Genomic DNA, 116027 nt, shown 5'->3' on the forward strand with positions numbered 1-116027 from the left:
CATGCACAAGTGCAGCTGCCTGTGCAAGCCCAGTAACCAGGCGACCAGCCCTCTGGGCACACATCACAGCAAATGAACGCTGGGTCGCACTTTTTAAAAAAACACAAAACTCCAAAACCTTCCAAATCTCTTTGCATCTGTGTCACCATTTACAACACCATAAAGGAGAAAAGGCTTTCTCCAAAATAGAAAAAGCAAAGACCTCTTTCTCAGTAGAGCTCAGTTCACCAACATTTCACTCTTCAGTATATGCTTCCTCCTGATTTTGTGAACAATGGCTATGCTCGTTTTACTCTAAACTTCTATGTAAGTCATGGGGACTTGGATTACACATAAATATCTCCCTTTCCACACGAGAGGAGGAGAAGCAGTATCTACACAGTGACTTTCTGGGTTCTACTCAGCTCCCTGGCTCAATGACAAAAACATCCTGATGACTTTAACAGATGAACAACCAACTTCTTCCACTGACCACTTCAAGCAGTGACCTTACATATTGGCTAGTGAGTCAATGCAGTCAACAGACAAGCCAATGGAACCAGGTGAAGAGTTTGCAACAAGAAATACAGCTCATATTCAGTTGAATCCCCCATAGCTACATCCTCTCCATTTGAGAAAGGAAGCTGGTAGCCTGATACAGGCTTAAAAGCCAGAACAACTGTAAGATTAAAAATTAAATTCAGGCGTAAAGAATGGGGAACTGGCAGAGTATCCTTCACCTCACTGAAAAGGTTGTCAACTTCAGGCATCCTCAATACTTTTTAATGTCCAGCTTTTAATTTGCTGCCATTAGTCATCTCTTTTAGCTTCTATTTTAAGAATAAGAATAAACAAATACCTGAATGCTGCTCCCCAACTCTTAGTTTATCTGTATTAGAGCTGAAACTATTCCTTCCTGAACATCTGAAAAGCCTCAGCATGTTGTGAATGTTACCATAAACAACCTAGTCTGGGCTAAAGGGAAAAGATCTCTCCACTGAGGAATTCAGGGTTTCATTGCTAGTCAAAAACTAGAATTAACTGCTTCAATAAAGTAAAACAGAGGCACTTGATATTGTTCAAGCCACAGATATAATTGCATGCCAGCAATGGCATTTTATGGTCACTCTTTAAAACAGCAGAAATTGAAATTGTCTCATAAATGCGGCTGGAAAGGCTGGAATGGATATTAAACACCTTTCTTATAAAGTCATTGCTTCCTGTCCTGCCTAAGATTCTGGATGCCATCCTGGTACATGATGCGATAGCCAAATATGATAACCTCCTGCTAGATGACATGATACTGATCCAGCCCTTATTGCCAGCAGTAGTACAGATGGCACAGAGACAGTCCTTTGCAACTTTAGTCCCTCTCTCACATGCCCAAGTTGTCCCTACATTTTCTCCTCCACTCCCAGAAGCGCTAGATATTTTGTGCTGTTACATCCACATCTAAGTCCTGTGGGCAGCTCCACTGCTTCAACTGGAATACGGATAGGCCAGTGCCAAGCACTTTTGAAGGCTTTTTAGAAACTTCATTTGGACTCTGCAGCACGAGACCAACAATTAACCTTCTTGCTAAAAAAACAGCCTCAGTAAAAAAAAAAAATAAAAATTAGGAAATCTTGATCAGCTTTCACAGAAGTACTGCATAATTTTTTTAACTAGGTCAATCTACTTCTGAGGAAGAACTGCAACAGAACAGAATAGCAAGGTAAAAGAAATGTTACCTGGACTCTGATACACATGCACCTGCCAAATCCCATCTGCTTCCTCTCCTTTTCAGACTATAATTTCTGAATCTGAATGGAGAAGAATTAGTACTGCAGTGAACTTCAATTTTCAAATGAAATCGTAAATACTTCATTGGCATAGGCTCATAAGACTAAAACAACGATGTATCAGCACTCAAGTAATGAGATTCCTGAAATTACTGTCGAGTAGCTCCCAGTTTGTATTCTGCTGAGTTATACACCTAGGTCAAAATGGACACGAACCCCAGAGGACTCTCCAGGCTCATGAACGCTTCCATTTCAAATACCACAATGTCATCTTTGAAGAAACGTTTGTGGGAAAGACATATTTCCAACAAACTTGAAATCAAACTGGAAAAAGTATTTCTGAAAGGTAAAAAGTGATTTGCATAGACAAGACTGTCTCTCTGCCCACCGCTGCAAACACGCAGCACCTGAAAAACCTTTCTGAAAAATACCACAAAGAGAGAGGAAAGTCATCCTTCTCTTTGCAACTATTTGAACCATACATCGGAGGCCAAATGACAACTCTGTCAGGACTCCTGAAAAGATTATCCTCCATGTGTCTCAGTTTCCCCTCTACAAAGCACAAATGACAGTGCCTGTGCCTCTTTGCAGGCACACATCAAACTATTCTCATCTGTGGGTTTATTTAGCAGAAACATTCATTCGGGAGGGAATGTGCAAAGGTGCGAGTGAGAGCCAGAGAGCTGGGCCCTGCTGTGGAATTTCGCAGTTCAGCAGCTTTGCTTGGCTGCATGATAACTGCTCTTCACACCAGAACACAAGTGCCTGGAGCAAATCCAGAGGAAGATGATGGAAACTGCCACTGCCCATTCTCCCCTAGGATATGTCCTTCTTGGAACGTAAAGGCTTTGTCATTTCCACCTTCCTTTCCCTGAATTGGCTCTTTGTGTATATGCCTCAGGGTGTGATTTGCCTTTTTTTTTTTTTTTAATACTGGTTTCCACAGGACTTAAAGTGAGCTTTATTTTCCAGTGCAAACCGATTACACCCATATGTAGAGGAGACTGAGACTTCAGAGGAGAGAAGGCATAGACTTGTTTCCGTGTCCCTGAGACTACACATTTCTGCCTGCAAATCAAGCAGTTTGCAGTTGCTTGAGTCAATCTGGAGTGCTTCAGATAAGCCAAGCCCCCACGTCAGGAGTGCAGAAGGATCTGCTCTGCCTTTGCAGAGAGCTCCATTTGCCTAGTATGGCTGCAGAGAAGACAACTTACATCACCTCCCTAGCTATTAAGCATGATCCTCTTAGATGTTACTGGTTTCTGGAGGGGAGTTTATAGGACATTTTCCTACTCTTCAGGAACTGTTGCCTGATATTTCTCCTTACAACTTTTTCCTACAGGGCTACTAACACTGGCTGTTCTCTCCCACACCTTCCTCTCCAGCAGATGATCACATGTGAGAGAGGAGAGGAAAGGAAAGTCTCTAGCTTTAATCTATGGCAGTAACACTTACAGGTTTGAGGGCCACAGCCCCAAAGAGCTCTCAGGCAACACAGGCATGGTTGCAACCAAGAACTGATAGTAACCACTTATGTGCCACAAGAAAGGGTCTATTGAGTTGCATAAAACACACTAGAGAACACCTTTCCTGGACCTCTGGACTTGCAGCATTCAGGCCCAGAGGGTATCTCACCCCCTGGTACTTTCTCCCAGCAGGCTGAAGAAGCTCCTGCAGCAGCTGAGGCCCAGCTGCTCATCCAGTTCTCCCAGCTCATCTGCTCTGGGGCATGTCCTCCATCACATCACACAGAGCTACTGGCAAGACTATTAGAAGCGCATAACAAGACACTGAAAGTAAGAAAATTCAGGGCACCAACTTTATCAACAGCCTACAGCCCACAGCTTCTGTGATTGACAGCTCTAGTAGATCAAACACAAACCTGGCATCCAGTGGGACTCCCACATTATTCCTGCCTCTGCTGCTGATTCACTTTAGCATCTCCTGTCCTATACATTTAACTGGTGATATTATACTAATACCCCACTGGGTGGAGCAAGGATTAGTCAGTGCTTGCTTGCATCCAGTTGTTAACTTGCAACGCTCTCACTGCGTTCACCATTATTATTCCCTCCTACTCTGTGCCTCACGACAGGGCTTTTGCCTGTGAAACAGGAAAAAGAGGAAAGGGCTTTGGAATTTTATCCAGTTACACAGTCAGTGAGATGAATTCAGCAGAAATGTCACCCAGACTGACACCACCCAGTATTTAGTGTATGGTGTTAAAGTAGCAAGATAGCAATAAGCCAAAAACTTGGAGACTCCCTATAATTTTGCCCACTGATCCTTGTCCCAGGGAAACAGTCCTTGGTCAACAGTGGCTAATGCAATATCGTCTATCATCACATTCTTAACCCACAGTTACTATTGACACACTTTATTCTGTACTCTCCTTGGATCTCACAGCTTCGTCTTACCCAAGTTCTCCTGATTATCAGCTTTTCTGTTTTCTTCTCAGTGGGAGCCTCATGAATCTTCAACAATGGCCTATTAATACCTCTGACATTCCCAATCACCTGTTTTAGCTTCTTTATAACAAGTATATCGAGATGCACCTTTCCCCATCCCTCCTCTCCAACCCACACATTAGCAATTTTCTCCAGCATCTCTGACCTTAACATGGCCAATGCTGTATTTCTGATTTTTTTCTCTACATACACCACCCTACCTATTCCCTTTATTATTAATTCTGCTACCATTTTCCATATCACTTCCCATTCATCCAAGTCCATGAAAATTACATCACTTCTTCCCTAGTGATATTTTCAAATTCCTCCTTTTCTACCTCCCTAAAAGAACTGATGCTTTACCTCAGCACTACTAATCCCCTCTCTTTTGGCCTCCCCCATACATATTGCCCTCCAACACACCTTGAAAACAGACCTGGTTGAGACCATCTTGCCTTGTTCAGCAATTTCTATGCTACTCCAGTTTGACCTCACATATTCAGACAGTTTGTGCTGACTTGCCAAATGTTGCATTTCTCAGCCTCTATTTGTTCATCCAAGTGTCTCTTAACAATACAACCCCTCACTTTTGCATCACCAGTGAATAGGTGAGACACGCAAAGTCCTGCTCCAAACCAGGGAAGGCATCTGCACAACAGAGGACATTTAGCTGGACTGCAAGGAGCTAGGTGGAGTCACCTGAGCAGCCAGTAAACCTGCACCAGACTCATTTAGCAGCTCCTCACAAATATCTTTGCTCTCTTTTCCCCCAAAACTGCCTTTCCTTGCTGACTTGTGTGAAAGACTAACCTTCTGCTGCAAAGGGCTCCTACAGTTAACATTAGTAGGAAATCAATCAGTTCATAGTCGTTCAAGGGACAGCTAGGAATAATTAACAGCATTCTACTTACAGTAATACAAACATCTCCAGCTGTGTCCTCTTCCTCCCACTCTCCTTTATTGTGAGGAACAGTTCCTGCTAACACCTGCAAAACACACATATTTTGTGGCCTGATCTTGTTCAGAGCCTCAGGCAGCGCAGTCATATTTAATAAGGATCTTACCCAACAAAAGCCTGTCACACTAGTGATGAGACAATAGTTTCACAGTACAAAACTGGTCATAGCAATGATGATAAGGTTGCACAATAACCCAATGAAAGACAGATCTGAATTGCCACCAGTTGCACTGTTGCAGGCTCTGACTTAATGACACATGAAGGTTTTTCACAGGTGCTCCAAAGTGTGCTCTTCCCCTCCTTGATTATTTTGACAATCCATAGAAAAAAAATAGGTTAACTTATCTGCAAAGGTAACACTTTCAGTCACGAGTTTACACACTTTGAATAGTGTGTTTTCTGGGCGAACATTTTTAGCTTTCCAGCACAAAGAAATATATAGACGGTATTTTCTGCTCTCCTTTCCCATCCTCCTCATCATGAAGTGTAACAGGAACTGATTGCACTTCAGTCTATAAAAAAGCTAGAATATGAGAACTGCTAATTTTCCTCTAAGTAAACTCTGAGTGTGAGAACTAGGAATTATAGAATCAGGAATTGGCAAACACAGGGCACTCAAAGTCTCTTACAGTAGATTTTATTTTGCACTACTTTTGGCAGGTGAACTGCAGAGATGGCTAATGAGAAAGGACGTGTGGAAATTCCTATGATAATGTATGAACCACATCGTGAACCCTACATGCAAGAACCCTCTGCACCAGAGTACTGCAGCCAAGAGGGTAAGCAGGCTTCATCAGGGGGGGTTTAGAAAGAGCACCCTATTTGTATGGCAAACATTGATAGTTGATTTCCAGGGCATTCCTGAGCTGGCTCATAAGGGGCCCAGCTTTCCCAGGACATGATGGATTTAGAAAGCGCCTCTGCCAGCATATAAAACCCAGGATTGGGGTAGGCAAGCTAGTATGAGCTCCTAACACAAACACCACTTAAAATGGCAAAAAATATTTTTGTTGGTTTAGTTAATAATTTTTCTAAGTACACGTGCTTTATTGGAAAAGGAATTGCAGTTGTATCTCTACAATAATTTCATATTCCTAATGAGCAAATGTTCAGCCAGCACACTGTGTACATGGATGGCATACGTCTTACTCAAACTGTAAGCTAGTTTTCCAGAGGACTGGCCTTTTCTCAAATGCTCCTGCTGCCCAGAGCTGCCCTCCCTAGACCAGTCAGTTGTGCAGCCAGGTTCTATAGGGACGAGCAATCCCTCCCCGCTGCTGTCTCATGGGGAAACATCATGACCGAAGTTCTGGTAATTCAGCTCAATGACTGTGAGCAGGCACCAACAGCTGCTGGTCGGCTGGGTTGGCTCTTCCTTCTGAAACGAGGCGTTGCTTTCACACCTACGCAGGTATCTCACAACACTCCTTTGTCTTCTGCCTGTTCGAGCCCACACTCATTGAAAGACACACTGAGATATCAGTGATTTTACCTTTGTTACCTTCCTGCTATTGAGGAAATTGCCATTCAACAGAAAAGACTGGTGCAGAAACCAGAATGGGAGATCAGAAGGTGATTAATAAGGCTAGATGTGTCAGTAATGGGCCTCTCAACTTATTTTCAGATCAGCTCTCTCTGTAAATATTTTTGTCTTCAAAGACCCCTCTGGCCTCTTTATAAACTCAGAAGAGCTTGTAAGAGTTGGGGAGAAAAAGGTGTCACTTGTGAGCTGCTCAACCAAGGGACAGGGACTCAGCACATCTAACGCTGAGTTGCAGCATCTTGTCCTTGCACAGGAAGTGGGTCCTTCACAAAAACACATCGAGTGATAACTCGCTTGTACTAAGCACATTCCTCTTCTAGATTGAAAGGAAATTCTTTACTTTTTTTTTTTTTACAAATTTGTTTTTCTACAAATAACCCCCCTTCAAAAAACAGTAAAAAAACCCAATGAAAAACTAAACACACCACCACTACTAAACCCAAATGCTACTGCAAATCTCCTTCATTTCTGGCAAGCCATTCAAGGAAACATTGCTAACATTTTTTCAACTTTGCTATTGTATTTTGTCTCACTCTGGAAAATTCCAGTTTTGCATCCCATTTTGTACCCCTCTGGGCTTATTCCCTCGTTGGACTCACATTGTTTCTGAAAGGCTCAACGGTGCAGGCTGGAATTCCACATCAGGGCTGCTCTGCTTGCGCGTGAGGGTTGCTCTGATGCTGTGTGGGCTTGACCAAACAGAACTTCCTGTAGGGACTGTCCTCCTGCTGCAGACCGGTCTGGTAGTTTGATGCCACATCCATGCCAGCTGGCTCTAAAGTTTTATACATTAATTCATTTTGAACATATTTATGAATGTACTTTTAAATACATTCATTTATTTCATGCTCAGGTAGGCTGACTGCATTCTTAGTTTGCAAGATTAGTAAGAGAAGTAAAAAAGCATGAGGTGTCTTAGTCATCAGCTTCCCTTCTCCCTTATCCTTATATTTAACTATTTTCTAGAGCAAAAGGTATGATGAAATTCCTTGGCTGGAAGCTGAAGGCAGATAAAATTCAAACTAAAAAAAAAGGCTCTAAATACTAATAGTAAGAGTAGTAATCACTGAAACTAGTTAGAGGCACTGTGGATCCTTTATCAATGGAGTCCTTAAATTAAGACCAAGTATTATTCCAATGGTATGCTGGAATAGATGCAGTTACTGCTTTTGTGTTGAAAAAACAGTTTGGTTACTCAGCTTCTGTTATATAGAAAGTGAGTCTAGCTAGGCACTGTGGGGTCTTTTGGCTTTAAAAACCCATGAACCAATCCAGTAGCATTTTTTCCCTGTCCTGTACTTTGCTGAGCCATGTCAGGTCTCCCCTGCGAGGCATCTTCCAGGCAGCCTCTCATCCAGTCTCCAGCCAGGGTTTCAGGAGGCACAAGCTGGATGCATTTTTATGTTTTGCTCTGTTTTTCTTTGCATAGGGGGTTATGAATATCCTTCTCCCCCACCTTACTCCTGTCGAGAAACAGCCACCCTTGATCAACCAGGTAAGTGCTGGGGGACTGTTTTTCTGACAACATTTGTGGTTGTATATGATAACAAAAGTGAAATGCTTTTAGTTTTAAAAAATCAACAGAGAAGATGGAGTTTTCTGACCCAATGACAAACCAAGAAGCTGAAAGATTTCTCTAGAAATGTTGGAAGATAAACTGAGAGACTCAGTCTCATTGTTCCAGCATTAGCCAATCTACAGAAGCATCCTTTTTTTTTTTTTAAACCAGCCAGGAGCTAGGACTTTCAGAAGAAATCATTATAAGTCCAGTTTATTTCATTGTTCCTGTTCTAGTCACCCTTATGGAAGTAGAGAAGCTCAAAGCAGACACTGAGGAAAGGCTTCAAAGAAGTCAAGTAACATCTCTTATAGGAGGGAAGGAGACACATTTTTAAAAACCCCTGAGACCAGGAGGCAATTAAACTCAGATATGCTATATCCTATCTATCTAACAGACAATATCTTCCCATTCCTGAAGTTTCGCTTCAGGCTACAATGTGGATGTACCCTAAACTTGTTTTAGGATGCTTAAAATGGTATTTTTTCACTGAAAACATTTCTGAAAAAATACCCTTCATGTACCCACAAGGGGCACACCCCTCAAGGAGCATGAGAGACTCAGGTCCAGACTGAAAAAACATGAGGGCAGCTACAGACTTTACTGGGACAGCACCAGCATCTGACTGATGATATCTGTATGTTAGAGTAACTACTTCAATGAATTTCTTGTAACTACTGAAAAGTTGATTGAGAAAGCTCCTCTATATCCTTCAAATCTCTTCTTCAGGGAGAACATGCATTTTCATATTATTTTAAATATCAGAAGATACATTCGCAGTGTCAGAGTACATCTGCCAGTGGGTGGTAGAGACTGCCTGACTATGGGGATTATCCCATAAACAATTCCCTGTATATGTCCTTATCCAAGTAAATACTGTCTGCTGGGCAAAGCAGCATATTGGGATACTGGAACAAGCAGTACAGTGGTTCTTATGAATATACTTGAAATCAGTAATAGTAACTAGGTGCCTCTAGATCGTTAAGAACATACATTCTCCAGTTAAGACTTTGTAACTTATAAAAAAACTTCCTGTGCTTCTAATTTTGCTGCTTTCTCATTTCCTCTTGAACTCAGTTTACTTGGTGTCTCAGCCTCCGATCATCGTAGCAGGAATCTTCTCGAGCAAACCAACACCCACAATATGCCCTTCCTGCCGCCAGCACATCACCACACAGGTCACCTACAGACTGGGCAGACTGTCTTACCTTCTGTGCACCACCATGTGTATGGTTGGGTAAGTTTTCATGTATACTTTGAAGATTCTTCATAGCAGAAGGTTAAAACAGAGTAATTGAAAAATAAAGTTCTAGCTAGTGCTTAGATAGACAGTTTGCCCTTCTCCTTGGAAAGAAGTCAGTTGGTCCGTACTAGATATGGTCATCATGGCTACAGGGGATGCAAACTTGCTAAATTTAACCAAATATGTTATTACTTTTCATAAGACAAGCAAAAATTAGTACAACATTGTCTACTTCCCTACCATAGTTTAGAATAAGGCTCAGAATCAGACTAATACATAAGATGTTAGCAGTGAAGACAATTATTTTTTTGGGAGATACTTTAAATATTAAGAGCCTTTGGAAAGAAGTGGATTCATGCAGTGAAAAGACAGACAAAATAAGGCAGAGATGTAGCCAGCAGAAATAAGAGTCAGTAAATCATTCCATACATGTCCATCTCCTCTTTGGCTGTAGATGCTGTTTTGGATGCTGCTTCGTACCTTTCTTCGTGAGGATCTTCAAGGACGCAGACCATTACTGCCCATGCTGCCAATTTCATATTTATAGATACAAAAGACTATAGAAACAAAGTTTATGCAACCAGATGATGTCAAGTCTCTGTTTCCTAACGACATAAGATTCTACATGTAAAACTACTGCTAGGAAACATATAGGAGTAGGCTTAGGTTCTGCAGCAGCTCCTTTGCTGGTGAGTCCATCTGGAGTATACCACGTGGTTGGACTGACTTTAAAACAAAAAGCCTTGAAGACTAATTTACAGTGTCACTTGAATTTATGCTCTATTTGAATCATTGTCCTGAGCTGTGAAATGACCAGCTAGTGAGTACTTCAGCACCACTCTTCTTCCTTTCAAATCTCCAACCCAGCTGGGGCACAGACTCTTCTGCACTTTTCAACCCACCAGTAACTGAGAGGTTTGGACATGCACATTTTAGAGAAGCACTTACCTTCTACGCACTGGAACTCACTGGTCGGGATTTCATTTCTCTCCGCTCTTCTTCGTACGGGACCTACCCCTGCGGGGCTGTGGGTGGTACAGTGTAGCTGATTATTTATTAATGAAACGCTAAGTTATGAGACTATCTTTACTGTGTTATATGTGAGGTAAGAAAATAAACCTGTTATTGTTAGCAATACTGGTAAAACATCTCTTGTCTGCCTTGCTTCCATAACCCATTGCATCCAGAGCAGAGATGCAGGTCAGACTGGGGCACCCCATTTACATTAACAAACTAAGCCAATGCCAAACATTTAAAGAAAAAAAAAAAAAAATCAGCAAGCACAGCTTGAAAAGAGTCACCAAACCCACAAGGCCCTTGTTTTACCTCTCTGCCTTCCCACCACAGTGCATTGGCTCCCAAACAAGGACTTAGTACTAGGCTTTACGCTTTACAGAGAACTGTTACAGTTCTCATCCAAAGTCACTTATCTTGTAAAGTCAAATCTCTGTAATTACTTGCCCAGAAGGTGTCTAGACCCTGCTCAACACTGACAGCAGCAGCAGCTGCTTGTTGAGAGATAAACAGAAGACTGTATTTCAATGTTTTAACATCATAACTATTTTCACAGGAATACCATAATTGTTGTGGGCAAGTGGGACGTGTGGCACGCAGCACTCAGGTCGCGCCCCTACCATTGTGTTTCATGACAACTGAGGTACCCTGCCCACGCTCTGAAGCATCTGTGCATACCATGTAGTTAAAAGAACTTTAAAACTCTTAGCCTGACATTAAGTTTCATCAAACTCTTTGTTTTAGTTATTTGGTCAATTTAACCCATAAAAAGACAACTCTGTCCCTAAATAGCTGTTTCCCAAGAGTGACTCCTGAATCCTGAAGCTCCTCTTAGGGCCAGGACTTGCCGTAGGAGAGGTTTGCCAGTTTTGTGTACCCCGTAGCTGCTGCCACAGGTACACACAAGGACCTTCCTCACTGAACACTAGTGGAGGACACCCCAAAGCCAGGCAGGCTCTACCGCTTGCACAGCCAGGGCCAGGCACTGCCGGATCTGGCCCGAGCTACTCTGGGCACAGACCCTGAGAGGAAACGTCCAACGGCAGCAAGCAGCCCAGAGCCGTTACTAGCTTTTCCTCTGAAGCACCGCACCATTCACCTGTGCCCTGTACCACAGGCTGTACACAAAATCCCGGCCCATCGACACCTCCGGTGGCGAACCGGACCAAAGCCCTCCCGGCCGCGGCGCCTTCTCCTCAGGCGGCTGAGGGAGAGAGACGCAGCGCCCGCCCCCTGGCGGGGCAGAGAGCGCGCTCCCCGCGAGACCGCCGGCGGGGCCGGGCCCTGCACCACGGCGGGAAGGAGCTCCGGGAACGGCACTGCCCGCTCTCCAGTCATCTTAAACCACCTGCAGCTCGTCTGTGCGGCTAAATAGCGTCTGTTTAGCTAGTGGCACATTTTAAAATGGCTTAGCTAAACCAGGGTGGACGTGTGCGTGGCTTTTTGCTTCAAGAAGTACAAGAACCGCAGCCTTTAGATTATAGAAACTCCAGTCTTTAGACTAAGATGTGAAAAAAGTGCACTTGGATCAATGCAAGTAAAAACTGTTCCACTATTTTCCAGGCAAATCAAACCAACGCAGAAGTAGCTCACATTTGTGCAGGAGCAGTAGGCTGACCTTTCAGCGTGGTCGACACCACAAACTGAAGATGGCATGTTGCCCGGCTGCATGCACAAGAGAACAGCAAAACCAAGAGATAGCGTTGAAGAGAACTGCTGCTAGTAGCCGAGCAGAAACTGGGTTTAGAGCAAGCACAGTGTGATTCAGCGTTCCACACATCTTCAGCTGTAAGACCCACCTTGATGCTGATCAGCATCCCTGAGCCAGAGGTGGGACCCCAGGGAACAAACCCTTCCCTGGCTTCCTCAGGACCTGAGCACAGCACGTGGCCAGAGGAAACAACCATCCATTACCTGGGTTTGCATTGTATTTCATACATTTAGAAACTCACAACCTCTACAAGGAGTACAGCCTTGGTAGTGCAGTTTCTCGAGTGAGGTGTTTCTATAAAGGAGCTTTTACGATGACTCCACGGCCCAGCAGGACGCCCAAAGCCAACACCTCCTGGCCCTCCCAACCCAGTGCTGCAGCGAAGGCAATTCCAAGAGCAGCAGTCCCAGTGTCCACCCGGTAACTCGGCATCCTCTGGTGGCTCAACCTGCTTTGACCGAATAGGAAATAAGACCACAATGATTAAATCCACAAGCGGTCATGTAGATGTCAGCCCAACAGGTTTTGTACTGTTTCACATGTGTTTTTTTTAAATGTTAAGATTTTTCTCCACTTTAAAATCTGGCTGTGAAACAGCGAGCTTTGCTGTTAAGTAGTGGTAAATAATGCATCAAGCTGGTAATGTTTAGGAAAAAAGGTGCAAAAACCAAAACCACATGAATATATACAAAGCAAAAATTACATATATGATTTAAGATGTGCAAGAGATACTTAACAGAAGTAGTTAGAACATTTTTACACCAACATTTGGAGGCATGATAGTTTACACAAGTACTTCATAAACAGTAAAGGCTTCCAGCTACAGCCTGGTGGTTGGCAAATGTAATTTCCTGCCGTGCTTGGTACACAGCTAACTTCAACTTCACCTGGGACAGAAATTAAGTTGAGCATGGATCAGAAGCCGGATTCAAGCCTATTACATGCGAATGTTTTCCCCTTTTTCTGACCCTAAAGACCAGGCTGGTTTAAAAGCGAACAATAAATGGCACCACACCGCTCACACCAAATACCTACATTCTCTGCCTCAATATCCAAATGCTTGTTTAGTTCCTCTGAGAAAAAACAAGGGTCCAAAACCTGGAAAATTGCCACAGAAATCAACATTTACCTTCTGGCCAGCTCTCCCTGCACTATGAATGTCATTCTTGACATACAATTTTGCAGAATTTTGCAAAATTTCTCTTTGATCTAACCAAAATCACCCCGACTTCCGAGCAACCCATTAGCTTTCATTCCCAATCTTTCCTAAAATGAACGGACAAGACACCAATCCAGTGTTTATCCTAGTCTATTTTATTTACAATATATACAGTTCCTACAGAAAATGATTTCTCACAAAGGATATTAAATAGCAAAACCACGGCATAGCTTAGATCTGGGCACTGACACCCGCAGCCAGCACAGAGCCCGCAGGACAGGCTGGTCCAAGCTCCAGTGGGATGCTGGGGCGAGATGCCGGTGTGCCAGCTCCGGAGGGGCAGCAGCTGAGGTAGATCCAGTACGTGGGAAGCAATGCACGCTCTGCACGTCCTGCGGTACGACATCGGCCCGATCCCTCTGACGCATCTTGTCCCGGGGTTGCTAAGCAAGCCTTCTTGTATAAAGGGTGTTTTTGTTGGCTGTCACTCTCTAGTCAGCAACTATGTCACTGGTGTGATTTGCTTAGATTTCACAGAATGCTTTGGACTCCTTTAGGACAAAAGGCACTATGTAAATCTACAGGAACAACGCTTGCTATTTTCATAGGGAGAATTCAGATGGGCCATTAACATCATGTTGCTCTGATCCTGTGTACCATGAAATTACATCCTTATTGCTTAACACTTATATTATCGTTAACTTAATTTAATGTGTTCACTGTCTATTATCCAGATAATTCCAAAATCTGAATTAAGAAATGGAAAGCATGGTAATTTTGAAGACTGTATTCTTTTCATTTTTTAGAATGAACTAAACAAACATACTGCACCTGAGAAAACCTCCTGTCCTCCTCTTCTCTTCATAGGTGTGTGTTTCCACATTTGAATAACAAGTTACTTGTGCTCAAAATAAAAAACTTCATAAAAAACTTCAGTTATTGAAAACTGCATATGGAATGCCTTAATGTATCGTCTTTTCAAAACTATTGTGGGAGTAACACAAATACTGAAGCATGTAAAAACTAGTCATCTAAAAAAATCAAAAGGCACCCAAAATTTACTTTGCTAGAGATATTTTCTTCTGAAATAGGAAGTATTGTGATTTCTTAAGATATTCCCTAAAAGCTGCCAACATCACATAAATTAATGTGAAAACTTAGCGACATTCAGATACAAGCTCAATATTATATCAGTCTACCGTAACATTAAATTCACAAAATATAATTAGTGCTTACTACTGCTGACCAGAGTCTCTGATTTTACAGAAATATTCTGAATACAAATCCTGACATTTACTGAAAGCCTGTAGAGACAGTCCAAGTACTAGTAAAATCACCACTTGGATGGTGGTGTAATTCTCACCAGTTCGGTGCAAATACAAACCAAAGCTTTATCCGCTTAAGGCATGCCATTTAAGCACTTCCCTCTACCTGTAACCTATGCACTCAGATGACAAAAACCCCCAAACAATTAGTTTGCCTTGACTGGAAATAAGAGACAGTTAGAAGCACTGCAAGATATAAATTAAGAAATCCAAACATACCTAAAGCTTGAGCGATCAATTCATTTTAAAGCTAAAAGAATGAAATAGATCTTAAAATTTAATTTAAAAATACCTGCTGGTGTTTTCAGTAATCACCAGAATCCATCTCAGAAAAAAGTATAAAGGCCATCACATGTACACAACCCTTACTAAATGTTTATTGACAGTCTGAGAAAGGGAAGCTTCTAAGCACTTTCTGTTTTGGTTATGAATACAGGGAACACATTACGGTGGGGATCTATTACTCTATTAAGAGAGCTTACCTTTCGAGACTCCAGATTTGACTTTACACCATTTATAACATTAGACTCAAGAATCTGGACCACAAAATTTTGTACAGGCAGGCAGAGTCAAGTATACCACAAAGACTCTACTACAAGCTTTACAAACAAACTAGTAAAATAATTTTTTGCATTTGTCTTATTTATACACGGCTCCTTCCTGGAAAACCTTTTATTTGTTAAGCTCAAATGTGACTAGTTAGGAGGTAAAAAAAACCAAAAACCAAAAAAACCCAAACCTCCAAAACAATTAAACAGAAAACCCCACAAATTTTCCTTAAAACAACCAATACGAGGGTTATACAACTGTGAACACTTAAGAAAAAAACCACACCTTTAGCAAAACCTCACAAATGAAAACATTTCCCAAAACTCTTATTTCCAAGGAGAGGAGAAATCTTCTTCAACGTCCATGTCATCACTCACCGAAGAAAAATTTTATAGAAAATTTTATTCAACATACAACATTTTCCAGCAAAAAAAGGCAATATACAGGAAGAGTTGTTGTACACTGCGGCTACAGAAACAAAATAAAATACTGGAAAAGAATGTAAAATTAAGTGTGAATTGCTGATTCTATCTTTACTGCACTCAAAACTAGACAAGCGGCTGGCATTAGCTCCAAAATAAAAGGAAGCAGTCTGGGGACTGAAATAAAACTACACACAATGAATATCAACATCAGTGAAATTCACTTGCAGACTCACCCAACAAAATTAACCTCCAAGTGTTAAATTGTACATGTTCATTCATTAAATATACAATTTCATTTTTCTTTTTTTCTTCTTTTTTTCTTTTTTTTCCTCCTTTTTTATACAAAGTCAACAGCTTACTAAACACTAGTGAGCATGCCCTCTGTGCTAAAAGGCTATTTCTTGTGTTTTCCCCATCTCTTCCCATGTTAACTAAATTAATGATATTTATAATCCTTTCACTTGCTTTTGCCAACTTTTGAGTGTCATTCTATTTGCCAGAAGATGGCATAATAAATTGCAACAATGGTTGAAAATTTAATAAAAAGACCCAAATATCTCTTTTTAGGACTCAGGGCATCCATTTGGCAAAACAGGATGCAAAGTAGTGACTAAATTAAATGAAAACTAGTTTATTAAAAAAGATTCTATGTAGCTGGAGGAGACAAAAATCCCGAATAAGTGCCAACAATGTACACAATGAAGTAGAGATTGCTATTTATTGATGATGTGAGGTTTTTTGCATTTACAAATGCACAAAAATGTCATTTAAAGTATAACTGAAGGAAATAAATCTGATGTGAGTCTAAACATAAGACTTACTAGCTGCAGTGATGGTGAACACCACACCGGGAAGGGCAGCCAGCCAGCTTATGCCATCTATAAACGTACTACAGACAAATATTTTGCCAATGTCAACTGTTCTACTAAACTCTTCCCTCATTATGCTGACAATTGCCTTGCATTACGTTTACCATAAAATAACTCTCATTGGCATCCAAGCTTTATAAAAACACCTTCATTTTGCTCAAAAAGGGCAGTCAATAGATACAGAGAAGCCAAACTGAACAGCCTCAACAAAATAAAATTAACATCAGCAGCAAATCCTCTTGCTGAAGACTTCAGATATAGTGCACGTGTACCAAAGTTCTACAGTTGTTAAAAAGGTGCACACACACACTTATTTTTGTCCCTTGCCTTGACAATCTGGTTAAGTAAGTCAGTTATGGATTTTAATAGCTTTTTCAAGGTAAGTGTAGCGACTTCTCTTTGGGGCTTTATTGAAATGGTCAAGCCCTAGCCATGGCCTTGGATGAGACATGTTGCCTAGAAAAGAAAAGAGAGAAAAAAAAATAATGAAGTATTAAGACTACATCGGAAAGTTTCCTTTACACAAACTACTCCTGCGTGCCCTATTCACAGTTTGCTAGGAATCGCGGGGTACGGCAGAGGACTGCAGAACAGTCCTGCAGTCCACAGCCAACAGGGCGGCTTTCCTGACCGCTGCTTTCCTTCCAATAATACATTTTACAGCTGCTCCTGGATCAGGTACCTGCTTTTTCTCCTCTTCAGTCATTTATAGGAGTTTACAGCAGTGAAGTGTGTGCTAAAGCAAGAAAACTAATTATAATTTACAGCCACAGACACATCAAAGTACCAGCTTTCACCAAAGCGCTGAGGCTGTTTGAAACAGGAAGGCATCCATCATCTACATATTACAACCTATAGTATTTGCAATATTGTAAGTTATGCCTGCTGTATTAAGTTATTTTTATCACCTGGTTTAACATTTAGGGACATTTGTTAAATTCATGTAAAATGCAAATAATCAGTTAATTAAGAAATCATGTAACTGACCTCTTTATTTCTGAGGAAAAAAATGTAGTCATATTTAGATTGTAAATAAAACAGATTTTTCCACTTGTTCAACCCAATATGGTTTTAGCCACCACTAGTTTTCATGAAAAGCCACAGTCCACATACATCTTGCAAATGGGAGAAATTCTCTTTTATGATGTCCTCTATGCAGAGCATCAAATGTTCTTTGAAGTAAAATGATAAAGGCAGAAACTGAATAGCCCCCCAGCAGGAAAAGCACACTCCTACATTCAAAGCCATCAACTGCAACCATGAAAACGTAGAACACTTGACCTTTTTGTTTGCCTGCATCTGCATTTTTAGATATATTTTCTTCAATCAAAATTATTTGTCTTTTTGTTTGACATAATGGTTAATGTCAAATACAGAAGAGAACTGCCAATCTTGCTGAGATTACTTTAATGTCTTTTAAAGAAAGAAATGAAGTCCTACGCCATTAGTGCCAGCACAATCACTACCGGAGTTCATCTTTGTAAAAGCAGAGGTTCACTATCGACATCAGCTACATCAATCAAATTAGAAAATGCCAAAGCTTTGGTTCAATCAGTCCAGCATGTGTTAAAATCTGGAAATACTACTTAGATAAGAAGGCATTAGAGCATCATGTTATCACCCCATAGGAGAATTTCAGGGGGGAATGAATTCTATCGGAGTGTATTATACCAAAGGGGCAACTTCCCGTGAACTTTCAAATTAAAACCCTTTAATCTCACATTCCCTACAACTCCTACAAACAGTTCAAGTTCTCCCTTTTCCAATTTCTGCCATGTTCTGTACTTTTGACCCAGTTACCTGGTTAGTCTTTCACATTGTTTTGGCAATACTGGCTCTGCTTTGCTCAGAAAGTCCGACAGTTCGTTTCAGACTATTGCCTTCCCCTTCCTGCCCCCAGAAAGATGAGTCACAGAATAAAATCAGGACTCTGCCTGTTCTGAACACACAAGAGAGAGTTCATCTGTCCATGGAGAAACATCCACCTCCGAATTTGTCATCCAGAGACCCCTCACAACTAAGTGCAGAGGAAGTCCCTCAAGTGACAAGCTTCTCTACTCACGGATGACTTGTGCAGATGCAGTTTTGTTAAGTTTTGATAAGTCCCCTCATATTCACAGCCATAAACCTGGCTGTGTAACATACCAAAATGAGAGGACTTTTTGCTAGGTTCCTGCAAAGTACTCAATTATAGTATAGGTCTAACACTCTGTGGGTTTCGAAATACTTGTCAGTTACAGGTTGTTTTGTTGGTTGGTTTTTCTTTTTGTGGGGTTTGTTTTTTTCAACTGTTACATAAATCCAGAACACTGCTTGAAAAAGTCAGAGAAAGTTTGGCCCTAGCACAACCTGTCAACAAAAACCAGAGCTCATAATTGTCAGAAAAATAGAATAGCAGAGAGCAAGTTGCCCTCAATCTCGTTTCTACCAGACAGAGCAGCTCACAAAAAGGAACCCTCAGCTAAGCTAGGGGAAAAAAGTGCTGATGAAATCAAGGCTTTCAAAAGAGCCCTGACTGCAGATTCAAAGGTGCCATTCCCAACTGAAACTCTCAAAAGATGACTGCGGTGGCACACCTGAAGGATTAACCTGGTTTCTTCTATGTGTAAATTCCTCAGAGAATAGAGCGTTAAGTATCAGTCAAGTGAACAAGATAGTAGACCATCCACAGACAAACTCAGAACAGAGCTGCATATGTAGCTTGGTGAATCATCTCTTAGGAAATCTAAACAGCATCCTATTCACATATGTAATATTGTTAGATTCTTCAGATTCGCTGCATATATCTAGAACAAACAATGAGTATCTTCAATGAATATGAAAATTCGAATACCTCTTTGCAGCACACTTAGAAGAAGAATGTCATGAGAATGCACCTTAATATTTTTTAAGAGTAACATGAGCACGTACCCCAATAACAACGTGAGAATAAAACGTACAAGGGAGCAGATGGACAATACAGATAAGGTGCAACTGACCTTGTAACTCTTCTGTAAAGTCTGTTATACTGATATTTGACCCATTTGGTCCCTCAAATGCAAACTTTTAACTCACAAGGAAATAGATTATTTATTTATATGTCTCTCAAATACATATTCTCAGACTAACATATATACACTTAACAGTGTTAAGTGTGTACACAAGCATATATAAATACTTGCTTAGTTACTACACATAACATATTTCATGTATCCTTCTACATCCTGAGTTGAGGATAATCACATACAACAACTGGCAGAGCAACTTCAGCAGGCCAAAAGAATAGTCAGGTTGTCTAAGAACTCACCAGGTTGGGGCTCAAAATCTTTCAAGTTCACTTCATACTCATCTTCATTGAGATATTGGTGTCGGCCCATCATTACAATTGCAAATTTAAACTATGAAAAGGAAAAAAAAACCCAAACAAATTGGTGAGATACTGCATTAAAATAAAGCCTTCAAGTCTAATTTCATAGTCTAACTTGTAGCTGGTTTTAAGTAGTATTCTTCAGGGGTTGGTAAATGCCAATCCTGTTCAGCAAGTCCAGCAATAATAGTCCAGTAAAACAGTTAGGGGGCTGGAGCCCAAGAAGCTACGAGAAATGGATTTGTTTAGCCCAGAGAAGAAAAGGCTAACAGGGGCATCTAGTCTTCCACAGACTGAAGGGTGTTACACAGAAGCGGATTCTTCTCAAAGAGCTGCACAGCAAAAGGACAAGAGGCAATCATCACAAGTTGCAAAATGAAAAATCCTGATTATAACTAAGAAAAAAAGAAAAGTCTTCACAATGACAGTGGTAATGCTCTAAAATAGTGTCCAGAACATGGCAGAATTCCCATCCTTGGGAGTTTTCAAATTGCAACTAGGTAAAACCCTCAGCAATCTGACTTCAAGCTAGTTCTGCTCTGAGCAGGAACCTGAAGTGGGTGGCCTCTAGAGGTCCTGCACATCTAAACTTTTCTAGGTTACTTTAATGCTTTGCCGAGTATCTCTTTTGATGCAGGGTAGAAATACTACTCCTACATGTTCTACCTAATTATTCTCAGAGAAAGTGTTATTTAAGTCCAGCAACTGTCCTATTGATCAAAATCTACACTTATCCCACATCTGTGGTGTTCCAGCTTCTTAAAATAAACTCATTTAGGGTCCACAATCAGCAATAAAAACTCTCCCAACTTGCCATTACCTTTTCAAACTCTTTTTCCTGTATGTCCAGCATTGTCTGAATCCGCTTCATAACCTCTCTGAAGTGTTCACCCTAATAATTACAACAAGATTTTTAATGTTAAAAAAATATATAGGAAAAAAGGGATGTTGTTAATATTTCCTGCTTCAAGCTTCATTGAAATACATTGCCTTAATCTCTCAGTTATTTACAAAATTACACAAGTGTCAACATCATCCACTACAATACGGAATAACAACATACAACTCACTACAAATTCAGTAACTTTCAGTCTTATTGATTCATCGTTATGCAAACTGTCCCATAAATTGACCAAGCACTGCTAGTGATATGTGCAAGTCAGGTTAAAGTTAAGACACAAAGTCAGAAAATGAGCAGCAAACCAGGAATTTAGGAAAAGAATTTTACAAATCCTTTCTAAGCATGTTATTTTTAAAAAGCTCTATGCCTGTGATGCTCCCCCTCAATTACTAACTTTTTGTAGTATGTTTCTGCATGCTGTGTATGTAAACAGCCCAAAAAAGTGATGGATACCATCAACTTAAAGATCAATAAGATAAATCAAGCCTCACAGACAGGGAAATACAGTGCAAATGGTTTCCATCAGAATTCAACACACAGGTTTTACTCTACATTGATCAAAAATATGGAAATATGGTAAAATTATATGGGACATATTTCTTATTTGAAAACTTTTAGAAAAGTATGTAATTTTCATACAAACTAACATACATGAACCAGAAAAAAAATCAGAAGCAAATTGCTAACTGCCCCCAGAAACACACTTTGCTATTAAAAGAAGTAGTGCGACATTCAGCTGGAGCAGCACCACATAAAAAATTAAGAATTTAAATTAAGCATTCAAAATTAGCTTTCACTCTTGTATTAACTTCCAGTCCTAGAAGATAAAGCACATCAAGTTACACAAGTTATGAAATGCAAAGTCATCTTAGAAAATGTTGAAGAAAGCAATCTCATTTTTCAGAATTGCCTGTCTCAATAAGAAGCCAAGCAACCACGACCTAGCCACTTTTGCCACCCAGTTTGCATCGCGATTACTAAAGTGGTATTAGAAATAGGATTCGAGGGTTGTTGGGGAGATCTGTGAGGGACTGGGGGAAGGGTAGTATTGCTTTGGTAGCATTTCAGGTTCTTGGCTGATGCCGAATGCCTACTTTCTAGATATTGTGCAGGCTCACTGAAACACTAAATGATCTGTATATGTGAAAGAGAACTGAGATGGTAAATGATTTAACCATAAAAAGGCATGTATGGGGCAGAACCTTTTACACAGGAGTAGTATTTTCCTAGACACTTTTTATACTAGTCGATTTCTTTGACAGTACTTTAAGAAAAACATCATCAATATAATCCCAAGGCAAGAAAAAGGGAGGCATACTGTACCTGGTGTATCCTCAGCAAGAATGGAATTCCAAATGTCCCAAAAACCTCTTTGTGGAAATGTGCCACTGTGATTAGCATCTCATTTTCTTTATCTATATCTACCTGGTCCAGAGGAATTTCCTAGATCCAGACATAAAATTATGACTGCAATCAGCTAAAACTTCCCCAAAAAGTAACTAAGCAACTAAAAGCATAATTGATGTACTGATACTGACGTAAAACAAGTCTATTTATAAACAATTAAAAGAACCATGCTGTTTGATAGAGTCTTTTTACAAGAGTCGCTCACCCCTCCCATGACAGCATTTCAACTTCCCCTACTCAGTAAATACTCTTGTGGTTTCCCCAAATGGCTTTCTTGACATTAAATCTTCTATCAGCTGTAGTAGTAGCTGATAGCAATATTACAGACCTCTTGTCATCTCCTCATTGCAGTTTACATTAGAAACTTTTTTTAAAAAAAATATATCTGATCTTTGAGGCAAGTTAACAGATTTGAATGATGAAACATTTTGATACTTACCATGTAATTTTTCTAAGTGTGGCTCGAGAAGATCAAACTTAACAGAAAAGGCAATAAAGTATTCTAGAATATTTAAGTTTAGAGTATGAAAGTGGGTTCAAAGCATAAACATATATATCATAAGTCCTCAAATAAACCTTGGAATTATTGCTAAAGCAGTAAGTGCCCTATGGACAAGCCCTTGCCAAGTCTTCATGTACTGCTATAATAAGCATACATAAAGAATTAGAGAATGAAATTATTATAGGGAAGCAGATGGAACAAGGGAAAAATTTTAGAATTATCTTTAAAAATACACATATATTATCATGTAATCTAGCTTCTTGCAAGTATCACAGTATTTGAAAATCAGAATCCAGAAAAAGAGAATTACCACTTGAGAGAGTTTGACTCTCAAAGTCAAGTTTTAAAGTTTCTATAAGAAAGTAATATTTACCTCTATTCGAAACGTTCGACTTGTTGCAGGTGACAAACACTCTAACAGCTCATCTTCCTGATGGACACCAATTATTTTGTAACTTACAATTTCTAGCAGCCTTAAAAATAAACAAACAGGAAAAGCATTTTAAAAAAAATTAAATAAAAAAAATTAAATAAATTAGTGCAGTATTTCTCTTGCAAACCTTGAGAAGTATTTAGCGTAGTCAGGATGTAAACAGATGCTACTGCTATACTTGTAAAACTTAATTTTTTACTAAAGATGAATTTAAAGCTGTAAAGTTACAAGAGGTTAAACTACTCCTGGCTCATAGCAAAAAAAGCCAGTACATGCAATTACAAGACAAAGAGTTTTAATTTAAATTATTTTTAAACTCTTTAAATGACCTCACTTAACTCCTGAAAAGTGAACAGCATGAAATTCTTGAATTGGAAACAATTATTAAATTGTGAGTTAACAAATACAATTGATGAAACTTATGCATCTCAAGGTTCTAACTTGTAAATAATATAAAATTTATTTTCTTAGTTAATAAGAACTTTTTTAACAATGTGAATCTAGAAGCCTTTTACTTTTAACATAGTATCAGACACTTGATTTGATAATAATGGTTTCCACAGCATTTTAAATTCTACAGATACTTTTCTGCATAAAATCCACATGATCACATAAAAGAAATAAAAATCCTCCAGTTTTACCTTAATTTCCCTGAACCTTTTTCAGAGAGTTCTACAACTTTTTTACATTCTTCTAACAGGTCCCGCACACAGCCATGCTTATCTGGATATACTGTTATTTCCTACGGAATATGAAACAGAAAAATCGTTAGAAAATCTAAAAATGTAAATCATATTAAAGCACAGAATACACTGGATTCTTCTCTTCATCAAAAATTCATCTTTAAAAGATAACATAAGTGTTCACTTTAGTGAATGTCATCTTCAAAATTTTTGTTAACAACTGATACATTTTTTAAAATTTATTTTTCATGGGGTTTTTTTTTGTTTTGTTTGTTTGGTTTTGGGTTTTTACATAAGGTAAAACTTTGTTCTAATTCTGGGTTATTCAGGGACAACAGAGTGTGTGAAATGCATCATAATCACAGCCATACCAGCTTTGACATAGAAATGAGAGCAAGTGTGTAACAGCCAGCCTCACTCACCTCTTCCCTAAACTGGCTATTTAGCCATATGCATTTAAAACTTCTTCTGTTTTCAAAATCAGTTATTTTCATTTTGAGCTTAAGGAAGAAAAGAAAAACACTTTAGGCATACTTTGTACAGGGCAGAATTATTTTTTTTTAATTCACACCAATAAAAACAAAAGACTCTTACCTGTTGATAGTAAAGTTTTTTAGGTTGCCTAGGCTTGAAGAACTGCAGAAGATCTCTTAAAGTACCTTCATAATTATGTCTAAGAGGATTACCAGGGCCATCCCTATAACTACAGAAGGAAAAAGAAAAACACAAATATCTCTTTACAATCCATCACCACTCTCAGTAAATCAAGTACCAAGTACATTTTTGTTCCTGGCTTCCAGTTTCACATAATTGCTAGCACAGCCTAAGCAGCATTATAGTCAGTGCTTTAGTGATTTTTTTTTTTTTAAAAACAGGTGAGAATATGGGAACAGAAATACCATTCACTGTGCGTGTTAACTCCCTTGGATGTTTACAAGCTCACCTTTAATACTGCAGGGTGGCAGACCTACATTCCTCTGAAACTACTGGTATAGCAGCACACGCTTTAGATTGTGAAAGGTTAATTTTTGGAGCCATATGACACAGCAAATTCCAGAGTGACCACAGCACTGTAAACTATAAAGAGCTATTCAAATTACGACAGTCTCATTGATGATGAAGAGAGATACCTACAGGTTGATAAAAAGCAATCTACATTTACATGAATACAAAAAAATTATGCGATTTGCGTGTGCGTTATTCCTGCAGTATATATATACAACTAGTAATATGCTGTTTTCTGCTATAGCTTTATACAGATTCAAATCCAGTTTTACACAACTGTGCCTGAGAACACCACTTTAACCAGAAATGCCCCTTTTAGCAGCTGTGAACTTTAGATCGTCATCTTCATAAAACCTCATTTGCAGACTTTGAGGAAGGAGAGGGAAAATCAGTGAATTAACTCCCGCATTTAAACCTGTAAAATTAGCAAAAATCCTGCTTTTATATGCACTTCTTTCTGCTCTCCTCCCTTCTAGAAATCTGCATTCACTGAAACAGCACTTGTTTTAGCTTAATAATCTGTCCCATACAGTAAGGCTTTGAAGTAATTAATGATTTCAGAAATGTAAACAGTGATCCTTTAACACACATCTTTTTCATGACATTTACTAGAACTTTTCTAAAATGTGCAATTCTTTGAGGCTCCAGAGCCACCCATTGCAATACTTAAAATTGCCAATGCAACTTGCTGTGCATGGCAGAAGGCTAACATTTTACTGGTAAAGAGTTAGTTTACAACCTAGAAAAAGGTACACAGTAACTGCTACCTATCTATATTTGGGCTAAATATTTTAAATAATAGACACAGAATGCTAAGGAAATTCATCTTACCCTTGGGACTTGAAAAACTGTAATAGCATTGGATCCGTATTAAGTCTTTGCGCAACTGTCTTTGCAACCTGCAAATAAATTTTTTGTAAATTCCGAATTATTTCAGACAGTTATGACATTGCTCTACAATAACAGTCATTCATTACAGGTCAAGAACATTATGCTAATGAAATTCTGAGAGGGACTCACTATGTCTACTTCCCCAAGGCAAAATAAACTAGTATCTTTAGTTTCTCAACAGTTGACACAGAATAAGATACACTAGGAAAAAAATGAGGAAACTGTTTTATTACAATAAATCACTGTCACTAAAAGGTCACAAAATCCACAACAATAGCTCTACTCCTCTTTTGGTTTGTTTGACTGTTTTTGTTGTTGGGGTTTTTTTTACAGTATTATTGGGGATATAAGTAAGATGTGCTCTTTGAAAATTCCCACTGTTCTTTAGTTCACTCCAAGGAAGTTAGCTTGCTGGGTAATATCACCACATTATTCCCATCAGTATATTTCATGTCACCGCCTCACAAAGAGCAGAGGGATCCTCCGTCTATTTTCCCCTTACCAAAACAAGCTAAACTTAACTTAAACTTCAAGTAAAAATGAAATGAGAGAAAGTGAGTTGCTGAAAAGCAGACAATGAGAACCGAGCAGCAAAAGTCATCCCTGACTGCCGCTGTATAAGCAGGTGCTCAAAGTTCCTGCCTTTGGTGACAGAAAATAAACTTGTCTGGTTTTAAGTGGTGTTTCTGACACTGACAAAAGCAACTGCAGGAGAACTGCAGGGAGCCAAATCTACTCAGGCTCTTAATAAATCACACCAACTTTAAGTTTTTTTTAAAGTTTCATTGTCCAGTTTTCCTCTTCTAAACACCCCCTGGTCATCCTTTATGAACAGGTTTGACCTGTTAGTGCCACTGAGCATTAAACAGCATTGTGTGAAGAAAGCAATACATTTGGTCTACAAAATTAATATTGGTGGTGATATTACAAGCAGAATTTAGGTATCACTAGATTCCCACAGTATTTTTCTTTTAACAGCTAAATAAGTTGAGCAAGTTTTACATGTCACTTCGAAAGCAAATGCATAATTTCATTAGAATATCATTTCCCTGACAGAGCAGAATGGCATATCAAGAAAGAATCCTATTGTCAAATAACTCATTACTAATAAAACTGGGTTTTTTTAAAGAGTATTTTCTTCTCACAAGCATTAGTGGATTCCTTAAGTTTTTCATTACTACAATGCAAAAAGTGTGCAAGAACAGATCTACTCTTCTCTAAAAATATGCATGATGTGCTTCAGAACTAATGCAAAAGTTACTTTCAGAACAAGGAAACAAAGCAGAGAAACAAATAGGACACGTGCCTGAAAGTAATTCATCCTATTGGATAAGGTAACAACAAAGCCTGGGTCATTTGGGATGGTTTTATCACAGAAAATTACATCCACACGATGATAGAGGTCTCGGAAGTATTCTTTAGCTGTTGGTAGTTCACTGTTATCATTTTCTGGGTCATCCCTACAAGAGTAAACAAATGATAATACCGTTACATATCACATTGTTACACACAAGCAGTTAGGGCTTTTAAAAACATGTTCTACAGTAAGTCAGCAACAGTTGTGAGATACAGAAATAAAGTTTAGAAACCTTTTTAGAGAGCCACCACTCGTACACAGTAGAACTAATACAGTCAGTAGTGACCCACACCCCTGAGTATTTCTGCGCGTTGCAAGGGCAAACACACTCGCACGCTGTGCTCGCTCATTTGGCAATCTGGCAATGCTCTGATTCCAGTCGTTTTGCAGCAGCGTTCTAGCAGTAGTTGTCCCTCCCTCCCACCCTAGCACATTACTACATGTCTGTATTAACACTGCTGCAGCTTTCCATACACTCCTGTATTAACTGCTTTGCACAGAGGCCAGAGGTACAACAGCACTCCTTGAACCACAGAAACAAAACAGTGGGCACAGACGCTGGTTTGGGTCACTACTGACGGGTATCCCTATCTTCTCGGCAGAGAAATAGCACCAGGGTACAAGCTGTGCACTTACCCAGGAGTCAGCAGCCAGCCAAAGGTGCATAACACAACTGGGTCAACAGGGAATGCGAGTTCCAAGGCATGACATGAGAAATACATTCATCTCACATAATCTGGGGTAAGACTGCTGAAGATAGACTAGCTGGCTTCCACCCACTGTCAGCCCATGGAGAGAAACAGAGCAACACAGTTGGGTGTGACCATCAGGAGTGAGAGCATAGAAATGGTGATTTATAGCCCTGACAAGCTTAAGAAAGATCCCTTTAACGGATACAAGACGCAGGAGCTCTCCTTTTGCCTTGGAGAAAACTCCAGTTGAAGCACCAGTACACCTATGAGTCGCATATGCTCAGGCAAATCAGGAGCATCTCATCACCACAGACCAATATGGAACTTACTGTGAGCATAAGAAAAGGAAAAAAAAAGGCAAAGCAGTTTAGTTCTGGGCTGAAAGGAGCTCCAAGCCACAAGCCTTGTTCAGTGGTAATGGTACAGAGCCTGAGATCTGAATGCTGGTAGGCTCTTCAGTGTCTGAGCTACAGTGGCTGCAAGTAAAAAGCTGCAGAACTCAGACGCACTGCTGAACCACACTCTTTTGGAATATTAAGACCTATTTTAGCTTATTTGTTTCCTAAACTAGGAAGAAACCTTCTTTTCCTTAAATAATGTGGCACGTGATAATTAAAATGCTACCAATATTTTTTCATTTCCCCTTTGTATAAACAAATGAGAACTGCTGAGAACATGTTGACTGTTGGAAAATTATACTTTACTCTTGTTTAAAGTGTTAAGTTAAAGGAAGTTCTGCTTTCAAAATGAACCAGGTGATTTAATTGCAATGATAAACTGGCCCCTTAAAATACATACTTCTGAAACACTATGATGTCGCCATCCATGAGTTCATCAAGAGCTTTATCAAGAGATACATCATAGTCTTGAATCCTTTCTGTTAAATTGGGTTTAACTTCCTGCAATAAAGAACAAAAACTGTTGATCACAGAATAAACAAAAGACAAAAATAAAGATCACAATAGTGAAGAAATAATAAGATAAGGTAACCTGTATCTTCTTTCAACTGAAACAAATGGAGATATATATACATATATAGGCAAATTAAATGTTATCTTAGCTAAGGTCCAGATACATCTAATTGCTATTGATCAAAGGTAAAAATGAGCAGCTAGCTTTGAGTCTCACTCAAGTTATCTTTATTTTCAAAAGTATTTTATCATTCAGCATTATCTCCTTAGCCCTGAAAATTTTCCAAAATTCAGAGATTAATTTTTTACTGATGCAGCTTCCAGGAAGCTTGGAGAACACTGATTATCCTCACTTATTTTAATAGTGCAAAACTTTTGTACAGCAATTCACTTGTCTTTAAAAAAAAAATGAAAAAAGACATATTAAAAATGCATATATTATAAATATCTATATGCATGTTACATATTTATACTTGTAGGTTGACCTCTTGGGATATAAGCACCTGTCTAAACAAACTGGAACCAAACTGCAACCCTGACCTGCACAGTTCTGCTTTTTGGGATGGAAGTGTGCGTGCTCCCCTGGAACCACCAGAGAGAGCAGCACAACTGCTAACAAAAATTGCAATAAAAAACCCAATTCCTTGTTCTTACTATAGCAAGGACTTTGCCTTGGCAAGATCTGCATCTCCAGCACTCAATAAATACAGCAGTTATAAAGATTTACTATTTATGTATTTGGGCAGAAACACGTTCACTGACTTCTAACTTAGGGAAGAAAGGAGAAGATGCAACATTTTGTCAACTCCACTGTCTAAAGGGGGCACTGAAAATACAACAGCCAATAATGTTAGGAGCACTAGCTTCTCTAACACTGTGACTCAGAGGATACACACAGATTCAGCACAGCAAAGCTGCTCATGTAGGACTTCATGTAGAGATTTTTTTGTTTTAAAGCCTCACACTTCTAGTGGTTTAATTTTAAATCTGTTTTGAAGTTAACTATTTGCTGATACTCTGCAGCACTGTAGACCTCAAAGCTACAGGTTACAGAGTACTTATGATTTATAAATTGCCATTGTTATAAGCAACCTTTTTTTTTAACCAATAGAACTTCTTTTTTCTAGTTATAGCATGTAAAAGACAAAAATGTAACATAGTTGATCAATGCAAACCTCATAGAGGATAAGGTTAGTTTCTTGTGGAAATCCTGCTCTCTCACACATAACTGGAAGCAAGTCACCTATTGGAAAGAAAAGGAACGTGAAATGCATTGCACTTTAACTGCTAGCAAGACCTCCTGCAAAAAGGAGAGCGCTTATTTTTCTACCCTGGATAAATTGTTTTAAAATGCCTGACAGCCTTCCAGGTAAAAGCTTCCCTTATTGACATTCAACCCAGAGACAGACTGTAAGGTTTCCTTCACATCTGAACAACAAGAACATGTGCAAGGCCATCCAAGATCAAAGAGATGAAATAACACTCTTCCTTCCCCAAAGAAAAAAATTAATCTCTTAAAAAAAAAAAAAAAAAAAAAAAAGACAGCCAAAATACAAAATTAGAAAGCACATAGAAGTTAACAAAACGAGATGTTCAAAATGACAAATCGAATTATTTTTACTCAGCGGACACTTGCTGAATTCTTGAAATGGACCCACATGCAAACGAAGTCTCATGCCCAATTCAGTCTGAGCAGCTGCTCTCAGGCTACCATAATGAAAAGTTGTAGGAGAGTTATTCTAAAAGCTATTGCAAAAGTACATTCCACAAAAAATCCTTGAAATAGAAGGAAAAAAAACAAACTGTAGAGCAATATCAAATCACAAAGCTTTACAGCAAGTCTGAAAAAGCTCTTCATATTCAGTAACACCTAGTGAATACAGCAAACCTCTAGAAAAAAATTAACTGACAGTCAACAGTGTATTAAGGCAATGCTCTCAGCCTTGCAGAAAGTTTCAGTGACACAACACGGGGAAGAAAACTATCAGGTATTGGAAGAAATCAGAATTTTGTTCTGTGGCCTACCTCTGATTTCAGTAATAAAACTAATATTAAAAGAAAGAGAGATACACAATCTATAGTCTTTAAAACATTTCAATTGTAACAATGAAACTGAATTTTAGAACTCACGTATTTTACAGGATATAGGCGTGTAGATATGTCCACAATAATTCAAACTCCGAGTCTTCGGATCATACATCTTCAGAAACAACATTACATCATCTACAAATTAAGAAACAAAATTTAATTTTAAGTAAGGCTTATTTGGGAGGGAGAAAGATTGCCTAGATATTTTTCTTTAAACAGTAAGAAAGAGGTGTCTTTGATTTATTAATGCCTGTAAAATATTATTAAATGTTGAATTTTTAGAAATCAATTTTATATATAAAAATTATTCAGTAATTCTAAAAACATGTGAAACACGTCTTACACTTGAAGATAAATGAGAGAAAAACTGATGCCAGCGCTGTAGTTTTGATGGGCACATCAATGTCATCATTGAAAAAAGGAATACACAATGTTTTCCGAGATATACCCAAAATGAAAGTATTCTGGGTATTCATGCAAGTTTTAGCATATATGCTTACGATCTTTATCAAACTTGGGTAATGTTGCTCCAGTAGCAGCCATCTCTGGATCTACTGTTTCCAAAAATATTGTCCATGGATTTTCATTGTCACTGAGCTCAATCATCTATGTAGAAAGATGTAGAAGAAGAAAAAAAAGTCTCTGGAGAATATAATATAAGCTGATATCTCCATTTTCATGAAACACAAGACCTTTATGACATTCTATGAGTAGGAGAATTAGGTTTTTTTCAGTTGCATTAATGACAGGAAGTTTAGGAAGTTTATTAAGAGAAACAATGACAAATATAAAAACTCCAAAACAGTTTTAATGAAGCACAAATGATAGGTTTTTATTTTAAATGGACCTATTTCTTTTTCACTTAAAAAATATACCTACAGCTATCTTTATTATGGCAAGAAAACTACTTCACTTTGGAAGTAACAGGATAGTGAAACCAATCACTGTTTTCTGTGGTATTTAGACACAATGTTTTACATTTCATTAAATCAAGTAATTTTGTCCAAATAATGGAGGACTCAGAAAGACATTTGTGTTTGAAATCTAACATAAAAATAATGATCATGCTTTTTTTCATGGAAGAAAAATCATGTACCACACTCCTCCCTCCTATCCAAATCAATCCACTAAATCTCAAGTCTTCTCAAGTATCAAACTTCACCAGATACAGGTCAAATTAAAACCTTGAAAAATCCAATGTCCCAAACTTAGATTCTTAAAGAGAACTAAAAACCATGCTTGATGTACAGAAATAATGTCCTCTATCAACGAATATTTACCGTTTTATTGCCATCTGCTTCATTATCTAACATTGCAGGTCTTTTTGTTCCATTACTTCTGGCTTGCATTGGCCATAATCTGATTTGATCCTGGGGAAATCCCTAAAATAAATAAAAATTGTGACAGGAAACAAATGGAAAAAAGGCTAAGATACTTTTACTAAACTCAATCAGATCTTCTATTTTAAAAGGTCTAAATTATGACCACTGCCAATACCTGGAGAAGATAAAGACTATGAAGCAACCATAATGTAATAAAATAAATACATAGATATTCAGCTACAGAAAACTTACCATTGTTTGAGAAAGATTTTGAACAAATTCCGTAAGCGTGGAGTTTTTTAATACTTTGAAAACAGTGTATTTCACTTTTTCTTCATCATACATATCATTGCCTTGGTGACCACAGAACTGATCCTCTGCCACTATCTGAAAAATTACATTTAAAGGTTACTATTCATATTAACCCAGCTGCACAATATACTACTTTCTTACGATGCTTTACTGTGCAACGTTGCTGGCTCTGTGGATAGCGGCAGACCACTAACACAATTTGTGTTCTCATGAAGAAAATCTGCAGGTATACAGATTACAGTGAATTTAAAAAAATGTGACTGATAGTCAAATCAGTCAGTGTAAGTAATTAAAACGCACTAATTCTTACAAATCCAGAACAATTAAAAACCAGTTGTGCTTAGATCCCAATCTTGGAAACATGTGCTCTAACAATCTTGGCACTTAAAAAAAAAAGGCTATATAATTATTTTACTGGTGTAATGCAAGGAGGCTGGTCTAAAATGTTTCCTCTATCTCCCACAGCTCCCATGCATTCTTTGTTAACAGAAAGACAAATGGTGCCACTCTCTTCACTGAAAACAGCTCTAGTGTAAACGCAGTGTAAAACAAGCTGAACTTCACCAATATCTCTACTTATGAACACCAGAAAGAAGATGCAAGGAAACATGGAGGCAAATGGAAAATGGGTTCTGTTTTCTTCTGCCAGATGGGCTCTGGAAAGAGCCATAACCAGGGTTCCTTAAGGCAATTCAAAACAATCTAGTCCATCTGTCTTTTCCAAAAAGATAATTGCAAATATAAGCACTCTCTCCTTCTGCTTCTACTTGATGAGCTCAGTTTGGCAGCAGTCCAGGCTTGCAGCCTATGGCTAGATACATTCTAATTTTAGAAAATAATTCTTGAAGGAGATAAAAGTGCGGTGGCAGGGCAGCCATTTAAAATAACCTGGTCCTTTTCCTTTCACCTGAACTTACTATTTTTGCTTGCAAGCATGTAACTTCCAGAGAAAACAGAAATATGTCTATAACATACAGTACTGTTTGTTTCATTAGGATTTGTTGCATGTATAAATATACTTAAAAGCACTAAAATTGTAATTTCACTTCAAACGCTAATTCCAAACACAAATTCAGAAAACCGAAAATCAAGGTTTGTCTTGGGTGGTTCAACACTCTAATGGTAAGGTAGTTGCAACTTGATCTGTTTCAAAAGCTGACCTGCACTTGCATATAGAGGTGAGCTTCCTGCCTCTCCTTCCTCTTCTGAGCTTCTATCCTTTTCTCTTCTTGTAGCCTTTCTACGAGCTGTTGAGGAATATCATGGTCTGTGACAGGCTGCAAAACTTCACCTACAAAGTAGATTTTGTGATGTCATTTCAAGACTTACATCAAACAGGGTTTTCTTCATACACACTTGACTTTCCTCTGATTTGAAGTAAAAACCAGCTTTTTTCATCTTTTAATTAAAAACATGGTTTGATATCATCATGTTTTGGCAAAAGAAGCATTTTCTATCCCAAGCCAAAATGCACTACTTCCATGAAATATGTATCAGAATTCTGAATTAAATATTCATTTTCAAGATTAAAAAAATGTTTACCACCTATTTTTTTTAGTATACATATATCTACATAATTATAATCAATTGGATCTAGTTTCCATCACTGAAGTTAGTTCACTAATTTTTCCATCCTATAAAACAATCCAGACTAAAGCACTCTGCAGGTACAGCTTTGCCTTACTGTGCTAAGACAAGGTGACACTACATTAGCACATCCTTTCCCAAAGTGAGAGAAAGGCTGGTTGATCCCACAGAAACTATAAATTCCAACTATAACTAACAAAGCTCTTTTGTAAAGGAAGACTGTCAACAATTCAGAAGTAAAATATAGCCATAAATCCCTGTACGTAAATCTAACTTGGAACACACGGAGAGTGTACATACTTAATTTTGATTCCCTGATGTAAACCAACATGTACGCATTCGTACAGTGCCGTACAGATAAGTCATCGTCATGACCTCCATAGTTGTGTTCAATCGCTTCTTCCTTTGTACATCTTGATACAACATCATCATCAAATTTACACCACTAGAGAGAAAAATTTATATAAGTACAATTTTACACACAAAACCATGTTTTTGAATGATAAATTATCCTATTCCTGGCATGTCTTTCAGCTCTTTGAAGTAACTAAAATTGCTCTTCAAGCAGCATGAGTTTTAAAAAAAATCTAGTTCAGTATAATTTGTGCTACCTGCTACTTGTGCTCAGCATAAGGAAGGCCATAAATACCAAACCTTTACTGAAATATTTGAACATTTTACACTGAATATCAAAAGCCCAATAATTATTCAAAGAACTTTTTCTTAAGACTTATTCAAATACCTAACCTTTCTATAGGAATTGCAGAAAATTAATCTTGTTTGTTGTAAAATAAAATAAAAAGCAGTGATGCACAAGATACCTAATATTTATTTGTACATTTAATTTACAGCAAATTTTAAATTAAAACAATAAAGCCAATTAAGAAAGACAAACAGCAACAAATTCACAGCAAAATCTGACTTCTACTTTTCCTGTGAAGAGTCATGTACACACACCACCAGTCAACTCGGGGAAGAGGCACCTGACCTATAAACGTCCAATGCAATCAAGTCACCTAAACCTGTAACAGTGGAACACGCAAAGATACTGAACTTCTGAGTCACAGAAACATTTGAAACATTTGTATTTGCTTCAGCATAAAGTCATCCTAAAAAAATTGTGGATAAAGTGTGACTGCAGTAGAGCTTCAACACATATACACACACAACTGAAGGGATTCCCCTAGTTAAAAGCCTTTTGCCAAAAGCCAATAGCAAAGATGAAGCTGCTCCTCTTAAGAGGGAAGTGATTCTTTAATGCCTCCAAATGCAGGCTCCCTCCTAAAGAGGAAAAACTAGACATAAGAGCTGACGCTCTTTTATTTTGCAAATACAAAGTAAGTTTCCCAAATACATTGGAATAGGCATCAAAAAGTTATCAAGCTAGGAACTACATGGAGAAGTCAAACCCCTGTGTGATGGAATGTGCCAGCACGCTCTTCTGTCAGAAACAACAATTCCAAAAATTTGCTCATTATGAAAACTGCGAGTATGTATTTGCAAAACACAAATATGTTTAGGTGCTTTTCAATACTCACTTTGCCGTCCCCCTTTGGATTTAAGTAAACAACATAATGTCCGCCATGGTTATCTCCACTGTGTACTAGAACTGCGTGAAGAATGTAATTTGCAGGATCCTTAGGATCTGTTTTTTGCAAAAATTCATCTAGCGGCAATTGTTCAGGAAACTCAAACCTAGTTTTGAAAAGAATTAGGACAGTTGTATTTGTAGTTAAGACACACACATGCTATTATGCAGGACATCAGTACTTATTCCTAAAGCAAGTTACAAAAATTGAACAAGTTGTTATTGTTACAATGCCAGGATACACTGCATATAGTGGCAGATTTTATACTGTTTTAATACAGAATAAAAAATATGTTCATAAGCACCTGAGAAAAAACATGCCCTCAGTAACGAGGGTAAGAGCACTTTAATGAAACAGTGCTGCTTTGGATTCAATGTGTCAAGGGAAGAGCTCAAAACCTGTTATTTTCTAGTACACAAATACAGCTTTTCTAGCACAGGTACCACTGGACTGGAACATTATTTTGAAATGTCTTTCAGCTGCTGCAGTCTCACCTTCTTGGTGCAATACATATTTAGCTTACAACCAACAATATACCTCCTTGAGAAATTATCAGCCTCTACTTACAAGTGAGTGGCATGGAAATAGATGGAGGGAAAGCAGAGGACTACTACTTTATCCTTCTCACTCTTGTTGCAGCCAATGGAAATGTACCAACTTCCCACACATGCCACAAAGAATGTTCCACAAAGTGTTAAAAAACACATTCACTTGTTTCATGTCCCAAACAACAGCTACAAATGGCTATTTGGCATTCAGACCTTAATATGCAATCAGTGCACCTTTGGGGGACCTCTAACATACGCCAGTGCACACACCTTCCTCTTGGAGTTGATTAAAGAATAGGATTTTGACAAATTATTTTTCATAAAATGCAACAACAGGTCCAAATTCTACAACGGAAAAAACCTTACCTATCATTTATCTTGATGTTTTGGTCAGTCTGAGGATCATACATAAATCTCATGAGCTGTAGGTGTAATACTGGTGGCAATGTTAGGAACTTCACACCTTTTTCTGCCTCCTAGATATTTTAAAGGAAACAGAGGGTTGAAATTGCAAGATTTTAGCAAATGAAAACACTCGTTTGCTGTAGACACTCTTCCTATGGACCTTTACTATATAAGCTTGACACACAATGTCCAGAACAAATAATGTTCAGCACTGGGGTGAATGCTGCACCAACCTTCTCATGAGCTACTCCCATAACAAAAGAACTCAGTTCATTTAAATTTAGGCCATTCATACAAGCACATGTGAACATCTCACTGCATTAAGAGCAAGTTACCCATATAAATAAAATTAAAAAAGAACAGAGAGAAGAAAATTCATTTTTGACAAATTAAGAATTTCATGCTCATTTTATTCTGCCAACAAATATTTGGCGACCATGCTGTACCTTCCTAAGAACACCTAAAGATTATATAGAATATTACTCACAAAAACAGGTACATGGAAGCTGCAAAAATAAGCTTTAGTAAAACAAGGGTTTTTAAAAAGGACTTGAGCTTCCTACAGTGGGTGCAGCAAAGTGCAGCTGAAAAGCTCAAACATGTGCACACACATGAATGTTTAAAGTTCCACAGGTTCATCTGGCATTCTTGATGATACAAAAATGACCTGTCTAAAGTTACTTTTAGAGCTATGCTGCATTTGCACTAGACACATAGAAGAACAGACTACTCTTAAAGGAAGAGCTGCTCAATCTTGGGATCAGTAGAGAAGTTAACTATTCTAGTCACTAAAACACTTACAGGTATAAAAGCAAAACTCAGTGCTGATTAGACTGTTTTAAAATCCAAGCTCCATTTTAAGAAACCTAACAGCAATTAAAAGGAGCTATGTAAAAGTTTGCCTAAGGAGAAAAATCACCAAAATCAGTTGATACAACCTAGAATGGGTTTTGCAACATTTTTTGATTACCATAGCTTTGTTATTTCATCATGGACAGAGAAATAAAATTTAAAACCAAATTAAAAAAGAAAAATACCTGTAAGCCATGTTCTCCTGCATCGTACTTGTTATCACCATCCAACTGTTCCACTGCAACGTAGTCAATGAAGGACTCAAAAACTAAATAAAAAAAAAATAAAATTGGGGAATTGTAAGGAAAGAGGAAGAAAAATTTAAGTTTACTCTAGCTTGAGTGCTTAATGTATTAATCAAATAACGTGTTAAGACATAAGAGTTTGTGTTTGAATATTTCTGTATTTAAAAAAAGTTTTATATTGCTTAAGAATGTCAAGATATGCACCAAATTGTAGGGGCATACATAAGAATATCATTAGATTTTTAAATCACAGAGTTACTACTGTCTGCCATATCTCCTGTTCTCACTTTGTTAAGTATCAAGCTAGATGATTCTCTTTGCTGGACTCTTACATGTCCTTTTTTGTGTCTTGTTTGCCAGATACTTGGTGAAGGAGTGATAAAGACCACCATTATGCTGCTCGAATTAGCTCATTCTTTTTATTTGCTTATTACTATGGTCACGTCTAAATAAGAATCTATTTCCTCCTAGTTCCTCTTCATATATAAATTATAACCTACCATGATAACACTACTGTTATCACTATGGCACAGTATGCACTTTTATCAGACCAGGAAAACTCCTAAAACTCATAGAGTTTTATGAAAATACTTCAGTGAGAGAATTAGGGAGGAAGGGGCAGGGAAGGAAAATGGGAGAAGGGGAAAAAAGGTTATGTAAGCAAAAACATTTTCTGCAAAAAATGTTTTCGATGATGTGTCAGAGACTCTTTCCTCTGAAATTAAAGCACGGATATTTCAAAGTGCTGCGCACCAACAAACCCATTTGAAATCAACAGGCACTAAAGATGTCCAACATGTTGAAGTACTTGATTGGTGCAGATCACACTGTACCACTTACTATTTTTCTTTCCCTTTATACTTAGCTGGATGTCATAATAATCTTCTATTCGTTCAGATCGATAGTCTACGTGTTTGCATTGGATATAAGACTGTAAACAAAACAAAAAAACCCCACATAAATTCAATGTATAAAAGTAATGGAGTTAATTTAAAATTATTTTTAAAAAAAATTAACTACATACCACCATCTTCCCTCTGAACAATTTGGGAATAGTGCCTTCTACACATGTGCCTTTCATTTTATTCTCCACATTATCAAGCAGCTGAAAGAAAAAAAAATGTTTTTACATGGGATAAACTTGCAGTTTTTTAATTTATTCATCACACACAGAGGACTACTTCATTGATTAAACTAAGTCACTTGCATAAAAATGAAATGTTAGTCTATTTGTACTGACATCTCCTTACTAGTCCTTTAAATCTTCCTCTTCCCCCTAAAACCTGCACTGAAGACTCCTCCAGCTACATTCCTTTGAGCCTGGAAAAACCTCATAAACGTAACAATACATTTGCATCTTCAAAACTGCATTTCTCTCCATGGCTATATAAAGACCACTAGCATACATTCCATTTTTCAACCTTCCCTATCTTTTAGAAATTCCACAAAAGGCCGCAATCAATCCCATTCTTAAAAAAGAGAACTAAACAAAGGCAAAAACTCTATGTTTTAGAGACCTAATTTAAATTAATCAGTGCCAATATTACTTGGATTGTAACTAAATTATATTATATATACGCAATATCAAGAGACAACATTATGCATCACAGATCAGTAAGAAACAGTAAAAACATACCACTCGACATAATTCCTGGACATCATGTTGCATGAAGCTGTCTAAAGTTTCCCACCTTTATAAGGCAAATTTATACAAAATTATTATATTATGAAGAAAACTTAAAGCTCAAAAGACACTTTTGTGATTTCTTTGCAGATCAAGAATTTAATACATAGCAAGATGTAAAGACTCTGAGATTTAGTACTGGCTGATGCGCAGGTGTCTTTTTTAGTTCTGTAGCATTTACTTGGCAGGAAGAAGGGGCAGTGAACTTGTGGGACATTTTGGCAGCCGTTCTGTGCCCACCTGCCTTCTCTCTCTCTGTGGATCTGGGGACGGGGACTGGGAAGGCAGCCGGAGCCAGCCGCAGAGGCCAGGGCCAGGCTGTTGCTAGCAGAAGAATTCTTCCAGTCTACAACATAGTCTCAGATCACCTCAGAAAAAACACTCTTAAGAAAAGGCCTGGGAGCAATTCAATGCTGTCAGAATAGTTTCTGCACTATGCTTCTATCTGCCTCTCTTCTGAGGGCCCTTCAGGTGCAGTCAAGTGGCATTCAGGGATTATTTCAGCACATGAAAGGAAGTAAATGGATTTATAGGAAATACTGGCTCCTTTGTGCTCATCTAAACAGTTAATCCTGGATGCACAGTAACTCCAAGGATGCAAGGAGGCATCCAGCTTCCTGAACTGTCCATGTGCAAACACACTCATATGAAAAGATGGCTGAGAGCAAGTCTCTAAACGCCTCGTAGCCAATGTGGCACACTGCAATATTCAGCACTACTGCCTTAAATGAAAAAGAAGCATAAAGTGTTTTTAGTTTCAGCATTAAATACTTTCTCCTACAAACTCTTTAACTTAAACTCAAGAATGCTTTTTAAGTCTTTGACAACAGTTTTTGCAAGTCATCACTGCTAACCATATGAAATAAGCTACGTTTACTGTCGGCTCTAGCTTCAGCATGAGGTTCAACCCTGGCCCTTGAAGCAACAAGCACAGGGCTGATCAGGAGCAAGACTTACTCTATCCTCCCCTCCCACTCTCTTCTCAGCGACTCACCACTGCATACTACTCCAAAAAGCGTGCCAAAACAACTGTGTGGGGGTCCACACTTAAACAAGCTGAATGAAGTGACCTGTTAGATAATTAAGAATGGAAAATAACCTCCTGGCTCCCTAGGCTTAAAACACTAGCCAGCGTAAAGGACAAAAATCAAAGAAAAAGGTTGCATACTAATATTAGGATAAAAAGGGCTCCTTCAGACAATGGCATCACTTTCTACTAAAAGGAGCCAAACTTGGTTAGAAACTCACAATATCCAGTAAACAGTTATGCTCTACACAGCTCTACAGGTAGGTCTCACAAGGTCAGATACCCCTCTCTGGTTTAATGAGGAAGGAAAAGACTGAATCTTCTAACATATTCAAAAATTCCTTCCCAAGAATGAAGGCAGGCATGAACACATTTTTAAAACCTTGCTCTCAGATACAAAATTAAGCATCTGCAACACCCTCAGGAAAGGTCTCTTCATGCTACTCAAGATGACACAGTTGGGATCTTAACTCAAGATGACGTATTTACAATATCAGCAAGTCTTTCCAGTGTAACAGGACAGCAGGAGCGCTGATAAACTAAATATACTGTGTGCTAGTAGGAAGAGGATACGACTAGATAAACATACAACACTGAGGTTACCTACTTCATTTTAAACTTCCCCCAAAAGGTGAAAAAGAAAGGTTACAAAGACACAAGGTTACAAACAGTCTTATCAGAACACAGCGCTACTACAAGCTTTAGCAGAAGATGTGGTATGGACACTAGGACAGCTACATGAAAAAGATGATACAAACTTCCTAACCTGTTTTTAAATGAAAAAATGCTTGTCAATATTACTACAAAAGACCAGTCTACAAATACAATGCGACAAAGTAATGCAAAATACAATCTTTTAGAACAGTTTTTGATAAAATCCTACTCCATGCTTACACCACTTGCAAAGAGAAGGCTTGTAAAGGTTATGCTAATCTTTGCCTTCTGTCCTAACTTGTGCTCAACTGAAACATCAAGCTAGTAAAAGAAAATGCCAGAAAACAAAAAAAACCTAACACCCCTCAATGCAGCTATATTGTATAATTCTGTCTAGATACTCCAGATGTAAAAATCACACCCTCTAACACCATTTCACAAGAAGTATCACCAGACTGGGAAAAATACCAGGCTGTGAACTGGCTACTGGGCAAGAATGAAAATAAAAAGCAAGCCTTATTATAGATGTTTTATGGAGGAAAAGAGTGTGCTAGAATGAGGAAAAAGCAAAGAATTATTTTGTGTGTGTGGTCTGACACCTTTAGTTTATGCAACAGATACTCCTCTTAAGCTTTAAATCCCGGAACAGAATACAGCATTAGATGCTTCTAAATTGTGCACAGGCAAAAATACGTGCATCTTTGATATGTCATAAGAAAATGTTACAACATTCATCAGTGCAGAACTAACAATACAGAAATGCAAATTACTGCTATTTCTCTAAATTTAAAACAGATTTAAATTTCTAAAACGACATTAACAATACATGAACTGCAATGTTTTAACAACACATTTTGTCCTGAATTTTACTTAAGCCAAATGCATCACACAATTTTCAGGTAACAGGTAAATTATAACCCTGCTATTAACAGCTGTCTTTGACTATGTACCACTCCCCTCCCCCAAAAAATCTGACTTTTGGATCAGCTGTCTTTAGTACTGACCAACTAAACTAACAAAGTTAGCAATTATCATAATGCTGTATTAACACTTCTCTGCACGTCTCTAAAAATAGCCTGATTCAAGTAAAACCTTTTTAAAGAAAAGCTTCATGAAGGCTGTAATAGCCCAATAAATAGTCCAAATTTCTGAAACTTACCCAAAAGATTTTGTTAACTTTTTAGTTCCAACTGGTTTGTCACTATGTTGCAGCTCATAAAACACTCTTTGCAATGCTAAAGGAACACTTTTGGATGAATCATCTCCTTCTGTGGGCATCATGTACACAGCCTGAAAAAGCATTTAGTTCAATTAGTATCTAAGGAAAAGTTTATTGCTCATATTGTTTAATGCATTCTTCCCTCTTCAGTGACTTCCTTCATCTAATTCCATTTAATCATCACTCCAAAAGAGTCTGGGAAAAACTCTCGTACTGTAGTGTAAAACTATTAGTTGTCTGGAATGAGTCTTCTTAGAGCACAGTGGTTAGAAAGATGTGAACAACAGATTCCATTCATGGTTATTTTATCTAAGGAGTTCCCTTATTTCACCTTAGAAAAGTAAATGCACTAAAGTGTTCAACACCTTCAAACAACTCATCATGCCCGGTATGTCTATGCAATCATCACAGTAGGACCAGATATACTGATCAATCCTATAGGCTTTTGAAAATAACTTCAGTTTTGTGCTGTAGCTCGGCTATCTGTGAATATTGTCATCTAGAGTGAGGGGGTTAAAACCCCAAACAACAACAACAACAACAAACCACCACATGAAACCATAAAGGGCAATGATTGAATGAAACCAGAAATGGTCCACGTGCAAGAGAAGGATCTCAGAGGAAGCTCTGAGATTCCCCAATACATTCATTCCTATGTAACATCATTGCTGTCCAGCAAATAAACAGCTTAATGATTCAATTCATTGATTATACTGATCTGGGAAGGACAGACAACAAAGAAATTGCACAAATAGACCAAACAGGGATTAGGAGAGTTCAATAGGCACTGAAATGAGATTTACTTTATAAAAGTGTACGCCAATATAGGGAAAAGTAACAGCAAAGAAAAGGTATTTACAGGGAGATGCTCATTTAGAAAGCATGAATGTAAGAAGAAAACATAGACAAGTCTGGAAGGAGATTAGGGAACACCACATGAAAAAAATAAAGACTCCAATATTAAGTGGCGTATGAGAAAATAACCTGTTAAGAAACAGAAAAAATTACACCCTGAATTTTGGCCTGTGAAACAAGAGGGAATGATATATTTCTGCAAGTGAAGTGCTGAACTGGATCTCAGTAGTTCCCACGCAGTTTCTGCTTCAGCCTAGCTTTCAGAGATGTCCAGCACCTCTAACCTACCCTGTACTTCAGCTCCCTACGTACAGAGCAAGATTAGTACTTCCAGTGCATAGCTGAATTGTTGGGGAAACACATTCAGTGCTCTATGAAAGCTCAGTACAGAGGTGATGGAAACCAGATGAGACAGACGTTAAAAGACAAAGCTGATATAGAAAGAACACAAGGAAATGACAAAAGGGAAAGGAAGAAAAAGGCAAAAAAGTTAAGACGTTGGCAGGCCACTTTCCTATTCCAATTCTGAATATCCGTAAAATTTTTCAAAAGAACAGCAACTTAAATACTTAGAAGAATAATATAGTAAAAAACTATCAGCAGAATAGCCACAATAGTAAGATGAAATAAAAGACACCTAGTGGTTGACTGTTCCATCCAAAAGGTACAAATAAGAGTTCAGAATACCTTGATAATTAACCAAAATCAGATCCTTGGCATTTAGTTCCTATCTGGTTTTCTCATATACCATCTGGACAGTTAATTCCTTTCCTATATCCCTCAAGTAATATTAAAATAGTCATTAACAATTTATTTACAATTACTACATTCCAGTTGCCATTGAATACAAACACCAGTTTATTTATTCTGAGATTCTAAATGTATTACTACAAACTGAACATTTAACACATAGCCTTTCTTTGGTTCTTCAGTCTGTTTGTGTATATAAGTAGTAGTGAAGCCCATTTCTCAAAGCTTAAATTTTGCTCCAAGCTAAAATAAACCACTTTTCAAATACGAACCTTTATTTTTATGCCTCACCCTCCCAAACTCTGAAAACTTGACCTCGAGATCGAGGAGTGAGGTATTTTGATCCACTTGAAAAAAGCAGAATCTCCAAGTTAACACCAGAGAAGTTCCCTCAGGAAATGAGCACAAAAGAGTGACAGGAACATGTATAGGCAATGGCTATAAGCAACAGACACAGAGCTATGAGAAGAATTTTAGATATTTCAATGGTAAAAGAATGCTACAGATAAGCTTGAACACACTGGTTAAAGTCAATTACTTGATTTTAGTATAGTTACATGACAATGTTTTCATGAACTGTAAGGAATTTTTCAACGGAACCAGCAAAGTTTTCAAATGGACTGGATGCAGCCACAAGTACTGACTAGCTGGAAGCACTAATGGACAAGGGAAGATGCACGTAACATGATCTGAGATCAAACCTAGACACATTTGGGAAGTCACCACTGTCCCTCGCCTAGGTGGACTATATTTAAGGATGTGCTTACCAGTCACAAACAGACAAATAAAGATATGCTCTGAAGAGGAAGTTCCTTTGCTTTATTCCCTACCACTGAAGCCACCTGGTTGCTAATCAAGGGAGGTCTCATTTCAAATACCCAAGAACCTCCCATCTGTTGTCTGGAAACAGAGCGAAGAAGAAAGGACTTTTCCATCACTCCTCACCCACACTTCACCGGAGTCTGACTTTCTATAGGTATGTGCTTGCCTTTGCTATTGTTCGTTGCTTTCCCAGCTCTGCTCATGGCAGCAACTTCTCTGTTAACAAAGCTCCAAATAAGAGCAATAGAAATCACTGTTTCTTCTAAGTAAGGAGGATTAACAGAAATAACAGAATTGGTGATAAGCAAACTGAGGATACTACACATTTTATTTTACTCTAAGAGGAACAAGTTTGCTCAAAGTGAAAACAAAAATGTTGTAGAAATTCATTTTTTCAGACAAGACAACTACTGATCCTTCCTTACCTGTAATAGTGGCAAATGAGTATTAAAACTACCTACAATTACTGCTGTAGCCTGTTCGGTTTGTAGGGGCGCTGAAAACCTGAAGAATGAGCCAAGAACTGGGCATTTCGGCTGATGTCCAGTAACATCTCCATAAAGGAGGCTGCAGTTACCAGCTAGTAAATCAAGTTTTCTTATATGATCACTATCCAGATACTAACACTCCCTTAAAAGCTGATATTTATTTGGGGGCTGGGAGAGAGGTGCAGGGGAATGCCTGAAAAGATTAGTTCAGTTGAAACAAATCTATATCACAAAAAGAATTTCTTCTTCACAGAACAAGATTACTTCATGGTACATATTGATTTACTGACTACAAGACAGTCTTGAAAGGAACTACTCAATTGGATTAGATGTAGCTATCATAAAAACACATTTTTCTTTCAAGAGCAAAAGTGAAGTTGTCCAAAAACATAAGATGCACAAACATTACGACTGCTGAGCAAAAAGAACAGGCATTATAATGAATGATAAACTGAATGAGTAAATTATATCTCTTGCAAAAAAAGAAACAGGTGCATCATGTAAAACAAGTCAAGTATTTCTTTCTTGTACATGGCATTGGTAAGATCATCAGTGACAGTCTACTGGAATTCGATGTGCTATTTTTTGCAATGCTCCATTTGGAGTAAGCAGCACATTGCAAAAGAGAAAAAAGAAATCCCAACTAGGGCACTTACAGGCCACAGTGATATCAATAATGATAAGATGGCGGGAAATCTAAGACAGTGGAAAGTAGGTGGATTAAAAGGGGAAATTTTGGAGAAAAGAAAGCTTAATGGAAATGTAATAACTAGTATACACAAGGAGAAAGCATAAGTCAGAACAATTCATTTTCACTCAGACAGATACAAGCAGCACAGGAATGTGCAAAAGGATGAATTAGGATCAACAGGACACTCCAGTCAACTAAATGATGCAGAGTTACATTTTTTCCCCCAACTATATCCCCTCTTTCAGACAGCCACCTCCAGTGTCAAATCATCATTTAGGATTTAGGTTTTTATCCCATTAAGGCTACCGCACGATTTTAAAGTGATGCATTATATAGTATATTTCATCCTGGGTTTGGATGAGATATTTATTAAGCTGATATTTAAATCAGTTCTTCTTTCCAGCAAAGAAATAACATCTACAGTAACTAAAACATATATGAATGAAGCAAATATAAAATTGTTTACTGAAATTATAATGCTTTCCATCACTACAAAGATGCTAACCATAACAACGGAAAATTCAACTACATAACGTAAGTTAAAAGATGGAACAAGGTGGTGACAGAGGTCATACATGTTTATCTTCTTACATTGTTTATGGGCTGAGAAGTCACAATTGACTCCTTTATTTTAACTATTTCAAGAAAGGGAAATTACTTCTGTCTCTCATCTGCAAGATGTAGTCATCTTTTTCCCCACCCCACAATTCACAGCAACATTAACACACAATACAGTCTAAGACACTCCCCCTAAGCTCAGGTCTTCACCAGGTACTACGTTTGCTTTCAGAGAACAAACTATAAAAGGAAGCTTCCTGCACTCAGCCTCAAGTAAGATGTGCATCACCATGTAAATCACAACTTTCTAAATACATGAAGGAGGCAAAAGCAACATACAGCTCTGGTTTGAAGCACTTATAAATACAACATATTGGCTATTTCAATTAGCAATCTTATTTTCTTTCATATATTAATTACCTTTCGTAGCTGATTTGTGAAAAATAATGTCTGTAACAAACTGTTCATGTAACAAGTTGCTCCCTGGTTCTTTAAGCCAACATATCCTGTGTGCTTCTTTGAATCCCATCTGGAAAATAGTGGTTAAAAACAAGATAGTACTGTATTAACTACAACAGAGAGTATTTGGTCTAAGGTAGCACTGCTGATAGATATCAGCTACTCTTCACTGTTACTTAAGGTTCAAATAAACTACACTTCACTACTACCTGCCAATAACAACAGTCTTTGCAATTAAATGCTTTGTGATTTTGTTAGGTTTTCTTTTTAAAGATGTCCTATATGGCAGAAAAATTGTGTATTATGAAAGTGTACTGGAACCCAGAGCTGTACTTTTAAAGGCAAGTCTGCATTTCAGTACAACCACTTTGTTTACAAGTGACAAAGCAGAACGACTCGGATGAGGCAGTTTTAAAACATGGGTAAACCAAGGCAAGTTAGATAACAGCCATCTAACTGTGTCTGAAACCCTTATCAGCTGTAAGATCAGAAATGTTGAGGTTAGATTTGTGGAGGTGTTACATAACAAATCAATTCATAGAGAAGTTCAAGTTCCACAACATTATGCTGACTAATGCAAATGGAAATTTAACCTATACTAAAACCTCTATATGACTAATGAAAAATGTGAGAATTCATCAATTAAAGGTGACTCAAAGTGAGAGTGCCTAATGAGAGCTACAAATGTTAATTACACAAAATACTTGAACAATCTCAAGCAACATAAAACTATTAGAATTAAGAATTTTAAAAAGATACTTACGCCACTCCATGTGGAGCATCTGCTTGAACATAGACTTCAAAAGTAACTTTGTCCTCTTCTATAAAGCCTTTTTCAGGATCAGTAACTTCCTGTAAAATAGGAATGACACACCAACATGAAAACTGGAGCTTGCAACATGACCATAATGAAGCATCCAGTTAGACATCACTTTCTAATTTCCAAGTCTGAACTATCAGTAATAATAAACTGAGGAAAAAAAATGAAGGACACCAACAAAGCTGTTTTTGAGCTTAATACACTTTAATTGTTTTCTAAAGTCTCAATATAAGAAACTTGTTCTTGGCTTTTAAGATCTTGCAGTACCATTTCAATTTTCAGTGGATAATAAGAGTTGGTAATTAAAGGCTCTGCTTCTTCTGGACAATATTACAGACAGATGAAAAATTAAGGGTCCAACCTTTGAAAATGCTTAAAAAGCTGTCTCAATTCAAGATAAGCCTTAGTAGTATTATAAGGGCATTAGATATCTGTACACATCTACAAAGAACACATGCAAATGCAAGAAAACCTATGTTGCTTCAGAATGACACTGACTATCACACAGTGAAAACAAAAACCAAGCATTCAGATATGCAGAAAATAATGAGGGAATACTTAAATCACAATGTAAGTAAAAGCAATCTACAGTAATTAAGTACAGGAATTTATAAGAAATTGAAAAAGAATCTACAGCAATGACAAAAAAAAAATAACAGTTTGGGGGGGAAAAAAAACCTTTTCTATATGTATCTCAGTATTCAGGAGTGCAAGCTCAAAACTACTCCTATGTAGTAATAGATTAATACGTGTCAAATTACTTACACTCCAGGCCATGAAGTTGGAAAAGCCCCAGTCATTTTCCTTATGAAAGAACAAGTGACTAATACGACGACTGAATGATTTTTCATCATCCTTGTAGTTTATTATCTTGAGAACTGCTTGTGCATGACAAGACCACGACCTATAAATACAGAAGAAACATTTGAAACTCGTTCAAAACCAAGCTTTTTATAGTCATTAATTTTTTGTTAGAGATTTTTGGTATATTACTTTCACAGATAGGATTTTAATTTTTTTTCTTATTAGATGTTAAGATTTGGTTAACTTATTGAGGGCATGAGTCCCTGGGGCTTTCTGAAGCCACAACATGAATGTTAAGCTGGAATGGAGATTTTCTTAGGGCAACAGTGTTGTTAAGAAAGTACTGTCAGGCAATTGCAGGTAACGGTGGCTGAAGCAGCTACCTGCTCTCTGAGGTGAGCTATTTCTCATCTACTTCAATACAGATGGATAGGCCAACTCAAAGCAGTTGTCCCGTCTACAGAGTGTGATAACTCAGCCTTTGGCTAAGGAAAGGAGGAGGAGGCAGTTCTACCCTCCCTCCCACAAGATAAACTCCCCAACACTAATTTTCTCAGCAGCACTTCTTTATGACCATTCTGTTCAAATTCAGCCCACTTGTGCAAGATGATCGGACCAAATATCAGTTCAGACAAGGTCTTGTCACTGCCTCATGCAGTGGCATTAGTGCTCGCTTAGCTCCATCATCTGCACCTTGGTGGAAGCTTTTGAAGATCACGTTATCCTTTTTCTGCAACTACTTGCATGTGAACCACTTCTGTGACTAGTTAATACACTTACAACTTTCTTCTTTACCTTCTGCACTGAGCACTCACCTTTTAGATTACATAAGTGACAGAAAAGAGCAACTTATTACTCAGAGTGAACTGCAAGTTGTGTTGAGATTTGGGGCAAGAGTGGAGTTACCCTACTGGAAAGGATACCTATAAGGGGTCTGCACTCTAGCTGGATACGCCACAGTAATGCCCCAGGTATTTGTATTTATCTTTTTTAATTTCCATATTATTTACAAAAGAGGTCAAAGACAGCTAATTTTGCTTTGCCTGCAGGACTCCACAAACATGTACATGTTTGTATCTGGCTTGATGAGCAATGAACTCCATTTAAGAAGATGACTACCTCATATATTGCTCTGCTTCAGCTGCTCTCGCACTTTACAGGGCAGGATTTATAGCTCAGCAGGGTTAGAGAAGCTCCAGTACCACTTCCATTTGAAATAAACCCAGAACTCTTCCCAGGCCAAGAAAACTGTCAAAGACTTCCCCTCAGCAATCAAACAGAAATATATCTAAATTCTACCACAAACTTGTAGCTACACAAGCTACTTTTAGCTTCTCCTAAAGAGAAGGTTACTCTTATGCTTTGTGATTTAGAAAAGTGGGGGGAAAATAGGACTCAAACCCTTGCAAGAATTCTTTCCTCTTGCAGAAAGCTGGGTAAAATATTTTTTAGATGTTTGTATTTCTTGCAATACAGATTAACTAGTATCAAATGAGGACTTGTACAATAATTAAAAGGGTCTTACGTGGAATCAGATTCAGCATTGCACTGAAGGAAGAATCCTACGCTTTTTTGGTGTGGTCTGTCCGGGTAGAGTCGTGGCATAACCATGATCTTCCATGGCAAATTCCGTACAAAGCAGGGAGGACTGAGAACCGACTCACTCAGTCTGTTGAAGCGTTCCACTGTAAACTGAAACGTTGCTTCTGATCGCCAACTTGTATCTGTAACACACACACAATTATTTGAAAAATCTGATGTTCTTAACTCCAAAACATCATTTTCAAAAATCATGCAATGTGAGCATATTTTATGTAGTGGGATATTGGAAGCAACCAAACAAAAATCCAAGCCCTGAGAGGCACTGAACTCCTTAGCAACTGAGGTTTCAGTTTTTTCATTTTGAAAAACACTGCAACACTATTCAGGACAACAGAGTGTTGAAAGGTGCATTCCTTTTGTACACTATTTTCTTAAATAGTTCTTTAGCACTAGAATTTGCTACCACTCAAGTTTCCTTTAAAGCAGTGGGTATAGCAAGACAGAGACATCAAATGCTTTACAACATAAATCACAGCCCACTCTAACTCTTCTTGCTGTGCAGTGTCTTCACAGCCCAGTTTAAGTTAGCTCCTTGCATGAACCAAGACGTGCAAAGGATTTTCTCACAATCTGTTCAACTGCCCTATTGATACCAAGTCACCATTTAGTTGTTTTCTGCTTGTAACAGTATCACTTCAAAACAGATGAACTCTGTTGGTTGTTGGGTTTTTTTTTTAAATTTCATACCAGTTTGCTGAAGAATAGCTCAAGAGTAGGGTCCTGTATTCTTTGTGGTATGTGGAAATTTTAGAGCTTTTTAGTGGTCTAAATCAAAGTTAAATGAGACACTAGTTTTTTAAAACATCTTATTTTGACACACACAATTAAACTAATTTTGCCTTCTTCCCACATCCCCAGTTCTTCATATACCACAATCTGTTCTGCTTCTGTTGTACACAGCTATATCAGGGTGCTGGAGACTGCGACAGCTTCAGGAAGGCACAAGGCTGGGCTCTCTTTATTGTGACATGCCTCATATTGCATACAGGGAGGGAAAACCTGCAACTTATCCCAACAATTTTACAAGGCAGGGATGAAGCACACAGTGCACACAGCACACTCCCTTCCTTTTCTGTGGCTCCAACTTAACACCTGCGTAACATGGGAAGATTTGCTACTGGGTGTGAGGAGGTTCGAGTAGCATGTAGGGCAGCTGACGGCACCCATGGTCAGACCGCTGTTCTCACACCACCCACAGCTGATGCAGAACTGAAGCAAACATGTCACTCGTGCAGTGACACTCGAAACCAAAAGCACTGAGGTACAATGACACCAAGCCAGAAATCGGATCATGAAATTATGTGACAAGGTCCACACAAGGTACACAACAAATGCATTATTTCTGTACACGCAAAGCAGACATTCACTCAGAGAGCTTTGCATGGCACCAGAGACACTGTTGAATTTTTTTTTTTTTTAAATAGGTGAGCCCTGGTTGCCGCCTTACTTAAAAAATGAAACTCTCTTGATTACAACGTGCAACATTGTAAAGATCATACACTTCAATGAAGAAAATTAACAAGTTTTCTCCACAATGGCCAGGGAGCTTTGACAGATTTCATTCTACTCTTGTCCTACTTCTGAACTTGATCTTGGCAACACAGTTGATATTATTTGTGTATGGACTGACTGACTGCCCTAAGGATTCCCAATTATCTCTTGAAAGAAAGAGCACTACAGCAGAAACCAGCTTCCTCTCTCTACACTTGCAATGACCTTCGCGTTAACCTGTGCTGTCAGCTTCCTCAGTAACGGAAGAGTTCAAAGGCTTTTCTTCTTCTCTTTTTTCCCTACATGTAAGTGTAGATAACCAGTAGTCTATCACCTACTTAAAGCTGTTCCCTACCCATTTTACCTACTCGCTGCCTGTTGACAGAGTAGAGAGCTGGTCCTCTACAACCAAGAGTCAGACAGGCTGCAGCCAAAGGAGCTGTACACTCCCAAACTTGATTCGCAGGCAGAATAAAAAAAAAATCTGTAACAGTTAATTTAAAAATCAGTCTTGCATCACATGTATCTCAAACCAGCTCGAGAACGCCTCCCTTATTCATGATCAAGATCAGTACTTCGGGGCTTAGTTTAAGCTTCTGAAAAATGAGCCGACCAAGTTTGCTTTCTGCCTCTCTCGATGCAGCTTGCAGAGCACTTCAGTACAAGGATGCAGCAGCGCTGCTACGGTGTCAGCTAAAAAAGGCAGCCCACGCAGCATCTGCAGATGCTTCAGAGAAAGTCTGCCTGTATTTCTTGGTTTCTTTTCAGGAAAGCCTGTGCATGAGAGCTCACCAGGGAAGGGTACTCTTCTCAGTAAAATATTTGAGCAGTCACTACTCCGCAAAAATGCAGCCTTGTAACACAGGTCAAGCCTAAAAAAGAAGTTTCTTTAAAAATACAAAACACAACGCCCTGAAATAACAACCTTCCTTTCCTTCCAGAAAGCCCGTATTTTTAGCAAGTGTAGTCAATTAAAACATTAATTATATTAAAAAACAAAGTTTAAGTAGTATAGCGAGTATTCTGAGCACATAAGTAAATAAAATCTTTTCTCATCATCACAAACATGTCCACCAGTTTCCAATGCAACTGGCAGCAGGATAATTTAGTAATAACTGGCAAGTAAGACTTCTATAAATCCCTGAACATGATCCTGAACACAAAGTAAAAGGACTCAGCTGATGATTCTTGGGGAAGTTACATGCAACGGAATGGATATTTGCTATGTGGAAATGATTTTTTTCCACTGTTGAGATGAGTCACATTTAGCACCTTGATACGACAAAGATCCTTCAAATCAAAGATCCAAATACAGAACATGATCCATTTTAAGGCTGAAGTACATATTTAAGTGCTTACACCTTTGAGAAAAGCAGATTTCTTTATTCTCTTAGTAAATGTTGCTACCTTTAAAGTACATTGAGGTTATTAAAATATTCTGAACCTAAATTATTAATGGAGAAACTGGCTGAATATTCTATGAATATTTTAATAACGATCCAAATACAGCATGTAATACTAGCATATGGCTAAGACTGATGCTTCTGAAAGCCTCCTAGCCTCTGCAATTCTTCACAGAAATGAGACTTCAGTAGGTAATTGCAAAGCTGTGAGTTTATGTTTAGCTAGGGACCTTCTGTTTGAACTTTAACTTCTAAAAGAATTTATTCTACATGCTGTTTCAAATACTGATGCACTTGCAAACAAAATTTTATCAGAACCTTGTTTTTATTATTTTTTACTTTATTTGCAGAAGGTGCTATTCCAGCTCACAAAGCCTGGTTCATTAAGTCATTGTCTGTACAAAGCATGACACATTCTTTCAGCTGGTTCTTTTTAATTGCTAAGACATCATACATAACAAGAACAGTCAAACCACTTGGGAGAACACAGCCTTATCTGAAAGTCCTGTTAGTGGTCCACTGCTGCCCCCATCACATGTTCCTCACAATGCCCGTGGTTAGCTGCCTAGCAAAGGGGATGAGAGCTGCACTTTTTTCCAGTCTTATCAGTTATTTCTTTTTGTGCTAAGCAGGAAGAACAAAACCACCTAAAAAGTTTCTTGAACTCAGAAATTCACCAGAAAGCTGGTTTCTGTGATCCAGCTGGAAGCATCAACCTTTTGTCCTACTCTTCACCTCTCTCACAGAACCATTAAACTCATTAAGATTTTCACTGAAGAGATATCTAAATTCTCTTCATGCATTCTTTATCAGCTCAGATTGATCCCACTTGCTATGAATAACAGCAATGGAAAACGGAGCATGTTTATCAGAGGCCAATGTCTCCCTCCATTTTTTCCTATCTTGTGAATCTCCAAGATGTCCATTATACATGCACATCCTGCTGCAAACCAGGATAGCAAGAGAACAAACAGCAAGAGAGCAATTGCACTGATGTGTAAATAATGCAACAGTAGGCAACTAATCTGATTTACAAGACTTGGAAAAGAGACATCATCAACTTACGTGATGCAAGTCTTCAGGAATGTTTTTGCAATTATAACATTTTGCAATAACGCTATTTTATATCTGTGTCAATGCAGAGCTATAACAGCTCCACGATGTAGCCAGGCACTCCTTATTCAAATATGATAATGAGAAACTAATATTGCTTAATAATCACATTTTAACCCTGAAAGATGTCCCACAGCAGAGTGAACCAAAGCTCCTCACCATACTGAAAGTCCACAGACATGAGTACCACCACCACCACAGAAGCTCTCACAAGCCTTTTGCTGAATACCTTCAGATATTACTTCTCCCTACTGTGACACCTTCATATGCAGTTCTCTGAGAGAAGTCGAATGTTTGGTAAACGACAGAAACTGTTTTACAGCAGCTTTTTGGTTAAAAATTCAATGTTATTCTGCATGAAGAGGTGTACATCTGATTACTTGCCATCCTTGATGTGGCCTGGGTTTCATTAGCTGCTTCTACAGCTTAAGTCCCTTTCGCTTAATTTGTGCAAGTATATACAGACCAACTTCTGGACAAAATTTTGTACTAATTGACCAATGTGTTATCTACTGACTGTATTGACAGCAAACACTATCAAGCTTTCTACCTATAAACATCATTACTGAGAAAGTTCAACAGAGCTGTCCTTGCCAGTCGGTGTCAACCCACATGATCTTCTCCTGCTACCTTCCAAATACCATGGCCCAAAGACATTTAACACCTTTTATAACAGGTAACTTGATTTTGATAAAAACAGAATTTCCTATTTCAGTCTCAGCTAGTTACTCTGAGCAAGAAATCAAAGCCTCTGAATGAGATCAGGCAAAATTCATAGGCTAAGCAGACCTAATTTTTTACTTTGTTGCGAGGATCTGATCATAGGAAGCTTTCTTTGTCACAGGCAATTCAACCATGAGATGCTTTTGTCCTGAATTTAAACCATATTCTCTTCATGGAACATTAGTATTTTCTATCAGTATTCTATGTACCTTGAATACATGAAAGTAAGCACTTTTTTGACCTTTAACCTCAAACTCTGACTTTTCTCAAACAAAAATCAAACATTTTACACAAATCTAAATGTTTAAGCCTAGTCCCGAATGTACTCTCACAAGACAGCATGAAATAAGGAAACAGAGGGGAACAAATCCCACTAACATTTTGTCTCCCTTCTCCCAATTCAATCTTATTTAGTTCTTCAAAATAAAAGCAGTCGTCCCCCCCACATCCTCTCCTAAGGAAAAAAAAATATATTGTTGTGCATTTTCCTCACTAAACATAGTAACAGACTTGAGTGAATTACAAACTCATTATCTTTAAATAAGCCCAGACACATCTACTTAAAAACTATTTGATCTTCTGTAACAGAAAAAACTGTACACCCTTACTTTCATTTAATAGACCAACAAAAAAGATTTCAAAAATACACATCCCTTTTTATTAACAGGACATCAATACATACTTCTTCTTTGCATTTGCAAGTACAAGGGCATCAGATTTGGGGGAAAAATGTTCCTCAACAAAACAGTTACCACTGACTTGCCATACAGAGACAAGAACCGATCACAGCTGCCACCTGACAAGAGAGCAGGACAGATAAGGATTCTGAATGTCCTGAAGGAATTGTGTAACTGACAAAATTACTATTCAGCAAAGCACCAGCTGCAGCATGTTTAAAGGGATGTATCACAAAATATAACAATGGACAGTATCACTTTCAGCAATTTTTAAATGAGTACCTAGAAAGAGTAAGAGAAAAAAATCCCAAGCCCTCAGATGGCTAATCTTATTGTATAGCTATGGTAAAAGGATTCCTATACAGAAAACCAGCAGTCATAACTACAGAGGGTTTCATTTTTTTAATGAGCTACATTTCAGAGGACACAGGTAAGACATGGGCCATTTTGTGCTCAAAAATCATAAAAATAAAGCAGCCAATGAACCACATTTTTATCAAATATTTACTTACCATCTTCCATGTCTTCTTCAGTGTTGTTATGTCCGTCAGCCATTGCTACATTCCCATTAATGACAGGATTTTGAGTAATTCTTGGAGGATCATCTGTATCTCCAGCTAACACAGAAAAAAATATAAAAATTAATCAGCTATATAAACATTTATTTCTGTCTCAGGTAGTGCTTATGAGACACACAAATGGCACGTTTCTGTGCAAAACAGTATCTACTTAGATTATAGCACAACAATTGTACTGGTATGTGTATAACTGTAAAATTCCTCAAACAGATCAATACTTATGGATGAAGCAAGAAGTCTGCTATGAAGAACATAAATTGATTCTTCAGTTTCCAAATGGCTTTACAGTCAGCATCTCATAATCAAGTCTCATTAAATAAAAACAAACTTTTAAATTCCTTTTCCTGGCATTCCACATTTTTATACAGATAAAAGTTTCTAATAGCAGACTTTCTAAACTAACAATTTACTTCAAGACTTCTTCAGTGTTACTGCTTTTTTAAAAAAAAACCTAAACGTTTTATCAACTGTAACTGTAAAATTTAAATCTTACTTGGGAAAAATTGGAAAGGCAATCCCTTACCATCTCAGGAATATTTTAGAGGTAACATTTTCCAGTTTCTAGCCCTTGCTGCTATTAAGTCTTGCTACTGTTTAAAACATATGCAAACACCATTAAACCAAGAGGTATGAAAGAACTTAACATCTTTGTTGGCGATACGGACAGTGGGATCGAGTGCACCCTCAGCAAGTTTGCTGATGACATCAAACCAACTGGTGCAGTTGACACACTGGAGGGAAGGGATGCCGTCCAGAGGGACCTTGACAGGCTGGAGAGGTGGGCCCATGTGAATCACATGAAGTTCAACAAGGCCAAGCGTAAGGTCCTGCACGTGGTTAGGGGCAATCCCAAACACAACTACAGGCCAGACAGGGAATGGATTGAGAGCAGCCCTGAGGAGAAGGACTTGGGGGTGTTGGTGGACAAGAAGCTCAACATGAGCCGGCAATGTGCACTTGCAGCCCAGAAAGCCAACCATATCCTGGGCTGCATCAAAAGAGGCATGACCAGCAGGTCGAGGGAGGTGGTCCTGCCCCTCTACTCCACTCTTGTCCATCTGAAGGACAAGCACTACTTAAGAAACAGTCGTCAAAGTGTCTGGTAAGTTTCTCTTTGATATACCAGTCCCGCTATTAACTTGTATATTCTAGTACACCACAAAATCCCCAAAGTTACTGATTTCTGTAACTAAGAACAGTTTTATATGCAAAACCTACACACAAGTTATTGACTGTGTGGGCAGCCAGGGATGTGGGTAACCTGTCCTACAGGAAGGAAACGGTTCCGGAGGGGAACATCCCAAGCCCTGCCACAACGCTGCCCAGCGGCGCCCCAGCCCGCCCGTGCCCTCGCCCCGTCAGCACCCTGGACAGAGCCGCCCCGGCCTGCAGGCGCGGCCAGACCCGCCCAGGCACGGCACGGTGGGGGCTGAGCCGAACTCCCCACCCGTGTTCGTGCTCCCTACCTGCACGCGTGGGGGTGCTTACGGATAGGAACGTCTGGCTGTTTGCAAGAACTGCTAAGAGCGGAACCAACTAGCCTAGGCGCTCACCTTCTATCTGAATGCAGCTGGATTTCTCCTGTACAAAAGGGACAAACGCGACAAGAAGTAGAATGAGCTATGGCAATCACTGCGCGATAGTCACTGGAGTCTTTTAAAAGCCAGCAAACTAAGGCCAAAGCTGTGGTAAGCCACATGAGACGTGCAGTAGGAACAGTCACCAGATGCTTCATAGTCCTCCCTCTCCTCACAGCCACACCAAGGTGTATGCAACACGCTTTTGCAGCCTCTTTCCAATTCACAGTACATAAGATAAACTTTCACAACCGGCATTCCTATTCTGATTATTAACTCTTCTAGTAAATCCACAGAACTAATAACCTCTGCCCAGGGCATGAACAGAAACAGATCAGGTTAGAGACTTACCTCTGGATTAGAGCTACAAAAGATCATAAACTTAACGCTCAAACACAGCTTTCAGAAGCTCACTAGGATGCAGCAAATCTCACTGAGACATGAGTGAAATGCGTATGCTGAAACATACAGTATGCAACACCCACAATAAAATGTGCACTTTTCTCATTATCAGTACAAAAGCAAAATGCAGTATGAGTTAAAGTTATGATTTTATTAGGAAAAGGTTTGCAGAAAATTGGCTCCTGAGCAATAGAGCTGCAGAAGCCCCCCACCAGCAGGTATCTGCACTGGCAACGCTGCAGCGTGGCAGAACGGCAATTTAAAATAAAAAAAAAAATTAATTACAAAAAACCCTAAGGGTGGAACAAGTGTAAACTGCTGCAACTCAAGAACAGGAAAAGGGACCAAAAGTAGAGTAAGAAGTAGAGATCACTACATTTATTTCCACAGCTTGCCTCCCCAGCCCCCCCCCCCCCTTTTTTTTTTTTAATCTTTTAACAGCAGCACGGTGAGAGTGTAACAAGGAAGCTGCTCTCCAGGACACTTCTATCCGGAAACATATAGCAATGCAACTATTGCTTACACGAAATTAATACTAGGATTTTTTTTATTTTTTTTTTAAGTTATCATCAAGGCAAGTTAGTATCTAGAAACAAACTGAAGCAAACGCCTGAGGAATAGTCTAAAGGCTCATCCAAAATATTCTTTTAACAGAGGATTTAAGTGTTGATACCATATTTTATGGGGAAAGACCTGTCCTTAACTAAGAAAATAAAGAGCTTTCTATGAGATACTATTCTACGTTTCTCAAAAGTATGAATGGTTAGCAGAGAGCAGGGAGAAAATGCAGAAGAGATAATAGCAAAAGCAATCAACTTAAAAGATAAACAGAGGCAGCTTCTGAGAGATACTATTTAGTGATAAGATAAAGTGAATCATGATGTATGCCACTGCTGCTTTTTCTGACATATATTGACACACTTTGTAACACAGCTTTCAGATATGGAACCCAGACAACACTAGTGAATGATTTCAGCTCCTGTAAATAAAAGAAATTTTTAACTTCTAATAAAATCCAACTATTACAGTAAATACTTTGCACAAACAAAATGCAGTCCTTGTTCAACAGATTTACTAGCAAGCAGTATGACAACATTTATTTTCAACTGTAGCATTGAAAACCGGTAATTTATGTTTTCCTCTGTTGTCCTTAAGAGTTCATAGGAAAGAATTGTAAAGTCATACTAAGATTTAATTAAGAAACATGCTTTCCTTCGCCTCAAGCAGAATGATGCCAAAGACTTATTCAATTATACAATACAGGATTAAGAAAAAGAAAAAATACCTGTCCACACTGGCCAGGAAAACCTTCCTACCAAAAACACTACTTAATACACCGCTGCCTTTAATGCAGCTTAAACCACAGTGTGTCAACATCACCCCAGTCATGTCATCTGTCACTTCCTAGACCAGAATAACCCAGTTTTAATCGTATCCTTGGAATAAAGATGCAGTCTATTAATCAACCAAAAGTTAACAGAAGCCACGTAAATGAACGAAGTATTACAACAAAGCATGAAGTGACCTTATGAATAAGGAATGTTTTTAATTCTTGAAATACAGTACTGCAAAATATAAAATAAATATAGCTTTCAATACCAGAATTTCGACACTGTCAGACTGTTTGGTGAAGAGCACTTAAGTTCTTTTCTACCTCCCCAAAATGCAACACATACAACTTTGTAGATATTCTTTCATTACAAAAAGGAATGCAAGGCAACAGTGGTGACTGTTTCCTCTGAAACATTTAATGTTATATACAGTTTTCTATCTAGCCTTGCCACTGCATTACAAACAAATAATACAGCTTGAAGTGTTGAAAGGGAGTCTCTGCAGTTTGGAGGTTAAGACACCTTCCAAGAAAAGGCATTTCAGATATTAGGGAGTTTAAGCAAACCAAGAGCTTTCACATATTTACTGAAAGATCATGAATGATGAAACGAAATCAAGTCTAAAAATTGATGTATGTGACTGACTGGAAAGAAACTGGAGCATGACAATATAGTTTGGGAAGTTAGTAACAACTGTCAGTCACCTTATACAGACAAGTTATTGGATCATATATAATTGACTCTGCAGGTACACACTACTCATTGCTTAATAACTAAGTCTGTCACTGAAGAATTGAGACAAAAGCCTGAAGGCAGAATGGTTACTGCAATTGATTGGGGGGGACACGACACAGACAAAATTCTGTGAAACTACAATCTTGCCATGGGATGCCAGACCTTACAGAAAGTACTAAAAAAATACCTCCTTGTTATGGACTAGGACCTCAACGCTACCATACTCAAATATTCACGCGGTTAAGTAATCACAGCAAAAATAGCACCAATGATTAAAGAAGACTGTGCTCAAAAAAAAAAAAAGCTGTTCCGATGGATTCAGCTGGTTTAATAAGATGAACTCAATGTCACTGAAAGAAAGATATTGCTCTATTGTTCTACTGTTCACAATAATTCAAATCTACAGGGAACGAGTCTCAAAGTTTGCTATATTTTTTTCCAATTAATGAGAAAGCAGAAAAGATTTTGTCAAGATCATGTGGCTTTTGGCACAACGTAAGTCCTGTTACAAGACAGGAGTTTTGCAGAATTTCCTCTCTCTCCAAGATGTAGGATATGTTGCTCAGCAGTACACACGTGCTTGCAGTCACATGTGAACAAAAGCTACAGAACAACTCCACTATCACAGCAATTAAATTACAGCAGAATACTGCTACTACTTTAACAACGATGACAGCGAGCTACTAATTTCATAGGTTTCAGTCATGACTCGTATCACAGCAAATATTAAAATTTTGAAATATTATCTATAATGTTTGTCATTAGTTTTTTGATCTGGCAGCCACAGAGGAGCAACTGAAGCAGCCTCCCTAGCAGGTTATGAAACAGTTCTGCTTCCTTTTGAGGTTAAAGAGACCACAACGAAGGAGTAATAGTGATACTAAAAACTTGCTTATAATTTATCATGCACAACTACCTCACGATGGAAATCACTAGTACCAAATACTTATACATGTCACTACAGGTGGTTTGGATGGACCTCCATGCAGAACTTCCACAGCTATCCTGGAAACGATGAGGGAGTTGCACTAACAGTAGGATTAGCAGGCCGAAGAGGAGTGTCAGTCAGGCATTCACTGCTGGCTGCAGCTTGAAGACCTTGACGCTCCAAACTTCATATCCAGGGTTCTGCCTTTAGAGGGGGGAAAGCTGAACACACAGGACTTTCTCCCCTGCTGCTAGATTAAATGGACATTCCAGAATCAAAGCCTTCATAAAAGTTTTTTAAAGGTCTATTAATACTTTTTGTTTGTGGTTTAAGTGTAAATAGAAATGTATGTACAGATATGATAAACGGGGGGTGGGGGTGGTGTGTGAATTCCACTGAATGAGTAAAGCTGCAGTAAACACTGAGAAAAGGGACTTAGCGAAAATATGAGGTAGTAGGAGATAAGAATAAAGTCAGGCTACGTAAATCTTACTGAAAAATGAGCAAAGTCAGTCTTGTAGCAATCAAATTACATCAACATCAAAGGATATCAATTGCATGCTGAACACGCAGTCCAGGTCCAGCTTTGTACCTCAGTGTCAGAGCTTACTGGACCGCTTGAAAGCGGAGGAACCTGTAACGACCCCCTGGGGCAGCCCCACTGAGCTGCTGGTCCTCAGTGCTCACTGCATAACTCTTCTGCAATTGTGGAACATACTATAATCTCTTTTAAAGAGTTTTAAAAATAAATATTTTTAAATACATCAGTATTTAAAATATATCAAATAAACCTCTAAAAGTTTATTTTTTCAGAATGCCAGTCTCACGTGGATAGTACCACACAAGTATTATTAAATACTTTAAAAATCACCATTGATAGAAATTATAATGAAAAAACATTCAGTGATTTCACGTGCTATATAAAATATCACCTCTTTTACCACCAAACTGACCTTTGCTATTGTAATTATTGGGCAGCATATCAAAATACATAATTGAAAAATTCCTAAAGCAAGCAGTAAATGCAGTGCTTTCTGAAGCAGTTACCAAACGGTGGTGGTGCAGAGAGGACACTGATGAGACTTAATCAGAAAATGTTAAAGAATATTACTTCTTGAAAGCAAACAAGAAGTCTTATGGGGAAAAGGCTTCTAGAGAAGTATCAGGAGGCAAGATTACAGATTAAGGGAGAAAGGTGTTATGAGCAAAGGAAGTGAGATGACTTGTAGCCAAGGAGACAAGGTTTAAAGGTATTCAATGTTTTCAAAATTTGCCTTAGTAAATGTCCAAAGAAAAAGTGGAAAGGACATTTACTTACTAAAGAGCAAGTAGCCAACATTAGATCTTAAAAAAATAGAAACAGTATTATACGGAAGTCTCTTGCCCTCTAATTGTCATCTGAAACAAATAATTATTGCATTACTGACTGTGAACTGCAAGTCCCCCACAGAAGGAGATGATGCTACACAAGACAGCAAATGAAGAAGAAAACATTACTGGGATGGGACAACTTCCTGGAAGCAGACTCATCATCTCTGCCTTGCCTACAAAATATTTAGCAATGATTAGACAGGCAGTAATGCTGCAGCCACCACTTATTACACTGATCAATCATTATATTGTTGTTGCCTTGTATTCCTATCATTATGTCTGCCTATCCAAAGAGACCATTTTGACAAAACATAGGATGGCAAGAGTGGTTTTAAATTGTGCCAGTGTACCTAATGAATAATTAAAAAAAGTGATCATATTAATAGGTTACATGACTATTTTATTCTTAGATAAACCAAGAAATTATTACTCTAAGAAGCTCCTGAACACTACACAACATGCACGAAAGCTAAGGGTCTGTAAGGTAAGTAGTATCTAAAACTTCGTCCTACTGAGAAAGTTACCTTTACGTGAAAATAAAGGGGAGGTACAATGTAACCTTGCAGATAGAAAAATAGCTGAGAACAAATTGCCTAGTTTATAGAGCAGGTTCTGTGTAGGCTATTTGCTGCAGCAACTCATCTGCTTATCTTTAAAGAGAGAAGCAGTCTGATGGCACTTTACCAAACAAAATTTTAAGTCTTAAAAAATGTATTTAACTTCTTATAGACATGTATAAGCACTTAGGGTATTACTACTCAGTGGACCAAAAGCTGCCATTTAAGAAGTCACCCCAGAAAATTTACTAAAACAAACAGTGACTAAATTACTGCCTGCTTTCAGCAGTTTAAGTCATTGCTTTATGAATAATTCAGTATTAAATGAAAGACTGCATGAACCAGAGTTCAGTTTGGACATTAACAACACACCTATAATTATCCAACATATTTACAACTTTATACTCTTGCTGAAGGAGTTTGTATAGACAGCCTTCTCATTTTAAGAAATTTTTCATACACTTTTAAGCTCCAGGTGTTTAATAACTTTGGGTAGAACAGCAGCACCAGCATGAGCTTTTCTTCAGTACAGTGATGATGTTTCTCAGAAAGATACCAGCTTGCCTGTCTCACTAACCTGGCTTTACCTACCTTACAGCACCACAAGCCCTTGGCAGTCACCAGGGCAAGAGAAGGTCTGCTGAAAAATCTTTCATAGTTACTTTTCTTAGTCCAGTTAGCTTTGTTAGCTTAGGTTACACTTCTAGAAAACTATCAGATCAGGAAGAAAGGAAGGAAGAGTGCTTCTGGCTCCCATGTAATACTCAAAAACCAGTAACTAGAACAGTTGACAAGACAAATTATTTTCTTCCACGATAAGGAAAGGCTGAAACATCAGAAGTGTCATGGTCTATTACGACAACAGCTACCGGACTTGCACTACCTTCTCTTTGCTGCATCTAGAGCAGCAAAGCTATAGAAGCAACTACCCTAACTCGTCATGTCTTGTCTCTGCACATTCCAGAGATGGTAGGATGATTACGTCTCTGCTGAAGACAAGGCACTTGGTCCCAACCTACTGAACACACCCTAAACAATGTGTTTTTCCAGTATCACACCCCTCTTTATGTTTTACTGCTTTACTGAGTAATGGACTTATCTCTTGCAACAACAAACGCTAAGCTCTTTGGCAATCATCACTAGAAAGGGTGAAAAACTACTCAAAGAAAAATGAACTTACAACGCAGGGGAGAAAGGATACACTCTCAACTGGAGCCAGGGCAGTCAAAGCATCACAGAGCATTTGTGTTTACACATGACACTCAGCATGCAATAGTGCTGTGATCACATTCTTGGTGTTTTAAAAGAGACAATTAAACAGCAATTAAAATGAGTTTATTTGGATAATAATATGAGCACATCACAGGATCAGTGATTATGCTCCCATTAGCACCTCCCTCTTTTCTTATGGAAGTATAGAAAAGCATACACCTTCATTACCTGGACCAGCACAATTTTTAGTTGTCAGTCAGCTGCATACGTTTCCAGAACTCGCTTCTGTATCATTTTGGATGAGTACAGTCCACAGTTTCAGAAAGTTCTGGGGTATATCTATCAAGGTAAATAGTATGACTGAATGCTTGCTACATACTTATGCAGCAAAAAGGTTTTGCACATTTAACAGTAATATAAAATGTTGCCTTACTCTTTCTGAAAAATGGGTTAGTGTCATTACATATACCACTTGCCCAAATTAGCTCTGAAGGTAGACTGATTCTGCGTAGTTACTTTGTTAAAAAGTCAAAATATTATTTGCCGTTATTTCAGATTCTGAAAGTCTGTTTGAGAATGGATTCATACTTACAGCAAATGCTAATTGCACTGCTCACTCCTGAACGCAGTCTTGAAGTATGCTGAGCTTTGCTCGCACTAGCATGGAAAGGCAGCATGAATATATTAAATCATCTTTTTTTTCTAATGCTGACCTGATTTTTTTAAACTGTTGAAAAACACTGTTGATCTGTGTTAGATTTTAAATGCAAAAATAATTTCCTAGCAAAGAACAACAATGGATAATAAGACATATTTTGCACTGCAATTAATTTTACAGACACTAGGAGGGGAAAAAATTAACTTTTAGCCTCATACCTTAATCTACCTTTAAACAGGACAGATCACTCTGAGCTAGAGAAACTGTGCAATGTGCACATCAGAGACCTCGTACCTAGGATCTAACTCCTTCAGCATTTCTTCCTGTTATTTTCAGTAATGCTTTTAAAGGTTTTCCTTTATCGTTGGATTTGCTAGCGTTGGTCTTGTTTTACCTCTTCGTCCTTATGCTTTCTGCTGTGCAGAGAAATGGATAGATATAAAGTAGGTTCACAGGAAACTGACTTAGCGGTTACAGGTAGCTAGTGGTTCTGAGACTAGGCTTTTCTGAGAAGAAGGAAAGGCAAATAAATCAGATTCAGGAGAATAACTTTAAAAACTGTTATACAATTGTGAAAAAGAAAGCAAGCAGAGTTAATGGTATTTCCTTCTCATTTGACAACACAAACTTACTTAAATCCAGGCTTCTTTGCTGAATAGTAAAGGAGTCTAAATCAAATACGCTCACAAGAAATTACTCCTTTTAGGCTAACTACACAACTACTAAACCTGTTTTAAAGGTTGTTTACTATAGCAAAGTAACATGAAATCACAAGCCAAATAATCTACAAACTTGATCTGGTAGTCCTATGGCAAATCTAGAAAAATGCAAAAATATCCTAGGGTACAGAGACAGCGGTGATCTATGCCATGCCACACAATGCATACGCTGCTCAGTCGGGATGCACAACTGAGGATCTTGGGACTTCCCAAGCACAGTATCTGACTATACTGTTCTTGAAGCAGTGCTTCTATAAAGAACAACTACTATGGGCTCTAATCAGCACAGTGCACTGAATGCTACAACAATCTGAATTATAATACGGAAGCAGAAAGATAGTGTTTATAAGGGAGAACTGTAAATAAAGCCTGCTGTGTGTTCTGGATCAACTTCTTCATATAACACATTAACAGGTTAAAAATAAGGACAGAGAAAAGAGACTAGATATGTTCAGTTCAGAGAAAGGGTGACTAAAGGGTGTGTGTATGGGATATGCCAGACAAATATCCTGAATATCATGGAGGGGTGAAAAAACAAACAAACAATCCAAAACCACCAGAGAACAATTGTTTTCTACTACTTACAGTATAAGGGGCTTTACAGGAAATTACCAGAATGTGAGTTTAAATGAAACAGTCATTTTACATGCTGCACGTGAAACTTCTGGGAGCTGTGAAGCATTTTGTCAGAAGATGCTGTGGAGCCCAAGACACCTTCCTGCCCGCTCTGGCTCAAAGGCAGCGGCACTAGTGCAGAACAGGAGGTCCACAAAGCACAGGACGCAGGTTCCACACGGGCCAACGACCGAAGCCATGGCAGGCTGAAGGGAAGAGGAGGGAGGAAGGACACTGCTGCAGGGCAACTCCCAGGCCCCCACCTCATGGCTCAGGGATTTCCTGACCTGTGGATGGTGTCTCTGTATTTCAAAGTGCCCTATGAGTATGTGCACCCCCTTTTCAAACCAGTAGACATTACCAGTGTTTACAACATCCCAGAGCGGAGTGCCACAGTTTAACGATGGTTATACAAAGTAACTCTTTTTACTTTTGTTTTTCAACCTGCCCTCTGATGTTACATTCGGTCTTACATTGCTTCTGTTTCACATTCTCCTGCCATTTGTGCTTCCCAGACATGTAGCACATCTTTCCTGAGTTATCCAGGACAGGAGGACCAGACAGACTGTTCCTAGTCTACTTAGTCCTTACAGCTAGAGCAGCCATTTGATACCTTTTATGATACTTATTTTCCTTGTAGTAACTTCTTTACCTCTCCTATACCTTTTTAAGATGGAGAAGGAAAGCAAGGCTGTTAACCAGGCTGCACTCAGCGTTCAAGATACAGAAGCACAGTGAACTTACACAAAGCATATATTACTCCCCATTCGCTTCTGAAGGCAAAGCAATGAATGGAAGAAGATTCCATCAGGAGCAGTGGAAACTTCATGGAGGCAGCCTGGCCAGGCTGAGACACCCCTGGGGTGAGCACAACGGGGAAGGGAACTCACCATACCTCCCCTGCCCTAACATCTAACGTAAGCATCTGCTGCTGACAGACCTCAAGACACCAAGGTTAAACAATTTCTGCTCAATCCAGGGTGGCTAATCTTATGCAAATATGCATGGTTTCCATAAGAAGCTTTTGAACATTCATACTGAAAAACCTGTTACCAGTCTGAAGTATAAAAAAAAAAAAAAAAATTCCAAGATTCCTGACTCTAAACACAGTTTTGCACTGTCTAAACTTTACTGTAGAAAAAAAAAAAGCCTATGGCAGAAGTGTGTAGCACTTTGCATTCAAAATAAGAGCTCACCCAAGTCATGCTTCTGTTCCACTTCAAGAAAAACACCCCCCGCTGCCAAGAAGCATCCCCACCGTGCCAGGCAGGGAGCAGGATCGGCCCCCGGGCTCCCCACCCAGCCCTGCACCCACGGCTGATGGCTTCACCTCCCAGCCCTGCGTCGGTGCTTCTGACAGTTTCCTCCTCGTTTGAGCGTGCCGCACGAGGAACTGCATCACAGATTAGTAGTACAGCACAGAGCTGAACCAATTAGCGTGGGTCTGCCCAGTACTGATAAATCCTAACCTCATGTCAGGGTCGCTTTTACAAGTCTAGATTAACTGTGGGGAAAACGACAACAACAATTAAGCCATTCAAAGTTTGGTGGTGGGGTTTTTTTGGGTTTGGTTTTGTTTTTTTTTTTTAAGTCCTTTATGTGAACTGATACACGTCCTGGTAACAGAGGAACATTTACTGTTTCCTCCCAGCAATACAAGGAGCACTGCTATTATTTTCTACTGAAATTCAGTTTTTGCTGTGTTTAAGTTTATTAACACATACATTTCAAGCATAATTGTAAATTATGATTAAGAGATTCCTACTACCAAAAAAAAAAAATCTACACTTTGGGTTAATTTTACCTTTTGTTTTCACTGTAATTAACAAGATATAATGATGTTCTCATCTAAAACTAACAAAAACTGCAGAATGAGCAAAACAAAAAACATTCCTTTTTTCAAATGGGATGCTTTAGAATGAGCTGGACAAGAAAAGGTTTTTTTGTTCTCTAAGACACAGATTTCAGAGTTTTCCGTTCCTGAAAGACATGGTTCCCAGGAGTTTTTGAGGTTATTACTTAACAAGCTCAATTTTCCAACCTCGCCTGTTAGCATTTTTCCATGTTCTACCAAAAACTTCACCGAGCCAAAGAGGACAAGCAGAGAATGACTGCACATGGGAGGAGTGTCCAGCTGGGACAGTGGACTTGGTGATGGCCCTGGCTTTGAGCAGACAAAAGGCTCAGGACTGGTACCCCAGGGAACAGGGACTGTGAGGTGGTTTACCCCATCCCACTCCCGTTTGGCACAGAAATCCCCTTCCCTACATCGGAAGTGTCCCCATTTTGATCGGAGTCTCCACAAAGATTTTGGGGACTGGACACTCCCAAGAAACCACAGCCATTACATTTCTGGCCAGCCTTAGTTGACTGAATCATGTGCCAGGTGGCTACTCTGCCTTCTCCTACTTTGTAGCATGAACACTGGCAATCATTAAAACAATTTTAAAAGCCTTAACAGGGGACTGAACCAAGAGTCCTCCTGAGTCTTTACAACAGAACCATTAGATCCCAAAGTAGTTTAGGTTTTCCTTCAGCATTCACTTTTAAGTAACATTTAACCTTTATTTTCCCTTTCGATTCTGAGAGCAACCTTTCTACTCCCAAGTGTTAATGCAGGGAAATAACTATTTAGGCTCTGAGAAAGAGCTGATTATTGTTGTAAAATGTTCTGAAGTTCAGCTTCTCTTTACTGCTTTGAAGATATAAGTTCCTGTTCTCAAAACATCCAAATGTTAGCAGATGCCAAAATTAGCACTAAACTGTGTTAATTATTTAATACTGTCTACGTGTAGAACAACTTTCTTCAAACAAATCACCAAGCTGAAAAGGTTTTATATAGAAAACATACAGAATCTCGGGTGTTGGCTTCCATTATTTACAAAGGAATTCTTAAAAGAATGCAGAATGGGAATTTTATAATCCTCAGTTAAGCACTCCATTGACAATTTTATTACTTTTTCGTCAGCAATTTTAAGTAACTTTTTTTTTTTTTAAATGAAAACAAAAGAAAACTTTTAAGAAGTGACAAAAAAACCTTTTCCCGTTTAACTATTCAGTGTTAAATAGCCAACCAGTTGTTCTGGTGCCAAAAAGACTGCCATGGGAACACATAGCCCAGTTCGCATATTAGTTAAGCAAACACAATCAGAAATAAAGTTATACTTCATATTCTAGAAAAAACAACATACATACAAAAAAGGCGCAACCATACACACATTTTGAGGCTAACTTTCTTTTTCAAATCCTAATACAAATGTACCGAAATCAACGAGGCAGAGAAATTACTTTGTACTCCTCCACACCCACATTAGCTGAGAACAGCTAAATTCAGATCTCCAAAATCAAGCTACCTGGAATACAAATAAGAATTAAAAAGCATCTACTGATAAACACTGGAACATCTGTAAAACAGCAATCATTTTTAAAACTATTCTTTATCACAGACAGAGCTTCTTGAACCATGTACATCATACAGTAACATTTGCAGCTGCAAACTTCAAAACTACGTGGTTTATGCAAATCATGAAAACAACTATTTTAGAAGCAGACATTTGAGAGACATTCAAGAAATGAGACTTTGCACCTATGTTATTTAGATTTCATCTTGCAGTGGAACCATGTAGATGAAGGGTAGACGGATGATGCTTTGGATGGAGTTTATTTTGTATGCTGGGGCTCTCATATATTTCAGCACTCTCATTAGTGCCCCAATGTGTCACCACCCCAAATAACCACCCAAATTAGTTTCTCCCTGAAAAGGGAGACAAAACAAGTTGGTCAAAATTCTTCTCCTTTTTCTTTGGAAAGCCAGTTACCTCACATGTGGCAGCAGTTATAACTAGCACATTTTTGAGCAAAAATATATTCTGAAGAGGAAGTTGTACTTCATTGCTCACATGTCTGTTGTGTATTTACTTTCTTATTTATTACATCTTACATTTAATTTTTTGTTTTGTAAGCCAAATCCTCAGACAGTATTTCAATAGCTTTCTGGTCAACTATTCTTAGAGCATAAAGGCAACAAAACAGACTTGAAAATGTGTTTTAGAACAGCTGACTACTGCGTGTCACCCAGTGAATTACATCTTTCTTAGGCTCTACAAAACACCCTAATTCCACAAATACACTCCCAATCTCAATACTCTATTCTTTCTGGCAAATCTTCCCAACTACTTCTATTTTTGCTCCATTGCTAGCGCCACTCATCTGAAGCAAATTTTGAGGACTTCCAAAATTAATTGCTGCCTTCCTGCTTTGCCTCTGGCTAGAAGCTGGTATAAACATCACCACCGAATTAAGCCATCTCAAAATTCCTTATTCTATTGATGATGAATGATTCTTCCTTTGACTCAGGAAAACCGTCCCTTAAGTTTTCTCCCCACCCTTTATTTTTTCCTCTAAAAATGTAGCATTTGTGGCCTGTGTCATCATCAGCCACTACAAACTTACACACAGCTGGGACTGAAACCCTTACTACTCACACTTCTTTTGCTCTAGCTAGTCCATTTACATTTCCTGCTATAACCTTTATTCCACAAATGCTCTCAGTGTTTTGAATATACCCCTGGAGCACACAAAAGCAGATTTTTTTTTTTTGTCAGTCCTTCCCATTACTGGATCCTCATCTCATTTCCTCTCTTTTTCCTGGACTACTTTTCGATGATTTTAAAACTGCTAACAGTTCTCCTTGGAGCAGGGTGAGCATGGGACAGTACACGGCGGTGGATCACAGGGGAGGAGAGAGAAATAAATCCAAGCACACAGGTGTACCACAAACTGTCTAGTAGGCAATTCCTGGCACTTCCTCAGCTCCAGACTTTTTTCACACAGACACACAAAAATCAATTAAGAGTCCATAAAGATGTTGCTCCTTTCAGAAATCCTGAGAAATAAAAGTACATACAAAAAAGTATCTGCAACTACTGTGCATTATTTAAAGGTTTCTCATCTAAAAATCACTTTTTTTTTAACAACTCAAACTGACAGAATTGAAGCAGAGAGCTCCAATTTAAGTGTCATTACAGTCAAGTCTGACCCAAACCTGAAACGAGCTCCAGATGTTACTGGTCAAAGTCAGAATAAGACCAGGATTTAAGAATTAATAGACAGTAATAAATTAACTGCAACTGTTATCCATGCAGGAATACCTTTCCCTTTATGAAAGGGGAAACTTTCTTTCAGGAAAAAAAAGGAAGAGACATGCCTTGCCTTTGCAATAAAGAGTAAGAAGAGATACAAAAGACAACAAAACCAAAGACTAAATAGACTGGAGCTGAAAAGAGAATGGTTATTTTGCTGGAGGTTATCAGGGAGGAGAAGCTGCATTCTGGGACGCAGCACTCAGACCAGCAAGAGAACCAAACCAATCCTTTGATACAATATTCAGTATATTCACCTACCAAAAACAGGTGCCTACAAGTGGCAATGTGTTATGTTTATCAGGTGGTAACACAACACTGGCATACTTTCAACAGCTAAGCTATACAAAAGGAAATTTATCTGTGCACATGTAACAGGAGAGTCTTTACCTGTTTAAGCTTGTTCACAAACCCCACCAGACACATCATCTAGATTTTTACCTAGAAGATGTACTCCCCCCACATTACATCCTTTGACCATAAAAATGTTAAAATAAAGAAATAAACATACACGTTTTGATTTGCTCAAAATCACACAGCCAAATTCAGGTATTTTAATGTCCCTGTGGATGTTTTACTATTGATGCATTTTCAACACACTTTAAGATCAAAGAAACCCCACAAGACCAAAAAGAGAGACACAGACAAGGGATAGGGTGAGTAGATGTCTGTCTGACTTTGGCTTGGACAGTCTGGGTAAACACGAGACTCCACTAAACATCCAGATGATGATCTGTGGGATGCTAGAGATCTCTGGGACTTTATTAGAGAACCTCTATCAAGTTGTAGGATCTCCCTATACTCCCCTTCTCAAGGCAAGGCCCTGGGACTTAACCCATGCACAGCTGTATGGCAGGAGAGAGGCAGTCCATCGCAACGACCAGATTGCACGCACAGGAGAAATATCACGCCCACTATTATGGGGCTGCACAATCCAAGACAATAAAAATGTTCCTTCATGGCACAAACCACTGCAAATGCCACCCTCTCTTCTTTGAAAATCAAAGTATTTGCTTCAAAGTGTTGACACAGAATAAATGACCCCAGAACAAAGAGAAACACCTTTCAATGTATCTTACAGGCACCTCTTTTTAGCTTTTGCTATTGCTTCTGCCATCATACCTGCCTAACAAATGCAGTGTTCACAGCCAAATTTGTTTTTGAAGTTTTGAGGGAGAGTGCAGGGTGTGAAATATTTTCTTTTCATTACTTTCTGCAAATGTTATTAGCAACCAACTCCATGAACTTCACAAGCAAACAGAAAGGCTATAAACATAAGAATTTCAATGCCAACAGTGCTTATGCCCTAGCACTTAATACAATCCAGCATTCTTGAAGTCTGAGCACACTTCAAATGCCTGCAACCGTCCTTTCCCAGGCACAGCGATTCTGAACTCACCCTGCTGAGCTGTACAGGGACCATTCACATGAATGCTGAGTTCCAGCTACGGGGGAAAAGGAAAGGTTATCCCCGATCCACCAGTAAATGTCTCCTGCATCCATCTGCACACATGCAAACTAAAATTCATGACACTGGTACCCAAAGCACCCTGGCAGAATTACGGGATCCCACTTCAGTTGAAGTTAAGAACCCGCAACAAGTGACAAACTCCTGTTACATGAGAGTATTGCCTGTGCTGCATTAATTGCATGTTACAACTACTGTTCTAGGGATAGTTTTACATTTTCCTCATTTTTTAATGTACAAATTTGAAATATTCTTGACAAGAATGTAATTTTTGAACATGAAAGAAAGATTGCTGGGCATGTAAAGTTTTAATTTCTGTTACCAATTTAAACAAATATCTAGTATATAAAGATGGAATCAAAGAAGACATAGCTTTTTTTACTGTTTGTTCTACAAGTGAGAATTAAAACCAGAGACAACAGGAATTTTTTTTTAGTATTATTTTACTATTAGTAATACTATTATTGTAATAGTGATCTCAAATAAAGTATTCATGTGAAATAAAAGAAATTACCCGGCACTTCAATTCATACGCTAGCATACTTGGTTTGGCCAGATCTCAGACGGAGATCTATCTAGCAGCAATCCAAGTGCCAGCAATACAGCTTCTCAACACCCAACAATCCAAATCTCTGCTTATGCTGCTTCTAACCCTCATGATGCTTTATCTTAAGTAGGAAACAGGGTAGGAAAAGAAAAACAGTAGACAAAAAGCATGAGTTCTAGGTCATTGAGTATTTTCAAGACTAGATTGCATTTTTTAGTTTTATTTAGAAATATAAAGAACATCAGTGGAAACCATGGCACGTACACGATACACGTCAAAGAGTCATTATTGCCAGTGGTGTGTACTGCTATCTGCACTGGTGCTTTTTCAACTTTTTGCAATAGTAACGTGCATTGCAATACAATTCCAGCAACTTAACCCTAATCCTTATATTTTATTATCATTGCTTGAAAAACACATCTGAAATAACCAGTAGAGCTCTGGGGAAAGGAGAAGGTATTTCTATGCCACCTCAAGTGGCATAGCTACAGCAATTTGGATTTCCTCCTCAATCTCACAACACAGAAAGTGGTTAAACAACTGGTGCCACTCGTTGCCTGGCAGGCAGTTAATCTTCCCAGTGGCGGCAGGGGAAAAGGAGCAGATACCCCTCCAGCCTCTCCTCTGCTCAGGTCCAAAGAGCATCTAGACAAGGCTGCAACCAAGAACAAGGCACTCTTCAGAAAAGCACCTGGAAAAGTGGGAAGCTGAGAACTGGACCAGTAGGTAGGGCAAAGTTCTTCTTTTGGAAGTAGTGACCTATTTTCAAAGCTTGTCTCCCAAGGCACCCCTTCCTCTACCTCTGGTGCACCCTCACTTAGGAAACACAGGGGCATAAAGTAGGCATCTGCCATCCCCACATCAAGTCACCTACCTGGGAGATCCCTCCCAAGGAAAGAGTGCTGCCAGTAACAGGATGGTGGCCAGGTTAACCGGTCTGGCACACCATCTAGCTATGGGACGCATTGTCACTGGGGAAGAAAGTTACCAATTAACAACCCCTCCCCAAATTTCTGAGCATGATGTAGAAATCAGAAGCACAATGCTACCACCAAGAATGGGTTTATAACACTACTTTTCACAGTATGCAACTGTCCATATTTAGGGTAGAAATAACCTATGTTACTCAACAATTCCACTTAAAAAAAAATTCTTACTTCAGAAAACACAAACATCTCTCTATTTACAAAGATGTATCCTGCCAAAATTTCAAATACTTTTACTGTACACATACCCTTTGATTTAATAAAGCATGCATCTGAGGTGGTTAATATGCATTTCAAGGTATATTAAAAATGAGAGATCAAAAATTAACATCAGCCCAGTTAATCTCTGCCAATATTTTGCTCCAGCTACAATAACTAGACTCTGTCTAACATTAAGCCAGTTTTATGTTCTTAAGTCTAACCTGTGAACATGATGCTAATAGCCAACAGGTCTACTTTAAGTTGAATTTAAAATGACTGAAATTTCACGCATCTTCTCCTGTAAATTTGCCAGATAAGGAAACAGGCTAACTCCAAAATTTGTTTTATTGGACCTGTTAAAAACTTGTATGATCCAGCCACATTCCAGAAACCAGTGGCTCCTGTTTAAATCAGGAACATAACACTGGCTAGAGAGCTTGGCTGACAGAACAGCGGCAGTAAGCACCAACTCCGGGTCTAAACACAACCTGGACAGTTTTATCACTTGCTGAGACTATCAGAAGAAAAGCTAGTTTGGACAGGAGGTTAAACCCCCCACAAATACATTTAGATTATGATTTGAGGTAACTGAGATTTTAATAGGTACTTAAATCAGAAAATAGCAACCCATTTAGTATAGGTGAGAAAGCTGAAGATCCTTCAGATGTATCTTCAAGTTGGAAAATGCAAAAGACTATTTTTAGCTACAAGGAATACTGCTGTGAAAGGAGGAAAAAAAAAGTAACAGAAGACATTCAGAATTCCCCTGCAATGGGAACAATTTCATCCCCAGAAGTCGTTTGCATCTGAACAACATTCAATTTTTATAATAGTAAACCCATGTGCCTGCACTAAGAGCTCTGTAAGCTTGCAGTTGATACCCTTGGAACTTTGCTACAGCCCTGTCTCCTAATGCACTTCTTCGGGGAGAGAGGCCCAGGTGTCAAATAAAGGGTCTTGGGAAAAATAAAGGAAAAAAAGTTACAGAAGTTATTAATGGCTTAAGAGTGTTCTCTCCCTCCTGCCTCCTGAGCCAAACTGACCCACTTGTTTGTAGGGCCAAACAATAAAGCATAATCAGTTGACTGAGGTTAAAAATAAACCCAAAATAAGGAAGTTATTTTAAATTCAGGTCTCTTCATTCATCTCATTTACCATGTGCTCCCACACAGTTGTGTCAGTGCAAGTGAGAAGGTAAAAGGGAGGTGCAGAGGTAAAAAAAAAAAAAAAAAAAAAGCCACCTCCAACACAACCAAAAAACCACTGCTCTAGAAGATACCTTTTCTCTGTAGCAGTGTTAGAGTGAACTAGACACAAACTCTTCTCCAGGGTCCCAGCAACATATAAAAGTCATCTGATACAATGAAGTCTGGTGCCCAGAGCAAAATCCAGGACCTTCCCTGCAGCTTGTGCTCAATTTTGGGTTAGACTCCTCCTTCTTGCAGGCATGATTCTCAGCTGGACTGCTGCACAGCACAGCCACCTGACACCATACCAGTTAAGAGACACTCCTTGGATGTGGGAGATGATTGATGCCTCTGACTCCAGAGAGGTCTATCTAGCACGCACACCTGCTAACTGTGAGTGGGCTTCCGCTATACCAATTTAAGCAAAAACTAGGTAACAATAATAATATTCTTGAATAAAATGGGCCTTGACAAGGTACTCTGTTGAATTCAGTGCTACCAGTATAACTTTACTAGCAAAAGCACACGTTTACACATTTGGACACGTAAGGCTCCCACGGCTCATGTTCAGACCTTGACTATGCCGTACTTCAAGCAACTAAGTATTTTTCTTCGATTTGACTTCAGTTTTGTTCTTCACAGGTGCCATAAAGTGTCTAAATTTTGATTCATCTTCCTTATGAGTTTGCAGTGTGGATTTATACAAACACTTCTGGTGCAAACATAATTTGTAAGACAACCAATAGATACCGAACATACTGAAGAGAACCACTTGAGGCACGGTCTCTTGCTGCATTAATGTTAACACCTCTCAGTTCATTGTACTGAAAGCTGCTGAAAGGTCTTAAAAGAATTAGAATATTTTCTTAATCCAGCAAGAGAGGTCACTCACCAATAACGCTGAAGTGTTTTCATCCCAAGTTTAAAAGTCTGAAGACAGCTGCTGCAGTTCCACATGCATTTCTTCAGCAGCAATGCCAACGTGCCCAGTCCCCACGCTCATTCACACCTCTACGCCCTGCTCTTCACCAGAGCCAGCTCAGCTCTTTGTTCAGCTGCAGGGGCCAGAGAACCCACCAGTTTCACTACATACCTCCAGTAAAGCAGAAGGGACAGAGCAAAGTCACAGCTGAATGGGGCTGCTTACAAATGGGCAACTGACACAGGTGAAACAAGATCCATTTTTCTGCAACTTTCTAAATATTTTTCTCCTTATTCTGTGCTATTATCAAGATCAAGAGAGGGTTTCCCCAACAGAGCTCCACTGGTAAGCAAAGGCGCTGCACAGCTTTCCCTCCTTCAGAGGGAAAGCCCAAGAATCCTTTCCAGTAAGGACCCTATCCCTCCCACACCAAACATCTCCTACTTTGGATGATACACTTCAGGGCACAGGCTGTAAGTCAAAGAATGAGCCTGACTAACAAAACAGGTTAAAAAAACCAAATCTGCTGAGAACAAGAAAATATCTTAAAATCAGTATGGAACTGAAGCAATACATTTGAAGAAACAAACACTTATCATCAAATCCTGTGGTTAAACTTTTAGAATAAACTACTTTAAAAAAATATTAGTAAGTTTCCATTCCTGGCAGATTTTGGTTTGATTTTACTGCTGTTTATTTTTAATTCCCCGACTGTAAGGACACTTTAAGAACGGAAAAAAGAAAAGGAAAAATCCCAAAACTTATGCTTACTACCTTTGTGGCATGACGGAAATATTGCAAAGCGTTATATTAGTTTTTAAGGGGATTGTTTTTTGGCGCAGTGTTGAAGGCCAAGAAGTATCTGAAACAGACTGAAACAGAGGAGATAAAAACCACACAGGAAGAATGAGAAGAGGGAAAGGAAAAGCAGAAGAAAATTGTGAAACACCACTACTGTAATTGCTACTAGCAAGGAGGGTTTTGCATGTGGCTTGTGACCCACTGTTTAATTCATATAATTTACAGACACGTTTGAGTTATCTCTTGTGTTCAAACTTCCAATAGTATCTACTATTAGGTTCACCCCTTGATATTATTAAGCAACTAACACTTAACCAGGTGCAAAATTCTTTAGAAGAGGTCAGTTCCTTGCTACTCCCAATGAAGAAGAAAATGTAACTATACTTAGCTTGATTTAATGAACAATAAAAAAAGGTTCTCAGCCTCTGCTTAGGCAGATTTCCTTTAAAAAACTACATCTCACATTGTCTTAGGACTTAGTCAGCTCTAACATCTGTAACAGAAGCAAACCAACCATTTATCTAAATGGAAGAGTTGAGACATGCTGTGAAGGCAAACTTGTGTCTAAAATCTGTTACCTGATTATGGTTACCAGAAATATTCTGGTGGTACGTAACTGAGCGGTATTTCACAACTACTGAACAGCAAAGAGTTAGCTACATCAGGAGAGCTGCCCAGCTTTACAAGCAGGAAGGGAGAATGTAAGTTCTTCCACACCTCCAAATGAAGTGATCTCTGTTCTTGAAAAAAGCGAAGATGATGCAGAAACCACCATGCCCCAGTGCCAACTCCGCCTTGACTGTCTAAAACAAAATGTATTTTTAGATGGGTGGGAAGGAAAAAAAGAAGGAAAAAAAGAAACTGATCACTCCCCAAGCACTTTTTAATCTCTTTTTTTTTTTCCCCAGTAATCAGAGACTATCAAGACAAAAAAATGCAACAGGTTACTGTTGAAAAACTGTATAGCGCTAAATAAGTGCAACAGTTGAACAGAGACACTCCTCAAGTCACACAGGGGCTGCGGAAACCTAGCGGGACAAGCTCAGTAATGGGCCCTATCACAGCTGATGCATAAAATAGTGGTGCATATGGTGAGGCAGGAAAATACAGATCCCAGATGCAGGGTGTCCTACCTTTCTGATCCTGAGACCTCCAAACCAGAATGTTCCTATCACTACAAGCCACAATCCCCTGCCACCACCATGTCTGGTGCAGCAAGAGAACTGCAGAACATGTGCAAGTTTAAAACGTCTACCCAAAAGCCCTCATCCTCTACCGAGAGGTAAGGGCTGCACTCCACAGATGAGCACCAAGAGGGGGTGGCATGCCTGCCTCAGCACCCATGCAGGGTGCCTTTCTCCTCAGCTGGGAGGTCAGATTTGCCCCCAGCCTGCAGAGCATGCCCGGGCCACTGCCAGGTCTTGAGAGACCACGGGCAATGGCACGTGAGATGCTCAAGAGTGCAGACAGACCACCGCATGGCCTAGATTTGAAAGCGTAGTCCACAACTTATCCAGTACCTGAATAGCTCAGAAGCAAGTTTTACAGCAAAATTTCCTATCTAGTAACAGAATAACATGTTGATTTGCAAAGTCGGTTTCTGTTCTTAAAAATGTAATTTCCTTTCTCTTTATATGTATCAATTCATTTACTAATACATTTACTACAAATTTAAAGTCTGTACATTTTTAATTCACAAATTAGCCATTTTATGAAACAAATTTACACCACTGATCCTTGATCTATTTAACAGTAAGAATATTAACCCACTAAGATGGATTTGGAATTTAAAACCTCACCAAGTTTTAACTGGCATTTGCACCCTCATACTTTCATCAAAATCTCCATCAAAGTTCTGCTGAATGCTATCAGTGATGTTAGAATATGACCTTAAGAATTTTCAGATTTCTGCATTTAAAGCAAGTTCTAGTGGAGTGCATTCAACTCCTTAGCATACACAATATAAAGCTCCAAGTTCTGTTTTCCAGCACTTTTATGATGTTCCATATCAAAGAGGTGTGTCTGTATCAAAAAACCTCATTAGCTCTCCTAGGTTAGAAAACACTCCAATACAGCTAAAAAAAAAAATAAATTCTATTTTGAACTTTCTTCTCATAGGACATTTCAGCTCACTATCCACATCACCTTCCTCTGAAGTGGCTCTGGAGTGTGTAAGTCAAGGTGCTGGTTTCGACATGGAAAACCCCAAGGTTTCAGGACACCTGGAAGAGCGTCTATCTCCACATACCAGCATATATGCAAGAATAAGCAGAGGTACTAGTGTTTTCTCTTCCCCACCTTAAACACGATGCTCCTGGCACAGCATCTCTGAGTGGCATCGCTCTGGAGCTTGCTTTCCACCTGCAGTCAGGGAGAACTCCAGGTTTGCAGACACTGAAAGTCCTGTTCTCCTAAGATGTCTGATGCTACCAAGCCTGATGGGTTTGTTTAGATCTTCACTATTAGATGGGTCAGGAATGAGTTATTTCAGTAATGTTTAAAACAGCTGCCAAACAGCAATTAAAACCAAACTTAGATATACTATATTGATTACATCACGGAATTTCAGTTTTATCAAAATTTACCATTTAATTTTAATCTCAAATTTTTTTAAGATATTTTGCCTAACAAATATGCACATGCTGCTATGCTGAACAATCAAGCTGTGTTATTCTAGATGCATATTAAGATCAATATAAAACAGTCTTCAAATGTGTTTTTACACACTAAGAGAATCCCAAAGATTCCTAGGCATTACGGTAAAAGACTTAACACTGTCCTCCCCAAACTGCAAATATTCAGTACAGTTTCAGTATTTTCAAATTCGGTCTACCAATTTCCAGAAGCTTTATTATTACTAGTTAACAAAATCTCAGCCTTCTCAGGGAAACAAAGCAAATATAACTCAGAATAAAACATTATTACCAAGCTGACCATTCTTCATCTTGCTGGCAAGTCATTCAAACTCCATTCAATGTTTCTAAACTTACAGAGCTTGTTCTACTACAATCAGTAGGCCAAGCTGGAAAAAAAAAATGGTTTAACCATTTTAATATTTCTGCTAAGTCTAAGCCTGCAACAATATGCGCAGATACATTATGCTACAGCCGTTGCCACTGATTAGGTGCACTTTTACTCTTTTTGCTAGTGTATCAAAGTGAAACCCTAAAACCATGGGAGCAAAGTATATTACCTTAAGTGACCAATAAAGTTTCAAAAAACAACACTGCATATTTAATAACTTGACAAATGAGATAGCCAGTCTCCTGCCCCCATTCTACTTGCCAAGACACTTTATAATAACTGTTAATCCTGTTGCTGGTAATGTCAAACTAGCACACAGCAGATTTATATATATTAATATTCATATGTATTTGAGGGAAAAAAGTGCACTTGCTATGGATTATGAATGCCTTGTATTGCAAGCCACCCAATATTTCACTCCTTCACAATCAACATTTTACAGCCATAAGACACAAAGTTAAAGCAACTGATCTGAGACACCTCAGAGCACGAACTAAAGCAAACAATGCCCTATTTTAAATTTATTATCATTTAAGAAAAATTGGATGCTTCACAAGCTCTAAACCAGTTCATTTTCACCCTTACCCCAAATATCGAATGATGTCACGCAAGATATACTGGCTAAACTGGTTTAACTGCTACATGCTGGATACACTGTTTAGATTTTCTTGTGATAAATTATTCTGCAGCAATGAAACCGATTCAATTAGTCTCAAACAACTATCTCCATCTCATTTTTTTAAAGTTTGGGCTTATACTATTTTTACACAAACAACTTGCTACTTACTATAGTGACCTACTAGTGACAGGAATCAGATTTGATTTCTCTTCTGAATTCAGTCAATAGCATGGGACAACTGGAGTGCAGTAAGGAAGTCTGATGTATATAGTTCATGCATCCTGAATAGCATGCTATCTATACTTCCCTCTGAATTTTACACACATTTTCCACTTCTTCACAGAAAGCTTACTAAATCTGATGACCTATTGAGCACCCAGTTCACGAAGAATGCACAGAAGAAACTGTAGACATAGTTAGCACTCTTCAGAAGTCACCGACGCTGCTTTCTCTGTTGGCATGAAGTGGCTCAGAACGATGCAATGCACATCTTTTCCCAAGGCCAAGCATGCGGTTTCCAGAGGTACTAAACATTATCATTACTAGGAGTAAGGGGTCAAGCCTGGTTCTTCACTCTACGTATAACCTCAGAATTAACTTAATTTTGCTTGTTGTCTGCTGCATCAGCATTTTTATCTCCCTTCACATGAGCATCATCTATTTCATGGAAAAATGTCGAGGCTGGAGAGGGAAAGGGGTAGGAAGAACACATTAAGAAGCAGATACCCATGGTAATATGATGAATTTAGTCTGCATATTCTCCTCTCAAACACACAGCCTCACTTTATCACCACTTGGCTAGAAGCAATATAGAAGACAGTGAAGGAGCTCAGGGAAAAAAGGGATACAGGCCTTCAGGAGAAAGGCATGGAAGTGGGAAAAAAAAGAAATGAACACTGTGTTATGTATGCAAATGATATTAAATTGCCAGGAATTGAGCATACTAATGAGGACTTATTGAGAATACTAATGAGAGGGAAGCAAGCATTCAGAAGACCGGCAAAAAAATAAGTTACATACTTGAGACCAGTATCACACAGTGGGTCAGAAATCTAGTAAATTCTGTCAGTAGCGAGCAAAACGGGAATGAACAGCAAGCAATGCACACTTTCAGTTGCATGGAAACTGCAGGAAAGTGCAATTTTAAACTTTTCACATATATATATATACACACACACACGTCTTTTTTTTTCTTTTTTCTTTTTTTTGTAAATATCTTGCATCATTTCACCTGGAATTCAAATCTCAACTTTAAATTGCCCTAACTAGGGAAAAACTTAAAAGACGGCATCACCTGAGAGGCTGCGGAGCTGACACAAGGAGAGCACAAGCGTGCAACCTGAACTACCAGTCACCGCATGTTCACAGACTGTGACGCTGTCTTGATAAGCTTGTGCTGGCTACTTTGGAAAAGAAAATTCCATAATGCGAAACACGCATACGTATGTAACTATGGGCAGAGGGTGAACCTACAAAAAAGCAGATCCAAACTATAAACAAGGGAAACTTACAGTTATAAGCTGCAAGTGAGATATTCCATGAAAAAACTTTATGAAATACGTAACTGTAGATTTGTATAAAGCCAAGCTCTTGGAAGCTCAGACACATTTGTGAAAAGACGTTACAGAGGAAGCATATATAAAGTATCGGGACTTGGATTCAATTACACTTTATAGAGCAACTCACTAACAACTAAACAGACATAATTCTTTGCATGATAAAGCAACCTACGTACCCTACTTACAGTATGGAAAAGCTCTTATTTATTTTTTCCACTAAACTTATTTAGCATACGAATAAACTCTTCAGAATTTCTACAGGATAATTTACTAATCACCACCCCAAACCGTTAATTTACCTAAAACTCAGGCACCAATGGCTCATGTGCACACACCCACTCTGTGTCAGCTCAAAGGCAGCCACAGCAGCCAAAATCACACGCTTTAATGCTGCAAAGGACAAGGGGTGCACATGCGACTAGTGACAGAATTTGGCCCGATAACTGCCAGCATCCTTGCCACCTCAAGCAGCCCATCTTGTTCCTTCCCAATACCCAATGCCAAACCTTCACCAGATTCATACAACACTAAATGGGGCTGCAGGGTGAACCAAATTAAAAACCTAAACTACATTTTAAAACCTCACTTCTTGTTTTTCATTTTGAGCATTTCAGAGTCACAGGGAGGTGCACTAGCCCAACCACTGGCGTGGCACGAGATGAAAACGAGCAGCAGCAAACGCTGCGTTTGTCCAACTGCACCCTCAGCTAGAGGAAGCACTTGCCTTGAGCCAAGGGGACGCAACCTCTTCGGAGAGTTCTCATGAAGTTTCTCTGTGCACCTATCACTACTGCTAAGCCTCGGTAAGGCTAAAGCTGATTATAAACAACATCCCCAGGTAACAGAAGACTAAATAGACAAAGAAGTGATTTGTAACGCCACAGCATTCTAGCTAAGTACTGCAAGTAGGTGAGCCTGCATCACACCTGGTCCCGCTGAGCAGGTACCTGCCCCTTACCTAGGCTGTTGTTGCTTCTTTCCTTCATGACGCAGAGATTAATTTTTCTTTCTAAAGGGAATGTTTTCCTCCCTCCTAAAGTCTGACAGCCCTATCTAGTACTACTTTCATTTACGCAGAGTGTCCATAAGGTCATCAAGGAAGAGTAAATTAGTCAGAAGGGAAAGGGAAGGGAGAAAAACAGGGACATGAGAGCAGACACTCAAAATACCATATCTGATCTAACGCTAAAGAATTTAATTCCACACTTTTATTACTACATCTGAAATAGTTATTTCACTCTTCAAAAACTGTTCATCTATTATAGCTGTACACAGAATAAGCAAACCCTCACATAATTCAAAATCAAGATGTGCAATTTTCCACTGTGCATTCTTCACATACCTCCTAAATCTAACGTGATCACTCACTGAAGAATGGCATCCGACACTGTTCTGTACATGTTAAAATTAAGCTAACTACGTGTTATTATTTTCCTCACTGCTTGAAAGCAGCTCTCTTAAGAAAGCATAAACAGCCATACATTAAGATGATGAACATTGTTTTACACACCAAATGAATATATACGCATGACTTCAACTTTTATTAAAAGTTAGTAATAATCTGATCTCTGCAATCTTGTAAACTTAACATATTTCTCAAGAAAAGCATTGCCAAAAAATTCCAAAGGCTAAACTTTTTTTGTTTTGTTTTTGCATAAATGGACAGTTTTGTAAACTCTCACAAATTAGCAAGTTCCTACTATCACCCGGAACCAGCTGTGTGCAGCCTAATAGATCTCAAATAGATTTCTGAGATAACAGTGTATTCTCAGCGTCACTAAGTTAATATACACAGAGACTCTTTCCTCACCCCTCCAACGGAGGTGGCCACCAGCACAAGATTTCCACAACCATCAAAGGGACTTCCCCATGTATTTTGGACTCCTGTATTCCCACTGACAGAGGGGATGCAATCCAGAGAAGTTCAGGACACCTTTAAACTGCCTAAAAATATTCAGCATTTCACAGTGTGCCCAGCATGGTAAAGCATAAAGCCCATAAACATCAAAATAAAAACATTAAATACAGTCAATATGCTAAAGGACTTGAAAAGGATATTGAGAAAAAGCAGATTTCTAAAGGCTATCAAACAATCTGCTGGAAAATATAACCCACAAGATGTTAATATTTGTATGCATACAAACAAATATGAGGTTTATTTTATATCACCTCCTTTTATGTGTTTGTCACACAGCATATAAACACCAGTTTGGAGGTTTTTCTAAAACAAAACCAAAACCAGTTACTCTGATAGTAAATAAGTTCTAGCTATTATTTTATGAAATAGATATTTATGTTTAAGAAAGCAAGGCTTTATGTAATGACCTTCTAATCTTGAAATGTAATCTCAGTCCCTGTGACAAACTTCCACTAAAACACCTTTGCTTCTCCTAATTTCAACGGCTACTATTTAGCAAAAAGGTACATTTGCTAAGCCGATTGACACGTTTCCAAGCAAAATATCTTGTGTTGGTGAATATTTATGTCACTGTTGATTAAAACGGTCGTAACAGAATTGGCATCTTCACGGCCAGGCATTCTGAACGATATTTGGGTAGTTGGTGTTTTTGACCTCCAAGTCAAATACCATCAGTATGAGCAGCATACTGTGGCTGCCCTTCCTTAGGGAACAAAATCCCCGCCGTACATTTACCCAAAATAATTTTACATCGTTCAATTCACACGGAAGGTGTCGTTCAAAGGGGGCAGGGTGTGTAAAAATAACAACACAATGCCCCAAAAAAAAAAAAGCTAAAGGCACCACTGGAGACTACACCGGACGGGAGTAGGGAACAAGCCTGAAAAATGTAGTGCCTCCTTTATGAAACCAGCGCAACTGCATGACGGTGCAGGATCCGGGCCGAGGGCTGTGCAGGCGCTACACATGGCCAGCGCAGCCCGCCGACCCCGCGCTAGGCCCGGCCGGCAGCGGTTTCTGTAAATAACCCTCAGAGGAGAGTTAATTAAAAATGGCGAGCAGCGTGCCTGCCTGCATACAATGAGCGGCCGGGCCGAGCCGCCGCGCCGCCCCGCACGGCCCCGGGCAGGGCAGGGCTGAAGCCCACCGCCCACCCCGCCGGCGGGAGCGGGGGACGCCGGCGCCGGGCTAGGCCCCGCAGCCCACCGTTCACCGCCCGGGGCCGGGCAGCCCTCGGGACAAGTCGCGTCCCCTTTCCCGAAGAACGCCAAACCCCCCCCTCGAAATCACAACTACTTTGAGACGGACCCCCATGTCCCCCTCCCAGGCCGGCCGGACGGGCGCCCTCAGGGCGCGGCTGCGCGCCCCCTCGCCGCCCCCCTCCCCACCCCCGGCTCACCTCCCGACGGCAGGCTCCCGGTCGCCGCCAGGCCGAAGGTCCGGGCTCACGGCCGCACGCCTCGCCCCGGGGGAGCGGGTCCCCTTTTGTAGCAGCGCTTCCCCACACCCTCCCCCTCCCGCGATGCAAATTCCTGCAGAGTCGTCCCCCCCCGTACCCCCCCCTCCCCCGGGCCGCCTCCCCCGGCCCCACACCGCTCCTCACCGCCGCAACTTTCCCCAGCGTACCCCCGCTCCCGCCGAAGCACCGCCGGGCAGAGCTCCCCGCGCCCCAGGAGGGGGAACCCCGGCTGCCGGCGCTGGCCGCGGCCGGGCACGGGACAGCGAGCAGTGGCCGCCCCTGCTCGCAGGGGAAGGGAGGGCCGGGCGCGTGTTTACCGCGGCGGGAGGACGGGGGCTGCCCGAGGGGGACGCGGCGCCCGGGGAGCCGGCAGCAAGGCAGGGGGGCGAGGGGGGGGAAACTCTCCTCAGAGTTGAGGGCGCGGGGCCCTGCCCGTCCCTGGCTTTACCTTCCATCTCCATGTCCTCGGGCTCGCTCAGCTGCTGCTCCCCGGGCTTCTGGTGCTGCTGCTGCTGCTGATGGTGGTTCATGTCGGGCTGGGGCTGGGGCTCTGGCTCGGCGGCGGCCTGGGCCTTTCCCGCTGGGGGCTGCAGGCCTGTGTCGGGAGGGGAAGGGGCGGAGGAGCGGCGGGGCCTGGGCAGCGGCCGGGACTGGGCACCCGCCTCGGGGGGCTGCGGCTGGGCTCCGGCGGGCAGGGAGCGGGCAGCCGGCGGAGGCAGCGAGACGCGCACGTATTTGCTCGCTATTCGCCCAATCTCGGCGGCGGCACCCGGTCGGGGGAAAGGGGTGGGGAGGAGGGACCGGCCGGGGGTGGCGGCTTCCCCGGGGGCCGGAGGGGAGGGGACCGGGAGGAGGGGAGGGGGGGGGACGGGAGACCAGGAGTCAGGGCCCGGCGGCGGCGCCCGGCGCTTCCCCCTCCCCCGGCGAGGTGTCCCCGGCGCTGCGAAGTCGGGGAGGCGCCGCGGGGCCCCTCCTCTGCCCTCCCGCCCCCCCCAGCGCCCCGGCACAGCCGCTGGCCGACGCCCGGCTCGCTGCTCCCGGCCCGCGGGCCGCCCCTGTTGCCTGTGCCCCGGCGCGCTGGTGCCGCTCCGCCGCCGCCAGCGCTCTCTGTCTCAAAATGGCGGCTGCAGTAAACGCCGTGAAATGTCACATCCGCATGAGGGGCAGCCCAGCGAGCCGGGGAGGGGGAGGCAGCGCCGCGGCCGCCCCGGGAACAGCAGCCGCCGCCGCCACAGGAGGCCGGAGGGGCGGGGCCACAGGGGCCGGGCTCGGGCGCCGGCGCTCGCCGCGGCCTCCCCGCAGGCCGCTGCCACCTGCGCGCAGTACGGGCAGCGCCGCGGCCGCCGCCGAGGGTCCCCGCGCGGCGCTGCTGCCCGCCGGCCGAAGTGCCGGGCCCTTCCCGGCCGCTGCGGCGGAGACCCGCTGCTCCCGCTGGCCCGGCGCCGAGGCTCCGGCTGCACCTGACGGAGGCCCGGAGCCACGCCCTGCGCTCGCCTTGCCGGGGGTCCCGGGCCTCACCGGGCAGCGCCTCGCCGCGCTGCCCCGCGCCCCGCCGCCACCGCGCGCCCTCTGGCGGCCGAGGGCGCTGCCCCCCCACCCCCGGCGGGGCCTGGCGGGGGGCTGCGGGCCGGCCCTGGCACCTCAGGCCCCGCGGGGGGCCCGCCGGGCTTCGCGTGGGCGCCGGGGGCTTCCGTGCCCACAGTGGGCACGTTTCCCGCCTTACGGCCAGGCCGGCGTGTGCGCGGCTGGGTGCGGGGTGCCGGGCTCGGGGCCTGGTGGGCCCTTCCCGGTGCTGTGCTACGGCCCCGGAGCCAGGGCACGGCCGGGCGGGGGGCACTCGCACTGGCCGTGCCTGAGGTGGGCCCTGCTCAGGGCTGACGGGACGCCCCGCTGCCCCGCGTCCCTGGGCTGCCTCGCTTGTAGGGCATGAGCAGGTGGATAAAGGGCATCTTTGTATGGTGTGAGGAAAGAGAAATCTGCTGTAAACAAGGCTGTTCCTCGCCTGGATACCACTATTTTTCACGAGCGTTGTGTTGTGCTGGGAGATGTAGTCCCTCCCAGAGAAGAGACTGTCTGTTTTCCTCTGATGTAGGAGAAGGCAGGGGTGCAGATGAATAGATAACACCTGGCTGATGCAGTTCGGGGGCAGAGCGTCGAAGGGAGCAGCTTCGCTTAGGGGTGAAAGAGGAGTGGGGAGGCTGTGGGGAGTTAGATTAAACGGTGCAGTATTTACTTCATGGTCCTGGGAAACCCAGGCAGCAGGATAGTGTCTGAGGGGAAGGGCTCAGGGCACGCAGAATTTGGCCTTCTGAAGGGCCTGAAAAGGTGCCTGAGCAGACAGTGCTGGTCTGACTGCAAGTGGATAAGTGAACTAAAAGTTTATTTATTTTTCTAGTTTGTAAAAAAAGCAAATCAAAACCAATCTGGGGGACAGGACCAGCCTGTCTGGGGTCTGGCTGGCCCCTTCTCAGCAACACGGGAGTCTGCAGGGGTGGGCAGGAGATGAAAATAATTTCCAAGTCTGAAGCACTGCCTTTAATAGTAAACCTCCAGGGCTAGAAAGAGGAAAAATAAGGGAAGTTGAGGATATTAGTGGGAAGATCAGGTTTTAGAAAGAGTTAATTTGATAGTTTGCCTTCCAAAAAGTAGATTCTGACTTTCCCTGTTCCTCTCAATTCTCAAAAGCTGTTTAAAGAAAAATTATTTACAGACCTAGAAAAGGTTTGTTGCTATTGACCCAGGCAAAAACATGACAAATCTGCTAAGCCTGGATTTACTACATCTCAGGAAAAAAAAGAGGGATTAGGACAGAGGTTCAGACAGAGATTGATGCACGAATATTTAGTTTCTTGATGTCCTAAACTTTGTATTCCCCACTGCCAGTCTTTCCCTATAATTACCTCCCAGAACAATTGCTCTTTCCTAATGACTTCCATTCCAACCTCCTAAATCATACACGGGTTTAAACTCATCCCTCCGTCCTCCCTCCACGAGTGATCGCCAGTACAGGACGAACCAGTATGTCACAACAAGAAGGTGACTATGGGTTATTACCTGATTCTTCAGCCACGGACGCTGGGTTTGTGGGCAAGGAACAACTGAGGAAAACAATTTCACTACTGCAAAGAACAGAATCCCTGAAGTTAACCATAAGCTGATGTTATCATAGGCGTTAGAAACATTGTTTTATATACGAAAACCTCTCTGAGCTTCAATTAATTTTAAGGTAGCTAATTTTCCAAAATTGTTGAATTCTCCTACTGTTTCAGAGGGGCGGAAGTCATGCAAAATGCATCTGTCAATCCCTTTGCTGTGGAAAGGGCAGTACGGAAGAGTGAGGCAGGAATTTTCCTGTCCGTAACTGGACACAGGAACAATGTATCACTGGTTTGTGAAGATGGCACATCACAATCAAGCACCCCCATTTCTGTATATTCCCAATTTAAGTGAACTTTATCTTTTCAGAGTCCAGCTACAACACAAACTGAGGTACCTCCTGATATTTTGAAAAAACGTGAAAATATGTCATTTATGTTGTGTGAAAATAGGTGTGAAAAAAAATCTATTGAATATTGATTCAGGTACTTATTTTAGGAGGGAATAATTTTTAAGTATGTGTATATAATCATCTCAAATGCATTTCTGAAATAATTAAATAGTAGGCATTTTATACCATCAGCCAGTGATTGTAGCACTGTGATTTGATTGTTTCTAGACAGGAAATAGAAATCTTAATTGCCAAGCCTAAAGTGAAGGCCAGCTCTCAACATATGCTAACATTTTGTCCCAGCTACATGAAGAACACTTCTGCTGAATGTTTCTGGCCCGTTGCCACTCCCTCCTGAAACTTTCTGCCATTCGCCTTTCTCACCAGATGCAGAGGCTCTGTCCTATGAAGGAAAGGACCGTCACCTTTTGTACAACCCCCTGGCCGTGTGATTGCTGCCGGCATTTCACCCGGCCACTACTCCAGCACTGATATCCAATCACTTATTTATCCAGCTGTTCCATAAATGCCTTCATTTTCTTAATTTTTCCTTCTGTTTCTGTGTTGCGCACCCCATCCTCGACAGCCACATCCCTCTGCAAGTGATTCCTGTTCACTGTAGTTCTGATGGCAAATTCCTTGGCATTTGGAATTCCTTCCAAATTCTGATGGTAGAAGAGTTGGGCAAATCCCTGGCAAAGGCTACCGATGCTTAAAATGATAAAGATCTGAGCAAGAATATGATGAATGCAGTCTATGTATCCATTCCTATTCCTTTTATTCTTGTCCTTCCTTTTCCACTCATTCCTTTCATTTCCTACACCCACTTCTTGAATCTTGTCTAAATTTAGGCCTCTATCCTGTCAACTAATCCAGTCGCTCTTGGCCCTTGCGCCCATAGAAAGCACTGGGGAATCTGGGGAAGCTGCACCTGAGCAAAGGATTTCATCCTCCAGGTCGCGGTCCTAGATTAGTAGGCAGAGGAGATCCCTTACTGCGGACTCTCGGGGTCAATAGGGCTGTCGGACCGGCTGCAGCCTCCCGGCATTCCCTCCACATTAGTCATCGTAATGAGAGCTGAAGTTAAAGAGGTGCTATCATCTTTAAAATGCCATTGAAAAAATGGGCTTCTTTTTGTGAGGCTGACCTGCTCCTGAGCCTCCCTGAAATTTAAAAATAAATCCAACTCAGTCTGTTTATTTTTAAAACACTCGCAAGCCAGTGTTTGCCTGCCTGTGTGTGAGGCTGAGCCTGTAGGAACCAGAGTGAGCCCCGTGTCTCTGCTGCGTTTCTGCCCTCCGGGTGAGAGATCCTGACCGTGGGGCAGGCGGGGAGGCTCACCCTGCCCTGCTGCTGCCCCGCTGCTCCCCAAGGCCCTGGTGCTGGGATACCCTCTGTCGTCAGCAGGGCCTGATGGCCACTCCAGGGAAAACTGCAGGAGGGAACCACGGAAAGCTGGGCTGAAGGAAAGGAGGAGGATGCTTAGTCCATCCTCTGCCCCGTGGCAGAATCAGCTAGACCAGAGGTGTTTCTGCCAGCCTCCTTATTTACTCCCGGCTCCGCAGCTGCTTCAGGAAATCTTGCTTCCCGCTTGGCTCCATTTGCTGCCCTGGCTTCAGCTTCAGAGGTGTCCTCTCCTGGCCAGTCTCTACACTTACTTCCAGCACCACTTATGGTGCTCCACAATGCATGCAGGTGGCCGTGTCTATAATTAAGGAAATTTATAGCCATGTAATGACAGAAGGGCAATTACACCAGCACACACCCTTAATATAGATATACTAAACCAGCAAAACTGGGGTTGCCACTTGTGCAGCCTACTCTACTACGTTTCTGGATGAATATACATTAATGCAAATGTGCCTCTGTGCCATCACCCTGCTTCCTCAAGACGTTGAGTTTGTGGGACCATACTCACAGTTATACCTGCCTTCCCCACTCAGGCAGCCTCTTCTGGACTCTCACAGTTTTGCTTCTTCATCCCATATCCATGATCAGAGATGCTTGGTACTACAGTGACAACAGGGAGTTAAAATATTCTCATTGTTGCCAGAAACAATCTCTTCCCTTGTTCATGGTCCTTCTGATGCCTGGCCGCATTGCTAGTGCTGCCTGGCTTGCTTGGTACCTAGAGAGTGAAAGGTGGATCCCAGGAGACCTTATCTGGGGAGCCAAAGAATCAAATCCAGTGTCCTGGGTGCTCTAGATTAATGCAGTCGCAAATTAGAGACCTTCCAGTTGAACCAGGCAATCAGCTGCTCTTGCGAACACCTTCAAGCTGAGTGTGGGGAAGAAAATAATCACGAGCCTCCTGCAGCACACGAGACAGGAAGGCAACAGGCAAAATGCAGAAAACGTTGTTAAAGGCACAACATTAGAGGGAAAAACTAGATCATTTGTTTGCCTGCAATGCATGTATTTAACTGTAACAACTTGTTGCACAAGTAGTGAGATGGATGGAGTTTCCCATCCTATAAATGTATTTTCCACATTTTCTAACCCTTGATATCCTGCAATAACCCTGGACTTTCATGGCTTTTCTTTCCACAAAGTGACAAACAGCTCCAAGTAACCCCAGTCTTTCTCTGAGCAGGGCTGGATCTAATGACCTCGGGAAGTCCCTCCCGAATGAAATAATTTTGTGGTTCTTTAACTAGCTGGCAATTTCCACAAAGTTTGCAGGTATTTATTAGTTCAGTCTTCGACCCCTTTATCATCTTTTTATTGAGAGTGACAGACAGGCGGGCAGTGCAATAACTTAAGCTCTGTTTCCTCAGAAAACTAGGGTAAAATACATAATTACAATTTTTTCAGGAATGTTTTCAATTCAGAGATCTTTACTTTGATGATTTTTCTTTAATTATATTTTAAGGAGAGATATAAATCATTCTTCCTTAATAATAAAAGGTGGCAAATCTATTACATCTGGATGCATACCATAGTTCAAAGCTTTACATGATTTAATGTATAATTTTGAGCAGTTTTCCAAAGCCACATCTTTCATATGACTTTCGTGGAGTCAAGACATCTAATTTCATAGCTGTTACAAAAAGAAATTATGAAGTTTAATTTTCACAGTAAAAACAAACTCGTTTTGCTAGAAGTTGTATGTTTACATCTAAGGTGGTAGATGGTGACCCACACTCTGTTTCCCATCTTTGAAAAGTCCAATGATTCCTTTTTGTTGTCAAATTCTGTTGGATAGAGTAAACCATGAAGTCAAGTGTTACAGTGATATACATCCAAAGTAAAAAAGGAATGGAAGGTACTTTACTGGTCCATCTTCTTCTGTACAACTGTAATTAATCAAGTAAGGGTAGCTGTAAAAATGGTGTCTTACTCTGAATAGAAGGCAGAAGGTGAAGCTGAAAAGTATCTGTGCAATTAGGTATATTCGCAACAGCCCTTTTTAAAATGAATGTGTTCTTAGTGGGAGAGAGGGATTGCCAGGAAGAAAACCGATGCCTCACGAGTAGCACGCGTTGTTCTGCGGAAGCACTTTGACCTGCAGAGGTTCTCAAAATGCTTGTAATGTGGTGTTTGAATAATCTATACATCTCCTCTGTAAGGGAGATGAGGTGTTTAGGATCACCGTATTTACAAACGGGCAGCAAAAGATGAAGTGACTTGTCGTGCACCACAGGTCATACAGCAGCTAACTCACTGTCAACGCTGCAGTGGGAGCTGTGTATATATTAAAGCAGACATGAGTTATGTGGTCTTTTTTAGAAAAACTGATGGTTTGTGTGCTCCAGCCATCCATGTACCACACATCCAAGGAAAGGTGATACAGAGTAGCAGAATGAAAATTAGGTGAATTCTTCAGGCATGGCATAGCGATTGAACACCCTGCTGCAATTTTCCTATTGTTTTGTTTTGACATCAAAAGCAAGTATCACCTGTAATGGTGTTTGGCCACTTGTCTATTCAGCTGCGGACGATAGCAAAGAATTTCTGTGCCCTTTGCCCAGAGACCTCTTGAAGACAAGAAGAACAGAAACTTTCTGGTTAAGGTACCAGGTTGAGACTTAGAAGACGGGACTTCAGTTCCTCCACAGACCTCCTCTGTGACACCTCCCCTGCAAAGCACCAGATGGCCGATCCAGAAGACCGCAACGCACATTTAACTTGGATCTTGCTAGATCCAAGCTAGAGGAGTTAATTGTGTATTCACAAATGTAGTTCTCTGCTTGTCTGGTCACAGGAAAGGGTCACAGAGATGGGCAGGTACTGTCTCTGCTAAACAGAATGTTTCCTGATGTTGACTAGGTCTGCCAGGTGTTAGTACTGCTAAGCAAACACAACCTATTAAGTTCAAGTGCAAATAACTGTAGAGTATAACACAAAAAATTGGGCTACTTCAAAATTTGAACTGTTTCTCCTCCCTGAGATCACCTCCCTTTGCCTGGCTGCACATCAAATCCCCACCTGGATACTGAGTTTATCTTTTGTGTCCCATGAAGTTGATGGCAGGCATCAGCCTGAGACCTACAGTGCCATATATCCACTGCGATTTCCTTATCTCCTTCCTCTACCTTCTTCCTCGGAAGAAAAGCCTGACTCCACAAATCCTTTCCTTCTCTCAAGAGGCCACATTAATAATTACCTCCTCTCTGCCACTGATTCTTCTTCACCCTGGTCTTCACTTTATCCTGACAGCTTAACAAACTGTGAGAAGGGGGCCAGGGCAGCATAAGCATAGGTGATACTATTGCTACATGGAATCTTTATCTGTCGTATTAGAATGATCTGTTGTATCTTAAGGGGTAGATTTGATTTCTTTTCAATGTGTTATTTACAATCTGGAGAGTTCAGTACAAATGTAGGAACTGATCCTGCAATTTGATCAGCCCAGGTAAACCCAGTGAAGTCAGTGGAGTCTGCAGGGATGGATCGGATTCCAGTATTGGAGATTATTCTTGTAAACCGTTTAACAAGCAAACCTCACAAAATCTTTAGTCACAAAATGACTAAATAAAACACGGCAATTGAGATCTGCAGTTAGCTTTTTTACTTCAAATGAATGCTGCAGCATTGGCTGAATTAATCCATTTGTTTTATGTGGCAGAGAAATGATACTAGAGAGGGAATGTATTAAAAGAAAAATAAATAACAGAAAGAAACTTTTAAAAGATGAACTTGGGAAAATACACCTTTTGCTTTGCAGTGAATAAAACTAGGTCCCAGAAGACATGACTCTTGCTATCGCTTTCAAATGAGAGCCCTGATCCTGCGGGCAGCTCTGTACAGGCAGATCCAAGAACCACTGCAGCATCCTTCAGTGTCTTGAGTTTTGATTTCAGGTCGGAAATTCCCAGTAAAATGGACAAAAGTCTTTAACACACACAGACACACACACTGGAATATCAGAATTATGAAGCTTCATTGTTCCTACAAGAAACTGCTGATGTGAAAGCCCTTTGGCCTTGGATAAAGATGTGACTGCTGAATTTTTCCCAGAGTAAGTTGTCTCCTAAGCATTATTGGGAATTTGAGTTCAGTAGGAGGAAGAAGTTTGATTAGAAACCCCTGCCCTCTGATTGTTCCGATGTCAGCCCTATTGTCATTGTCACCCTCCTGGTTTTCCTATGCTCTCTGCCAGCTAGGAAAGCTGGAGAGGTCAAAGTGCAAGCGAGCCAAAAACCCAGGACAGAATAAAAAAAGGTATCTTCAGCCTTTCTTGTAAAAAACCACAAGAAACAAACGAGAGGCACTTTTTTCTCCTCTTTAAGATAATTTTCAGAGGCATATGTGAACAGGAATGATTGCTACAGATATTTGAGCAGACACTGAGAATTAATTGCTAGAAAACTGCTCCTCGATGTGGGGTCTGAGGAGGAGGAGCTTCTCACCACGGCAATGCCAGAATTGTGCAGAATGTTGCAGAGAGAAGGAAGATACCAATTAGAGTAATAGAAAAAGCAGGGCTGGGAGCACAGAGATAAACATCTGGAAGGCTCCCTGGGGCAATTGCATTTGAAGACTTAAAAATAGGAAGGATGAATTTAACTGGGATCCCGAAATGGAACTGAAACTGGTAGAGCTGTTTGCGGGTGGAATTGCATAATTGCTCTTCCTATTATCAGCGGTAGTTTACACTCGGAGGAGTTTAGGAAGCTGGACTTTTAAAGAACATAGAGGGAGAACTGATAATAGAGTGTGGGAGGCAAGATGAGAGCGTGAATTAACATTTCCACAGTGGTGAAGTCAAAGCCAAATGCGGCATGTGACTACCTTTATTCCTTCTCAATATTTAGCAATGAATATTAATTATATTTAATACAAGCTGTTTTGTTATTTGAATATGAAACTTACTTAAACATTCAGTTGGTGCTAACATAGCTTAAAGCAGGCTGTCATTACTTCAGCATGCCTTGCTTTCTAGGCAACCCCTCCTATGCCCACTGTAGTGGAAGTGAAGTGGCCTTTCACTCAGGGTACATTTTGGCTGAGCTTGTTTTTAGCAAGAATAAACCATTTAATTCTTTTGAGAAAATTGGGGGGGGGGGAGGGGGAAGAAAATCTTTTGGGCCGTTTTAGATATGTTGTATTTGAAATACTTCTGACGCATGGTGCAGTTGGTAGTAGTAGGGCATGGGGAAGAAAGAGAACTGTTGGTTTAACTTTTCAGATATGCTACGTTTGGAAAACCCTTGAACTGATCATTTTTAAAAACAGCCTCTGGTCAGAATTCACTTCTTGGTCTGGGATCCTTAGGATAAGGTAATTTTCAATAACTTTTGGGGTGATCCTTGATGTCTGCAGTTGTTGCATTAAGCAGAAAGCAGGATTCCTATGGTCATCACTTACCCTTTCCACCAAGCATATGTACATGTGTATGTGTATGTATATGTATATCCCCCATCATTTCTTCCTGACTCTACCTGGCAAGGGAAGTCCTTGCAGAATCGTCACCGCTTTGCCAATGTTGAAGGCTGTTGCCTGGAGTGATATGCTGCGTGCAGGAACCTGCTTTGACACTTGATATCCCTGGCTTCTCTGGAGGCTACTGCAGTGTTTTGGCAGCCTGCTGTTGTTGGTACTCATTATACTTCTTCCCTCAATGCTCAAGGTGCCTTGATACTTTCAAGAAGTTTTTCTTTAATAGCTTAACATGCAGTATCTTCTACAAAAGCATTAATTTGGTGCTTCTACAAGCTCAATGGGGTGGCTTTTTCATATTTCCATCCATAGGCCCAATAAACTATCACCATCAAACTGGAGGATTCTGCGAAGGGTTAGCTCATGGACTCAGCTGAATGCTTCTGTCATGGCAGGGGAGAAGGATTCTTCTTTATTAATAGGATTTCATGCTTCTGAGTAGCTTCAAGGAAATCAGTCCCAGAGGTCCTCCACAGCAGATGCTGAAGGAGCAAAAGCCATCTTTCAGCATAGACCAAGCCCCAAGAGGTTGGAATATTAAAAGATCTTGTCAGGAGCTTTCTAAAAAGCCAAATCTTTTACCTCCAGCCTCAGATCAGAACAAGCAGAAGATTTTGAGTGATGGGTTTCAAATCTGGGAAGACTTACAGCTGCAACTGAAAAAGGACTGACACTTTGATGATTCTTTGGCGATTTAGCCTGTCAGAACCCAAAGCTTAAAGCACTGACCTTCCCCAATGCAGATGGGAAGCAGTACATCCAAGTAGCCAGGCTTCTTGACGTAAAAATGCCAACAAGTTTTACCTAAACTGAATTACTCCAAGGCAGACTCCCTTAAGACTTTGTTACGAGCTCATATGGCAATAGGTATTTTTGAAACCTCCTACAAAAGGCTCTGTTCCAGGGTCTTTATGGGGTCTGCCATTGCTGACTTCCTTGGAGCCACTTATTGTCTGGTTTCTTAAATACTTTCTTGGTGACATCGAGAGTTTCATGCATCAATCACTTATTTATCTTCTCTTACATTTTACATGGTAGAGTGCTGCAGAGAACTCATCTGAGAATCACGGCAAAGAGGAAACTTGAGCTACTTTGCCATTTTCACCCTACATTTCATAATGAACCCCCGTTCTAAACTTTTGATAGAAACCAATTGTAAAGTGCTACCTGAGCAAAGTAATTCCCTTGGAAAGTCTGTCTTACCTATTGTCTCACCTGGTATCAGGACAACACGCAACTCTATTACTGATACCTTGTCTAACGGCTAAGCTACTCGAGTACATTTTGTTTTTATAACCTATCTGGCCTGAAGTTTTAAATTACGTCAAACTGCATTTGATCTGAACAAAGCAGCCTCCATTATTTATCTTGGGGATATTTCCATCAAAGACAACTGCGAGTTAGCTATGTGGACTTTCTCCAGGCATTTACAAAACCACTATAATTTAGATTTGGTCTACACCAAGAAATCCTATTTTAGTCATCCTGTGCTGTGGAAATTGTTTCCAATATTATAGGAATCAAGCTGTTCAACCCAGTAGAAACCTCATCTGTTGCAGGATAACATTACTTAGCTGTGAGTTTCTTTTGCTGTAGTCTGGCATGCATCTTTCAGAGTAAGCAATGCTATGCTGGAGGTTGCTCCGAGTTGCCTTACCTTTTGTTTTAAATATGACTTGGCTTCTATATCCATCCCTTTCTCCTACCAATTCCATCCTTACATGGCTTTTCTCATTCTTGTAGCTTCTTTTTTGTCACCTCCTGACACTCCAGGGGTAGGAATCCAGACAGACCTCTGGAGAGGGCAAGCCACTCACTAGAACTGACTTCTCTGAAGAGACTGTTCACCTCTGTCCTGTTGTTGGAGAGTCTCTGATAAGATATCGATTTTGTAACTTCTGTATTGTTCCATCAGACTTTCTTCCCATTCCCATCCTCTTTTATTTTTGGCCCTCCTTGGCTCATTTATTTCTCTGGTAAAACATTAACTCCTGCTCAAACTGGGAGCTGCACGGAGCAGCTGATCCAGTTTTGGAGAACACCGGTTTGTGCTTGGAACTAGTACCAAGCCACTGCTGTATGGACCCAAAACTCTCATGGGTATAAAGACTTGCGTTTATCTCATTCTGAGTAGTCAAGATGCAGGACTGAGAATCTTGACTGAAATTAAAATCTCAATGTTCTCTTCAAATGCAAAAATTATAGGTCAGTAACTTTCTTTTTTTAGGCGGTTGATATTTCACAATCAATACTGTTTGGGATGTTGCTAGCACAGTGTAAGATCTCATCAGGCATTCACAGCATTAAAGCTTAACCAACACTAGAGAACAAACCAAGCAGGCAAAACCATGCATACATTAACGCAGAAATGGATTATTTTACGAAATATTTTGGATTTACACAGGTACAAAGTAAAAAGAGACATTATTTGTTCTGGGAATTTGAGTAAAGGTAAGAGAGGAGAGAGAATATTTTTCAAAAACTTCAGGCTGAGTATGTGAAACACGTCTTATTAGTGCTGATTACTAAATCGTGGACATATCTTTCAAGGAAAAAGGTGGAAGCCTGTCCCTTAAGGGCTTTAAAAGGAAGCAATCCTGCATTAGCAGATAGGATGGACTGAAGTACTGGTCACACAGACACTTAGGACTTGAGGAAGACAGTAATTGCCCTAGCCAGCACAGCTACAACTGGAAGAGGATGAGTCGTGAAACCCTCAGGCTCACGCACAGGTTTTCAACGGGGATATTCCTATGCATGACTTTACATATACACATTTGCTGACCTGCAAATCTAACACAACCGATGCCTTCCTCTTTATATCCTGTAATTTGAGAGCTGAAAATTATTTATAGTAGAAAGATCATTGTTTAAACATGAGAGTAACTTGATGTTTAAATAGGTTGTTTTTTAAGGATACTTCCAACGTGTTACTAATCATCTCTCAATACAACAGCTCCAGTTTCAAGGAAGTAGGAAACTTTTTCCAGTCCAATGTCCTCATTTCCTATGTTCCTGAACAATGATTTATACCAGTGTCACACAGTCCCAGAAATACTACGTTGCAGTAGTCAGTATGCCTAAAGATGTCACTACTGTTAGGCACCTTTCCCATCCTCTTGCCAGGTGTCACTGCCCTCAAAAGCAAGGACAACTTTTTGTGCATTAGCCCTGGGACTGCTGCAGGTCTGTACTAAGGCCAACCCAGGCCAGAGTTATTTTCCTTCGGTATATTGGGCTGAAGACGGTGGTGATTCCCCAGAGGATCAGATGTCTCTGCCTTGGAGAGGAGTAAGGCTGAAGGCAGTGTAACCTCAGAGTGCTGATTTTAATCTACAGCCCCAAGTGTGCTGGAGCTTGGATAAGCACCAGGTAGTGGCAGTGATGGAGAGGTGCTGGGCTGCGTGACAGGTACTACAGGCCAGGTAGATTGTTGGTCTGATTTTGCTGGCTGTGCAGAGCTTGGACATACCGATAAACTATTTTTGAACCCTGCCAGGCAAAAGTTCGAGGACTGGCTATCTAGAAATTCATGGGACATCCTCAATCTTCTTCTGCCCCAGTGGAGGAGACAGAAAAGTGCAGTAGTTATATACAGAGCAGCAGGACAGCAGGGAAACACGTGGAGGAGTCACAGCTGGAAGGACCCTGGTTGACTTTTAAGGGGTTGCAGGAACAGTCACTGATTTTGGGAGTCGGTGGCTGAGCGGAGGGAGCTACAGCTGAGTGTGATGGTGGGAGAAGGCAGGAGTGGAAGCCCAGGCTTACCCGCTGCCTGAAGGGAAGGGAATTTCCAAGGGCAGGAGGAAGTCCTGGTGGGGAGGGGGAAAATAGCACCGGTGGGGGGGTCCTGAGAGCGGGGAAGCCCAGAAATGTACCCGGATCCTCTGACAGGGTGCAGCTCTGAAGAGGGATACAGTCGTTTGACGCGTAGGTCACTGTGCAGCGCGACAGCGCAAACCACTCGTGGCCTTCTGCCTGCCTGTCAGGGTGGTCTGAAGCACTGCGAGGAGACTGCTGTTTCACTGGGGGACGTACGCAGACCTGCTCCTTGTGCAGTGCCTACACTCCCACACTCACCCTTTCTTCTTCCTCTGTCACATACAACTCAGGTTCTTTACTTTTCCTTCCCCATTATTTTGGAAAAAATCACTATTTTGGGAAAAAAAAAAAGAAGAAGAAGAAAAAAGACATTTTATAATCATCAGGGAGGCCAGAACTGTTCAAAGCTTAATTCTTCAGAGCACTTTGAAAATTCCCACCAGAAAACATCACATGAGGAAACTGAAGGGAGCCAGGGCTGGTTCAGGAGTCATTTCTGGGGATATGAGACTTTGAGGAAGAGAAATAGCAGTAACCTGCGTGAAGGAGAAAGGCCTGTTGGTCCTCATGTGGTTTTTCCTGTTCTTCTGGCTCCACCAACTCTCTGCCGGTTCCTGCCCAGAGGAGCTTCCTCATTCTTTCCCTGTTATGTTTGAATCCACCTTGCTCCATTTCCAAAAGACAGAATGTGAAGCGGATCGATCAATGAAATAACCCATCTGGTGTTTCCTAATTCCTAGTAAATGCTCCCAGAGCCCGCCTGACAATCCCCAGGATCACTCCGGGAACACCAGTCTGCACCAGAGGTGAGCAGGAGATGCTGGGCTCAGCGGCAGTCCCCTCTCTCCTGAGAGTAAGGAATTAAGTCTTTGTACAAATCTTTACGTAGAAAATCTTATTTTCATTTGTTTTCCTAGATTGATAGGGTGTGATTCTTCCTGCTTTATTTATGGAGAGATTATTTGGCCACATGATTAACTAACACAACAACCAATTACATGCATATTGTAGTAATTGGGAGTTTGTGTACAGAAAAAATTACCATAGAAATTATGTGAAATGGGCTCGTCTCAATGAATCAGAGGAAGACAGAAGAAGACCAGCTATCAGAGCGGGAAGGGTATAGACCATGTCTTCCCACATAGATCTGTCATCTTGCTTTGCATTAGCAGACGCAGAGGTTCTTTTTTGAAAAACACATTTGGTGACATTTAAAAAGATCTATAGTTTACTAGATGCTAACGTATGGCACTTCTTATATCAAACAATGACGCGAATAAACTCCTTGTGGCCTGTATTTGTTGCTAAATGCTTTTACTATGCAAAAGACACTTGAATAGGGATGTTACAAACGGAAAGCTTTGTGTGGTGTTTTGCATCCAGCAGCCTGATGTTGCCTCTGCTGCTTGGGAGAGTTCCTTAACCCTTACACTGGGAAAAAAAAAAAAGTTTAGCTATTGCAGAGGTCCTGCAGTACTGCTCCCAAGAAAAAAGAGGCTTCAAATATCAATGGCTTCTCTGTTAGGAAATTTGAATTTTTCCTTGAAGGATTGGATAGCCTTAATAGTGGAATGTGGGAAGCAGAAAAATAGTTTAAGTGAAAGAAGCACAGAAGGATAAAAGTTTGTCCCAGAGGAATTTCATAACAGAAAGGTAAAATGGTTCTGCAATATATCTGGAATTCAAAATTCACAAATTCAGACTACCTACTCCCACTCCCAAAATAATTTGCTCCAAGGTTTATCACCATCTTAGCACATTGATGATGAGCTGGAAGAAATGCCAGCTAATTGAAGAACAGAGGGAACTGGGCAGCAAGGTAAAGAAAATGAAGAGTTCTGTGATTTGTATCCCACCCTAATAGAAAAGGTTGGCACCAGAGTAACTATTCTAAGTCTGATTTTTCTTTATAGAATTAAAATCAGTTCCTGAAACTTTACACTGTTGTACACCAGCCAGGACAATACCTATGTACAGCTACACTCTTACTGTCAACAATGTTAAGAGAGAGAAGAAAAGGCAGTTGTTATGGTCACCAAAAATAGAAATATAAAATTAAGGTTAAAGAAGGATACCGAAAACTGATAAAGGGAACCAAAAAGATTACTTGAATGTATCTTCTGAATATCCTGGTCTTTCACGGAGAGCGCAGCCCGGAGCAACTCCCCAAAAAGGAGCACACGTCAGCTCCTTCGCCAGCAGCAGCTCATCCTGCGGGGAGAACACAGGCCAGCAATGGGTCAACACAGTCCCCCTCCCAGGGACCTACGGGATAGTCCAACAACAGAATTACAAAGGTAACAGAGGTAACATGCTATAGGCTTTGCAAGCTAACTCCTCAACTGCTGTAAAACTGAACAGTTCAATACAGTCGACACATGTATGTCAGTTCGGGCCACCGGAGGATTCGGGGCTGTTACGCACCGCAGAGTATGCATCTTGCAAATCTCAGGTGACACCGAGTTCCTGGAGAAGCACAATAAAGGGGAAAACAATGTGCCATAAACCACGGTCGTGTTAAGCCAGCAGCATCAGGTGACTTTCCACGTAGCCTTTATGACGGCCATAAACCAGACCTGCATCGCCCACCGGTGCCGCGCGCTCAGAAGAAATACAAACATCTTTATTGCAAAGCATGTCCTGGCCGCTCGTATTTTCACTATATTTTATATACTTGCAAATGATCTGTTCACTGAGAGCTTTAAAAGGGCAAGTTATGGTAGGGCTGATGGAGACCCAGTCGTTGGGGGTATTATTTTGGTGGTTTGCTCCCCATGTGTGCAGTGCTTGGGATGAACCAGGAGTGCCGGGAAGGGCTGTCTGCCTTCTGCCACTGCGCACACTGCGCACGCTCTGCACGGCTGGAGAAGGGCCATGGGAAGTCCGTTAGGAACAAGATTGCCGTTTAGCTTATAAAAGCAAAGATGATCCCCAAGTTAGACACGTGGTATTACTTGTGATTGTCTGGGACAAAGCTCAAGCGTGCCAACCTGCTTTTAACGGCGAGGAAGTGCCCTCTGCGTTGGTCCCCGGCGTGTCTGTGTTGGGGTCAGGCTGTGCCCTACACATTTTTCATTTTTCACAGAAGAAGCAAGGAGATTAGCTCCCAAATGAATAAATCCAGAGAGCTCCACGTGCCACTCTAATAGAGAGCTGTACAGGGGAGAAACCCACCATGTCTCCCCAAGTATAAAAGCTGCACGAAGAGCACAACTGTGATATCAGACATCAGAGAATCTGCACGGGAGACCGTGCAGAAACTGAGTCTCATCATTTCTGCTGTTCGTAGAGCATTGTTTATAAGCAACATTTCTTCCTTTTGTAGGGTTCTTAGCCCTAATTGACTGTATTTTAACAAGATTCTTGTCTGTCTTCCCTCATTTTTCAATGGGTTGCCATGCTGAGAGCGCGAAGGAAGCAGCCTCCTCTGTTGCTTTCCCTCCTTCTCCCCTGGGGATCTCTCCCTCCCCAAATTGCAGGCAGATTGAGACGTCTGGCATCCAGAGAAGTGGGAAAACAAACAACTCTCTCACAATCCCAACTCCACTTTTTGCCTCCTCTTTGAGACCAGCTTGGCTGAGTGTGCTGGCTGCAAGTACGCCGGCAGTGAGCTGTTGCACTGCTGGGCTCGGGTGTACAGGGCGGTCACCGCAGCGTGCCACGGTGAGTTTTGTCCCTGTGCTGGTATGGAGACACACGTGCTTTTACACTCTCAGTCTGGCCCATGGGAGGGAGGTTTGACTCCTGAAAAACTCTCTGCCTTAACTTTATTGTTATTTTTCCCCCCCTATTCTACAGGCTGCAACATAGTGAATTAAACTTCTAGAAAAAAAGGCTGCCGACGTTTTTTTGCAGCTTTCGGTGGTTCCGATCAGGCGAGCAATCAAAGGGCAAGGCAGAGGCATGCTTTTTCATTGCCTGCTATAAACAATCAAACTCAGACTTTGCACCATATAGAAGGCTGCATTATAAACAAGCACGGCTGCTCTCATATTACCATCCTGAGGCTGATTTTTATAAACCGCCTCCCGACCTCAAAATAACACGTGCCATATAGGCAGGCCAGATTGCTGGAATAAAATTTTCAGTAACCCTTCTAATTATTCAGGTGCCTACTAGTGAGAAATTTCTGGTTCAGGGAAGTTGCATGCAGTTTCTCAACTGCTTTCGGAGAAATGTAATTAAGCAAATGAAATTTTTTTTTTTATCTTTGAAGAGGTTATATCTCTATTCTGTACATGCTGTATATTCAGGAGCAGTAACTTCAGTTTGGTAGATTACTGGAAGGACAAGTACCTGTATTGTAATGTTAAAGTAGCATGCAAGGAGCTGCGTCACGTCTTTTTAATTGATGCTATGGAAGGGATATTTACAGCTAGTGAAATCCAAAGAGTTGTCAGAAATACTTTCCGAGGTCGTGATCAGGGCTACTTTAAGTGAACCTGCACAGTTCATACTCTAACTATAAAAAGACTTTCTATCAAAGCTTATAATAAAAAGAGCACTATTTCTTCCACTCAACAATGCAGAAATCGTACAAGCTCTCAACAACAGACTTGCCTTCTGCTCCCATGATACGAACCCCTCGTCCCCCAAAGATTTTTGAGGCAAAGACTCCCTCCGTATTTAGGTGAAGAGCCAGACATACCTATGGCTGATAATACATTAACTCATGCCTGTTCAAACGGCAGTGCAGTGAGGCTGGGGACGCAAGAATTAAACATTGTACTGGAGACTTAGCTGCTTAGAAAAACTCTGCAAGCAATTAGGAAACAGCTGCCCAAAAATAAACTCCGAAAGGTCCATTTAGTGCTGCAGTTCAATCCCTGCGTTACTAGAAAAGTAGTACAAATGTGCTAACCTTTATCAGTCAGAAGTCCCCGCTGTCCTGGATTCCCATGCAATTGAAAGCAGAGTCATCTGCAACAATGGGAGCTTTATTTATCCTGCACAACTGCTGCCAAAGCAGTCCTGGGACTTCCATGAGACTGCTATGAATATGTTTGGAGTGGGATGAATTTGGCAGAGCGCTGCAAAACTGCTGTATCACCAGTCTCAGGTCTGCCGGCCGGCTGCGCTGACTGGCAATTTTTGTGCAGGGTTACTAAGGAAATTTTGAAGCTTTTAGGAGATTGAAATGGCACTGTTCAACCTGCCCGCCCTGTTAAAGACTCATGATTGCTCTACCCTCTAGAGGCAGTGGAGAGGATATAATTGCTGCTGTTATGACAGCTGATGGAGATTTAGAGTAGGGATTGTGGTCTGTGCCCAGCCCTGCATCCCGCACATACTCACAGCTCCCACTCTGACGGTGGGAATTTCGAGGAGTAATGAACAAAGAGATGAGTCAAGAGTAAAATGGGAATCATTTTGTATCATCTTTCTGATGGCTCCCTGGACCTCGTTATGAGATTGTCCGTTTGTTTCTTTATTCAAGGTAGAAGTAGGTGTCTACTCGAGGAACAAGAATTTAAGTCTTTCCCTTGTCAGGGACCTTCAGCACTTTCAGATGTGCTGCACGGTGTTTGTCAGCTGCAGCAGGGGTGAAATCTGTGGCCTTCTGAGTGTCCTGCTGAACTGGCCGTAATCTTGTTAGTCTCCCTAATACGACCTACTTTTTCCCAGGACTAAGAGTCATCCTGCTTTCATAGGAGATGATAATGAAACTAAATCTGCTTTCCAGCCTGTAGGACTCCTGAAAGAAGAGTCATTTTCTGACAAGTCTGGACTTGAGACTTGAGAGGCAGCAGGACTGATAAGTTCCTGCTGGAGAGCGGGCTCGACAGATTAGAAAACTTCACTGGACACTGTTGCCAAGCTCGAAGTGCTTAGGGAGCAATGGGAATCTGGGTGCATCAAACTGATAACCTACCTGGAAAGCTCACTGATTGCATCCCAGAAGATGGAGCCATTACAGCAGAAGGACTTAAGCACTTCGTGTCCTACCAGAGCTTGGCATCCTTATGAGACATGTCAAAATATTTCACTGCCTCACAGCCAGGAAGAGCTCTGGGTCTTTCTTGTAGGGAGAATTTCCAAATCTTCACTGAAAATAAAATAGCAGTAAGAATTTCAAGGAGAATAGCCTTTCCTGTTTTGTGAATGTGCCTTTTTTTTTTTTTTCAGTCTTCCTGGCTCCTCACTACATCATGGACCCTCCAGGCACGAGGGCTGAATGCTGACCTGATCAAGTCAGGATTGCCTTTGTCGACCACAACTTAAAGAAACGGGACAGCAAAACAGCGTGGAAGACATTCTCTGAGGTGACGCTGACCTTATTTCTTAATGGGCTGGAAAGAGATAGGCAAGAAGCAAATATAAGATAAAAGGATTCTGGGGTATCTTTCTTAACATATGACCCTTCATGTGAGAGGAACACACTCAGAAGCTCTGGTATGCCAGAGCAAATGTGGACGCCAGGTACATGCTAAACCTGAGAACCAGTCTCAAATGCGTCGCCCTGTTCCTTAAGAAAAAGGCTTTGCTGTGGTTCAACCCCAGCTGGCAGCTCAGCCCCGCACAGCAACTCGCTCACTCACCCCTGGTGGGATGGGGGAGAGAATCAGAAGAGTAAAAGTGGGTTGAGATAAAGACAGTTTGATAGGTAAAGCAAAAGCCGCACACACGAGCAAAACAAACCAAGGAATTCATTCCCCACTTCCCATGGCGGGCAGGTATTCAGCCATGTCCAGGAAAGCAGGGCTCCCTCACGTGTAACCGTTACTTGGGAAGACAAATGCCATAATTCCCAATGTCCCCCTCCTTCCTTCTTCTTCCCCCAGGTTTATATACTGAGCATGATGTCATATGGTATGGAATATCCCTTTGGTCATTGGGGTCAGCTCCCAACTCCTTGTGCACCCCCAGCCTAGCAGAAAAGACCTTGAGTCTGTGGAAGCAGAATAGAAGCCTGTGCTGCTTCTGCTTCCAATATGGAGTTTGTTTTGGGTTTTTTTTAAGATGCATATCAACACGAGGAGATGTTGGTGAATGCTTCCCAGCAGGACATTCTAGGCTACTGTAAGGATTGGCTTGCAGAGGCCAGACAGAGCAGCAAGAGCAAGCTTATGCTGAGGGATTCTCATGTCAGATTTTGAAGATTTTAACTCGTCTTTGAAGGTATAAGCTTGTCTTAACGCCTGGTTGCAGCAAGTTGCCTGAGACAAGGTCTCCCGTGTAGTCTCCATCGTTAAGTGCACTGCACTCCAAATGCGGTGTTGATCGCAAATAAGGTGAGGGATATAAAGGCAAACTTTGAGACCTACTGCCCAGGCAGAAGGAACTTGTCAGAGAGCCAGACTTAGAGCCCGGTGTAAAGCCCAGAGTATCGCCATGGCAAGTCCCTAACATGCTAAATGTCACAAACTTCTAAGCAATGCACGTAGATGTAGCCAAAGTTTCTGTGCAACGTTCAGTTGTTATTTCTATCTAGAGATATATTGCAGGAAGGACTTTAGCACAGCTTGCAAGACCACCAATGTGAGGTATGCAGTGCATGCGAGACCACGTAAGAGAAGGATTCTCCCTGGTTATCATATGCCTGAGAGAATCTGTGTCATCCTGATACTAAGAGCAGTAAGGTCATAAGTCAATGGAAAGCAAAGCCTGTAGGTTGACACTGGCTCAAAAAGTATTTGGCAGTTGCCAAATTGTTCGTTTCCCCCTCCCATTGTCACCTCCGATTTGCTTAATGTCATTTGCTTTTCATTTTGATTTAAACCTCTGTTAGCTCTGGCACAGTGTCCAACTATGAGGCCCTTCAAAAATAACTTGCTTACCTCTTGCCTCAACTCCTAAATCCCGCAGTGTAAGACATCTTTCAGGGGGAAGAGCAAAATGAACCGCCCTGCTTTAAGAGACTGTAAGGATCTACAGTGCTCTAGTGAAAAAGCAAAGCTCAGCAGTGCACATGGGCTGAAGGGCTTGCAGGAGGTCATGGGAAGGTTCTATAGCAAGGACACCAACTTTCATCTCCTCTCCGTTGCTTTAGCTGTATCGCTCTCTAAACGTGTATTCAGTCTATCCCAAGAAGCTCACTGTTCATGTTACAGGCAGCTATGATACAATACTCAGATATTAAGATGGTCGGTTGACAGTGATAACGTGGCTCAGTGTTGGAAGGCTCTCAGTGGAGAACTGGATATTTGGAGTACGGCAGTAGGAAAGATAAAAGGTCGGAATGTTGAAGCAGAAATGTCACTATTAGTATATAAAAGGACATAAAAAATTCTGTTAGTATGAAAAAATGATGAAATAATGTAATTGTTGTTCAGCAAAGTAACACCGGGACCTATCTGAAATCTCTCTTCAGTCCTCCCAAACTCAGAAGTATCAGACTTTAATTTTATTTCCCTGACACAGCTCATTATGAAAGGACGCGGCGTGCTCTGCATCGTCTCTAAGGTTGGTGTTTATCTCATAAAGTTTTGTATGTGAAAGTATCCTGTTCTTTGATCAACATCAGACCTCCCCAAATAAATTTACAGTAATTTCACTGGGTATTATCTCCAGAGAAGGCAGGAATAGGAACAAAAGGTCCATTCAAGGTGCACTGACAGAGCTGGATGCTGAGCTGTGTCTGAGGAGTACTCCAGACAAGAGCAATGCACAGTTTCAATGCCGTATTTCAGCTCTTTCTGCTCTGTATGGTGACTAATATTACATTGATCTGGTGGAATAAAGTATCAGTCTTTCAAGTACAATTTGCTACCAATCAAGTTACAAGTGGTGTGAAAAGCTTGAAAGAAACATTGACTCATCAAGTTGAAGCCGTTTGGGTTTTGCCCGAAACTTTCTTTAAAAACAAAAACTGCACCAGGAGTCCCCAAATCTGTAATAATATGCCCTAATTTAAGAAAGAGTATCACCCAGAGAAGCAGGCTCCAGTACAGCAGGACGTCTTGTGTAAGTGTGTATCGTCTCTTCCCAGCAGCCAGACGTGGATCTGGTCCACCAGCGCCAGCCCCTGTGCCTACTCTCCCGTCCGACTCGGAGTGACGTGACGGATGCTGCACAGTGCCTCAAATGATGCTGTCAGGGACCTCAGTGTGAGATAAGCGCGATGACTCATTCGCTGATCTGTTAAAGAAGAGTGTAAATATTATACAGCTTGTCTTGATTCTAAAAGAAAGAAACAAAGAGGTTTTTTGAGCTCAGAGAACACAGTACATGGCAGAGCCGCAGGCAGACTGCTTTACATTCCTCTGAACTGGCAGTTTCTCTTTTTCTTTTTTTTTATGGGAGATACTTTTCATTCCTTTCACCAAGACAGGGAAGACCCATCTTCCTGTCCTCCTCCCATTCTGCTTCCCACAAAAATGTTTCACTAGAACTTTTCCAGTGGTGCCCAAACCTGATACATAGCACATAAACTACGGCACTATAAAAATATGAATCAGTCACAAAGCCCCTCAGTCCTGGTGAGGTGACACAGGTTAAAAACCTGGCTGGGGAATTCCCAATAGATTTGCTGGGGAACCTCAGCCTCCCAATCTCTTTTACTGTTACGCATAAAACAAAGAACATTTTTATTTGTGGAACATATCAACTTGCTTAAAACAGGTTCACATCCTCAGCTGTTAAAATGGAGATTTATACTACACCAGGAACCATCTTTCTTTCTCAGGTTGACTCTGATAGGGAAGATGAAAGGAGAAAACGTTAAGGAGGAACCAAGATAATAAAAATTTAATATTTATAGCACTGACCTATGACCAGTTTGGACAAATAAGCTTCTGTCATCAAATGGCTTGGTTACCTAGAGGGCCATATGCCGATGGAAGGCCACTGGCATCGGACGCTGGGGTTTGTAACCAGGAGGCACATCATGCCACCCAAGAAACCCTGAGCACCCCTAAACCACGACCCTTAGCCGCCTTCTCCTTCAGACTGCGAGGTGAGTGCTCTTCTGATCAAATGTAAGGCTCTATTCCTCGTTTACATCAAATAACACTAATTGCATGTAGTCTATCAGCAAAGGTACAATAGCAGCACAGCGAAGCCTCGGCGGGAGCCTGCGGGCAGTAAGCGTAAACCATGGACCTGGCGTGCTGCCACCACCAACTGCCACATCATTAGGGTGAGATCGGCTCGTTATGGAGGGTCAACGTCTCTGAACAGCAGTTAGTCACCGCTGCTGTTAATGGCAGATGTGAAGCTGAACTGTGCAACATCAAAGTCTCACTTGCAGCCTGCTCTCCCAAAGCTCACTCATGGATGCCCCAGTGGATGGTGGTCTTCAGGCCAGGCATGCCTACCCTTATTCACCTCTGACTCAGTAAAGAACTGATTGATTTCCATCTGGTGACTTAAGGAGTAGTTTACTATACTCAGACTGCCTTAGGTAGTATATTCTGTCTATTTATAGCCTCGCAAAGGAGAAATAAATACAGGTAGATGACATGGGAAAGTGCCCTGAACCAAACCGAAAGCTTCGGTGATAGCAGTTTTATCACATGTATTCCAGAAGATGCTTTAATATTGGAGAAAATGGTAGAACAGAAGTGAGAAGAAATGAAAACATTTGTATCTCTATGGATGACCTGTAAACCACGACACCAGGGCAGTTCAATCCTGAAACGGAAAACCCACCCCTCTAACTGGTTTCTGTTACTCTCAATAGTTAAAAACTGATGATGGTGGGTAAATTTTACCCCTAGACAGAATAAAGCATGCTCCAGCTGCGCTACACAGTTTACTTTCCTGTCTGCGTGTGCACAGCGTGCACTTGGTGTAATGAAGGATAATTATGTCAGTACATAATTAGAGATAAAAAAGCGGTGAGTGAGATGCCAGTGATGAGATCAGTTTGGCAATCCTGAAGAGATAGATACCTACTTGCCACGTGGTTTGAGGCCAGGTCTGGGACCAAGGTCAAGAAACTACTTCTCTCCCTGCATGACCCTGAGCAGGGCGTTTAACTTTTCTTTGCCCTGTTTCCCCTGTGGTGCAAATTAAAGATGATCAGATGAACATCATGCAGAGGACCTATGAAAAACTCAGACAATATTTGAATCATTTAAAGATTCTTTCCAAAATGCACCGTAGCAAAGTTTACAGAGCAGCCCAAAGGCTGGAAGACTTACCAAAAGAGTTTAAAGGGATTATTTATGAATTAGCTAAGCATTGATTAATGGACAGTGTACAGAGGCAACCAGGAGGCATGTCTACTACTCTTATACTGAAAAAGTGTGGAAACATCATGAACAATAATCAAAATAATAAAAAGAAAGAAACTACCAGGAGGCCATCCAGCAGCTCCACCAGCCATCCCTGTGCTTGCTGTTTCCCTGCATCAGCCTTCAACACGACGTTTTGGAGATATATACTGCTCAGAAGCTAGCAATGGCTGCTAAGCCGGGAGCAGTACAACCTGGAGTTTCAGCATCTGTAAGAAAGGGAACTCATTTTCCATCTCGTGATCGATGACTTTGAATTCCCTTTTTAACACAACATCAGCAATGGATTTGTAGTGACAAGTGTGAACAGGGGGATCTAACAGAGACGATAAGCCATAATCAGGATTGTAATCAAGAATTAGATTAAAACTTTGAGCTTTATCATTAGTCATCATAAAAAGGCCCAACCAACCAACCAAAAAAAACCCCAAAGAAGTTAAAGCTTACTGTTTCTGACTTGGATTTTGTTCTTATTTTAAGAATATTCAGAAAGATGGGGCTCAACCTGTCTACTCAGGACAGGACTCGGGAGGCCTGATACCTGCTCAGGAGAGGACTCCAGCTGAAAAGAGCCTCAGCATCTGCTTCAAGAGCAGGTTTCCATCCATAAGACCATCCAGGGCTAACCCACGCAAGCCCTGTCCTTCCCTCTCCTTGGGTTGGTCTCAGAACAGATCCTCTTTTCCTGTGGTGCAGAGCCAACATCTTACCTGCTCTGTAGCTGATGAGTGAGCAAGAGGAGGGAAAGGGCAATGGTGAAGGCATCACCCATATTCTTGTAGGTCCAGCTGTTGACACAATGACTGAGATGTGTCTAAGCTGTAAATTGTGGTACTGAACAGAAGATCTTATTTTAGAAGCACAGTGGAAGAAGGGATTAAGCTGGGGAGAGAGAGAGATGGGAAGAAAAGGGATTTGCAGAAGAGGATGAAGTGTGGGAAGGAGGGACTGCAGAAGGGGAGAGAAGCCAGGAAGGGTCAGACAGTGGGGTCAGAGTTGGGAGAGGCTCTCGCTAGACGTCAAGGACAACGGAGACCTGTTCAACCACACCTAGGAGGTGATGGGACCTCAGCAGTGAGACCTGAGCACAGCTGGGATGCTCCCTCCGTGACTGAAGCAAACATGAAACATTTGATCTGGGCAGCACCTGGAAAATCGGTCTGGATCTAAACCCCCACGTACTGTTGGAAATGTGCCCCAGAGTGCCAGGCGAGGACCTTTAGTCGTTTCTTAGAGCCCCAGATGAGAGGCCATTTTTACAGTGCAAGAGGTCTCGTGGTTAGTGACACCCAAGGGAGGGGACAGAGGAAGAAGTTCACCACGCTGTGATGTGAGCAGAATTGCACTGACTTGCGAGGGAGTGTGCTCAGCCGTGCAGCTAAACACAGAGAAAACAGGGGCATTGTTAGAAACCATTCCTTTGTGGGACATTCCTTTGTGTTTACTTCTCCACAACACTTTTAAAGGCCATTCATATAATGCTGGAACAAGAATGGGAAATGCCTTGTCTCAGACTTCCTGTTGTCAAAGCAAAAAATAATCCAATATCCTCCCGCGCGGGCGCTGGCGTGGGCCCAAAATGCACTTTATTGCGGCGTGGGGGCCGTTGGGTGGCTTGCGCCGGAGCGGGGCCGCGGGGCTGGCACGGCAGGGCTGGGAGCCCTCTCCCTGCCGATGGACACCACGCCTGCTCTTCCGGGTCGTATTTTATTTTTAATTCAGATAGTCAGAGGGATGGAGAGAGGAAGAGGCGGGTGCTGCCCTGGGTTGAAGTCCAAAGAGCATTGTTTTCTCATTATGAGCATTGTGTTGCCATCACGGATAATTATAATCTTACATCTCAATTTGTTTTTTTTTTTAAAAATTGCACAAAGGCACTGAAGCCAGAGACTCCTTGTTGACAACTCAGGAGATGTCTGCTGTTCTTCCTGACTGCATATTTTATCTTATGGGGATTCTAGGGTATTGCTGTGGAAATGCCAGATATTAAAACCTCATTATACTTCTGTTTGCAAAACAGATCTTAATCGCTCGCCATCCTAGACAATTACCCTGGCAGCCAAATTCTGGAAAAATTAACAGCCAAAAAGGATGAAAAATCCTTTCTTTTTGCTTTGTTGAACAGCAAAATCTGCATGCAAATTCACTTAGTCAGCCAAAATACCCTGCTAACACAGCCCTGTTCCCAAGGAGGCACTTTTCCAATTTTCTAAAGTGAAGCTACTCGTGTCTCCTAAACCTTGTTCTGACTATAGCTATACTGTAAAGCTAAATGCTTTTCTGCAACCTGCACCAGCACATAGAGCTTTGATATGAAGTAGGGAGATGCACTCCATCCTTACCCTCAGTCACCTTTCCTGTATAAATCACATGTGAAGCGAGAAGTGCAAAGCCCTGCTGCTCCCGGATGGTCAACACTCAAGATTCAGTGCGAAAACATCTTGACATTAAGAATTAACAAGGCAACAGTGACGATTTCTGATATCTTCTTGTCCAACAGAAAAAAAAGATGTCACGCACTTTGGCTGGAACGACCAAGTGATTCTCACTTCCAAAACTGATAGTGTTAGTGTGGTAGGACTACCATGGATTTACTGCGAAAAAGTAGTGATGGCTAATGGAATTGTCTCAGTTTCATGGGTATCCCAGTGCTGGTATTTCTGCCCTCGTGTGAGTCTGAATTCCTTGGGGTCTCCGTTACCCCTTGGCATCTCCGTTACATGAATCGCAGGTCTCCTAATTGTCAGTCAGGTCTGTGCTTAAAGCAAAACCCCTCTCAGGGTTCAGGAAGTATTGCTTTTATGGCAGTTATTTGACTAAATGGCGAATATTATTAGAACATTTACTTGCCTCAGAGAAGATTAATTCCTTTTGCTGTTTCCCTCCCTGCAGGGGGTAGTCATTCCTTGACTCCGGCCAACTGACTTCTAAAAAGCTGGAACTAAACGGTCTGTGTGCTGCTGCTCCCAGCCAGTGCTTGGGCATCAGGTGGCTCCTGAGATGCGCAGCAGAGTCCCTCTCCAGGTCACCGCATCTCTGAAAGGGCCACGTGCGAGTCGATACACAGGCTAAGCACACTTGCTTAAAGACGGTCCAAACGAGCCCCTAAGCGTGCGGCCGGCCAGCTGGGTCTGTACGTCTGTCTGCTCACAGCCTGCTCCCCAAAGACTCAGGCAGAGCCTGCTGCCTCCCCAGCAGCACCCCCTCTCTGGAGTGTGCAGAGCAGCTCCATGGGGACCCCCCCCTCCACTTTTGTCAAGCGTTCATCCCAGGAGGAAGCTTACAGACCGGCTGCTCACTTCCCTACAGGCACCCAAGGGGAGGGGACACCGCGCTCATGCCACCCCCAAGCCCCATCCAGGCAGCAGAATTCTGCAATAAGTTAGATGCATCCAATATTGCATCTGCCATACCTGAAAACTAAGAGTACAGAACCCCCGTAGATCCGTGAGATATAGTGGGTGTGAGTGAATTACTGGGGTAGCTTTGGTTTGGTGGCATTTACATTTTGTATGTTAAGACTAATGATGGGATGACGCCAGGGACAGTGATGTAATTCTCCTATGTAAGCTGGCTTCTCGCCTTGCCCACCCAACAGTTCAGCATGGCACTGACTTCAGTGAATTAGGAAATTTATGAGAGAGCATTACTCTCCTTTAGCGGCTGTAATTTTCTAAAAATGCCAAAAGATAAATGTACATCACGAATTGCTTAATTCCATGTTTCACGTCTCAGCTCTGCAGTGACCAGTAGATATTTATTTACTGATTTCGTGAAAGTTTAGTACTGGAATGGAAAGTTGAGTGTTCCAAGCACAGAGCCAACATCTCTGTGATTGCAAAAGCCCCTCCGCAGGAGCGTCCTGGCAGAGCAGCCCCCAGGGGCCAGGGTCAGTGGTGCTCCCGGCTGGGGACACACAGACTGGCTGGGTCGACCTGAGGCCCCTGGGCTCTGCTCAAGGCGGTGATTTAATGATAATCTGACCTAATGGCCGTGATTTCCAAAGCACTCAGCGTTATTGTGCATAGCTTTTCAATCTTCTTTCTTCCTTAAATACGCATACTGCGTTTTACATTTGTTCCCCTGGCTACTCACACGGTCACTGAAGCGGCCCAGGAAACCAGGCTGGGTTTAAGGAGCGGGCTCGGCTGAGCCATTGTAGGGACAAGAGGACAAAACCGGGGAGGGCCGGGCTCAGCCCTGCCACCGCCCTTTCCAGTCCCCCTTATCTCTTCCGTGCCTCGGTTTTCCAGTCCGTGAAATGGAACTGACAGTAGTATTTGTCTGACACGAGTCGCTGAAGCAGCTTTAGCAAGGGAACTAGATGGACTAAACGGATGTTTTCAGATGAAATGCAAAATCTTAATGTGTGACAGGACTTTGTAATTTGTTTGAACCTAAAGGTATTGGAAGTCAGTGGGTTAAGTGTAATTGAAATGGATGTAATTGAAAAAAATTAGGTGTAATTGAAAGAGATTCTGTTCCCTCTAACAGGCAAGTAGAGTGAGGTTTTATGTGAAAGATCAGCATTAAGGTCTATGAAAACTACTTCTTCCCAGAAAGCATAACTCATCCACTGGTTATCCCAGGAATATCTGCTTTAGAAGCCTTTTCAATGGCATTAGTCATTCAGGATCATAGTTTGGCTTTCTTATTTTGTTAGAAAG

General features: G+C 40.9%; 2 protein-coding genes across 4 annotated transcripts; one reads left to right on the forward strand and one right to left on the reverse strand.

Moving 5' to 3' along the window:
• Positions 1 to 5838: 5838 nt before the first annotated feature.
• LITAFD (LITAF domain containing) lies at positions 5839 to 10072 on the forward strand. Its single transcript, XM_054842706.1, has 4 exons — positions 5839 to 5944; positions 8138 to 8203; positions 9344 to 9503; positions 9964 to 10072. Exons 1-4 carry the CDS (start codon positions 5839 to 5841, stop codon positions 10070 to 10072), a joined length of 441 nt encoding a protein of 146 aa, XP_054698681.1.
• Positions 10073 to 13527: 3455 nt separating this feature from the next.
• On the reverse strand, positions 13528 to 87081 carry USP7 (ubiquitin specific peptidase 7). 3 transcript variants are annotated; one of them, XM_054842684.1, is made up of 31 exons: positions 86441 to 87081; positions 55990 to 56094; positions 49994 to 50192; positions 48430 to 48568; positions 47608 to 47696; positions 46806 to 46914; positions 42162 to 42292; positions 39274 to 39328; positions 38662 to 38742; positions 38478 to 38568; positions 37578 to 37660; positions 36502 to 36611; positions 35537 to 35693; positions 34299 to 34443; positions 33572 to 33702; positions 32352 to 32486; positions 32058 to 32159; positions 31278 to 31383; positions 30820 to 30912; positions 29865 to 29932; positions 28577 to 28677; positions 27036 to 27189; positions 25670 to 25737; positions 24428 to 24536; positions 24256 to 24333; positions 23792 to 23892; positions 23091 to 23190; positions 22132 to 22251; positions 20728 to 20799; positions 19848 to 19938; positions 13528 to 17017 (listed from the first exon to the last, which is right to left on the reverse strand). In XM_054842684.1, exons 1-31 carry the CDS (start codon positions 86520 to 86522, stop codon positions 16911 to 16913), a joined length of 3312 nt encoding a protein of 1103 aa, XP_054698659.1. In that variant the 5' UTR covers positions 86523 to 87081; the 3' UTR covers positions 13528 to 16910. The 3 variants fall into 3 exon arrangements, with proteins under 3 accessions (XP_054698659.1, XP_054698662.1, XP_054698661.1); XM_054842687.1 differs by lacking the exon at positions 86441 to 87081 and adding an exon at positions 86137 to 86155; XM_054842686.1 differs by lacking the exon at positions 86441 to 87081 and adding an exon at positions 85933 to 85951.
• Positions 87082 to 116027: the final 28946 nt, after the last annotated feature.

Source organism: Grus americana, chromosome 15 (genome assembly GCF_028858705.1).
Source record: "Grus americana isolate bGruAme1 chromosome 15, bGruAme1.mat, whole genome shotgun sequence".
Lineage (NCBI taxonomy): Eukaryota > Metazoa > Chordata > Aves > Gruiformes > Gruidae > Grus > Grus americana.

Excerpts from the sequence above, each read along its gene's own strand:
- LITAFD (XM_054842706.1), top strand. The coding sequence starts at position 5,839 with ATGGCTAATGAGAAAGGACGTGTGGAAATTCCTATGATAATGTATGAA. Across the intron at positions 5,945-8,137 it reads AGAGTACTGCAGCCAAGAGG|GGGGTTATGAATATCCTTCT; the intron begins GTAAGCAGGCTT and ends TTCTTTGCATAG. Across the intron at positions 8,204-9,343 it reads AGCCACCCTTGATCAACCAG|TTTACTTGGTGTCTCAGCCT; the intron begins GTAAGTGCTGGG and ends TCTTGAACTCAG.
- USP7 (XM_054842684.1), bottom strand. The coding sequence starts at position 86,522 with ATGAACCACCATCAGCAGCAGCAGCAGCACCAGAAGCCCGGGGAGCAG. Across the intron at positions 35,694-36,501 it reads AACATCAAGATAAATGATAG|GTTTGAGTTTCCTGAACAAT; the intron begins GTAAGGTTTTTT and ends TTTCAAAACTAG. Across the intron at positions 19,939-20,727 it reads AGGAAAAAGAGTTTGAAAAG|TTTAAATTTGCAATTGTAAT; the intron begins GTAATGGCAAGT and ends TCCTTTTCATAG.